The sequence below is a fragment of the Lates calcarifer genome, linkage group LG8, assembly GCF_001640805.2.
Source record: "Lates calcarifer isolate ASB-BC8 linkage group LG8, TLL_Latcal_v3, whole genome shotgun sequence".
In the NCBI taxonomy this organism is placed as follows: domain Eukaryota; kingdom Metazoa; phylum Chordata; class Actinopteri; family Centropomidae; genus Lates; species Lates calcarifer.
The window spans coordinates 23,219,306-23,340,593 of record NC_066840.1 but is presented as its reverse complement, the minus strand read 5'-3'; the positions used below and the strand labels follow the sequence as shown (position 1 = coordinate 23,340,593).

General features: G+C 41.0%; 1 protein-coding gene and 1 long non-coding RNA gene across 5 annotated transcripts; one reads left to right on the top strand and one right to left on the bottom strand.

The window, feature by feature from the left end:
* Nucleotides 1–13,642: 13,642 nt before the first annotated feature.
* On the bottom strand, nucleotides 13,643–70,352 carry LOC108885313 (uncharacterized). The gene is made up of 3 exons (XR_001961238.2): nucleotides 70,265–70,352; nucleotides 60,037–60,159; nucleotides 13,643–14,751 (listed from the first exon to the last, which is right to left on the bottom strand). It is a non-coding gene; the product is annotated as an uncharacterized LOC108885313 (long non-coding RNA).
* Nucleotides 58,169–106,638, top strand: LOC108885311 (complexin-2). Of its 4 annotated transcripts, none has more exons than XM_018679610.2 (4): nucleotides 58,169–58,513; nucleotides 59,521–59,639; nucleotides 98,667–98,842; nucleotides 102,862–106,638. In XM_018679610.2, the coding sequence occupies exons 2-4, from the start codon at nucleotides 59,609–59,611 to the stop codon at nucleotides 103,054–103,056; spliced, it is 402 nt and encodes a 133-aa protein (XP_018535126.1). In that variant the 5' UTR covers nucleotides 58,169–58,513; nucleotides 59,521–59,608; the 3' UTR covers nucleotides 103,057–106,638. The 4 variants fall into 4 exon arrangements, with proteins under 4 accessions (XP_018535126.1, XP_018535127.1, XP_018535128.1 ...); XM_018679611.2 differs by lacking the exon at nucleotides 58,169–58,513 and adding an exon at nucleotides 58,909–59,105; XM_018679612.2 differs by lacking the exon at nucleotides 58,169–58,513 and adding an exon at nucleotides 59,223–59,344.
* Nucleotides 106,639–121,288: the final 14,650 nt, after the last annotated feature.

Sequence of the window (121,288 nt, the reverse complement as noted above, 5' to 3'; positions counted from 1 at the left end):
GCAGGTTTGTATTACATACAATAGGCTGTTACTGTATAGACAAACGTATTATGCACACAGGTTAGATCTAATAAAAACAACACCTCTACAATGTGGCAACGACTATATGTGGCAACCTACTTTTGTAAAGCCTGTTTATCTGGTTTAATACACACCATCAGTTATTGTTAAAATGATTCAAGGACTATCAGAAAGTGATACAAATGGATATCAGCAGACTTACTCTTCAGATGGAAATTAGTTTACCTGGAGAATATTTCTACTATTTTGTCAATAAAGGTTTCATTGGACTGTCTTTTTCCTGCCTCCTATATGAAGTCAAATCACACTATCACAGATAGGGTTGTGTCCTCTGGGACAAGAATCTATAATGAAACTATAATGAGTCTTTTGTCTTCATAAGCATCTGTACTCAATGTGCACAGCCCTCCACATTTGCTTAGTGCCCTTCCCTGTTTATTAAGTCGATCAACAGGGGGTGCTCTCTGCACAGCTGTGGCTCCGAGGCCCTCTTGACTCCCTTCTCTCTGCCAGTGAAGGTCTTTCAAGGTTATGATGATGATGATGCTCAGTGCAGCACCACTTCAGTCTGCAGTCCCACGGACTGGGTTTGATTGTTTTGGGCAATCATGACATAATCCCACCGTGAGCCCCGTCCACACTGGAAATGAATTTGGCACCAAGAACACAGCAGACATCGCTCGGTTGCATTTGTCTTTGCAAATGGAGAAATGTATTGGGACACGATGAGGAGAAGCGGAGCGGATGGGGAGGGGAAGGGTGGTGTTCTCGCACAATACCATAACACAGCAGTCATTCTGAATATATTAACACAAGAGCAGATGAAAGACGTCAATATAATTTCGCCGTCTTCTGGCATGACAAAGCAGAGGCTGCTTGGAGAATGCTAAGCACTGAGGGAGACACCACCGCGCTGGAAGAATGACAGCGACACAAAAGGCTGTAATGTAATCACTTCATCCTTTCTGAGAAAAACAAAGAAAGTTCTAAATTTATGTGAGGTGCCAGTCATGGTGTGCAATAAAATTACCCCTTCCATTATAATTAGAACACATTACCACCCCAAAGAAATTTAGCCTCTTTGGTCTGTCAGGAAGGAAACAGACACATAAATGATGTTTCCACCTGCTCAGTGATGGAACACTACTCCAGGACTCACATGGGATCTGCATCTCTTCTCGTTTATGATTCCCACAGTGTTGTTATGCTAAAAAATGTGAGAGGAGGTGCTTTTCACAAAATGAAGTCCTGATATTCATGAGGCATACCTTGTCAACTATTCAGCAAAAAACAGCAGAAGGCATTTATCTGCTGTTCACTGCCTCCAAATCCCCCCCTGTTTTTGCAAAGAACTACAGACAATTTGGCATTCCTGGCACAATCTTCACAACAACGCCAATCTCTTGTGTTCTCATGGAAACCATTTACAATGCTGAACTGAAATGACCACTTGGCCACACTGGATACTCACAGCTCTGACTACAATAACCAATCAAAGGCACAGAGCTAAAGGAGACGTATTTAATGACAATAGGGTGAGGAAGAAGTGGAAGAAGAGGAGGGAGGGCAGGGAGCTGGAGATCCGTCCAAGGCTGGATCTGTTACGACACACCAGACAACAGTCCAGCTCTATAAACTTGGTCCATCCTGGATTTGTATGTTTCATTTTTAATTCAGCATGGAAAAGACATGTAATGTTTCCTTCTACCTGCGAAAGAGATTCAGTGCCATTACTTCTTAATGAGGACAAATCCAGATAAGAATAAGTTACAGATGATAGTAAATCTTTGGAACGTCTTGTCAGCTAAAGAGGGGATTACAGGTGTGCTGTTGCACAGGCTTTTCTGAGATTTGAACAGCAAAGATATTTTGCATGCACACTGATTTTCAGCTAAGCTCTGCACATTCACAAACACTGAAATGCAGATATGGAAAGAAAAAAAATGTCAGGGATTTAACTCAGGATAAGATGTTGTACCACACATTCACAAAATAGGAAACTACTACTTGATGTAGCACTTATTTGTTCACACTGATTAGACAGAACCAGATCGACCATACATGACATGTAAGTGTAAAAAAAACCCTGAACGAGTTGCTATGAACAGTGAGTGGAGGGTTTTTCATACAATGCTCATTTTAAGTAACCAGAATAAAAACAGCTAAATGAAACAACAAAGCCTCATTGGTTTTGTTTGATTTTGTTTATGTCTCTTTAAGAGCTTTGCCCTCGAGTGTACCTGGTGGCCAAACACAATGAACAAGGGTCCATTAATTTGCTGCTGAGAAGCTCCTCACAGCTCCTTGCTAATGGCTGATTTCTCCGCCAGTCAGTCAGCCCCCGAGTAAGGAGTGGTAGTGGGTGGAAGGTGTGTGTGTGTGTGAGAGGTTTTGGTGATGGGGGTGTGGAGGGTTATCGTCCAGGCGGTAAATCTTGATGGATCTGCCCCTGTAGGCTGTTTGCTGCTTGTATCTGAGTGCCAGTCCAATTGGCATGTCCATTATTCTCAGTGGACGCATTAGAAAGCCAAAAGGGACTCATTGAGAAACCCTTATTGATATCTTCAATCTTGTTGACAGGAAAAAAGGATAAGGACCAACACTGTAGCTGAAGAACTGCGTTCAGTTTGCTGAAGAGGATGTGCAGAAAAAAAACCCACACAAAGACACAGAATTGAGTTCTGTCATGCCATAGCAGCTTGCATTGGAGCGCGATGAATTGCAGGTCATCAAGGTGATAAAGCACTGAGCTGGAAATGGGATTGTGCCTGTAAAGCGGCGTACCTGGGAGCACACATGTGAACAGATACACTGTATGTTTGTCTCTGCGCAGTCTGGATAAGATGAGATACACAGCAGGGCACATTTCTGCCTGTGACAATGCAAATAAAAGCCTTCCACCTCCTGGGTGAATGCCACTGCCTCTCCTCGGTTGAAAAGCTCCTGGAGCAGCATTGTATTTACAGGGAAAAAAAGAAAAAACACCCACCAAGTGCTGACACAAGTGAATGGTTCTGAGAGGGGTAAGCTCTCTCTTTTCACTTACTGGTCTATCTCTGCTTGTTCCAGCGCCTGCACTCATGCAAGTCTGACATCTACAACTTGAGGCGTCTTTTTTTGTCATGTTGTTTAAGAATTCACTGGAGGGCTTTATGGACATTCAGGCAACATACCAGAATCTTTTCAGCTGGAGCAGGGATGAAAGACGTGCTTCTGGAAGCTTCTGGAGGGTCACAATGGCTACGATGAGCTTTGAGGTGTGAAATATCAGCCAATGCTTAGTTGCTGAAGACGCAATAAAAGCTTGCGTAATGGTCTGTAGTTGCAGGCATTATGAGTCAGAAGGAAAAAGTAGTTTTTGGGAGATGAAGATGGAGAAACAGCAGTAGTTTCAAAGGTTTCTGACTCCTTCTGAGGCTGCTGGAAAATGCAGAAATCCTGTCATTACTTTGATAAAACTCTGAAGGCCTGCTTCAAATGAACTTGGCCATATGATGCGTTATTTGAGTATGTTTGAAGACAAAAGTCCAAATAGCCACAGTCTAAGTTGGGATATGGCTGATAACAAGAGCTGTGTGTCCTTGTAGTCTCACTGAGCTAAATTTAAAAAATGGAAGGAAGACACAAACTTTAGGGACAGTTTCTCCTTGAAAACATTTATTGTGTTGCACTTAACTGTAGTAACAGAGTTAAGAATGAAAATGAGAGTTTAGGAGAGAGAGTCAAACTGGCTGTGATCGTCAGATTGTAGTAGAAGTATCTCCAGGTAGTTGACGTAATCGGATACAGTCCTCCCTGATTCAGACGTCAGAAAGTCACTTTCAGATCCTGTTACGTGATCCACAGTCACTTACTCACTTATGCACAGTATTTGCAAATTATGCTCTAATGTGCAGTTGCATGTTTGGTATGAAGACAGATAAGGATTCCTTACAACTCATGAAAACTTACCAAGCACTCACTGCACAGCTCCACTGTGGCAGATTGACTTGTTTGTCTTTTTTTTTTTTTTTTGCTCAAATCTTCCAGACTTGACCCGACAACCTTCTCTTATCTTTAGAGAAGCACATTCCACTCAGGATACTGTAAAACCCTCCACGGTGCAGACCCACAAAAAGGCTCTGATCATTCTATTGAGGCTCACAATTAAAACCTAATTGTGTTCAGAAACCTATTCAACGGAGCTCACAGCAGGCAGATCCGGCAGGTTAAAATGAGGTTATTATGCAAAACACAGAAGACAAAGGGAGGCTATTTGCAGTTAATTAACGTGGTAATTTTCTTAGTAACTGTCTAATAATTTATACAGCAGAAGGGATGCAGATACTCTCTCTCCGCTTACTTCTACTGCCTCGTTTGTAACCTGGCTTGACCGTGCATTTGTATGCCCCTCACACTCTTCTCAGGGAGTTATTGATTCTCCGGGTCTCGCTCATTGGCATGCACAGGCACGATAATAAGTAAATCCATCTTCTGTCAGTCCCCGCTGAAGGGAATGCAGTCTTAAGGGGAAGAGGGCAACACATTGAGGTCTTTTGTTAAAGATTACCATCACATTGTTTTCTCCTGTACTGTTCCAAGCTGAGCTGCACCAACGCATGAAGCGCGAGGGGACTCAGACACATTTGGGATATTCACCGGCGCAGAGAATCCAATAATAGAATAAATTCATCCGTGGTGGTTTAATTAACGTGTGCTGCTGGAGTGGAACAAAGCCAGTTGATGGGATATAAACACTCAAACAAAGACATGAGTACACTTCATGAGACAGATACACCTGTCTGTCCCACTTAAACATACACAAACCCTGAAACCCGACAAAATACAGACATGTTGAAATGTAGTTCATATCCCTTGCCTCCTACTTGTAGTGCTATACATACTGGGCGTTTATGTAGCATGTTAGCATACCACAGTCCACTTGGCCTCCAAGACCCCAGTGGTTTTGAAAGGAAGTCCTCAGCATTTTACTCTTTGCTGATTGAGGCTATTTTCACTGTTCCACAGTAGCGTATCCCAGCATGGAGCTGGTTTCAAGCAGAAATAATGGGCCATGGACTGTCAGTGTGCCCCATGGCAGTTGTCATCTATAGAGACAGGACTGGCGTGCATGGTTCCTTTGCAAATATTGGATTGGGCTGGAAATCATTGGTGGGCTCTTCAGGGGGGCGACTGCAGAAATGGAACAAGAAATCTGAAATGTCACTGCCTCTCCTCATCTGTCCTGTAGCACCACTCTGTGTTACATTACTTTTTCGGTGGCATTTGTCTCCATAAGAATGGGCCTGAGTGTCACAATTGAATGAACGTGAGGGAATAACCCATTTGCAAAGGTCAGAGCCTGATAATGAGAGCCAGATGGCCTTTTTTTTTTCATATCTGCAGTTTAAATCTATGATGCATGATATAAAATAAAATGTAATTACTGTCTGTCGAGGTGAAAAGACTTGCAGTTTTAGCCCTAAAGAAATGTAGTAAGACTTGTATTTACTTCTGCAAACAATAAAACTCTCAAAAACTCCTCTGGGTACATTTTATTGTATTTCTTTTAAACCATTTTCTCACCATACCATTTTCAAAAACATGGATATTACTCCTAACACATGACTACAAGTTCGTCTTTCTTGTACTCGGTGTTAGCTCGTTTATAATTTAGCAGAACTGAGAAAAAGGTCAGGAAAAACCTGCCTGGATTAATAATGTTCCTGCCATCTAACCACAGTATATACAGTAAGATTTATCAGGGATGTACTGTAATGATGGATGTATTCTGAATGCACATTCAGTTCCATAAATCCAGAGTACATAGGTTAGAAATAGAAAGTTAAGATGATTCTCTCATCTGTCCCACTTAAAGCAATAGTCTGATATTTTGTCGCTCACTTTCTTGTCAAGAATTAAATGAGGAGATTAATGACTCATCATCAAAAACCTACTGAAAGATTCACTAGGAAAAAAACAGTCACTAGGAAAGGCAGGAACACTTGACTACATGCAGTTACAGAGGGGAAACAATTAGACACAGGAACAACACATCAGTTCAGGACAGACACAGAAGTGTGAAGCTGAAACAGGAAGGAGAGGTTAGAGTCACCAAAATAAAACAGGAAATACTGAAACTATGTGATGCAGGACATGACACCCACCTCATTCATTACACTAAACTGCATCATGTTCAATATTAAATACCTGTTTCAATCCACATTTTCTCATAAAAGCAGCAGTTAATCAAATGCAATTCATACTCCATCAAATCATGACTGTCAGCCTGATGATTTTGTGCATTCAGTTGGTTATCGGTGAAGGTCCATGAAGGTTTGTGTTTCAAATTAAAAAAAAAAAAAAAATCTCTCTTTATCATCAGACAAAAACACAAATACAAAGATGAGCTCCAAAAACGAGGATGCAGTTTTCTTTCCTGTGTTTGAGCGTGAATGGTCACTGATGCAGAGAAAACACCTGGGAATAAAAACGTGTGCACAGATGTGAATGTTTCCCCAGCACACACACACACACACACACACACACACACACACACTCAGGTGGATTGGAGTGTGAAGTAGAAGAGGCAGAGTGTGTGAGCATCCGTCAGTCTCTCAGCCCATCGCAGAGCTTCAAAGAGCCTGATCAGCAGGACGTGAGGAGAAAGAGAAGCGGGCCGGCTGCTGTATCATATGGTATTATCTTCCACAGCTGTGTGATGCAGGCGGAAGGGGCCGCAGACATCGATTGGTTCGATGTGATCTCGCACTATACCATCACATTACTGTAAATCTAATAGCTGTCTTCCCAGCAGACTGGAAACAATGATTTTTGACCTCAGGCTGTAGAAGATTTAGTAGTAGAGAGCTTTCTTTATGTGTTTATTTAAATACACTAATTCATATTTAATCCATGAAACTCACAGGTTGATGGTGTGTTCACTTTGTACTGTGTGATCTATGAAGGGTGAAACAGCGGTCAACTCACGAGGGGCATGATCATCATTTCAGAAAGTTTCTGATGCATAAACATTTGGCTGCGAGCTAACTGAAAGGCTGGAACAGACCGCGCTCTGTTGTTTCAAGCTGCTGCCGCATGAATGTTAATTACTGATTGAAAGACTTGGCCTGAGGCTCCAGAAAAACATCTGAAAGTTTCATTTATTGTTTTATTTCACAAAGTTATTAAGTGGATGGTTTTTATCTGATGTGGTTCGATTCAGACCAGTTCACCTTTGTTTAAAGCTCGAGGCCATGTGGAGGATTGGAATCTAATTTGGAATAAGTCCTTATCATGGCTACTTGTTTACACGGTTACCTGGTTATTTGTTGATATGAAACCTGCAGATTACTGCTTTTAGACTCACAGGGAATCAAACCCTTAACCTTGGCAGTCTTTTACACATTGTCCTCCTCCCCCTCAGCAAGACATTGAAAATAAAGAATGCTGCACAAGCTGCTACAAGACTCCTGCATTCTTTAGTCAATATTATCTGAAAATCATTATCAATCCCATTTTCCTGATTCACTTGTGAGTGAGGCATAAGAAGAAAAAAAATATCCGCGGGCTTCCTCTGCTGAAGAGAGAGATTATGTAACACTAAATGTCTTTTGTGGCTGAGGAGAATGGAGGGAATGAATGATGTCAGGGAGCAGAGGTGTTTCTAAACTTCCATTCAGTGGAGTAAAAAAGCCTATACAATGCTAAAACCCACACGAGCCCAGCACTGGAGAGCTGATAAGACTCAAAGGCAAATCCAGTGCAGTGGGGCGCCAGCGCTGGTTTCTCCCAACAGAGAGGGAAAAGCCAGTGTGTCCAGAATTAATAAGACATGAGAGGCGAGTTTGTGACTTTAAGGTTGTTGGTTCTGGATCCAAAGCCCCTAAACTTGGCAGTAAGTGAATGAAAATTTTAGTCTCAAGGTTACACCACTGTGGTTTGTTTCCAAATATCACACTGAGGGAAAAAAAAAAGTTCTTGTAGGTTGTCAAGCGGCTGATTGCAGAGATTAAACAAGAAATCAGAAATGTCACTGCTTATTTTCTCTGTCCTGTGGCTCTGCTGCTCCGACTCCTCTACTTCTAAATGAAAATGGCATTTTGTCTGCGGAGGAATGAGCCCGGCCGTCAAAATTTAATGAAATCAAGGAACTATCCTGTTTAGCAAAGGGCACAGCCTGTTAATGAGAGCTGGATGGTATTTTTCATATCCTCATTTCAAATTCAATTTTTATGATGCATGATGTAATTATGATAGTTTATTATATGTTCTTATAATTGGAGAACCAAATCAAGTCTTTTAATTTCAAGGCCCACTTGCTCACCTTTTGTGGGGCTTTCAACCACATTATACATTTTTATAAAATAAAATTATAATAGATATATCTGTTGTCAGACTCTTATAATAATCATGTTTTTGACACTGACAGGTTCAAACACTTAAGAGGAAGTTTTTTTTTGCTCTATACTGCACTAATTCCAAAGATTTTTATATTTATATTTAAAATAAGCCCCAGGTTAAAAATACCAGAGTTGTCCTTTAAATACTAGACTGTCCAGCTTGAAAAAAAAAAAAAAAAAAAAAAAGCACTTGGGAAACTGCAGATTTCTTATGTTCAGTCCTGACAGTGGGAAAATCAGCAGAAGTCAGAGCCTCTGGGCTAAATGATGTGTCCTGTTGACTAGTGTCAGAAAAACCTGACTCAGTATCCTGGAGGGAAAAGGAAAATCCTCCCAGAGTTCCAGACTCTCTCTGTATTCTCCTCATATGAACCCACTGTCTGTATTCATAGTCACTGCAACATGACACCATACCATTGTATTTAGTTATTAAACATCAGGTCTTTAATATACTTTCTATCTTATTGCAGCATTTATTCATATCCTTTATTGCCTTTTCATTCTTATTTCTTAATATCTTCAGATCTTTTTTTCGTGAACTGATGTCTCTATTCTTCTCTGCTGCTGCAAACCTCCCTCAGGGATCAATAAAGTTTATTTTATCTTATCACGTTTCTCCAGGGAAAGTCGACTGAGCAAGCACACACTTTATCACTAATGTGATCACACTCAGTCACAGTTAAATGAATTCACAGCAGGACGCTGCCTAACAAAACCACAGCTCCACTTTGGTGTCTGCCTTGCTCAAGGGCATTCTGACGGTATAGTTCTGAGGGAGGTGAGTGTGTCTCACCAAAGCTCTAATATTATAATATCATTTCTCATTTCTGATGCAAGTTAACTTTAGTAAGCCACAGGATCAGTGAGGGGAGGTTTCTCTGAATGGGATTCAGACCTATTTTTAGCCACTGCTTTTCAAGAGCCCTGTTTACTTTGGTAAAACTATGATAAACAATTAATTACTGGACAAAACCAAAGTTTTAATAAACCATGGTTTTCCCTCAAGCTGGGTATTTTTGCACCGTGCTGTTACTGCAATAAATGTCTGAGCTGTCGCTAAATCTGTGTCACACATTATCAGGCACATCGTGTTATCAGTCTTCACTGGACACCTCAGCTGACGGGTCACAGTTCATGTGGCCTCCACTTCTATTTTCATCAGTGTGGTCTAACTTACTCTGGCTACATGCAGGTGTTGTTGAGGCAGGGATCTCCTGCTTGTTTGAATCTGAGACGAGGCAACTTCTACATCCCTGCAGCAGAGTTAGAAGTTAAACCACTGGCTGTTGAGTTGTTCTTTAACGTGTTACAGGGTGGATTTTTCACCCATTGCCATTTCTTTCTCCCAACAGTTACATCGCAGTTTAGAGTACAACTCTTGAAATCCTCCCAGTGTTAATAATTTGTGAACAGCTGTGGATTTTAGACTTGGCTGGGGTCCTCCCAGCACAGTTCAGTCTTGCTGTGTTAATCACTGTCTGATCCCTGAAACTCTGGGAGATTTTATTCTGTAAGAGAAACATCCAGAAAATCAAGCAAGTCTGCCTGGTGGTTAAGTGTTTCTGCTCTTACAGTATATATGAGATTCCACTAATATACTTTATTATAAGTCATTATACGAGAGCCGTTTTTTTGCCACCCCTCTTGACAACCCAATTTTGTAATATCCATTTCTCAGACTGACAAAATGCACATTTTGTCTTCCCATTGAATTATTTAAAAATGAATTTATTCATTTCATTTTCATCCCATTTGTTTTCCTAGCTGCGAAGCCAGCCTCACATCTCTATATATCATAAAAGGTTTAATCAACTTTCAGGGTGGACGTTAAATCAGGAGGCACGGTGTGGGAGATATACTTCATCTATGGACACCATCCTCCATAGTTTGACCTCCACAGCAAAACTATATGAAAATAAACCCACTGAAATGGCACAAATAGCACACACACACACACACACACACACACACACACACACTTCCCAAACCTAAACTTTTCATTTTCATCAGTGCAAATGAGATCAAGCCCCGATGCTCTCCACTTAGCTTCGATCTGACCCCCTCTGTATGACATTTCTCCAGACACTCCAAAAGTGTATTTCTCATTAACACCAATGACATTTAGACTTTTTGGGGTTAGCGGCTCTCTCATAGCACAGACTGTATCAATAATTTATAAGAGGAGATAAAATTCGTGTCTATAGGGCCACATTCAGATAAATGAACCTGGGCCTCAGCTGAGGATGTAGCAGCAACTCAACCTTAAGTCTGAGCCTGTTTTTCATTAATAATGCAGAGCTGACTTAAGGAGTGAGTCAGTCTCATTTGCAGACTAGTCTACACAACATTTTACTTAATACTTTGAAGTAAAAGTTCAGATTTGAGATAGTTATTTGCTCTCGATGTTGTTACTCTTGTGTCTTTTCATTAAAGTTTTGCTCTTGCTACATTTGCTGATGTTTTGCTTCCATCTCTTTTCTTCTACTTTTCTATTTAATGTATTTGTATTGTTTTGTGCTAAAGTAAGGAGAAAAATATGGTACCTTTGAACCCTCAAAGGAGATCCAATCTTAAGTACCAACTAAAACTTAAGAGAGACTGAAATAGAATCAATAAAGGATTACAAACCATACAGATTTGCTCATGTTCCTGGTGGACCCAGCTTTACTAGACTACATCATGTCACTCAGTCTGCACTGGGGGTGAAATATGGCATTCATTAGAAAAATAAAAAAGTCCATTAGATGACAAAGAAAAGCTGCAGACATGGGTGACAAATTCCCTCCTTTAGCTTTAGCAGATCTTATCTGAAAAAGGACGATATCTCATCTTCTTGCTTCTTTTATCAACTATCAAACTCATTCTCCCAAAGTCGGCCTCTCTGCTGCCGGGCTGCAAAAACATGACAAACACAATCAGAGCAACTCAGGGGAATTTCAGGGCAGATTTGGCTTGATATTAAAGGTCATCTCATTTTGTTCTGATTAATTCACTCCCATGTCTTTTACACTCTTGCGCAGCAATAAATCTTTTCGTCCTTCTTTCCTGTGAGCTCCTTCTCATACACTTACACAGTTTTAATCAATCCTCCATCATGTGAATATAATAGTTATATATATCCAAATTGCTTCCGCCCCTTGGAAAATGTTAAGGTGATAGCACATCACCCTTCTCATTCCCTACAGTGAAACAGAATTAGTTTAAGTCCAAACACAGTGTGGAGGAAATCCCTCTCGTAACACCAGCGCAATCACTCTTGGCTATAAGTTCACTACCTCCACTCCATTACGCTTGATGATAGACTCCTAATATCCATCTTGTTGAAAGGCTCCTTATGATGAAAGCATGCATTTCACTGTGCAATTTACACCGCGCAGTCAATGAGACTCAAAGTAGTCCCTCGGACAAAAATCAATAGCATTTTGAAGGCTGTGCTTCAGTTTTTGGTAAATTATGGTGCATTCGATAGTGTTCATCTTTAACGCTGGGTGAGAAAATATCTTGATGCAACTCAGTTTATGCACTATTACATTTTTGTAGCACAGGACATCTGCATTTTCTCTTGTAAGAATACACTGAAAAAGTATCTGCTGCTGAGGGATATGAGCTGTGATAGCAGTCGTTATTGAGACACAGTCCATCTTGCACCTCTTTATATATGACAGCTGCATATTTATACATCTATGGAGCAACATTAGCATTCAAAAGGAGATATGTATTTGCACATAGCAAATACAAATCCAATATTAATTCTGCTAAATGCTCCACTATGTTCACCTGAACCACAACACACCTCACACTCAAAAGTCAAGGTCTGGACCACAGCGTGGATTTGGAGAATCCTTACACTCCATGTTCCTACATGTTACTGGTGTTAATGTGTTGTACGGTGATAAAGGGAACAGACAGGTTTGACTGCTAAAGATTTTTGCATTAGTTAGTATTGATGGTAAGCCTCTTACTGGCACTGTAATTTTGTATAGCTGACCCCTGCACTACAGTCATGTTTTCATCATGTACCAACATGTCTTTTCCCCCAGGACAAACATGGATTGTTAAAACCTCTCCATAAATATTTCCTCAGACCAAAGTTTAGCAGTCTCCTGTATTTGCCTTAAATTTGTCCTTCTCTTGCTGGCAGACAAACGATGGTTCAAAAGCATCTTCAATTTTAACTCTTATTCATTATTTTAGGTCTTGGGCAGACTTCCATGACATAGTGGCAGGGAGAGAGATTTCAGAGAGCATCAATCCATTATCAAACGCTCTTAATGGGAGTGTTTTTCCCGGTGCTCTGGTGTATCCATTAGGCAGTTAGAAGCTCCTGTCCTAGTGTGTGTGTGTGTGTGTGTGTGTGTGACTGTGCATAAAGTCATCGGTCTCCTCCTGGTGCAGGTAAACAGCCCTTGTTAGAGACAGAAATGTTACGATGCTTCCTCCCTGCGGCGAGTCATTCCCCGAGGATCGCCAGTCAGCCTCGGCTTCCCCCGTTATCCCATGTCCTCTCATCCTGTAGGACAATAAAATAGTGGCTGTTGAATAGCTAGTTGATAGCGTAATCAGATGTTGCACACACGTTTGGTCTCTGGTGGCCATGTTAGAACAGCAGTGAACATAAGTGAATGCATTGCTCTCAAAATAGTGGCCTGGATGCAGATTGTTCTCGCTGCTGAAGTGCCACTTTATCTCGTAGCAGGGTGAAGAGTCGTGCCGTGAAATTCACTTGGCTTTTACTGAGATTTGATGAATTTTGTTTTCATGGCAATTTAGGACACTGATCCTGTGCTGCGATTGTGCAGTTTCAAAGCGTAGAATGAGTTTGAAAGAGGTCGTGAGTTCAGGGCTGTCACGAGGGGAAACTTTTATTTACCTGATTCGCCCACGGAGGATTAAAAGTGTCATGTCAATATCTGCTCTCAGAGATACAAGGCAAAGAATTTCACAGTAAAATATGGTTTCATTCAGACTCCATTAGACTCAAGGCCAAACGAATGCTGCAATTGGTTTGATTCCATCTTAGCCTTTTCAGGTCAGGGCTTTATTTTCAGGTTCTCTCCTCAAAAAGGATTTTTTATTAACATTTATTTTCCTTTTTACTTCATAATAACATGGTTTTTGAGATGTTCCCTCCTTCATATCAATATCTGAGTTTCCCTAATCAAAAGAAAATCACAGCTAAAGATTTTTAGCTTTGAGTTCCTTTAAAGAACCAGTATGATAGATTTTACTGCCTTTACTACAATTAAAATGGTTGTAATTCAACTTGACTAAACCTACCAATACAATTAATTAAACATTAATCAGTTTCATATGATTTGTCTGATATGTATAAGCCTGTTGTCTGCAGCTTTTCATCATTATTTCTTTCCTCCCTTATTAAAAGTTTTAGTGATCAGTGGAGGTTAGCATTTGTGCTAACTTACCTTAGCATTGGTACAACTGCAGGAGAGCAAACAGTGAAGTGCAGATCATAAATGATATCACACCTGTTTGTGGTTGAGGAAGCAACTCTGCCATCACTGCTGGGTGTGGTTGGTGCAACAGACTCGAAACCTTCCACTAGAGGTCAGCTCGGTCACTGTAGTCATGCCTTAGACCTACATCTGTACTGAAACACTTTACTTACTGTCCCCTAACACCAGCTATTAAATGTTATCCAGACCTTTCTGAAATGATGTAGAAATGTACAAAGAGAACAAATCTGTGCAGCTGCAAGTGAGCGAGAAAATAAAGAGAATGACTGTGCTTTCTTTGAATAGTTGTGTGAAACACAGGACCAGCTTCACCACCAGGCAGCAGCTCTCCTCCTGAATGCTGGTGACTTATTGTGTGTCCAGCGAGAGATGAGGAGTCGGGATGCCTCTGTCCACTCTCCTGAAGCTCATGAGTGCACTTTCATGTTCAAACCGCAGAGCTGCTGGGAAGCTCCGTGTCTCCAAGCAACTGTCACGTTGCCCTCTGAGGGGAGCGGACCATGTGGCAGTAATAAGAAATCATGTCACTTGTCCCAAATTAACTAGGTTACAGATAAATTAAGGCTGAATATCTCTCTTTAGTCAGGAGTCCACAGAGAGGCACACGAGCTTATGTCAATGAGATATGTATCACAGACTCGTATTAGTGCTATTGTGAAGGGGCTGCTGTGATTGTGTAGCTTCGATAACGTCAGGGGAATCATTTCAGCCTGGAGTGAGGGAGGGAAATCAATCTCACTATCTACAAGATTGCTTTTTTGTGTTTCTATTTTTCAGCGTATATAACTGAAAGCCACCAGGAGCTGTATCCAGATATTACTCCCCTGTCAGTCATGTGGGTGGGCAGTTGGCTGATGTGAGTGTGTTTTGTCCACCTGGAAAAAAAAAAAAAAAAAAAAAAGAAGTGAAATAATTATTAACTTCCTCTGTTCAGCGCAGATAAACTGCATCACTTCCTGTGTTACCAGAACAAAACATCAGAATACTGTCGATGAACCAGACGTCTCCAGCCTGGAGCTCATCAGCCGCTGTGGTCGGTGGATGAAAAGGTCATTTTCTCAACTCTGTGACAAAGACCTCAGTCCATTGTCCAGAATGACAGTCTCAGCTGCAGCGAGACAGATAGATGTGTAACCTTTATCTCAAGGTGGTGGAGAATGACGAATGAGAGTGCGGGGAAGATGGAGCGATCAGCGTTATCAGTGTTGTCAGTCCAATCTCCCTCCATCAATGATCTGGGGAGGCGGTCGGCTACCATTAGTGTGTAATTTCCAGTCCTGACCATGGGACTACAGGGCAATTATTTAGCCCCAAGGCCACCTGAGAGGACTGGGATTTGTTCTTTGCCATATGAACCAGAACTCTTCAATCATTTTTATAGAACTCTGTGAGAATTGATGTTTGGTCTCTGTCCAATTTACCCATCTCTGTTTGTGTTTGGTTTAGTCTGGTGCAGAGTATAATTTTCCATAAAACAAAGAAAACATATCTGAACAGGTCGAGACAATTTTACATTTTTGCGAAGCACTTTTCACCTGTTTTGAGATTTTCCTCTCAGGTAAATGACGGCTTGAAATGAGGTGGATCACTCTACTTGTTAAAGCCGGAAATTTAAAACCCAGCTCCACATAAAATAACTTCCTTCGTCTTTTGTTTGACATGTTTTCGTAACCCCACTGGAGTTTCTTTGTCTCACCGACGGTTTGTGTTTTTTATTCTCCGCCTTTTCTTTTTATTTTCCTCTCAAGTTTTACTCCTTTTATGTGCAAATAAACCTGAAAAATTCAGAAACCTTCACTCTGTATTTTGCTTCTCTGAATTTCAAGATAAAATGTGTCATCCTGCACCTTTACTGAATGCAGCCAAAAGAATAAATGTACATATATTTTCACACATTTTAAATTAAAATACAGGGGGGGAAAAAGAAGGGGTAGATCCCAGCCAGGATATAAATCAATGTCACTGCATCTGTGTGGTTACATTATACTGTCAGATAAGTCTTGTGCCTCTGTTGACCCCCTCCACCACACACACCCTGTCAGTCTGTCACCACAGCTCTGTCTCGTCTCCCTGTCGTGACAGACAGGCAGAACACAAGCCCAGTTTCTCGCTGCCAGCCTGAATCCGTTCAGTGTTCAGAGACTCCATGTCACAAAGACACTGACATCATCTCTCTTGTTGTTTGAGAATTTATGTCCCTTCATCAAAAACAAGTTTTTTGTTTTTTGCTTTTATGCTTGCTTGGAGATTTGCGAGCAGCAAACGTATGGGCCGTCGTGTTCCAGCACCGTCACGACTTTACAGCCTTTACAAAAAAATAAAAACAAGTGTGGCACACAAAAGCAGCGTGAGCTCGCATCTTGTGTCAAAGAGCTCACACACTGTCGCCGCTCGCCGTGGTATTTCTCAGTGTTGCCACATGCCAGCTACCGCGGCGTCAAGTGGGTGGAACAAATGTCAGGTTTTTATAACCTTTATTTAGTCGGGAAAAGGTGATTCATCTCCAATAACATGTTGCTGTGCATTCACGCTGGGGAGCTGTTGAGTTTAAATTCAACCTATGGAGCAAATGAATGTTTGTGGATTGATAGAGAGCACTACAAGAGTATCGTGTGATTCATTTTCCACATTCAGATATTTTTTACTCCCTCAGGATTTGAACCCAGAAGTTACAGGCTAACATTTCTAAAAGCTCCCGTATATATTTATATTCAGGCCAACCCTACACTTTTATTATGTTCCTCAAGTGGTCATTTACCTGCTCTACCTTCCACAGAGAAAACACTGGCACACTGATGCTGTGAGGGCTGAATTTATGAGTAGTATGCAATAGTTTGATGAGGGGATTAGAAGGGAAGACAGGCAGAGATGTGGAGGTAAACCAGCTGATGGTGAAGGAGCTGACACTGAAGTCCTGGGCCTAGGACTCCAAGACTCCTGAGAGACAACAGGTAAACACAAAAGAGGATTATTACTAGAGCACAAGATACAGAGAGACTGAGCAGCACAGCCACAACTGAGTCGAGCTGAGCTGGGGTTTTTGAACTGTGGCATGATGAGATGATTGTGAGCAGGTGTGGAGCTGAGCCAAGAGCCAGGTGAGTGAAGCCATGCCCACGAAACACAAACACACACACACACACACACACGGACAGACAAGTGAGGAGGAGACACGGAGAAACACAAGGGAAAAAAAGTAGAGTGATGGCCGAGCTGCCTGGTTCAGTCTCATTCAGAGTGGAACCTCACACTGCAGGATAAAAACAAATATGTGAAAATGAGGTAGATGAAGAGGACTTGATATGATTATTGGTCCTATCATGGTGACAGCTAATTCATAACCTTTTTTGTACCTTTGTTCCATCTGTTAGTAGCTCTGTTCTCGCCTTTCACCCACACCTGCAGCCTGTTGCACTGAACACAAGTCTGACTGGAAGTTCAAGTGTAAAGTCAAATACTAACTGAGTGCTTGTTAACTAGTCAATAAGCTCTCCATTTGCAGTACTCACCCATAGACTCTACTCACACTAACATTTTAATAAAGTGATGTTTCACTAAGTACATCATTCAGATAATATGAGAGAAAGAAACTACATGTTAACTAGTGATGGAGGCCTATAATAAAAAGAGTGTAATGTATAGTAGTTTCTGTTACAAGTAACTAGGTGATGACACGGTCTTCACAAGTGAATGCAAAATAAAATCGGACCTGTGGCCTTTTCTGTTCCATATTCCATTAATTTTTTCCCCAAGAAAGCCTCGCTTTTACCTGAACAAATTTCAAATCCATGCCGTTCGTTACTGAGTTACTGCACCTACAGCAGTAGTCTCAAAACATATCTGATCTGAAGACATAAACATAATTAAACTAGAATCATGTGACAGTGCTACACATATCGGTGTCCAGCTTTGGTTAAAGAAAACAAACTTTCAAGAAAACTTTACTGACACAAAACTGTTGCCATGACTCAGGAGTTTTACTTGAGGTTGTCAGAGTCGACAGTTGAAATTGGCCTCACCAGCTCCAAACACCCCCATCACCTCTCTGCACACAGAGAAAACCTCAGTGTCAAGCTGCTTCACATTTGAAACCTGAGGTCTGACTCACATTTTGTGCCTTTTTTTTTTTTTTTTTTTTAAGAAATCAAGCTCATTTCATGAAGTTTTCTGAGAGTAGACACAGAAACATGGAGGAAAATTGGGTTCTTTAATACTGTAAAGTCAAGACTCTTTCGACGCTTTCGAGGATGATTTCCTGTTCATATAATGACTCAGCGATCGTCTGCTGTACGAAAAACCTCAATAATGATGAGGAATGACATGAAAAAAAAATGACACAGCATGTCACAAATGGCTCATTCCTGTTATTGGTACAACAGCCTGTGATTTATCTAACAGCCTATAATTTCTCCCTCATAGCAAGCTGGGGTCGAGAGAACAGGCAGGACCTGCGATTGGCCTATTTATAGTGTGTGTGTGAGTGTGTGTGTTTGTATGTGTTTGTAATGAGAGTCAGTCAGTCAGTCAGCAGCCTGATATTTGCTTCAGTTGGGCGGGATCACTCTCTGCCACCATTAGTGGAAATGTCAACACTGAGGTAAAGGCCCTGAATAATTTACTGTGACTGTTATAGACAGAGTGTGTTTCCAGTCACGCCATCGCCCTCCCTTTACATTTTCACAGACAGAAAACGCTGCACACACAGTATGGACGACAACAACCTCCTTCATGTTCTCTCCTCATGTTAGAGGCAGCTCAGTTGGCTAAATTGGCTTTCAGGGTTAAGTAGAAACATGTCATTCATCTTGGTGAGTGGTCGCACATCTCATCTCTAATTAGATGTCTAGGAGAGATGAGAGTGATGCAGTCAGTGGTTACTGCTGTGACCACAGTCCATCAAAGCTCACAGCCAATCCAAGATGGCGCCCTGTCCGTGACACAGCCCCTGGTGTTTGTTTGGTTGGAATTTATGTTTTCTTCCAGGTGTTTGTGTTTGAGTCAGCTCCACTGATCAGAAATAATTTATCGCTGGCAACATTCCTGGTTCACCAAGGTTCAGACAAGATGGCCGTATGGCAGTGAGTTGTAGTTTAGTGCAAAGAGAAAATGGCTGCAAGATTCTGACTTTAAAACAATTGAGACAGAACTGAAGTTTCTGGGAGACCTGCCAAATCACCTCGGAGAGTAAGCAGTAAATCAGCACCAGGTGGTAACATGTCTTAATGATGATTGAATCACCAAATAAAGGGACGGGTCACTGAATTAAATATTCAACAAATAGCACCAATGAGGAAAATACTAATGCTGATCCTGCCAAAAGAAGAGTAGATCTAATTGCTTCTTTCGGACATCATGTTTCATCAGAGACTGAAAAAACAGCTACATCTGCCCTCTCAGCACAATATCTCAGCCAGTGCACTGAAATCACACTGGTCGATAATGAAGAAATAAAACCTCAGAGGTGGCAGCCAATATCCTCTTTGGGTCGGTCACTAATTAATTTAGTTTTGCCTTTAGACCCAGTGTGAGAACCTATTAACATAAAGCGGTTTAGAGCAGATTTTCTGTGGTGTCTTGCTGTAGAGCTTCTGAATTTTTAGCTTCTTAGCAAATTTCAGTAAACCATCCGGTAAACAGCAACAGATCAGAAATATTTGGTGTGAAAGTGCTAAAATGTCACCGTGGTGGCTGCAAGAATCATTGAAAGTTCTTGTCTTTTGTTAAATTAGATGTTTTGTAATGTCAATTACTCAAAAAAACAAAGATCCTGTCTTCTAACAGTGAACTGTAGCAGTGGATAAGCTGAATATATCAGGAGCTAGCCAATAGTTATTGAGTCCTCGGTATTGATCAGCTCCTCATAGGTATATTGCACTCATTCTGAGCAACAGCATGGCCCAATAAAAGCTGAATTATGGGGCTCTTACAGTTAGAGGACAAATTGAAACAAAGCAGGGTTGCACACACACATTATTGTTGTCACTGATGAGGACATTGTATTAACTTGCATTAATTCCCTGGAGGTGTTCTCCAACCTTAGTGTGATCCTCATTTTAAGATAAACCAAGATGCCTTAACCTTAACATAAATTGTTAGCCTTATGGGGGAATATTCCTTTGTCCCTACATGGAAGGTGAGTCCCCACAATGTGAGAAGAAATTGCGGTCCTAACCCTGATGAATGCCAAGTGTACAGTGTATACACACACCAACACTAACCCACTGCAGATACACATGCATGCAATACATGAATATGTAACTCTGTCTCTTTTAAATTACATTCATATAAAACTCATTTGCATAAGTTAATACATTTTGGGAGGAAATGTAATTCTGTCCAGATTGTGTTCACTGGCAACAATTTGTTCCACTGCAAAAAAGTGTGATGCACACACACATTAATCTATATGCTGTACATGCATGTTTAAAGGCACAGAGGCACACATATACATGTACAAACAAGGAGCAAGTATATGTGCTTGTGCTCTAATATCTCTAATGTTTTACCCCTAACCTCAAACATTAAAACTATATGTTTAACCCTAAGTGTTACCCCACACTGTAACCTTCAGCCAATACTAAAACCAAGTGTTAAAAGATAGAAATACAAGAAATACACACAGTTTCTCTCCTGTTCTTTGTCTCTCTCTGCCACCCAAACACAACAACATACACATGGGAAGTGAAACTGCAGTTCACGGCAGAGCCACAGCTTGTGTTTGTATGTGACTGAAGAGGGGGTGGGCGATCGCATCCACTGTGACAACAGCAAATAAAGCTTTTAAAAACACTTTGTCCATGCTGCATCATCTGCTCACCGTCCAACGCATCACCCAATGACCAAAGAGAAAGGCCAAGGACGCAGTGTGGAGGCTACAGTCTCATTAGCGGGTGAATGGTATACATGGTGGGGATGATAAGCTCTGACATGAAAGCCCTCTGACCTTGAGCCAACTTTCTGTGGAAAGGCTTTGAATTAAACAAGACTGGGTGTTTGCCTTGAGAGTGGATCCCTGTCATCACTATCTGCTACTGACAACAGCAGAGTGTCCGTCACACACGGGGAGCAACAGAGTACAGCAAAGTGTGGCGTCCACTGAGGCACAGAGGCCTGCAGGCTGTTGTGCCTTTGTGAAAACAAGGCTTCCTTCAAAGACAGTTTGTCCGACAGGACCTCGTACAGTGTGTTGTGAAGAAGAAGACGACGCTGCGTTGCTGCAGTTTGTTTGAAACCACAGCGTCCACTGGGGCAGGATGCCTCAAGGCTGCTGGGAAACAGTGACAGTGGAGCTGCTTTCAAAAATAGTTTTTCCAGCCAAGCCTCACATTGCACCATATACACAGAGGACTGTTTTTTATTTACAAGATCCAGGACTACATACAAGCTGTCTGATGGTGCCTGTTCCTGCTCACTTTGGAAGAAGATGGGATTTTAAATTAACAGAGTAATGAAAGATGAGTTTGAGGTCCAGGATATGGCAGGACTTCAGGGCAGAGTGAAGCACAGATGTTTGATTGTCAGGAGGATCAGAGGTCCCTACGTCAGGAGAGAAAACAGACTCTGACCAGTGGGATGCTTAATGGGAAATGGGCGGAAAGGAAGAAAAACCACGCAGACCTCAGAGACAACAGAGCATTCACACACAGATTTAGATTTAGACTAATCTGACTCAGAGCGTATTTTACTCAGAGAAAAAGGAGGTTATACACTTTAACTCACTGTGTATTTCATGAACCTGTTGCATAGTGAGTAATTATTTAATAAATGTTTTTCTGCATGCAGGAATTATATGACCTCAAAGTAGAAAGTAGTCTCTGTTAAAATGAGTGTAATGCAGGTGAAGCTGTGGATTTAGTGGTGAGAGTAAACTGAATTTACGGCTGCATGTTCAGTAACAGAACTGCAGACTTTTAATGTTTTCATACAGGAACCATAGTAGCAGTGTTTACTGTTACCTGTATGTGAATAAAGGTGACACATAACATACTGGCAGCCTGTCATTTTAACTAAATGTCATGTATTTTTCTTGGAAGATTCACCAATTACTTTCAATTTCTCTTCTTCTTCCATCACAAATTGTATTACGTGTGAATTAAATGTCACAGTCTATGGATCACATTATATATGAAACTGTGGGCCTGTTATGTAGCTGCAGTGTGTGTGTGTGTGTGTGTGTGTGTGTGTGTGTGTGTGTGTCATACCGTCACAGGACACCTATTGTGATTTTCTTCTATCAAAAACATGTCAGCCCTCACTTGCTGGTTTCTAGTTAGTGTCAAATGCTGAGCTGCTGGACCAGAGTTTGTGTGTCTGTGTGTACTTGAAGCGGTGTGTGTGTGTGTGTGTGTGTGTGTGAAGGTGAATGTGTGTCTTTGCTATAGTGTTATGGTGTTTTGGAGACTGGTGCGTGTGTGTGCATTTAATGGTTGCACATTTACTGACCTTTTGGTGTCCACAGGAGTCCTCTGAGTCTGCAGCAAGGAGGAGAGGAGACGAGAGGAGAGGAAACAAGAGTGAAGGAGGGGAGGGGAAGGAGAGAATGAGAGGAGGCCAAATCAAGGAGAGAAAAGAAAGAAAGAGAAGAGCAAGAAGCTTAGACAGAAATTAATTTGGCGAAATATTTTGGAATAATAAGATGACTAATTCTGACTCATTTGAGGGGCAGACATCTGTCCTCTATCTGAGCTCTTACATCCTCAGATATTATCAGAGTAAATCATGCAGTGTAGCTTCAGAGAGCAGTCACTGAAAATTAATAAATGGAAATTCAATACAAGGAAATGACTTATAGCTAATGTAAACACAGCCTGACCCACAGCCAACCAGTTATGCTGGTGGCTAATATATTCTAGTCATGCTTTGGCCTTAAGGTGATCTTTGACACTTTACAGTCTGGTGAGCATTCTATAGCATTGCATTATGTTATGTACAGGGGTTTTCTCATTTTGAAAAGCCTTGGCCTTAAACACCGGCAGTGTACTACAGCGCTGTGAGAGGACTGCAAAGAGTGTGGTTTGTCTGATGAAAATGACTGCAGAGAACTGAGATCATGATTCATGGTGACATAAAAACGCAATCTGCTGCAATGCAGGTTCACTCGGGAGTCAGGAATCATGAGGGGTTGTCGTAGCACTCCTGCAGCTGTTACTAAAACCATACGAGTATATACTGCATGTTAAAGTGATGGAGAGCTGAATAGTGTCTGAGAATTAACAGGAATAAGGAGAATAAGGAGAAAAGGTTCATCAATGCGTTGGGTTTTCTGGACGCCCCTGCTCAGACCAAATATGTTTCTGTAGGTAGCCAATTATGAAAATGTTCTACTGAGGTAAAGCCACATCAAACAGGAGGAGAACAACATCTCTTACAAATGGAAATTTAATCAAGATGAGCGTTCTAATAGTGGATCCATATCACGCCAGATCTGTGGCTCCTCCTCGTCTCTTTCAGTGCACAGAGGACAGCAACAGACCCAGGTCATGTTAGAGATCTTAATCAGGGAAAAACATTAACATAACAAGGCATTAAAATGTGCACAAAGCCCTGTGAGGTTCATGGGGATTACTGGCTAAGAGCAATGCTTCCTGGAAACAATCCCAATATAAAAGGTCAGAGATATTTAGGATCCTTGAAGACAGATCAAATATAATTACTTTCACTTGTCATGTGAAGGATGTCAAAATCCTGTGAGCCTGGAGCTCTGACTTTTCACAGAATCATTAGTGTGTTTTAGAGCTTATTGGTGTGTAATGAATTTGTGAATCTGTCTATAAAATCAACACATGTACACATGTATATTCTGTACAAGGTCTTGTGTTGTTCCAGCGGTCCACAGCTGAACTGGTAAAACAAGGAGATCACTTTAGCTAATTAACATGAGCTAATGTTTTGACAGGAAGCCGCAGGTGTTCCCTGCTCACCACAATATCCCACAGTGAGGGATAAAGGCTAACATATGATCTTCACTCCTACTCATTAGATGACCTTTCAAACGATTGCCTTGATTAAGCTGCACATTAGTCACGTACTTCCAGTGGAGCTGCACAGTAAGCCCAGTAAGCCAGGAAATCAACCTCAGGGACAGAGTGGTGAAAAGTCTGCTGTTCAGTAGCTGGATCACAGGAAAGTGTTTCAAACATTGTTAAATATATTTGTCTGTGAAACCTAAAGAGACCAAAATGTTCTGTTTATTCTCTGTAAATATGTGAAATCTAATTGATAAATTCATGCTGCTGTGCAGTGTGGTTTTATTTCACTGTGAACACACCCAAACAGACAGACTTGTTTTTCTTTCTGTAAATCAGACTCAGAGCAGTATACAGAAGATGTGTGGAGAAGAACATTTACATTTGCTCTGCCTATATTGGAAAAACAAACTGTAATGCTTCTGTAGGTTTAGGGACGCACAGGCTCACGGTCGACAGGGAGAATTCAACCCAAACACTGTTTTTATTAATCTTCTCTTTCAGCCACAACATCATAGTAAATAAACACTAAACCTTTTTGCTTTTCTGCTTCCTCTTTAGGCTGCAACACCTGCTGAAAAGATACACAGAAATAGGAAGGTAGTTGGTATAGAGATATCAGTGATGTCCTAACAAAGTGTCAACTTTATTGTCATAGGGATGTTTTCATGGGCCAGTGGTTTATCATCCACCTGCCATCCACAAACATGCTCAACAATTAATGCTCTAAACCAAAGTCTAAAAGACTTGAACTTCACATCACATGTGAGATATTGTTCAGAGACAACAGAACTTCCTAGTGGTCCTTCTGGAGCTGTTGTGGTTCTAAACTAAAAGCTGAAAACTCCAGGAATGTACCTGTTCTCACTCATCTTCTCCCTCATGCCAAGTTAAGTCCCCCAAAACAGCACAAGCAATGGTTACACCTGCTGCTGCGTTTCGATCGATGTCTAGCATTTCCCACCCTCAAACTGAGCTAATCCTGTGGAACAGTTTGTCACCATTAGCTGAGACGCTAAACAACGAGGAGAAATATTCTCTGTCGGCAGAAAATGATCCAATTTCAGCCACGTAGGCAGAAAATAAAGTTTTTCATTTCTAATTTCAGATACAGTTCACTTACTGAGGAACTGGGGGATTACAAACACAATGCAATTAAGCTAAGGAATTCCCAACTCGCTCTTCCTGTCAGACTCAAGCTCTCTGTCTCCTGGTATCTGTGACTTTTTTTTAGTTATTTCTTCCTCTCACTCTGCAGGTCTCCCAACGTGCAGCTGTCAGGAGTCGTACTCTGCTTCCCACGGTGCAATGCATTATTCAGAGGCCCTAGATTTTTTCATTTGATGTAGTTAAATTAAAATGACAGGTTCTGAGCAGGGCTATACAACTGTGGCATCCACAAAGTTGCACCCAGAAGCCATTTGTCACTGGATGCACAGTGGTGGAGTTGCAAACTTATCGCAAGCTCCAAGAGAGTTATGTCTGAAAGTGAACAAACAAAACCTGCTCACCTAAAAAACAAAAAAAAAATAAACCTGGAACATCCATAGACAGATATGGATGTTAGTAAAAGGGTCACATAAGGGGGCAAACCTACACTTTATTTCCAGCCCAAATTAGTAGCCAGCTTTCCTGCCTGTAATTACAGCATCCATCACACATAAAGAGGCCTGCCGTCACTGCTGACACCTTTAAGGCGGACATAGGAAGCACCGCAGCAAAACGGGCACTTTAATTACCCACTGCCAGCCTGCACAGATACACTGTCTGAACTTCAGGCCTCAAACGCACACATAAACACCGCCAACACAAGCATCCACACATGCATACAAGACACCCTCTCATTAGACTGATTAGCTTATCTTCACCTACGTTAGAACTTTTTTTTAGATTAATAAAAGAGTGACATTGTGGCTCCACTTTCAGTGTTCACTTTGACCAAACTTTAGAGCAGCAGAGTCACCATCTGATTTGTATTTTAAGATTATTTTATGTAAAATTTGTCAGTTGAGGATCACGTTGTGTTTTAAGTATTGTGTCCAGAAAGTTCTTATCTGTGGTTAGTTAGATTGTACTGTCAATGTAGCTGACTTACAATGATGTGCTTTGGTCTTACAACCTCAAGTTGTTTGTCCTCAGCCATTTACCTTGTGGTATTGCATACTGTGTTTTGAGCCTTGTCTACGTAATACTTATCTGCACATATCTAAACATCTAAGAGAAGGTTCATGATGTCCTTTCAGATTATAATCACCCACTTTCCACTGAGTTTGCTGTTGTTCTTTTAGGTAGTATACACTATTTAACCTGTGAAACATCTGCTTGCAAACCCTGACAACCCTTGACAATGGTGTTTTGGGCTCTTTTCTGCTTTCTCTGTGCTGTAGCTTATGCACACATGCAGTGGCAGTCGTCTAAGCTCACAGATCTATACATAGGAAAACACGCCAGCCTGCACTCACATATAAATAGACAAATAGAGAAACACATTGCATACTCTCTCTGTCTCTGTCTTTCACGCCAGATTAGTCTCAACCACAGAAATACAGAGACTTCTCTGCTGTGTGTTGTACTCTGTAATCTCCTGTGATGTTCTGGATAAAGCTGAAATGTCCTAGCTGTTTTGTTGTCCTCGTATCAGCTCTGTAGTTGAACACTAAGCCTTATAAAAAACATGTCAAACGGATATATACAGGGAATTTTGCATGCATCTGTGGAAAGTCATCTTTTTGTGTTGGTTCTTTTGAACAGAGAAGCAGTGGAAAAACACTTGTGCGACACTCTGCCTGTACATACTTCAAAGGGGATATGGTGGCAGTTGTGTTATTTGTGGTATTTCCTATCTGTCTTTGCCATATCCTAAGGCATCACATAGAGTAACTTTTCTTGAACATCTTATCATGTGTCCTCATCTCAGAGAAGAGAAGGAAAACTTATCTTCTAAATCTCTTATCAGCCCTTAACCAGAAAACTGTGGAGAGGCTGAGGTGGAGGTGGAACACACCAAAAAAAGTACAAAGATATTAAAACCATATATTTTGGATTTAACACAATCATTTAACATCCGCTGACATTCTGCTAAAACATCTTGTAGCATAATATTCACTTGTAGTGACTATTCTAACAGCACTTTGGTTGAGTTGAGGGAAAGAGCCTGGTTTGGTTTAACACAGAAAAAGTTCACAGTGACTTTATTTACATTTAACAAAACCACAATCTTTCCTTCACCTTAACCAAAATGCATTTGTAGCCTAAGCGTGACCAAGCTCTGCTCTCTGGCGTTACAGTCCTGTGCTTTGTGCTCCCGCCATCCACCTCCTCTGGGCATCTCTGCTGTCATTAATAAATGCAGCGCTTCATTCATTTTTAAAAGAGAACGTTGCCTCTGAACATAACGATCCAGCCAGTGATTATGATGCCATTACAACTGGGGAAGCAGTTCAGATGTATGTGAGTGTGATGTCTTGGAGACATGCTCCTGGGTTAAATAGGATACTGCTGAGTCTTTGTTTTTGAGATTAGGTTTGAGCCAAACACATGATTATCCTTTCTGTATCTATAGCCAGAGGCCCTGCCTTAGTCTGCGGTCATTAAAAAAACACTAGCTGGAAATGAAAATAGAAACAGACCAATGTATTCAAAGCACAAGAAGAAGAAATGCAGAGATGTGCAACTCAAAACTTTGTTTTCTCTCATGCAGCACTCTAAAATGCAATGGTAATGATTTGGAAAAAAGTACAACAGTAAAATATTAGCCTGGTTCCAGACCTCTGAATCACAGCCTGCATCTCTGATTTATTCAGAAATTCAAATAGTTCAGACGCTGTGCTCATTTATGGCTGTTTCCCTGGTTGAAAAAACAACGAACCAATCAGAGCTTTGTAAGTTAAAGAATTGGAGATGTCATCATCCTTTTCCAGACAGAAAACTGCCACAGAAACACTGCCAAGCACATCAGACAAAAATTAAATTAGGATGTTTTTTTATGTGTTAGCCAAAGAAAACTGACCCCAAACATAAACAGCATTATAAAGTGAAATCAAATGATATTTCAGTCTGATAATCAAGGCAGTAAACATCGTACTGTGTGAGATGAGGAGCCAAATGTGAGAGAGAACCACTGACATCAGCCTCCTAGTTGTAGAAGAAATGGTGAATTTCAGACAGCTACAATATCTCCCTCTTGCCAAAATAATTTGCAGAAGTGTCAACAAACTGGTGCCAGAATAGCTGCAAAGCCAACATCACCTGCACTTCAGTATGAATAAAGCTCAACATTACCACTAATGCACTAAAACTCATCTAATACAATAAGATCTACTAATTAAAAATGAGCCTGGCAGTACAGCTCATATATAGAATAACTGAATAACAGCCAATTTAGGTCACTTTTCAGCTAAGCTACTATGTTGGAACAATACTCACAACATGGTGTGAATTCAGCAATAGCAGGGCAATCAAAAAGAAAAATGACCACGTAAATCAACTCAACGACACCACAGTGAGAAGCATACTAATGCTGGTACTTTTTTTCTCACTGGTCGTTCACTACAAGTCATAATAATGCCTCCAGGAAATAGTCACAGACAGTACTCCAAAGTCTGGCATGACAAATGCTCTTGACTTCTCCTGGATACTCAGCTTTTATATGTTACCAAACATATATTAGGACCTTAAACACTATTAAAAACTCAACAATGTTGTCGTTTATTTATACTGTAAAAACACACATGTAGCATCAGAAGAGTAAGTTAAGGAAAACAAATCCTTATTTCATAAGTTATCAGATTTATGAATCCTGATAATGAAGGATAATGAGTAAGTATAATCTATAGTTTACCTTCCTTTCATTACCAGCCATCATGTGACTGTCCTGCACTCTTGGGCCTGAAACGCTCGTATATACCGGGAAAATAATACTTGAACGTCCTGCCACAGAAGCATACATGTGTAACATATTGAAGTAATTTTTTTATTTATTTTTTTTCAAAATACATTATCTGCACAGTGCTGTATGGTCCAAATTGATTTGTTTCTGCTCACTGCTTCCTAATCTCACTGTGGGCAATTTGCCTTGTTTACATTTACATTTATATTTACCAGGGACCATTAAATTTTTGAAGGAGACAAGCTCAGAGGCAGCAGCAGTGGCAGTCATGCAGTTTCCAAAAGGATCGTTTACATATTCTGTCAGTGTTTAAAGTTATCTTCATTAGCCAGACCAGGCCAAAAATCAATACTTCATCAGAGCTGTTTGGACCATGTCTGTGAGGAGCAGTGAGTGTGCAGAATTTCATCCACATCCATTTTTATAAACCTGCATGCCTCTCTCTCAGGAGAGAGCAAAACACAGGAGTTACACACTTCTACAGTGGATACTGATCACTGCATCAGGACTGCATTTGGTCTTCAGTAGTTTTTGTGCATATTGCAAATATATTTGTCAATTAGTTAATTTATCACCTGAAAATTCAGCGATATAGATAACATCAGCAAAGGCCTGTATGTTGCTTGTTAAGACATGTTTGCAGTAGAGAGGACGCCCCACTATATTAGTGTGGTTTATCAAAGGTATTAGTTTGGGGTTGAAGCCTGGCTGCGATTGGCCCATTCCTAGAACACACACACACCTCATACACACCCTGAATGACAGGCACACAGAGAGGGCCGGCACAGAGATTGACAGGGCCAGTAAAAACGTTATGGATTTTTTGACAGCCCACCGACCCACTGATGCAGCAGCCCGCTGGGACTTGTCCCGGTATGCCCGATGGCCAGTCCCACTATAGATGGGAATGGGTGTGGGGGCTGGGCCGTGGTGTTTCTGATTTGTTGAGAGAGAATCTCTGGAAGGAACGCCAGGCTGCAGCCCACTAAAAATCAACTTGACGTCGTAACAACAGCTCACATTTAGAAACAAATCTCCTTCATCCTGCTTATCACTTTTGCTGAAGCTGCTGCAGAATGGATTCTGTGTCGGGACAGGTGAGTGGATACATGGTCTGTAATATCACAGATGAAGGAAAAGATGGAGCTTGCAAATTTAAGGACATCTCTAATCTACAGATTACCATATTTAATATATAATATGTAGATTTATTATGTAAAATATTGTTTTGAATATAAATGATTTCCTCTTATTCCAGCAGATCCCTATTACCTCAAATACCATCACATTACATTAAAAATCTCCAGATCCCTCTGGATTTATTTTGAATAACTCGCCAACACACCCCCTCCCTCCTATTACCACCACCCCACCTCTTACCCCCAGGCACCTTAAGACTATATCCCTCCCTACTTTTTTATCAGAGACCTGCTTCATTGCCCCAGTTTCCAAAAATATGAAGATCTAACGCCGGGGAACATGGGAGACATGAACATCATGCGCCGCCTTTGTTCCCTGCACAACCCAAACACCGTGGGGAGCTTCAAACTCCCACGCAGAAATCTTTTAAATCTCCATCTCTGCTTGCAGTGAACATAGCGAACATTACAATGCAGATCACACATGTACACATACAGTACACTCACACACAGCAGGCTCAGTTTTTACAAGTACACTCTTATGTCACAGGCTCCAGATTGAGAAAAGATTTTCATTCCTTTGACGGATTCCAGTTGTAATGGGTGTTTTGGTAAAACTGATTATGTTGTATTCATGTTGGTAAATCACAATGAGCTAAAGTGAGAGATGTAAACAGAGAAGGAAAGAGGGAGAACACACACAAACAGTCAGACGCATTGCAGATGTACTGGGCGAGCAGCAGACGCCATCGCTGCCATCAAGTTTCTGCTCAATTCTGCAGCACTGGGGCTTCAAAACCCTCAGAATGCTTCTGTTTCCGAGCAGAGCTTTTAACTATTCCCTCTGACTGGTGTAGCACTACTCCCCTGCTGTGTCTTGGGATAGTGTTTCTCTTTTTTTGTGTGTGTGTGTGTGTGTGTGTGAAGGAGAAGTGAAATCTAATGACGCAGTGCGGCCGATCTTTTTCCACAGCGCTAAGGTTGGTGCAGTGGTTTTGTTGGGAGCACTGGGACACCCAGAGGTCCTCAAACGCAGCTTCAGGGGGTGCCAAGGCAAAAGAGGAATAGCTCAATTATTATGTTGAATTATGTTACTCAGTGTAGTGTGAAAATATTTTGTGGCAAACGCACAGATAATTATCTATGGAGCTTTTTAGCCTCTTTTAACATCTGTTTTGGTCTTACAGTCACAGCAGTGGAGTTCTTTAGCCCTGAGACAGAAATTTGAAATAGCTTAAACAATGTTTTTCAAGCTGAAATTTCTGTTGAAATGTTTGCAAACGTTGGTATCTTAGGGATTCTGGGCTGTTTTTCAGAGTATACATAGTGATGATTGCTAACCTATCTTGTTTTTCAGAGCTAGGATCAGAGTTACACAATGATTTCATACTGCAAAACTGCAACTATGCTAAGCATTTTGCAGCGTTTTGTCAAATGAGAGCTCAGCCATCACTTTTCCACAGTACACAGCCCCAAGCTTCCACAAATGGTTGAGTAAAATTGTGGCATAATTTGGTAATATAATGAAAATTGCATCACTTCTGATATTTGTCTGCTACAGCACCACAGATTTCTTGAATTATTTGACTTATTTGGGTACAAGTATACAAAGCTGTAACTACAGAGAGGAGAGGAGACAGAATCCCTGAGATCCAAACAAATGAACGACTCATAAAGGCAGAGAGTGTCCAGGTAGGATAAACTGTGTTCAGTGTGAAAGTTTAAAGTTCTCTTACTAGCTTGAAACATCTCAGTCATGATTGGCGTGATTACAGGTGGCACATATTGGACAAAATTTGAATTATATTTCATGTGATATAATCGATCTCTCCAGATCAAGTGAATGAGAAAGTTTGCTGAAAATAAGTAATGTGGCTTCACTCAAAGATTCAGAAATAGCGGCGATAAATGTATGCAAATCATGCCTTTAAAAGGGTGTATATGGTGAACCTTGCTGACACAAAGGTCTGAGCTTCAATCTTTAAAACACATTAGGGATTATGATGAATGATTAGTCAATGCATCGAATCGTTTCCGTCAACCTAATGGGAAGGAAATGGCAGCTCTGAACAGCAGGGGATTTGCAGGTCTATAAGTGTGAAGAAATGTGACAATGATGGTGCATAGAAACAAGCAGGCCCATTCAATACAGATTATGTAGAGTTGTCGCTAATCGCATATTGTAGCTTGTGTCAAATGCTGCGCTGACCTTATTGTTATTCTGCCAATAGTTTTTCCATTAATTCTCCAAACCTGAATGAAAAGATTTATCCGCCATTGTCAAGAAAGACCAATAGAACTTACAGGAAGCAGGTCATTAGTCCTCCTTAAAGTTAACTTTTCTCTGCAACTTTGCTCACTGAGAAGAACTAGGTGATTTTTTTTCCCCCATTGAACAACAGCATACTATTTTCTCCAAATTTCAGGACACCAGGATGTATTATATATAATATAGGCAGCTCTGTGTCCTGAACAGACACCAAGCCATGCTATGAATGATTGGATGATTTATGCTGCACTGAAATGTGAAACCTGAAGTGCAGCTGTAGTCTGAGTGGTGTCTCTGTTTGTGAGGAGGGGGACCACATAGAGAGGACTGGTATGCATCGCATGTGACTGACTCTAAAGCATCTCTGAGTTTCCAGGCAGCTTCATCAGCCACTCAGATTTATACGCTGTTGACTGAAGGAGAAGCATAACAACTCAGAGATGCATGGGAGTCAAATAAAGATGGAAGCTCTCAGCCCTCCGAGCTTTTTCTTACCCAGAAACTGATACTGGATTAAAATGCCAAAAGCATATTTAAATGTAAGAACTGTGAGTACTCATAATTCTGGGTGAAGGTATATCAGTAGAAGAGCAACACTGGGATGGTTCGCTTCCCACTGTGAAGCGGTAAGGATGAAAGTTAACACCTCCAAATATGAGACCAACTGTTCTCTGCAGCAAAACACTCGACCACTCCCTTCAGAGCTGAGGTGAATCACTTTCCTGAGTGAAAGAAATCAAGTATTTCAAGATCTTTTTCACAAGAGAGGGAAAGATGGAACACAAAATTGACTCTGAAGCTCTCAGTTCACTGGTTGACCGCTTCAACTCTCACCTATAGTCATTTGGGTAATGACCAAAAGAGAATCTCACACACTGTTCCCGTATTGAGAAGAGCCAGAATCTGATTTGGATCATGTGCATGCTCTTCTGTGGAGGTATTCCAGGCCAGAACAATTGAGACCCAGAACCTGCTAGAGGGATTATATATCCCATCAGGCCCAGGAACACACTGGTATCCCCCTAAGGACAAGACTGCTAGGGAGGAGGACATCTGCCCCATGATCTGCACCAAAGGATACTCGGGCTTTTGCCTTTACTTTACTTTTGTTTCTATTCAACTAAACAGTCCAAAACATTTTATAGGAAACAAGTATATGGATATGTTATTAATCGACATATCAGCAAGTCACAAATACACTGATACCAAGTCAGTGTTTTGTACAGTACAGACCTGAAATGTAAAAACTGACTGTTCCTTTCTTGCTGGGTGTAGTTAGGCTCAGTCTATACAATTATACAGTTACAGTATGTTTTAGGAGCTTGCATTCAGTACACCTGTCTAAAAGTCACACTGCCTATTTCCTGCAGTTTCTAGAAACTTCCTCTTGGGCACTGCAAGAATTTAAAACTTCAATCTATCCACGATCTAATTAGATGCCTGTTCACTCTGAGTTATAACCATTAAAAAGAGAATTCAATATTGTTATTTGCTTGTTGTGAAACTGGTTTATACGTGCTGAAATGCCCACTTAGTGTGAAAAGATGCACTCATCATGGAAGAAAAACCCAAAACTGCCAGAATCTGAAAGTTTGCTTTTCCAAAATGTGTTTTCCCATTAAGAGCGAGCTAAAAGTGCAGGCAGAACTGGCAACAACAGTTTTGAGACTATTGCCGTTTTGTTAGAGTACTAATTAGAATGCAAATCAGCGAATGTTCTGCCAGCAAAATGTTCTGTCACCACATCCTGCAGACAAAGAATACACTTTTTCAGTCATTACAGCTCCAATCAGTCGTAGAGCTGAGGAATAAAACATGATTAGAATGCAAATGGGAGTAAGTGTTTCTTTAACACACAATGTGGGCGAAATGATGAAATGTAGTCTGATAGTTAGAGTTAGACTTTAGCTCCAAGGTGTGTATGAATGAACTTTACTTATGCTGGCTTGTTTAAAATCAAAACATGTGTCATTTAATAACTTGACTCATTTACTCTTACTACTCTTCTACTTTACGTTGCTTCAAGTCATTTGGCATTACATGAGCTTTATTACTTGTATAATGAGTGCTTTGAGATGTGTGTCTATAAATCAATAAATGAGAGAAACATCCCTGTAGTTTTTGAATATTTATGCAGCAATATCTTCTATGATGAGGCAGCTCTTCCATTAGCAGCACGCTCGATGGAATAAGGTATTGATTAGACTGAACATGCCAAGAAAAAATCATTAGACTTAGACTTTATCTGCCAAATATTGATTGTTAAACCACTGAAGAATTTAAACTTTAATTTGCATTTTTGCCCGAGTCAAAGGAAAGAATATTTTGGTCATTTGGCAGCAAATGAATGAAAAGATTTTAGCTGACATTCAAATAAAACATGGTTAAAAGTTGATTTATATAAAAAGTATAAAAAGTCAAGTTTATATAAAAAGAAAACCTATTTTTTCCAATTTTTTTTCCAAAGCTGCAGCTATACAGTAGCAGCTGTCTGAGATAACATGGTTCAGGTCTGTCTCTCTCACCTCAGTAATGCTCCACAGAGTGCGACCCTTGCACAGACCTCTGTTGTAAATAAAAATGTGTTCTTAAATCGATTTTCCTTAAAAACTAAACAAGCAAAGAGGCCAAAGGCAAATAATGCTTTCAATCATCATGTCCCAAGAGTTTTTGGGGCTATTTACTGAGACCTGAAGGTCAAAGGGATATTGATTTTGGACAAACAGGACCCACAAATATTTGAGAAAAGGTGGAGGTAGAAAATAAAGGAGTCTGGGGATTGAAATTGCACTCTGGGTCGTGAGATGAGGACTGATTAATGATTTATAAGGAAGCTAGATGATATGCACCGTTTCAGCTCCTCTCTCTTCAAAATAATGTTTTTTCTTGCAGCGACCACATCATACTCCTGTGCTCTTCTGTAAAAACGTACAGGTTTTATTCTATTATGTTGCACTTTTCATCAGTTAAAAATAACTTGAACTGATTACAACAGATCTGCTGTACAGTAATGTAATCTAATGTATGGTAATGTAATGAAATGTAATCTAATTGTGCATTTGGAACAGATGGGGTTTCCTGTTATTGTCAGAATGACAGGTAATGACCGTGAAGCATTTAATCTCATCTCCATTTGCTTTCTACCATATGATAACAGAGTTGGATGCTGCTACTTGTGTGAATGTGAGGTTTGAAATTAGCGTCCTTTAACTCTAAGGTCACAGATTTACAGCCCACATCAGCCAGTGTTTGTGTTTACATGCATGAATAGTGGCTGAGCTCCGTTTACGGTTGTATTCAGGTTTAACTTGAGCCTCTGATGCTCTGCAGTTGACTCTTCTTGTTGCCGTGAATAAACCATTTAACAGAATGTTCCTGTTCGCAGCAAAAACGTCTGCCAGCAAAAGGTTCAGCTGCCAGCCACCCACCCTTTGACGGAGATTACTCCCAATACAGAGGAAAGAAAATGATGATCCTAATAGTTACAGCAGCAACTTTTCACAGGTTAGGAGTTTGTTGACTTCAAAATAATGCTGTGTGAAAAAAAAAGTGGAAGAATTGATGTTTCCATGCATTTGATTGTGATTAACAGTGTCTCAGAGACTTTTATTCAACTTACTATAAACTTCAGACGTCAAAATTACCCATGAGTAGTCAAATATAATGTAATAAAATAGACAACAAACAGACAAATAAACCCTTTAGAAGCTTCACAGATATCAGATATATTGCAGAGCTTTTGCAATAGATTACATTAGACTCTACAGGTGTATCTAATAGTCTAGTAATTTAGTGTGTAATGTGACCTACAGTATTATTATGTTCAATTTATGGATGCATTAGCCTCCAGTATCTATTCATTATAAAGTATATTATTCATTGTCATTTATCTTTAAATATGTGATTAAAAAAGAAATGTCAATACTTTAGGTAGCGCTTCATAGAATAACTTATATCCTGCAATATATGGCAAATATACAGTAATATATATGATTAGTATATTTGAAAACAAACGATTATACTAAATTGTTAAAAATATATAATGTGAGCCCTTTGTGTGTGTGTGTGTTTTGTGAGTGTGCATGTGCATGTAAACACTGTCAGTGTCTCTTTTATCTGTAAAGGAGAACAGTCCATTAGCAGAGCACATAATGGCTACCTGCTGACTCATTACATGCTCCCCACAGAGTACTGCAGGTGATTTTATTATTGTATTTATGTTTTAACTCCCACAGAGCCCCGGGGGTGTTTGGCCTATTTACAACCCAGTTTTAATGAATACGTTGACGTAATCAATGTTCAATTGCCTGGTGGCTCTGCCATTAACTGTACTCTGAATGGAATAAAATGTAGATGAATTAGGATTGAGGGTGATCATTACAGACATTCAACCTGTTTAACTGAGATACAGAAATTTTGCAGTTGAATTTTGTACAAAAAAATTAATTTTACTAAATTCAAAGTGATTTTTTTTTTTTTGTAAAACAGGCCCGTGTGTCTTCACACAGTTCTTTTTGACATCTCTTTCACTTCAGTGATGAAATGCCATCATCAACTACCACAGGCAGAGCGAGAGATCAGGGTGTTGGAGGAGTGTTGGACTTGCCTGTGGCACTTCAGTTCAGGGTGCCTCCGACACTCGACTCAAGAAGCTCTGAATCCTCGAACTGACAGCACACAGCAAGTGACTTGGGTTTGCTGCCTGCTGCCATTACAGAGATGCCAGATTACTCACTTTTTAGAGCAAAGACGGTTACAAAAAAAAAAGAAAAAGACCACAAAGATGTATTTAAAACAACTACATCGACTGAAAATGACATTTATAACTTTATTTTATTTTTTATTTCTAATTTTTATTTTATTTATAATTTAAAATAGCGTGTGCATGTACTCCAGAGTTGTTCAAACATGTAGACCAGGAAGGACACTTGGGATTGTATATGGCAAGTAGCATGCATTTATTTAATATGCTTCCAGTACTCTAGTAGGAGGCAGCCTAGATACGGGTTGGTGTTGGCTCTGCTGCCTTGATTTGCTGGCAAGAGAGTTGATGCTACAGCCCCTGGAGCAGAAGTGGAGCTAGTCATTGGTGGTGATGGGGAGGAGGAGGGGTGAACAGGAACGAATTGCAGCTACGGCAGGTAGTACGTTAAATATGCAGGGCAGAGATGTGATGTTAAGAGGAACCTACTGTAACAGAACAGTGGGAGATGGAGGTTAGGTGTGCTGGCAAAGGCAGGTGAGGGAGTCTTCTCAAGTAAATTGCCCAGAAGGAAGCTGCACAGAATATGATAAATTGCCTCAAGTGATGTCAGATGATTTATTTATATTACTACTTATTAGCTGCCCACAGTGACTATAAGTCCCAGATGATTATATTCACTAAAATGCTTCTATTTTCTAAGAAACACCAATGCTGAGTTCAAAGACTGCAGCCATTTTTCACATGGAAGTCAGTGGAATTCATTTTTCAAACATTTTGGAGTGAATCATGTGAAATGTATTACACCAACAAATACCAATTTTTCAGAAATTCATAACAGATTGCAGCACAGCACAAGGCTCGACTTTCAAACTGCTGTAAGATAGGAGGGTAATGACACTTTTTATTGTCGGGATTTATTGCGCTGGTGTAATATTCCTCAAAACGATTTGTTCTGAAATGAAGTAGCCCTGCTCGGCACAAAGTGAGGCGGCACTGGACAAAGAAATGCCCATCAATATACACGTAGCTGCTGGCTTTTCATCTCATATGCTATGCAAACCACGCAGCCTGCAAGGAAAACAACTGCACGAGAGAGAGAGGAAGAGTGACAGGGATGACTGGTTTTCTCTCTCTCTGCAGCCTCTGTCATTTCCCATGACATGACCTTTTTTAATGGATTTTCTCAGGCTCGTGTGTGAGGTAATATGATATGTATTCATCTGAGTGTGACTGGTGCCACATGGGACAGACGACTGATGGAGAAGTTGCTCATGTGAAAACATAACTTGATTTTGTCTGCAACAATCACAATACTCCAAATCCTCCCTGCTGCTTGTTTCCTTCATGGCACAGAGTCAGAGCTCAGGCACCAGCTTCAATCCATCCTGACGCTGCGGTTTTATATATTAACCTCCTGAAAAAAAGCTGTGGCTTTCTTCCAGAATACAATGAATCTTGTCATCTTGCTGCCAAACACATTAGAGAAACAGGGGTTTGTCAAAAATGATTCCTCATTTATCCAAAGTTCCTGTGTGTTCCTACTGAAGACAGATACACAATCTGACAAGTATCTTACTTGGAGCACACTAATGACTCAAAGTAATGTTGCATGTTGCAGTCACTCTGTTGATGTGATGTGCCATTTACTAATTAACAATGACCACCTGACCCTCTGACTGGGGCATGATATAATAGAACAAGTTCAAAAGCTTTCATGAAAGTTCAGGGGACTTTAAAAAAATGTTTCTGTTTCTTCAAATTAAAGTCAAGTTCTTGTTTTAAAGGAAATGATGAGAGCACCAGTGCACAAACCCTTTCTACCATCAGAGACCCGGTCAGCAGGTGGAAAGAGAGTGAGAATCGTATGTATCCTCCTTCATTACACGGTCTCAGCTTTTTTCAAAACTGATATTTTAACTGCCAACACTGTATATTTATGTGTTATCTGCTGGCCACTGTGGAGTACGCATGCACATGTAATCTTTTCTGTGCACTGAGAGAAAATCTTCATCAAATTAGCGGTCGCTGACACTGACTGGCTGATATACAACATTTAATATGAAACTGAACATATCATCAAATCATTACTTCGGTATAACGATAGAGCCAACCACTATTAAGTTTTCTTGTTCCATTATTTGGCTGGTGGCTAGTATTAATTTCCCATCTCTGGCCATGTTACTGCAGCTGGCCTGTATGAATCTAATCTCTCTGGGAGCTGCACTGGAGATTTTAATGTCTGTTTCTCGGGGTTAGAGGGAAGCTTGGGGCAAAGGGAGATAAGGGAAATACATTCTGATTCACTCTTTCAGATGAAGGCATAATTGAGTCCATTCGAGGCTTTTAGGGGGCTCAGATAGAAGCACGATGCCTGCAGACGACTGTGTAATATTACATTAGCCTGAGAGTGCTGGGAGAGCAGTCTCTGCAGCCACGGAGCTCGTGCCTCAGACAGGCAGGTATTTGCATAATAATAACACGGAGCTTCAAATGATAACATAACAATCAATCCATACATACAGGCACATACACATAAAACACATTTTCCCGTTGTTCTCATAATTATGCAAATTGTAATTTGTGGCAGAGATGAGATGAAATGAAATGGTTAAAAGAGGAACAAGTTGTCATGACCCCTAAGCTCGCAAAGTTCAGGTTTGAGGTAAAGATCCAAATCACCAAGGAATTCCAAGAGGTCCTTAAAGGGGCACTGGTCTAAGAACCACCCGAGGTCAAATAATAAACAGGCAAACATGCAGGGAAAGATACTGGACTGCTTTGCATCAGGCAACAAAGACAGCCTGACAAATGACTGGTTTACATACTGTGGGGCTAATGAGGTACTGATGGACAGGTCTACAGGGAGGAGCAGGGTTAAGGGACTAGTAAAGGCAGTACATTTTATGAGGGCAAACAGTGAAGAGGTGTTAAATGACGGGGTGCACTTCGATAGTGGTTTAACAAGCCTGCGGGGAATCCCCATCGCTAAATCTGAAAATGCAAGTGGACTTCAGAAAGATCAACTCTGGTGGTTGAAGGAGCAAAACAACAACAATGTAGACTCATGAAAGGTGAAAACCTGCTGTATTTTTATCATATGTGAATGAATCTACTTGATGAACACATATTTAATTGCGACAATGTAAGTGAAATACATCATTGCCCCAGACTTTGGTGATCAGGTGACTATTGTCATGATGTCTGGTGATACATGATATGAAGAGCTGGGTGAAAGTGAAGGTCATGACAAACAATGACTGAAATCCAGTATAAAGCTAAATACATGACCTCAGAGTGACTTGATCTTGTCAAACTGTCTTTCATTTATTACATACTTTTATTCTTAATAATAATAAATAATTTTATTCTATTACTTCACATGTCACTTATAAATCATTTGCACATAACCAACTCTAAAATGAAGCTGTAACAGTGCATGGTAGCAGAGAGAAGCCTCCAAAGGAAGCAACATACAGCCTATAAATATTCATCATGTTCAGAAGATACTACTACACTGAATGGTATCCATCACCATGGGAACCTACTGAACTAGTACCACTTTCTAGTGGAGGCAATGGAGAAAACATAAAAAAAATCCTTTTCACAAATATGTCACTCTGTAATGATATTGGATGTTTGCCTCGGCTTGTTTGAATTTACTCAACTTTTCTATGAATGCATAAAAAGTTTTTCGATAAATGCACAAACCATAACGAGACAGATGGCTATCTATATCAGCACTGATGATTTTGGATATGTGTGCACAAAATCCCACTGATTCCACATTTCATTATTTTGTTAGCTGAAGGAAGATCTGCTATTTCTGTGGAAAGGAAGGGAGCTGTGAAACCACTGATTGGAACACAGGTGAATTTCTATCTCATTTGTAGCTGTGGTATTCTCTTGTAGATCACTGATGGTGTCTGCAGGAGCATGATTTAAAATGTTCAGACTGTAAGATGTATTACATCTGTTTTATCTTTGAAAAATATCCAATTCATAAGTCACAAGTTTACAAGCTGATTCTCAAACACCTCCTAACACCTAATAACCTCACTCTGCAGTCTCCATGATCAAACAGGCCAAACCTGTCAGGAACAACAGATTGTTACAGCTCATTATCTCACCTGTTTTCTCAAACAGAAACCACATCAGGGTGAAAAGTTTACAAAGCAAGAGTGCAGGTTACAGACTTTTGAGTTTTGCTGACAGAAAGTAATACTGGTACCAACCAACATGGTTCAAGAGCCCCACAATCATTCAGTGATGCAGCTTCAGTAACGTTTATATGATGCAGTCAAGATGTTTCTGCTGCATGATTCAAATTCTGAGATGTTAGTTCACTTGTCTGGATTTAGCTTTGTCCAAAATGGACAATGCATCAGTCCATCTCTTTATACTTCATGATTTCAGTGCCCAGCCCCAAGCTAATTTGTTCCCACTGAAGATGTAAAAAGTTTAATTTTTGAGAAGGTTCAGTCGTTTCCTTAACAGTAGTAGTTCAGTAGTCTTTAGCCAACATCACTCAGTCAGGAGTAAATGGTGCATTTGTTGGGAACTATTTTCTGTGTGTCAATGGAAATGAAGTGCCACATCACCCAGTGCAATGGTGTGGGTCACAGATGTGTTTTTAATAGTTTGTGGACGACAGTGGAGCTCTATGCACAGAAGAACTTCGTCCTTGGGTCGTGTTGACAATATCAAAATATGGAATAAAGAATACAATCGCCAATATCTATGCTACTTGAATTTCATCACTTTTGCAAATAATGAGTTATCACAGATGTAACCTGGATGGTCAAGGACACACTGATGGCATTCGTTATCTGCACAACCACAGAGGCAGAAGAATATTCAGTATTCAGAACAACTTTTTAAATAAGTTCACAGTATTACAAGGAGAAGGAGAAGATGTAATAAGGAGCAATGCATAAACTAATACAATTCACTGATTCAGTGAGTGATTGTTTTATTATATTGCAATAGATGTTTATGGACAGAATCACAATGTAATTTCTGCTATTCAATACATTTTATTACCTTTCAATATATAATTTGCTGTTTATTTTAGCCAACCTATTTTGCAAAACAACCAAATTTGAAGGACAGTATCTATGGTGATGTTTTAATTTCATGCTGAGTTAACTAATTAATTACTTAAATTACATGACTCATCCATTGCACTTTTAGTCTTAAAAGCTGCAGTATTTGCAGCCCTCTCTCCTTTTTTGTGGGTTCATCTGTTTTCAGATTTAATGTTTTATCTCATCTGGTCTCTCATTTTCATTTTGGCACTAATGGAATACATTAGCTACTCTAACAAAGCACGCCTTTCAGTTCTTTCATACAGTAAAAAACTCCTCAGAAAGCTCACCACTCAGTGTAGGTGGTATTACCTTTTATCTGTTAAAAATAAGAAGATATGAAAAACACTTCAAGGGTGGAAGCAAACTGCTACAGTATAAAAGATTAAAAAACAGGGGTGAGTCTGGGCGAGCTCCCAAAGCTGGTGTGATACATGGTACTCTACTACTCCACAGATACTGTATCAGTCCCAGTGTACTAATGAGTAAAAGTTGAAAATAGATTATTAAATTCTCGCTTCTGTCTTTTGAAAAATGGATGGCATTTCTTCCAGCGCGATGACGAATCATTTTCATTTGCATTAACATCACATTCCTCTCACATACTTCTAATGTATGCTCTGGTAACGACAGCGACCTTCGCAATGAGCTGAGAGTCATGGTGTGCGAGCGCTGCCCTCATTAGCAGCCTGTACTTTTTGTCTGCCGGTCGTCTCCCCTGGGGAAAAACAAGCCCAGGAAGACACATCCTCCGAGGCTGCTCAGGTGAGAGTGTCCCTGCATGCTTTCACTGTCCCCAACCTCGTCCTTGTCCCTTCCTCTGAAGCCTGAGCAGGGACACAAATGTCAGCAATACAAGGTGCCAGACAGGCCTTCCCCATCTCCCTGGGTTCTGAGTACTATTTCCTGCTCATTAGGAGGTATAACAAGATTTCACCCTTCTGCCCAAATCAAATAAAGACTGTGTGATGATAGTCCTCAGTGACCTTAAGGCTCTTAATGAGTCTGACAGGACAGCATTCCTGCCTCCCCCTTGCTGTGTGTCGGACAGTATTTGTCTGGTCTTGGTGGACATCCTGCTAGTGCTTCCTAGAATATATGTGAAGTGACTCAATGATGTAAATAAGTAGCAAAGTTGCAAGTAAAGTTTGCATGGAACATTGCAAACAGATTTTCACTGATTTTTGCTTAACTCATAGCTGAGCAATTTAGTGGCCCCCTAGTGGTAGAAACAAGTACTTCAATTTTTATGGCTACAGTAATTGACCACAAGAGAAGTGGCCATTAGATGAAATAACAATAACACCTGTGTGACAGTGATAGTCAGCAGCTTAAACTGCTGGAACAGGCCCAGCAAGTTCAACAGTAATGCTGAACTGTACATCAGTTAGAAAGACTTAGAAATCATTAAAAATCAATTCATCTTTGATATCCAGCCAGGAAACTTTGAAATCATCAAGAATTATAAACAGAATTTGCAGTGTTTGTTACAGCGACAGCACTCTCTGCTCCAGAAGCCAGGGATCATGGGTAATACACAATGTTCAGCTTTGATATCTGTACATGAAAACTTTTTAACAGCCTGGGAGCCCAATTAATTACCACCAGAATTAATTATCACTTGTGGCTGCAGAGGGCGCTGTTGCTCAGCAAAGTTACACTATGTTGCTTTAATGCAGATATTTTTTTTTACTAGAGATCTTTAGTCAAGGTGAACAGCAGAGTGTTGGTTGTGGCTTAACAGGATAGTCTTCTCTCATGTAGTGAGATGCATGTATATAGGCTGCTGTTGGTCCTTGCTGAAAGCTGTGGCGTGCTGTTCCTCAAACCCATTCACATAATCCACCTGTTTTGGTGATTATGGCATGTAATGAGGTCATTTTATCTGAGTCACAAGTACGTTGCTCATTTCCAGATTTTCTAATTTTGTAAATGGAAAAGTACTCTGAAAACTAGTTTTCCTTCTTGTTTGGTGTTTTTCATCTTACCCCTGTCTGCTTTTTCAGGCTTGACATAATTTGGTTAAAATGATGTGCCCATTTACTGTCTGCACTTTCTGGTAGAGTCTTCTGCTCTTTTGACGAGCAGATGGGTCTGCCTGTATGTTTTGCACAGTGAGATGCATCTGACAAAAGCAACGAGGAAGAAAGCAGAGCCACAGTGTATGAAATTATCAGCATCTGCAAGGTGACGCTGTGAGTAGGCGCGCTCTTCATCAGATGCGTGCACTCCGAAATGTCAAGCTTGCAGGTGTTAATGTATCACACACCTTTGAAACATAATGCACTGTCCACTTCTATTAGGGTGTGACTCTATTCTTCATATTTGAGCATTCTGACCAGGCACCAGAATGTGTATTTCAGTCTTTGGCATTTTAATGCTAATCTAATTAAGGTCTGCATCTAATTGTATTGACATTTTTTCCATTAATTAAATGTTGGATTAGGCTGTTTTGTGTATGTGACCTCAAACAGTGCCTGAGGTCCATGGTTTAGAAACAACAGCAACAACAATAACTAAAGTTGGTGATGACATTCAAGAATTTTTCTCCAACTCTGTGTATTGAGTTTAGAAATTCAACACTTATGACTTTCTCTTGCACACCTGGGGCCCACACCGGCTCCCTGAAAGGCCACACACGCTGTCATTAAGTATTAATCATTTCTATTAATGCATTATGAGGGCATGGCATGCAAACAAAGGCAAACCTCCGCTGTGTTCCAGATTGATCATTTTAATTAAACTGGCTGGGGGACAAAGGCTCTTCAATGCATCATGGGAAACTGGTTATTTGTTATGGTATGCTGAAAGCTTTCTCAAGGCCTGTGCTGCGTATTGAAATCCTTGCTGTAGCAGCCAGGAAAGACTAAGCAAACTTTTTCACAAGGATTCCATTTTCCAGCCTTACACCACACCAAGTTAAATCTGGAGGGTTTGTGTTTTATCTTTATATTTACATTTTACAGCACATTTCTTAAAAAGTAAAATGTAAGGTTGTGATTTTTTTCATGCGTGCCAGGACTATTTCTGTCTTCCTCTGGGAATCAGCCAAAATGAGTCAGCCCTGATCAAACATGTTATTTTTACCATCAGTGGCCCCATATCCTACTGAGATTGACTGCGGTGCAGAGACAGCCTCTTTGGTTTCACACTGGCATGTGTGAAGAGCGGAGGAAGGTTTCCTACAATCAAGAAGTCAAAAAACAGAACCTGAAACCTCATCAGAGCTCTGATCCCAGGTCTGATTGCCTTTTCTCGTTTTGATTCAGCTGCTAAAATCTGCAGGCTGCATTCAGGAGAGTCACCAGGTGAGAACCTATTTTCTTCAGCTTCTCAGACATGTACAAGCAAGTCAAGGACAAATGGCACAGATTAATATACTACATGTCTGATTGCACAGGATTGCATGTGAAACAGCAACACAACCCTTTGCTATATCCAGCTTATACTGTAGATTTAATTAGTTTGAGATTCTCTGGGAATTGAGTTAGAGAAACTCTAGTTTCTTCTTTTTAATGCAATAAAAATGCATGTTTCCATTCTATTTCTCTAGTCTCTAGTTTTCATATAATGACTAGCAAATAGATACTGTAGTCAACCGGGAATCTCTTAGAAATTACAGACTGAAAATATAAAACCTTGGTGGTTCTTCAGTCACTGTAATAATGTGTATTTTACAAAAACCTGCTTATAGTACTTTAGTAAGTGGATTTGAACAGCATCATCTGTCCATCAAAAAGTAATGTGACCTGCTGGTGGGAACTCAAAGAACTCATTCTTAGAATAAGAGGAGCATCTGCAGAACTTGGCAAGACTTTCATCTTATTTTTCCCAGTGCCTGTTAGATAAAAGTGAGAAAGTGTAGCTGCACTCCTTTGTCCTGTGCAGCTGTTTATTTTTGTTCATTTAGTTCTTGTGTCTGTCTGAGTTTGCCTCAGTCCCTGAAGGGCTTCCCTTCAGAAGTTGAAATGTCTGATCCACCACGACACAGCGACAGCATCTTAGCGAACTTAGAATGAACCTAATGTAGGAGGAAATCTTCAACAGAATATCAGACATGAGAGGGAATTCTCTGAGCTCTGCAATATTAATATAGTGGCACTTGAACAGCATGGGGGTATTTTAGTCATGGAAGAGAAAGATTTTTACAATGAGTGCAACAGCAAGCCTATCACACAGTTAACAAATGAAAGGCAAGTGGTCTTTGGACATCAGAGAAGACCTTCAGTACTTCTTGGTGTGAGTTTGAGAATCTTAATAAACTGAACTGCACAGAAAGTTGTATTAGGAAAGGTTCTTGAGGGACATCAAAACCAGGAACTAAACTAAATGACTAAACCATGTGATAAATGGTCACAAACAAACTTTGAAAAATCAGAGATCAGAGATCATTTTCTTTGAAAGAGAGCCTTCCAAATGTGTGTGACCATTATAAAAATTATTCATATGACTATTTCATAATTTACCAGCCCTATGGTTTAAGTTTGGCAGCTTCCCAAGTACTTATATAATGTGAGGGAAAGATTGTGGTCATGGTTTAAAAGGTGCTGTATTGAAGAATTTGAAGTAATTTACACGTTAGCTTGACAGCTAACATGGACAAATTGGTAGCAAATTACTGTGTTGAATGGATAATGTCTGCTAATTCATCCCAGCTCCCAGGGCTGATTGGGCTTGTAACTCGTCAAGCTTGTGTCGTAACAATTCATTAGCTAACAAACCAACACCAGATCCCTGCAGTGTAGCTAGGTTACAGCTACCTAGCTAACCTTTGCTTGGTTGCTCAGTAACATTATCCCTCAGTAAACACACGGTGAGGGCTGGTAAAGAGACCGACAGGGGTGGTAAGAACTTGTGGAGTGAGAGTATCGACAAGAGCATGAGCAACAGAACCTAGACTGCAGTTCATTTAATGGCCATAGGTGTCAGTAATAACAAGGGTTTTCAGATTTCTCTGTACAAAAACAAAAGAGTCACAGGTCAAACCCACCACCCACCCTAAACATCTCTAAGAAGTTCTGTGGTGGAGAAGATTAGTCATTATTGACATGGCCACAAGAAAACTAATCATTTGTCATTTATTCACTGTTGTCAGTTTTTCTGCTGAGCTGGAGTCAAAGAGAGAGGTAAAAGAAAACATTACATTGACCAGTTTATTGCTCCTATGATGCTGTGATTCAGTGAAAAGTACAGTAAATCCACAGCACAGTACATGTTAGAGTCAGTCATTACAACACCCACCTTGAAAACTAAATGTACTCTCTGTTCCTGGATCTGCACTCTGCATCAGCACTACTCTACTCTGCTTTACATTGTTAGTCACTCCCTCCATGCTTACCATGCTTTGTGAACCTGGATAAATCCAATTAAATATTTATTATGTAAACAGCCACTTAGCTTTGCCTTTGTCGTGCATGTTTTAGTTTTCATCATTCCAAATGAAATATTCATGTATGTAACATATGATGCATTTAAAACCTTTTCCACAAGCAACTTCATATTTTTGCAAATTTCTTTCTAATGCTACAGACGTGAGAATCACCACAAAGCAACAAAAAGAGAAGTTTGGCAGCGTCTCCAATCTTGCTATAGTTGAAAATTAGCTTGCAGCAAACACTGGCATGTGTACACAAATGTTGATTAATGTGCTTTGTCCTTGTAAATAAATGAATGAATGCATCATGGGAGACGACAACGGTCAGAGAGGACGGACAGTTATTCATCATTAACTGCAGGTCAAAGATATCAGGACATAAAAACAGTCCAAAGCATAATAAATAAATAATCCTGTCCTTATTTCTCTGCTGAATCAGTATCATCAGAGAGAAAGTGGTCCACAACGGCAAAAGATTTTTATTTTCCATCCATTTACATTATTGTTCTAGACTACAGTATATCTCACTCACAACTCGTCACATATGGAAACTTGGTCAGAACCACCGTCACCCCTTTCATCATTTTTCCACAGGCATGATAGTCTGAAAGTGTTCAGTGCTGCATTGAAAGTAGACACATTAGCAGACCAAAGCCTGTTGCCTGCTGCTGTACACTGACATTCTGGCCTGAAGTCACAGTGAACTTTTTCTGCATTAAATCACAGACCACAATCTTTCCTTAACCTTTACCAAGTGTTCTAAGTGCAAGAAAATGCTGAATCATTGCAGTCTGTCTCTGTCTCTGCTGCAATGTTTTCACACCCTCCAACAACAATATACTGGCCATGAGTATGTGATGTAACCAGTCCAATATCATCATCATAATAACATTTGTATGAGGCTGCTACCTGCGTGTTGTTGAAATACCTGATTTCCAACCTAACCCTAACCCCCCTGATTGGCACTTATGATTGGTATTGCACCAGATGCCCTAGCCTTGGGGATGCTGGGCCTAAATGGCTTTAGTCTGACTAGGTGGAAAAAGCACAGCCCCCCCACAACCAGGTAAATGCTGGTGAGCTTTACTCCAATCTTAGGAGCTGACCCTGGTCCTCAGTATTGGCAATAGCCCTTTTTTGGAAGACTCCCTTCCATAAGAGCTCATCAGCACCTGGCATAATGGACCTCTGCACAATGATAAACATACTGCTCTTCTTGTGGAACTGTCTCAGAGGAATTACATATCTGGCCTGAAATTGCCTTTGGATCAGGGGAGAGTGGGAGGGGAGAAGAACATTTGGGCTATCTTGCTTAGCCTGCTGCCACTGCAACGCTGATCTGGATGGTTGGATGGAAAACTGACTGAGAACTTAGAACTGATATTAACAAGTTTATCTCCTCTCCTCAGCCTCTAATTATACATGCTGTGGAAACTCCCTGCAGAAATGATGATTCTTGTGCAGCCCACAATAACTGATGAGTCGTCATCGCTCCAACAAAGGGACCTATTCACAGACTCCCACAAGAGCATTAGATTTTACCAAACGCTCTCTTTCATATCAAGACAAGGAGCCAATTGCAAACCCTTCATACACTTCTAATAAACATCACCCCCGCGCCACACCCCACGCTCAACACTCAAGGGCGAAAAATTGGTTGTTTATCAAATGCCTCTCAAGTCTGTGGATGGTCGTGGTGGAAAAGAGAACAGGAGGAGGAGAGTGAGCGGATTTCCTCCAGTGGCCCAGAGAGATATCAATATAATCATGTACTTGCTCTGTTGTTGCAGCTTGGTCTCAAGAAAGTTTGTGAAATGAAGCACAAAGGCTTAAAATAACATGCTCTTTGCAGCAGAACTGAAAGAAATACTTTACCACTAATAAAGAAGGTGGGGACGGAGAACAAGGAAGTAGTTTAAAAAAAAAAAAACTTAACAGCACAGAGGATGGCATATCTCTCTTTAATGAAAGAGGACTCTGATCACAGTGCTGGGCACAGGGGTTGTGTGGGGGTGGAATACCCATGACATTTTCCACTGAAAGTCCAAGTGCACTTTCTTAACCTCTTAAACCCCACAGACCTGCCAGTGGAGTTCCATCATCACAAACTCATGCTGTGCAGCCAAAATTGTTCCAGTCTAGTGGAGATGTTTTCACGGACACCAAATATTATCAGGCTAAATTCAGGGCAAATTTGTATGTAATCGTGCAAGATGTTTATATTTGATACAATTGTGAAGCCAATATAACATGGGGTGTTGTATTCAAATATTTTACCCAATGTAAGCATTACAACAGCTTCTGTGGAACATGGTAATAAAGGAAATTATATTACTATTATAGAATGAGATGGTTTTTCTAAGTATCTTTCTTAAAGATACTTAAGGGGAGACCACACAGGTAAACTTGATGTTAAGGGATTGAAAACTTTAAGCAACACAAGAGTCATCCAGTTAGTCTCCAGTTTTATCTGAGTCTTAAGATTCCTTAGTAAAACAAAAATAAAAGCAGTTTTTAACTTGTGGTAACTTGGGTTTTAACTTCTCAGTCCCTGGACATGGACACAAACACAGCCGACTGTGATTAGACATCAGCACTCTGTGGCAGGTTCTCTTTGTTAACGTGTCAAAGTTGCCAGCTTTTCATAGCATTTCTGCTGTCTTTTCTCTCACAGTGTATTTCAGCTCCCAGCAATCACATTATGTTGTCTTCTCTAGTTAGTATATAGACTTTTGTAGCCTCACATTATTCCGAACATATCCTTATGTAGCTTCAAAAATAGACAGAGGTCTAATCAGTCAGAGTAACTGAAAACACCTGTGTGGGTGTGCTGGGTCCCGAAAAAAGCTACGAATGATGAATGAGGATGAATTGCAAAAATATCTTTAACGTCAAGTCCAGAGGATTTTTTTTATTTTGTGCTGGTGTTGAATTAAGTGCATTTTACATTAACCAGCATTAACCAGATGTTTTATATCTTAAAATGTATATATTATATATATTTATACTATAGGCTTAGGTATTTAACACACTGCAAAGTTCCAAAGGTTATTCTTTAAAGTCACTGTCTTAAGGTTTGGGGGGTGCTCCCAGTCAGCAGTGGTGAGTACCTACTGACTGTGGTGTTGGGGTATGAACTGGGATAAGTCTGATCTGTGGCAGCTCCACCTCGCAGCTTACAGGACTGATTGGATCTGCTGCTGATATCTTGGTGCCAGATAACACAGAGCACCTTCAGAGGTCTTGTTGAGTCCATGCCGTGGCAGGTCGGGACTGTTTTGTGGCATGTGAGACCAGAGATCAGCCTGCTGGAGAGGTGTTCTCAGTTCTGTCTCTATCTGCCTTGATATGAGGCGTCTCTGTAGGGATAAGTGCTGAGGATTTAAGATAGACTCCTAGGTACACCTATACAGGTGTTTTCACTTTGCCTGATTAGACCCTCTCTCATAGTGCAGCATATTTGCAGCAAATAGTGTGCTGTGGTGTGGTTTCTGTAGTGCTTTTTTAGATTATTTTAATAATAAAATACATTTATTACTCCCACAGTTTTCACTATTTATCCACAACTGCAACATCAAGGTTCATAAACTTTGCCTCTCTCACAGTATGTAATTAAAAAAAGTCACCCAAATGTCTCATACTCTTCAGTTTTATCTGAGCCTTAAGATTCCTTAGTAAAACAAACATAAAAGCAGTTTTTAACTCGTGGTAACTTGGGTTTTAACTTCTCAGCCCCTGGACACAGACAGACACAGCTGACTGTGATTGGCTGATTAGACATCAGCCCTCTGTGGCAGATTCTCTTCGTTGGCTGTTAATGTCAAAATCTCCAGCTTTTAATATCATTTCTGCTGCCTCCTTCATCAACAGCTTTTCAAGTGTATTTCAGCTCCCAGCAGTTACGTTATAATGCCTTCTCTAATCAGCCAGAGTAACTGAAAACACCTGTGCATGAATTAAGCGTATCTTACACTGATCAGTATTCAGCTGGAAAAGAAAAAGAGCAGTAACTGATTCGGTTAAACTGTGAAAATGTTAAAGGTATTCTGACTTCTCTGAGTTTTATTTGTTGTAAAATGCAACTGAAACTTTCCAAAATATATCTAAAATAGGGATTCAATGTAATGGTCCATGACTCAGAGTTTGATTTAGATTACAGCTGCTCCAATCAGAAAGATGATTGTGTTGCTAAGCACAATTACCCAAAATATATGTTTTTGTTGCATGGCAACATTAGTTGAGTGTTCTGTACTGTATATTATTAAGAAGCACTGGGAAATTCAGGAGTGTTGCTGCCTTGTCTTGTAAATCTCTGTAGAATGATGGATTTCATATATTTTATGGTAAAAGATCTCAAAATGTAGTTTCAGCCCAACTGCCATAATCATTCTGAAAATGATTCTGCAGTGGACAAATCATCTGATCCTGGGGAAATGAAAGGGCATGTGCTGAGTTACTGCAAAAGAGCTGTGAGCACATTTGTCTGTTTCTTTCTGTAGCTTTCCCTTTGGCTATAGTGAGCTGTCAGACTTAACGGGTGATGGAGTACACCTGCTACATTTCTAGAGTCGATTCCAACTGCTGGAGTTGCTGTGATTGACTTATTGACTCCTGTGTACACAGCGTCAAAAGGTTAAGCTGCTGCCGCTGTATCTTGTAGCAGAGTAACCCAACACTAACTAGTACAAACTAAAGAAACCTAATTAGAGAGCAACAACTAGTTTTGATCCTTTCAGGCTCCTTCTCATACAGTACCATTAAATCCACTCTCTGCTCAGAAGGCTGCATGCCCTTGTGGTTGGCCAGACCTCACTGCAAAGCCTCTACCTGTGACTTAATTTCTTTTTTGATTTTCTGGGCTTCAAACTCCATCTACTTTATCCTGCACAATAAAAGTAAGAGCTCAAAGAGATGAAGAATACCACTGATATCCTCAGCCTGGATTATTCCACCCAGCATTGGATTGTTTTCTGAAAACAGTGATGTCTCGATCTCAACGAGGCCTGCGGGTGGCATTTGATGGCCCAGCTGAACAATTTGGTTTTATTATGAAAAAAGGTCCAAAACTCCAGAGCAGCACTTCATGGTGTGCAATTTAATAATGCAAGCTCAGTCACTGTGAATGCACATTAATAAAGCTTCAATTCCTCCTGGTGTACACACAATAAAAAGCAACAACACCAAAGAGACTGACACAGCAGGGATTATTTGTCAGTAATTATATGTCAAGTTCTTTGTGTTGAATATTGGTCCTTTTGGCAGGTTCTGTGACTTGCAGCTCTACTGAATTGATTAAGTGTATTTTGCTTTGCTTTTTTTCTGCAGAGGACTGCATGTGTGTGTATACATGTAACTCATCACGTTGTTGGGACAAAAACATAATCCTCAAAAAGGTGAACTGTTTAATTCAGGGTTAATACTTGGTTTCAGGATACGTCGTCATCCCACATATCTTGTATACACCGATCAGCCACAGCATTAAAGTCTATGTGAAGTGACTTTAATGCATAACCACACCCCCGAATACTGTAACCATTATAAATCGCAGCGCTGCATTATCATTGGTACTTCTCTCACTTGATTGCGAGTTATTTTTTGCTAGCTAGCTACACCGTCGTCACGCAAATGCATCTTCCCTTGATGCCAGAGTTTGCACAACAGTTCGGTTGTTGCCTTATTTAAATTTACCACTGAGCTGAGCTGAGGAACACTACCAACACCCACAGGTGAACATCTATGCAACTCCAAGGCTGTTAATATCTATCTTTTAAATCATCCTAACAGTCACTGTAATGCAGCATTAGAGTGGGCGTGGTTTCAGCGGCTTCAGTGGACACGCCCCCAGCAGCAGAGCAGAGAGAGCTCCTCATTTTGTCATGATTTTGAAACCTATTTTTATAGATTTGCAGATTTTTTTAACCATTCAAATTTAGCTGGGTTGCTGCAGACCAAGCACACCCCTCCATGGCAACAGCACTTCCCAATGGCAGGGGCCACCCCCAGCAGGACAGTGCTCCCACCCCACCACAAAAACTGCTCAGAAATATCTCAGGGAACACAACAAAGAGCCCAAGGTGTTGACCTGGTCTCCAAACTCTCTGGATTGCAATCTGATCCAGCATCTGTGGGAGGTGATGGAACAAGCCAGATCCATGTAGGCTCCACCCTCACAGCTCCAAGGGTCTGCTGCCAGTGCCCCAGTGCCGGACACCACAGGCAAATATAAAGAGTAAAATAATAAACATCGGCAAATATATAAATGATGTAAGTATATAAAATTAGGTTTCAAAATTATGACAAAATAAGGAGCTCTCTCTGCTCTGAGACGCTGGGGGTGTGTCCGCTGCAGGCACGGAAACCACGTCCCACTGGAACGGTGCCGCCATGCAGCACAAAGACCGTTAACACTGTTAGCATCCTGTTAGCACCACGGCCTGAAAAATGTATACTAGCAGCCCAGGAGTTGTACAGCTGTACATGTTTGAGCCACCAAAGCCAGAGCCAAGTTCAGAGCCTGAAGACAATTCCTTAGTGATTTGAAATGAATAGAGATTAGAAGTTTTGTTGATCAAATGGCCTGTTTATATAGTGATGTTTATTCATACAAACAAGTGTGTTACTGCCTGACTCTAACCTCTTTGACGGTTTCTCTCCGATGACAGTTTGTAAAACTAAGTGTTAATGCTCTTCTTAATGCCTTTGTAAATTTAAATAGGGCAATGACAGAGCGGTTCTGCAAACTATACCATCTAGGGAAGATATATTTGCAGGACGATGGCATAGCTAGCTGGCAAAATGTCTAATGACTTGTGGTCGAGTGGGAGAAGCACTGATGCTAATGCAGTTCTGGTTACAGTGTTAGAGGTGTGGTTTTGCTGAGCGGTGGCTTCCAGTGCCACTGTTTTAGACCCGCCCATAAAAATCCTGAGAATGAAACTGATGGAAAACTGTGAAATGGTTTAACTCCACAATGCAGTAACACATAGTTTACAGTCTTTTCACACGTTTTCAGGAACTATTTTCTAACATAAATAATGTGTTTAATGTTGTGGCTCACAAATGGGACACCATATGTATGCATATATCTTGTGTTGACATCTGCCAATCATTAAAAACTGCCTGACTTAGTTTTGTTGATCCATCCAACCACCTATATTTCTCTGAATACTACATCATCTGACTTCTTTGCTCCCATCATAATTACTAGAGCTACTGCAGGTCATTTGACAAGGTGTACAATGGTAACCAAAACACAAACAGTAACTAGCATTTGCCTTCATCCTCCAACATCCAGGGCACACAACTCATCCTCTGGGGAAATTTGTGGGCTGAGCAGAGATCAGCAGCCACACTGGGGAATAAATGCAATACGTCAATGCCATCTCACTGGCTTCCCATGTTGATTAACAGGACACCTTGCCACTTAAATGCACAGATCAGCTTTGGCAAGTCAGTGGGGATCCTCTGATGTCTGTGAGTCGAGAGCAAGCACTAGAAAGCAAAGACGTATCAGTACACTTTCTATATGTGTGTGTGTGTGTTAAGAGAAAGGAGCATGTAGTACATTAGAGTGGGCCTGAGTTGCATTAACAAGACGTCAGGGGAGAATGTGTGAGAGAGAGAGGGGACTGATTGTGTGTGTGTGTGTTTTTGTGCTCTTGTGCTTGTTCCTCACAACAAAAGTATGTCCAGGAAAAAGTGAGGCTTTTTATGTTGTTGCTCCTTTCCTGACGTGAGCTCCCAGGCTTATTGCGTCAGGTTAGGTTTAAGGCAAAGGCTGAATTTAAGGTCAGAAATATAAGTTGCATTTGACGTATCAGCTGGGTGTCACTTTACCTAATGAAACAAGTTCATTTCATTCACGTTCATCTAAGGGGAACTACTGGGAACTGTTGAATCCACTACAATTACAATAATATGATATTATTCATGTGTATGATATACAACAGCCACTATATGAAACCTTTGACTTTTAATGTGATATTGGGACCTGAACAGTAGGCACACGTGATGCCCCCTCCCACTGTCTTGGAGGCAGTCCTCGCCAACCTCGGCAGGATATTGGCTGACATGGGAGAGATGTCAGCTAAGGTCGCTCAGCCTTGCCTTCCAGATCATAAAAACTGGCCCATGAGCTCCCTCAGTCTTTCCTTTCCTACAGCTAGCAACCACCTCTTTACACCACTGTAACCAATAAGTAAATTGATCAGAAGACATAATGCAAATCAGAAAAGTCCCACTGGGTGTGGAAGACTGCCACTACAGAAGTGGCTTAAAAAATCACTTAATGTGAATTACTATTGATCTTTGTCACTGATCAATAGTCATCTCAGAGGCTGATGGAGAAAGCACGTGAAAGCAAACGACCTCTGCTTTGGCCTATAGGCATTCTGGGAGGCAACCTGTGGTAACACCCTCACTGTAGGTTGACAGCTGAAGCTAACAGAAATGAATGGAGAGCAGCTACCAGGTAGTATGTAACATTTCTCCCTAATGTAAAATTCAAAACAGGTAAAACAAAAAAAACATTATGTCCAAAGAATACAATACAGAATACAGTTGTGTCAGCCTTTCATTCGTTAAAACAATTATACAAGGTTGCTTGATAAAGAAAGAAGAACCAGACAAAAAGTCGCTGCATGGCCTGTGTGCGAAAACTCCACTCAGCATTTTTCCAAAATGCAAAGGAGATGTGACTTTGAAGTTTAAGGACCTCCAGAAATCTTTCAAGGTGACATCAGCAAGAAATACAGAATGTGCTCAAGCTAATTCGCCCAGATGGTCTTTGATGCTTTATGTCAAAAGAAACCAAAAAAGATGAGAGAGACAGAAAAGGAAGCACTACTTTGGGTGTGTTTTCGCCTGTTCTAGACTCAGTCTTCACACAACCTTGACAAATGATATGTTCTTTGAAAGCTCTAAGTTTCCTGATTCTATGTATAAAAGCATTCTAGGATCCCAATATCACTACAACAGCCGTTGACACTGTTTGACAACATTTTCCCACACTAAAGGTCCTTCCCTACAGGCCTTACAATCCCTGTTTCATGCCAAAAAAATAGGCAGGACAAGAAAAATTCTGTCCCACTTTTACTCACTTTTGAATAATGGTAACCTTTTTCTTTTGGGTATATTACCTTCCTGCTTGTGCATAAAGCTCATGCGGTCTTGAACCACACACCAGGGTTAACCAACCTCATCCCATCTCTGCAGCAGTCCTACTTAATATAAGAATAAGACAGATGTATTTCAATATAAAAATCTTGCCCGGTGCTGCTTTAACTCGAAGAAAAGTGCTGTACACAATACAGGTAATACCCTTTGCTTTTACAACATCGTTTTATACCAGCAGGGATTTATGTGAACTCAGCTTGGTTTGGTGGGGAAATTGAGGAAGTCTAATTACCTGAGTTTGGCAGATTGTTCAACCTTTTGTTACAGAGATTCCTCAAATGAAGCGGTGAGATAAAAAAGAAAGCAGGGATTAAAATTCTCTACATGCAGCCTAATTCCAGGAAACATGTCAAGTCCCTGCTATACAACTGAATAGTGGAGGGACTCAAGTTGGCACGATTTTACATACAAATGATAAACCAAAGAACATCCGTGAATGCTGAATGGGATGCTAAATGAGATACAGCTGAAAGGGTGTAAGATGTGAAATTTTAGTGTCACAGCTTTGCATAATTTTACTGACTTATCATCTATCAGGATAAAGTTTAATGCCGTATTATATTTGGTGTCACTAAAAAGATCAGCCTTGCAGGTTAAACCTCCCTGCAAGCAAGATCCAGATAGAGAAAAAAATGTTATGAACTGAGAACAAAAAGGGCTCTCTACAAACCAAATCTGTCATATCACACACAGGACAGCCATTTTGTTCACTGGTTGTAATGCAGCAGCCATGCTGGGTCAGTCACAACATTACCACCACCTGGCAAATATTGTGTAGGACCTCTGAGGGTGTCCTGTGGTGTCTGGCACCAGGACATTGGCAGAGGATCCTCCTGGGTCCTGTGGGTTGTCCCGGCAGAAGATGAATTTCTCTGCATTGGAGTACGACCGATTTCATAGACTTTGTTCAATTGAACTGTACATAGATTCAATGAAAGTCCCACCAAGTTGTTCATAAATGAAGCGATGCAACAACAGTGTTGCTTTGCGCGACGACGTCACACGTTCAAAGAGACCACAACAATGACAACACCGTTGTCCCTTTCAACATCTCTGCTAAAAGATGAAGAATGACTTGAAGAATTGAATTTCACTGGCGCCACTTTTGGGTAAAAATATCCTTTATCTGAAACCACCTTTAAACCAGGATGTGTCAGGGTCCTATCAGCACACTTACATGCTTCATTTTTGCACTAGTGCCTCTCTGATGAGGGTAAAAATAACCTAACCCAGAAAAGATGCCTGTTTTGTATTTTGCCCCTGTCCCTTACAGAGTATGTGTGCACCACTGACATGTTCAGATGTCTGAATATTATACTGTAACAGTGATGTAAATATGACAAAGAACAATATGGTCACAGACACATTAGATTTCCCTGTAGCTACATGAAAGGAACCCCACTGGAACATTTTGTGATTTGTCACATGGATCCACTTGGATGCAAACCTGAACGCAACACAGACAAACCAAGAGGCATCAAGCGACAACATATTCCATCATATTCACGTTATATTCTGCACCACCGTTTTAAGTGCACGCCGAGTCCCTCTTCCCGTTGCAGAAAAGGGGGGCGGGCTGTAGGACGGAGCAGCCAGCCAGCGTCAGGGCTGAATAATTGATCTCTCCCTATCGGTCAGGGGGACGTTAGTGGGACGTTTCTGTCTCCATCCCTCCATGTGATTCAGTCGCTCCTTCCCATCACGGTGTGAACGACAGCTGCTTCACCCTCCGCAAACCACAACCACCACCACTACCCACCCCCCCACCCCATTCTACTCCTCCTCTTTCTCTCTACGTGTGTGTTTGTGTGTGTGTGAGTGAGTGTGTGTGCAGGCAGGAGGAAGCACCAAGGACGTCCTTTTTTTTCCAGCCCCGGGAGCCGGAGATGCGAGGGACGAGCAGTTAGATTAGCCTGTGCTGCTGTTGCCTGCTGCAGGATAACTTGGTTCCGGAGGGTGCTGCAGCTGAAGCTCTGCTCTCTGATCCTTGTTTGGTGTGTGAGTGTGTGAGGAGGATTTCAGCCAGTCGCCGGACGGAGGTAAATCGACGCTTGATGCGGCTCCTTCAGTGTAATTCAGCGGTTTGGGGAGCTGTCCACTCGCGGTGGTGCTGAAACCAGCCTCTGATTAAACGAGGAAGTGCATGTGTACAGTATCTCTGCTTTTACACCGTCTCCGTGTCTTTGCACGCAAATGCACAATCGTGTCGATTTTTGTGAACACATTCACCGCACATTCACTGCATATGTAGCTGTAAACATGCATGTATGAGTCGCTGCATCGCTGCTTAATTAACGCACTGTACGATGCCGGAGTGGGATGGCTGTGTTCAATGTCCCTCCAATGGAGAATGGAAAGTTTTACCACATGATCAGGAATAATACACAGCAGTGGTTCAGTCCGGCGTCCACATGCATGACAACAGACTGTCCTGCCAAGCTGAGGACTTGCACCGTGCACTTTCTCCAAACTCGCTCGCCTGCGGGCAAAGCTCGGCCACACAGAGGTTATTACTGATTGTCGTGACACATAACTCCCGTCACTGCCTGACACCAAACACCCAACTGTCCGGATTCTTTCAATAAAAGCGCCACATTTGCGGGGAGATAGAGAGCCGTAGCTGCTGATTTGGTCAGTGGATTGTAGGTGTTTTTGTGTGTGTTTTCCGTTGTGTGTAGGTTGTGTTTGAACCATTGACCTTGGTGTCCTTCAGTTGGCGCATTGAAGAAACGTGCCTAACACACAAATGCAGATCCTATAAGCTTATATGTGACTGTTCCGTGCAGGCTGTAACTGAGGCTAAACGTGGAGTCATTTCAGAAATGATCGTTTAATATTTATAGAATCTTTATCGTCTGTAGTAATCTGAAGTGAGTTTGTAGTCATCCTACATATTGTTATTTTAAGTCATCATTATTCCAGCATTGTATTTACTGTACAGTCACTACTTTTGCTGTCTTATTTGCATTTTCCCGATCAAATTTTGAATTGTTGAAATTGGTCTGTTTCATCGGGGAAACGTCTTTTTTTGTCATTTTCTTTCCAGATCTGGCAACAAAGGACTTCTACTTTTCCGCGTCTATTGAATGTAACATCGCTCGGATAAGGAAGGCAGGGAATTAAAAGCCATCATCATGAATTTCGTTATGAAACAAGCGTTGGGAGGTAAGTTTGACCTTTTTTGCCGTTGGGTGTTATTTGTGTGTGAAAGTGCTTTTCCCTCGAGCTGTTATTTTTCTGTCCTAAACTTCTGTCCGACCTTTTGATATTCAGTGACTTCCCAATTTCGCGTCCTGCTGCACAAATTCGCACATCATTACTCTTCGATCTTAGACAGATGCAGCGGAGGAAGTCCCTCTATGTTTTATTTCTTTTTTCCCCCTTCTCATCCCTCGGTGCTTTTTGCGTTTTTTCCTCCACATCTGCTGCTGGGTCGCTGCGCACATGGCGCAGCTGACCCTCGGGGCACACTGAGTACAGCGTTACAGTAACAGGCTGGTGATTTACTGAACCGCTGTGGCCAAAAGGGCATTTCATGTTCCGGTAAGAGTAACCTGCTTACCAGTAGGTGTTGAAACATGTCTGTGCCGTGGCTCCGTCTTAACCATTGATCAGTGCTGTGGTGCCTCTTGACTGGACGCTGCAGTCACTCTTTATCTCGACATGCTGAGTACACATATTCCACCTGAAGGGGGAAAAAGATAATCAAAGCAGAATCTAATCTTCAATAATTTCATTCCAGTATGCAGCATGTGAATGGTTTTCTAATTGCTTGTGCTGCAACTGCTCCCTGGACATGAGATTATCATAACAGAGTAATGAATTCTGAAGGAATATGAACTTGTTATCATGTATGAATATGCAGATGGTGCAGTGGAAGGTGAAAGGACCTAAGTGGTTTTCACAGAGTGCGCAATGATTTGTCCGCAGTGGGCCCTCTGAGTGATGTTTGCACAGAGCAGAGTGGAGATAAAACCCTGCCCTGCTGCTGTAGGTTTCTCCATGAGGTGATCAGACTCTGAGGGATCTGCACTGAAAGTTCTTTGTGGTTCTCAAACATAAACAAGAAACAATCGAAGTTAAAGTTTAAAAAAATATCCTCAGGTATCATTTATTAAAAAATCTGAAGTTCAAATCTAAGCTACCCTGCTTTATCAGATCATATCTGTTTGGGAATATCCAAGACAACGTTAGCAAACACCCTCAGAACCGTCATCACTTTGACTAAAATGTTGCTGAATCCTGGTTGGCGCGTGGGAGCATGTGACAGCTCAGTTTTCCAGCTGAGCCCTGCCCACTTGTGAATGTGAACAGCACAGCCAAAACCTCCACAGAAAATTGTGTTTATGTAAGAGCCCATGCTCCATAGTTAGAGACTGACTGTGAAAATATGTTGCTGTTTCACACATTGCCTTTTCTGAAATGGTGCCATTAAAATCTACAAAACTGTAACAACTGTTGCATTATTGGAGCCATGGGATTCTGTAACTTTGACGCTAGAGAGTAGAGTTTCCTATCAACAGTCAAACTTGGGTTCTTTTAACCATGAAGGAGATTTCCCCCTGAACTTGACAGAATACACCACTGACATTTGAGCATCAAATCTCCACTGCCTGAAGGCTTGAAAGATGGATCTGAAATTTACTCGCTTTTTGCTTTGGAGAGGACAACAGCTGTGACAAAATGTTCATGGAAGCTTCTCAAACTAGTCCTGCAGCATAATCCACTTCTCCTCTGTTGATCCAAACACTCATCAATGGGCCATAAAATGAAAAATGCTCTACTTCCAGTGGAGCTTTTGAGCTATGAGGAGGCGTGGGTACAACACAGCAGTATATTCAGCTGTGTTGTGGAGAAACCATTAATAGAGTGCATGGTGTGCCACCTGATACCCAGGTCTGCAGTAAAAAAGCACTGTCAGAATTTATGACATCTCCACGTAATTATAGTCCAGTTTGAACAGTGCATTAAGATTTCAGTATTAAAGTTGATTTATTGTCGTTGCAAAGTACAAGTACTAATGCAACTATAACTGCAGTCTTAGAGGAAACAGTTATAAACTCTGATCACCACTTTCAGTGTCACACAAAAACGTTAATTTTCCTAAGAAACATCTGATACTTGAAGTAAAGAATGGTGCAAAGATGAGGTTGACTTCCAGCTACGCACATACAGTACACTGCTTGAACACCTGTTCTCCATTACATGACTCAGTGTAGCATGTACATGTAGTCGTCACTGTCTCCTCTGGCCGGTCAGTCTCTGGAGGTGACGGTGGATCTGAGGTCATGTCACACTCAATCTGCACAGTGATGTTAAAGCACGAGGCAGAACAGGAACCACTTCATTACACAGCTACTGAATGTGATGTTTCATCTTGCTTGTTGTAGTTGTGTCGACACAAAGCCACTTTGTTCTGATTCATTTACATTCTGACATGTTACTGGTGTTATGTTGCTGAAGTTATCTAATGTGGGACTTCTGGTATTGACCTATTCAGATAATATGGTAAGACGTTTAACTGAAGCTAACTGAGCTTGTCATGATATCAGCTGGGCAGGAGGTTTTCTTTGTTTCAGTGAAACCACCACACGACTGCAGTGTGTTGCCTTTTTCCTATTGTTTACATTTTGACAGGATAAAACAGGCCTGCCTGCTCCTCTTCAGTTTGTCCAGTGAGGGCTCTGTGAGGAGCGCATGATTCAAACACATTAAAAATGTATCTGGCTTGAAACTTCTTAGTTAACTTTTACGTTTAATTTTAGATGTAAAGCCCAGAAAATGCATACTTTAAAAATGGTTAAACATGTACATGATTTGGAGTCAAGGAGCTAAAACTTGTAACCACAGGTATGTTGCTTTAAGGCTGCTGGTCTCTGTGGCTGTGTTGTGTTTGTTTGTCTCAGGTACAGTAGCTGTGTGTGTGTGTGTGTACGTCGCGTGTGATTCGCTGCCGGTGAGTGTGTTAGTTGGAGTCCTGGGGAGCTGCGGGTGCCCACCGCCAGGCTGGTACAAAGCTCCACGTCAATAAAGACAATGAGTCAAATCCGCTGAACTGTGCATAAAAGAAATTTCACACATGAGGAAAACCAGGCCGTTTGTGCCAAGGTCTTCACCTTAGGCAGAGTATTTCTTTCCATCTTGGGGAGCACGTTTTTTGTTTCCTTCTTAAGGAGTAATGAGTTTTCAGAGCGCAGTGGATTAGCTATGGGCTATTATCTCACTTCTCTCTCTCTCTCTCTGCGCTCTGAGGAGAAACTCACACCCCATCTGCTCCCATCCAGGCTGTGATTGCTATTCTGTTTGTTTTATACAGTGAAGAGCAGGGTCGTCTCTCTAGGCACCAAGGAAGCACTCGTCACTGCCACCCATGACCTGTACAGCCTTTGAAATGCAAGTCATACCTGAGAAGTTCCCAAAGTTTTTCATGTTCGTGACCCCCAGAAGAGAGACTTTACAGCAGATATACAAGAGGGCTCATTAAAGGAGCGCGTTAACAGTCCAACTAGTGGTGACAAGATGCTTTTTCTACAACCTGTGCAACACAGGATGCAAATGCAACAGACCACAGCTGTGATCATGGGCGTGGTCACACCAGGAATACATGCATTTCAGTGTTTGCAGCAGTGGTTTGGGGTATGGGGTGTTACTACAAACTTGTATTTACTTCTTTTCACCTGAAAAATTAACAAAATATGTCATTTGACTTTTTGCACACAACTGTAATGTCCTCACAGAGGGTAGGAAATCAGCCCCAACGTTTATGATATAGACAATGGTCAGTAAAGCATCCCTATAATCTAAAGCATGCACAAACACATCAGGTCCTATAACTTGTGCGTGAATTCAAAGAGAATTGGAGCTTTTCATCTTTTTGACTGGGACCCTCGTGGAACCACTTAAAGGACTCCTCGAGTCCCCAGACCTCAGTTTTGGAAGCCCGGGCCATAGCTTATCAGTGACATGTAGTCAGGACAAATGAGGAATTGATTGAATCTGCTGGGCAGTTAGATCATTGTATGTGTTTGTGTGTGTGCAGAGCTCTTATTGCAAGGACGGGAAGCAGCACAGGGGGAGAGGGGAGGATTTATTGCAGATGACATCATCAAAAGTGCTCGTAAATAGAAGTCAGCTTTCTCGCCTCTTACTCTCGATGAAGCCACAACCCCAGCTACTCCCTTCCCCTTCCTCCTCCTCCTCCTCCCCCTCTGGCATCTCTGCCTCTGGCCTCGGAGGAAGAGGAGGAGGAGAATGAGGTGTAGGAGGAGATGAAAAGTGACAAATTGATCTTTAAAACAGCGTGTTATATCATCAGCGGCTGACGGCAGAGGTTGTAAAGTCGCGCGGCACTCTGGACCGGCAGAGGCTGTAATCTCTGTTTAATGGGAGATGTTTTCTGTCCTCTGCAGCCTTGGAGCTTCTCTCTTTCTCCTCTTTCCTGCCCCTACTTCTAATCATTCCATCACTCATCATTCTTTTCTCCACTTCCTTTTCCCTCGAACACTCCCTCCTCCCTCTAACCTTTCTCATCTTCTCAGTCACATTTCTGCCTCCCTTTATTCTGCCCTCCTTCACCACCTCTCACTTCCTCATCACTCCCCTCCCGCTCTGCACAGCTCCCCATATCCTCTTTCCTTTTACTCCATCACTCTCTCTAGCTCCTCTTTGCCCTTCCATCCTTCAATTTAACTTTCCTTCCTTTTCTTTCCTCCTCCATCCCTCCTTTGGCGATTACAGTAAATCTAAAGGGTGAGGCAAGGAAACCTCAATCACGGAGCCACAGGGGAAACTGGCATGTGTGTGTGTGCATGTGTGTGTGTTCCTGTGTGTGATTCTGTGTTTGCTTGTGTGTGGCAAGAGAGAGGGGAGAGCAGCAAAGTGTGTGACAAACAGACAAGGGAGACTGGGTGGGCCTTAGTAGTCGGGTTTAGCTGCTATTAGATGATAAAATGTGTATGTGTGTGTGTGTGTGTGTGTGTGTGTGTGTGTGTGTGTACCCAAGTAAGACAGAGAGAGATGACTCTGACAGAAACACACAAAACTACACACAAAATTGGCAAGCAACACACAAATGCATGAACACAGACACATGGTCCAGGGACAAAAACATCAAATTCAAACCTACTGACATACTGATAAACCCAACCAAGAATGCACACACACACGCGCATGCACACACAAACACACACACACACAGAGGGAGTCATAATCAGTGGGATGCAACAAACCTCCCTCCCGGTTGAAAACCACAGCAGGGAACTATACCACAACAGTAGAGACAGAGCAGCTGCAGTCAAGCCTTTTACACACATCTACTGGACAAACATGTAAACACTCCAAGAAGACAAACTTCTGTGTGTAAACAGAGAATAACACTGGATAATAACAGTGCATAGACAGCAGTGGATATGCTTTAGGCAGAATGTATATACAGATATACACACTGAGTCAGGGATTTAAGGAGCTGAGGGAAAAGTCACACTGCTATTGATCAATTTTAGATTTGAATTCCTCTCCATGACTCACTGCTTGCATCTCTATTTCCTATATAAAGTCTTCCATTAAAGCACCACTCTGTAATTTCAGGGAAGAAAAACATTCATAGAAAAATCATTGGAAAAGTGAGTGATAAAATAACTTTTCGATCCAATGGTATTTTTAATGAAAATAAACCCTTTGAGATAATGTGAAGCCACATTAGACATTTCTGCCTTTGTAGCTTCATATTTTGAGCAAAATTGCTGTGAAACACAGCTGCTACCTCTGACAGTGACGTGGTTTTAACCTTTATTTATTCAGGGTAGGTTTACTGAGCAAAAATGCCTCTCTCAGTCTGATCTGTTGCCCAGTGGAGCAGATGGGGGTTGAGTTTTGTTGCTCAAGCATACTTCAACTGTGGTAATGGAGGTCAGAGAACTGAACCAGGGACCTACAGTATCTGTTACAAACTGTTTTTCTAACCCTGAGGCCACTGCTGCCATTTGAAAGGATTTCCATTAAAAAAGACTGAGAAAAACAGACCTTTGGTCAGTCTTGTATGGATTTTAGCATTTATCCGGATTTCAGGTTAATTTTAGCCATAACTACCGAATAAACAGAGTTAGAGCTTTAATTCCAAAGACTAAATCAGAATGTCTGGAACTGAAATCAACATCTTGTAGGTTTGTGTCCTGGTAAAGCTTGGTCTCTTAGACCTATATGATTAATTATCTTGCAATAATATCATGTTATAAGCATTTATTTTGTTGTATACACAATCATCATGGCAGTTAACATGTGTAAACATTGCTACAAAATCTTGATCACTCCAACAAGTTAACTGAGAAAATATAACCTGTTATCTTAAGAAACCTTTTCACAATACGACAACAGATTCCAACATATATACATATAATTAGCTAAAGAGGTCCTAATGATAAACACAGTCATGATGGAAACATGCATTAACTGTTATCCCCAATATTGACAATGTGATTGTGAAAATGTAATATGCAGTAAGCTGTACGAGGTGATTCCCTGTGTTCTAGTTGTGTGGTCACATAGGAGATAAAACATAATTATCCTAAAGGATTAATTAGGATTAGCTGAAGAACTCTGGAGAATATAGCTATATGAAGATGTATAACTCCTGTGTGACCTTACAAACCCCGCAGGTATATGGACTGTTATTTGTTTACTTGCTCAAAGAGAGAAAAAGAGACCCATTTGTATTTGTTGTGTAGTGTGGGGATTTCTTGAATCAGACATTTCATAATGGACATCCCCTCCCTCAAAGTTCTTAAACAAACCTACATTTGTAAACCAGCGGCTTTTATGTGCCCTCTTTGCTTGTCCTTCCTCTCTTTTTCCTTTCATCTTCCTTTTTTCTCTGCTCCTTCCATCTTACTCTGTCCACTTTCTGCTAATGAGGGTTATATGGACTTTGTCTATATAAACTACAGGCATGGCCTCCATGGGTCTTTAAAAGAGCCGTGGGACAGATTCATATATATCGTCTTTGTGCATTTAGAGAGTTGATTGTACAGGCGTAATCACTTTTCTTCTCATATTAAGCTTTGATGGAAACATGGCCATATGAAGCTAAAATTGGATTTTTATGCAGCAGCAGTCCCATCAGTGCGACGGTGATGATTCTAAAGGCCCTTAGCCTTCTACACAGAGAAAGACCGTTTGTGTTCTAATAATAGTCAATTTTCCACAATTTTTGCAAAGTGCCAATTGTGTGCACTGTTCATTTCAATGGAGCCACTAACAGGTGACTTACCTAACAGGAGTTGACCACTGAATCACCAATTTAGATAAAGTGACGTGTAATTTCTATACAATACACGCTTCCTGCTGGATTTCCTATAAAAGCTTTGCGCATGGGTGGGCAGTCTCTGTGAGAAATTCAAATGAGTTTCTTCACACATAAGTGGCTTTCAGCTGACTTGGCATGTAAGAATAATGTTTTATGGTGGATATCAAGGCATTTTAATACGATTCAGAGAAATGAGTCAAGAAGGGAGGCTTTGTAATCCTGATAAATTGATGTGCAGTGATGATATCTGCCCTCTGTAGACACCTCCACTGCACAGCACAGTGGCTTTTATCATTTAAGGTGCAGAGCCACACTTGACGCAAAAAATTAAACCCTAATCTGGCCTGAAATGTTAGCTATGAGTGCATGACTTTTTGCTTAATGTTAACAAGAAAGTGAATTGCCTAAGTGCTACTCTTCATTATACCTGGCAACATTTCAAACTGATTAATTCTTACCATTTTTAATCAGCTAACAGCAGCATCCAAATATCTTAAAGTTCACATATTTCACTTGATAATAAGCCAGTCAACAGTAAGATGGTTTAAAGTCCCTGATATTGCAAAGAGATTTAGTTGGGAATTTATGAGTAGGAGACATGGTTCATTGTTGTCTAACAAAAAAGGGTATGACACCTGTGAATTACCTGTCAGGAGCTTTGGACGTTGAGCATACGAACACAAAATATGCAGCTGGAGAGTCTTTAAATGCTTCAACAAGCCTTAGTTTAAATGTAGATCTTGTTTTTAATTAAACTTTAAGTTTGTTAATGTCTTTAATTAAAGTTAAACACAACTCTGTGTGCCAGGTGGTAAATCTTTCAGCCATTAGTTATTATTGGAAGGTTTATTCCATCAGTTTTTCTCTCTCCTTGAGGAGTGCTGCTGATCACAGGCAAAGTGTTTTAATTGGTTCAGGAAGAAGACTATAGAGAGTACTGCTGGATCTTTAGGGGAACCAATCACTATTTCTTTTCCAAAACAGTCACTTTCAAATCATTCAGCTAATTCAGATGGAGGCCCAAATAAATGTTCGGTTTGCTCTCAGGGTTCTTGTTTATTATTCAAACTTTAATCATCTCTGTGTTGTGTAAATATGAAGCTCCTGAGGTGAGTGACTGGACCCAGCTGAGCTGACATCTCTGGCTGTGGGACTGATTCAACATGTCACCTGTGATCACAGCTATCCTCAGTGGAAAGCAGCAGACATAGTTCACGGTTTTGGACGGCCAGTGCTTTGCCTGAGCATGACCAAACATGAATTAATACACCAAAGAGAGAGAGAGGGAAGATTAGAAACACCTACACTCGCTGCACCTATTTGATTACAAGTGATCAAAGTCAGATGAATAGCAGAGCTCAGCTATATCAATCCTTCCTCACATTTGGTTATTATTTTATAATTATATATCTAACTTGGCTGGTAAAACTCCAGTTCATCCTCTCTGTCATTTTACCTGGCAACACGTCTCCTTGTACCTCCTCAGTTTGGTGGAATGAATACACAGCAGATTTTTCCACATTTCAGTTTTCCATGCTGTATCAGATGTTAGACTAAAAATAACTAAAAAGTTATGCATTTATGCTTGATGTTTGTTTTGCTTATTCATTTCAGCCCACTCAGAGTTAACTGCACGTCTGTGTATGTCAGTCCTACAGTTATGTTTTTGTAACATTTTCCACCAAACACCATCAAAAAGAAAAAGTTACCTAGACTCCCTTTCTTGACTAACACAAATCCTCAACCTGTCTCTAGTGAAGGGGCCAATTTAAAAAAATGTCAGACTGGAGATGATTGATGTATTGATATTTTACTTGTCATCATGGTCCAGCAACTCACCCTGAAGGTCTTCATGTCACACTATGCTTGGCGTTTGTGTTATAATCATTGTGAAGTGACAGCAACCAACCAAGGGGCATTTTCTGAAACTGAAGTTACAGACTGCAGCAGCCATGTTCAAAAGATCTGGTTTTGTAACCTCTGAAGCCTCCTGTGGCTTCAACAGTCAGGACTACTGTCAGCAATTAAAAGCCTGATTTAGTTCTGGTTCTGTTTGTGCCACACATGCCCTTTTTCAGCAGCTAGGGTATTCACTCAGTCACTCACAGGATAATAATACCGCTGTAACAGTGCAACTTCTACTGCTGACAGTTACAGTACCCCATTGTTTCTACTGACACCACTAGAGGAACAATGGTAGTAGGTTTTCCAACAGGTAAAACTAATTATCAAAGGACTAGAGGATCCACCTCTATCTAGAGGTGCCACCTCTGCATGTTAAACTTCAACAGCCAGTCAATGAAAGATTGGGAACGACACTGACCAATGCATAAACATTCAAGGGCAATTCTGTAGTATACTCAGCACAGGTGTTACTCTATGATTGTTTCTATTGCTTTGGAGAAAAAAATGAACAAAGATGGATGAATGTATCTTGAAAAATGTAAAAACAGGGACGCAAAAGTCGAGTCAACATCCAAATCAGGACTGTAACAAACTTGAGATCTGACAAACTCATGTCAGATTTGGCAGACATAAGTCAAAAAACAACAAGAGCATCTTTTTTGATGTGGAGTGATGTGTATGTAATGAAGCAAGAGAGAAAAACATGATTATCAGTATGCATTAAACTTACATTATCACTGTAATTTAAATGTGCATTTCTCAAATTGATCCAAAGCCTGCCCACATTTCTTAAGTTTGTTGGGTTCTCTTGGCAGCAGATCTCTACAACCACACAGACGCCCTTTGTGCAGTGCTGAACTATATTTCTCCCTTATGTAATAATGACAATAGATTGACATTCTGCAATCTGTGGGGGTTTTCTGCCCTACAACAGCCTGCCGGGGGCAGGCAGTCCAACGGCTGTAGAGGGAATCCCCATGTGGCCATCTTGGCTGTCAATCACAGCTTTTTATTTTCAACATGAAAAGTCCCTCAAGTATTTTCTATGCAGAAACATTAGCAAGGGCGTAAGAGGAATGGGCAGAATAAACACTTCCATGCATGCCTGAATGCACATTTGTACAAGACACATGAAAAGCCAAAAAACAATTGTTTGAATGAAAGCTTGCTTAAAGTGTTTAGTTCATGAGGCAGCTGGATACTGTCACCTAATGAACCTATTTTTTCCTATCTACTTGTTCATGGCCACCACTCTTTACTGTGAACTTGGTGCTGAAGGTAATGTTGTACAGGACATAACATTTATATTTTTAAGGATGGCCACTATATCAAACTATGAGCTTAGAGCTGAGGGGAGATCCAGAGTCATCCATTGTCTACTTAAATTTCTACTGAGGGTTAATGAAAAACAATGGCACAGCACAAGAAAGTGCACTCAAAATGTACACAACAGCCAAGTTCCGTTTTAGTTTCCGACATTCAAACAAAGTTCAGTTCAATTTCGTTAATTAATCAAAAGAACCAAACAAACAAACAAATAATAATAAAAAAAAAACAAATACAAATAATTGTTTGGTTCACTTACAGAGAGCCAGGTAGTCCAATCCAATCCAGTCCAGTCCAGTCACCCTGAAAATCCAAGCCGGGTCTTCTGGAATGTGCGCAAGTGACCCGTTTCCGTGAACTAGCAACCAGAGTGGATATGGAGCGGTACGTTAGGAGTCCGGCAGTAACGAACGGAGGACGCTATCCGTGGCGGAAGAGTTTTTTCGGGGATTTAACGATCTTTCTAACGGTTATCGCAAATAAGCGGTTTTGCTCCGTGTGCTCCGTGTAGCTCCGTACCCCTCCTCCTCCTCCGCCCCCCTGTGAGACCGACGGTTAAAGGAAGGATTCGAATTTAGGCGCGAACCGGAAACAAATCGGTGAGTCGATTGTTAAAAGGGCGTTTCTGGGGGTGACTAGCAATGTAGGTTGTCACAAGCTTACTATACTAATAATTCTAGATAGGTGCTATGCAGTGCAGGGTATCTACGTGTGGTAATGTTTTGTGCTGCAATGCATAAATTATGTTTAGATTTGATGTTGCATGAATTAGCGACTGGCAGCAGTTAGTCTTGGCTACCAGTTTGAAATTCAAAAGTTGCTATTACATGTATGTGACAGCAACTTTTGAATTACACGTATTATGATACAAATTCTACCGCAAAACTTTTGAAACTAATTGTACTTATTCATTGAGGTCAGTGCAAATTCCTTAATAATATAGAGCTTGTTTTTTTCTGGGTTTTAATGATAACACCCTTCACCTCATGTGAACCAGTGAATGATTTCATGTCAGTGTGTAATTAACTGGGGAAGTTAGCGAATCCATATTTAGTAAATAATACAAATGGCTTCACTAGACTGCCATCAGCATGACAAATAAACACACATGCACAGTTAATACACATTAAAACCACATGGCAATCCTGCTCAGTCATCCGTGCAGACAAATGAGCCTCTCTGAACCTAAACACACAAACACATCAGTTCTTTTGCTTCTCTGTGCTAATTACATCTCCAAATGGATTTTTTCTTCTGATCTTGGTGGGGAGTTCAGGGAATCAAAACACTCCACCTGCATCGCCGGGGAGCTGAGAGACACTGTGCTGCATGAGAGATGCTGATACTTATTACTGATTCACGCTTTGACCTAGAAGGCGTTTAATAGCATACGCTGAGGCTGCATGACACTTATCTATATGCCATGGTGAGAGGGATGACTGGATAGCACACATTAGTGTTATGGAGCACCCTCTCGATCATGTGTGTATTAGTGTGGCTGTAAATGCATATGGTGTTCAGTATAGGAACATTTCTGCTCTGTTGACTCAGTGCTCTCTCAGCTGTTATTATTTTAAGTTTAACCCTCTGGCTCTCAGATGATTTCTGATGCAGTGTAACGTGTTACAGGTGTTGAGAGACAGCGGGTTGACACCTGTGAGTGTCGTTGACTTGTGACCTTGAACGTTCTTGGTTTTGTGTATGGTGGTTTTTGTTGTTTTCATTGTTGATGTGAGGCAGGAGCCTTTTTCAAACTGAAATATTGTGGACAGTGAATGGTGTTGTATCCCACAGGTTTGTTGGCAGAACACTGACAGCCTATACAAGTACGTGATCAATGCCAAGAATCTATAACCACCAGCTGGCATCCGTCCAACCTCATCCAGCCAGCTGGGTGGGTGGGACTAAGTGGGGAAGTAATAGCGACTTGAATTATGTTCCTCTGAGACTGACAGAACCTATACCCAAACCTAAAAAAACACATTAAGGGAACATTTTTTGTTACAATGTGGGCATTAATTCTACAATTTTGTTATCATCCCCTGTTATAAATACCAGTTACGAAATTTGGGACATATTCTCTAAACCATATTTTGTGAGTTAAAAATGAAAACGAGCACACCCACAATGTCAGTTTTAGTCCCTTGTTAAGTTTTTTTGCATAGATAAACTGAGGGCGATGGTCTGTAACATCTAATGGATGCTTGTAATGGATAAATTTCCCAAAATATATTCAGTATCTGCCTTTTGTTTTATTTCTTTCAAACAAGTTTGGTAACAGTGGAGTTTTGTTGACCAGATTTAGAGTTTACTGACTCTTCATATGCCATATGGCTGAACCTATGCAAATAGGCCAAAAGTTGTTGTTTTTTTTTTTTAAATAATAATAATTTTCTTTTAATGTTTCCCACAAGTATCATGGGATATGGCTTTAGATATGATATTTAATGAGAGGAAAAATCTAGCATGAATAGTCTACCATTAGTGGTGTGATTTGCAGGGCAGTGTTACAATAGTACCTAATGTATAGGACAAGCTAATGGACCTCCAGGCAGCGCTGCCAAGGTCTCTGCCATGCAGGTACGATATGAGTCACTGCCTCTGACAAATAATGAATGAGGCCACATGTAATGCTGCATCCTCCTTTGGCGCGCTGTTACTGTAGATCACTGGCAGTAAACAGACTAATGACAGTCACTAGTCTGTCCTGTCAGCCACTATGTACATGTGCACATGATTTATTTTCACATGGACTCACAAGCAGCTTGTTATTAGACACACACCCTGCTATTTGTCCTGTGTTCACCACAACTTCCCCGTAAAAAACTTAAGAATCTTAGTATACATGCTGGCAATTTTTAAGGAAGTTTTTTGTGATAGTTTGAATTAATATGTTGTTGACACTTCAGGCAAAGTGTTGACTTTGCACAAGTGCACAGACGGAAGCAGACAGAAGAATTGGCCAGGACAGCAGGTCAGTCAACCCAACGGCATCCAGAACTTTCTGCAAGGGTCAGCAGCTGCACACTTGGCACACACAAACACACACAAACACACACACATTGGCAGTGGCAGGGCTGTCTGATCTGAGGGCAGGAGGAATCAGTGATGTGTTGTGACCTGCTGAGCCGCCTGGAGGATGCTGATGCAAAGAGATGCCGCCTGCTGCTGTGACGCACGAAGGGGCGTGAAGTTATCAATGACCGCTGCAGGAGCAGTAGAAACTGCAGAGTTTGTTTTCTCCAACACGAGTTGGGTCGTGAAGTGAGTTTTCAAGCACATGGCCAAGAAATTACTGAGTCACTGTTGTTACTCAACCACCTTAACAACCCCTGCAGATGTACTGGGGGAAGTTTGTGCAGAAAAAAATTAACTTATCGCTCTGTTCATGATGAAACATACACTCATAAACATATGCCTGTCCATTAAGAATGACATATAAACAAAAACATAATGACGTACGCTCCACAAGACTAGTTCCCACCAATAAACACATTCAGTACAAACAAACAGGCTGATATGGAAACACATATCAACATTTAAATATACACATGTTGACAAGTGGAAAAAACACATTTCTACATATGCATTAACATACATGAAGCTGAAAACAAACTTTGGTTCTAATACACACACACACAGAGCAGTACATTAGTTGCACACATGCACACCACAGATGGGCTCCCTCTCTACCTCTGCAGTGACTGAGCTGTGAGGAAATGAGTCATCTGTTTGGCCTCAATATTTGCACCTACATTATGCAACATCGCTGTGCCGACCTCCGCCGTACGTTTATGGCCATTTAACATCAAACGACACTGTTTAGTTTGGGTCAGGAGAGTTGAACAGATAAAATGCAGAAGCAGTTTTATAAGAACTTTAGGGACAAGTTGGACTTTCTAGTTACATTTTTAACACTTTTAAGAGGCAGAGCTTCTCTGGAGACAGAAATAATCTTACGTATAAACTTAAGTGCCAGTGGGACGAACCTGGAAACAACAGTTTTTAGTTAGAGTACAAGCTAGCTTATTTGCAAACTGTAACCCAGTTGCCAAATGAGAGGTAGAATATCTTTGCCAAATATAAATTATTATTTGAAAGTTTTATTTCAGTTTTCTTTCAATACACCTAAAACTGTTTCTGTTTTAGCTTTTTAATATTATGATACTATAGAGTTATGTTATTGACATTGCTTTATTGCAACTCTGTTTCTAAGAAATAATGTTTTTCTGTTTCTGTTAGTAAGTCAAATGGCTTTAATTACTACCACACAGTCAGAGACCTGTGGCAGAGTCACGATGCTTTGTTGTTGCAATTTGGAACAAAAGCCTGGTTAAATGGTTGGCCAAGGAAAAATCATTTCCTGAAATGTTGCTCACTGGTCTTTAATAGTGGACCTGTAAATTTACAAATGGTATTTTCTAAATAATTTTGTTTTCCTTTCACCACAGTGTATATTAGATCAAAGTTTTGCAGTTTTAGCTGATTATGTAAAGGAACCACTGTTGCCTAAAATAACTCTTGTGACGTCCTCCCTCCTTAAATAACCACTAATTTTCCACTTGGCTCTCTGATGGAACACACTGAGCTGCTCTGCCCAGTGAGAACAATGGTAATTCTTTGGCGAGGGCAAAAAGCAACAGCTGACCTTCACTGCACCTTCTTGACGAGCGTCCAAAATGGCCGCCCTCTTCAATATGTCATGTTGGCATAAAATGACTGGCCATTCCTTGGCTTGAATTATGCCATCATCAACAAACACTTGAAGGATTAGAAGTGATTCCCTTAAAGTTGCACTGTGTTCCTACCACACATATACAGACATACAGTAGTCACATGCACAGACACATAATTTACATGAAAAACAAAGAAAGCAGGCTGAGCTGCTGCAGGTCCATTAAACTGTGTTGCTCTATTTGGCCTGCTAGATCATTAATCAGAGTGCCTCCACTGTCTGCTGCAAACTCTCTCTCCAGGTGTGTGTCTTGACCTTGCACACATGTATCATCCATAGGTGTTCTTGGTTGCTGACGTGAATTAGAAAGGCAGGGAGGATCTGGACGCATCAGAGCAGTGACTTTGTCTGAAATGCAGCACAAGGTCGAGCTGAAAGCTCTGTGGATCAAAGACGCAGCAGAACACCCACTTAGGTCTCACTCAAGGTTATACCAAGGCTGGTGCTTTTATCCCCACTGCCATTAAAACCTGGGAGAATTTAACCTGAAACTAGGACAGGAAGAGGGATGGTCATATAAGTCTTCAGTCAAACAAACGTTGCATGCTTTTACTGTATGAGAGCGACCGTTTGCACTCTGGTACCTTAATTTTGTTTAAAGCAAAACCCATTGACAACATCTTGACTTCCCATTTTCAATGCACCACTGTTATAGTCCAAACATGCATATTCGTGGATCAGTTCCTATGATTGGAGCCAGCTTGAAATTGCACAGAAACAGCACAGCACATCTTTGAATACATCACTCATGTTAATTAAGGTGAGCAGGTTACTGAGAAAATATTTGTAAACTGCTGCTTCTGTGACTGCACCTTTAGGGTGTGGAGACTTTTAGATAACACAATGAAACATAATCTTTTAACTTTGGATACATATTAAGCCATATGTGTTAAAGACAAAATACATGAATATTTAGCTCAATGTTTTTTTGATGTCTTTACTCCTGTTTTTCACAGTCTTTTCCTCTACATTCCACAGATAAAGCTGCTGCTGTTTTCCCATCTTAATTGGTGTTAACAGCATTCACCTGGTTTTCCAGGTGTAAATCAATCCCTGATTAGTTGGCAGGAATAAAAGCCAGCAGGACTGAGCTCAGGAGCTTCCACAGTGTATGTCCATGTCGACGACCAGTGGTCGATTACACTAAATTAACACAGTGAATCATACATAAAATAATACACTGATTCACTGCTTTATTCCTGAATTTGTTGCTCTTCTGAGTTGTAATCCTACATCACCAATAGTTAGTTTCTATATCTTTTTCCGTGTGGTTCACTATAAGCACTCCCTTTCTCCAATCTGTACAGGCCAAGCATCATGTCCTGCTGGTTGTCATATGCCGAGTGTCCTGAACAATCTCTAGTTCCAAACGTTGCCAAGGTTTCCGTGGTTTGAATCCCACTGGGTCAAGCCATGCAGAAAATGTATGCACTCACGATATTGTATGGTTCTGAGGATTAATAGCTTGTGGTATTCTGCGTGGTAGCATTGAGGTGCTAGGGGAGAGGGACATGTGGACGAGGGTAGGGTGGTTAAGGTGGGGGGTGGAGAGCACAAAACACTGCCCTGACTCTGCTGATAAGATTGAGGCTACGTCACCTACCATCTGTCTCAGGGAAATTCCTTCTTTACTGCTCCGGACAGAGCAACAGGAGCAGGACATAAAATGACATTACAGGGTGCAGAAATTACAGCAGGAGGTGTGCTAGCTAGCTGGTAAACACTCACTATATACAGAGGAGGCCACATTTAAACTGTGGCTAAAAGTGGCAAATCTTCTTTCCAGTTTCCTCTGGTGCACTCCTGATGTGCTTTTAATCAGAGTATAACGTGGTGCAGGTGGTTGCACTTTGGAGCTTTGGATCTGGCTTGCAAGCTTGATCTTAAAACCCCAAGTTGGAACTTGTCAATATGCATGCATTTATTGGCTTAACACTAAGGCACTTGCAATAACTGAAATAGCAAAATGAATATTGCCTAATGCACTCATGGTAGACGTGCAGAGGAGGATGACAGTAAAGCCAGAGAAGGTACAAAACTCCCACACACTGTCAGCTCTGACTGAGAGAGCAGAGCTTTTGATTCAGTAGACCTTAGACTTGAGATGCCAGTGTGACCGCACCTTGGCCACAGAATGTGTGGTGAAGAACTGTGAGGAAATTTGTCAGGTCAGACTGATGTCCAATGGCCACCCAAATCTTGTGAGTCATAATTTGGGACAAAGCACAAAGGTTTATGTTGTCAGTGGTCATTTTTTAGTGGTAATACGTGATGAGGTGTCTAATAACAAAAATGACACTCAGAAGAATTGATAGGCTGACTTGAAATCATCATCCCCCTCCTTTTTTTTTTTTGTTTTAAAGCAGCATGAGTGAGAATTACAGTTGCTATGGCTACCTACATTTTAATGTACCTTGTGCATTTATTTAGAACAGTGGTTAAGCTGTTCACCTGATCTTGTTGAGGTGTGTTCTCATGATTTCAACAGGCCAGGCCAGGTTGCTGTTCTCAGAGCTGTTGGAACAGTTTTCACAGGTTTGAATACTTTGAAAGGCCGTTAAAGTGCAGTTTAGGGTGGAATCCTCTCAGGACATTATATTTTTTGTTTTGGAGATTACTGTAGCTGGAGGCTTTCGTGCATATCCCCTCAGCGCTGAGTCATAGCACAATTCATCTGTCTTTCAGCAAACTCCTGAGCTCAGGTGATGACTCCGGGGAATCAGCTCACCAATCCTGATACTGATTTCTAAGCTTTCAAAGGCTGAATGTGCTGTCCACAGCAGGCTCCAGTCTGGGCTTTTATACATCTCTAGTGTGTGGTGAAGCACACATGCACTTTGTGGACACCCACACACACCCAAACACAAACAAAGTTTGCTTGCAGCATATATCTTTGCAAAGTTAGTTGTTAGAGAGTGGGATTCTTAGCAAGACAATACATGAAAAACTGATAAAATGAATTTTATTTCAGTCTTGTATTAGCATCACAATCCCCCTTCCCTTCACTTACGCTACATCTATATGCTAAACCTAAGTCCTAGTTACAAATTATTGTAGAATATTTCATTAATTCAAAAGAATTAAGACCTATCCGAGTTGCTTCTGTCAAATGGAAAGATGGTACATTTTGTAAACTCTTTATCATATAGCTCTTTCAGGAAACCTTAAGGAGAGGAAAAGATGTCGGTGACACTGTGCGCTGTGAAAGCGTTCCAATTTATCGCTGAGGTGCAGCAAATCAATACTAAAAGGCTGAACTGTGTGACAGCAGAACAGGTTTTTGCACAACAAGCACTTTAGAAAGGAACTTTGTAACAGATCATAGTAATTTGCCTTTTCTCTGTAGATCTTTGAAACATGCACAGCTTTTCTTGTGACGTCAAACATGAATAGTGGCGCGCAGCACTAAAGCTGAAGGTCTCGAAGCTGCAGCAGTTGCTTTGCTTACTGTGAACCTTTGTGAAGGTACACAGGCTCAGGAGATGTGGGTGTTGAGAAAAGGCAGCCGGGCTGCCCTGAGGGGGAGGTGAACTTCTGCTGACTGCTAAAAAGCTTTATGAAGCTTCCTGGAGTGTTCCTTCTAAAGAGCTGCAGAGGGCATTTGAGAGACCAGGTTGAACCATTATCACTGACAAAAGGGGTCACAGGTTAGATACCCTCTTTGACTCTGCCTCCATATCTTTTCCCCAGGCTTCGAGGGGGTTTTCTCCTGTGGTATTCTTATCCACATGATAAGACTTCAACACTGCATTATAGCAAATTGCAAAGGAAAGGGGTCGTACTTATATTTGGATATGTGAGCTAGCTTGTATGCTTCCACAGTCTGTGTGTTGGGGTCTTTGCTAATCGTTAAACCGTGTGTGCATGCTGTGTGAACAGTTAGAAACAAAAGGGGAAGCTCAATCACTGAAGGCCAGTTTATAGAACTGAGCAAATACATTCCTCAGTAAGATGCCAAGCTACTGAAAAGAGAGCAACTCTGTAAAAAACAAAACAGACATGGAAACGAAGCCAACTGACACAATGGTGCTCTAATTAGTTTGCAGATGTGAATTGGATGGCAAGTGCCTCAATTTTTGGGGACAGTTAAATGTGTCACTGGCAGCGAAGGAGAGAGGCATGAAATTAGTCTGCTTAACTCATATCCCACATGGCTGGTTTAATGAATCACAGAGGACCATCTGAAAAAACATTAAGGTGCAGATTTAACATAACCCCCACATTTCCAAACACCTCAACAAGAAAATCAAACAGACTTTGGAATTAGGAATTGTGTTGGCATGTGTGGAGGATATTCTCAGATGTAAGGAGTTGTTGTTGATTGTGATAAAGAGAAGGGCGGTTGAAAGGAAACTGTTATGTGATGAATCTCAGGCTTAGCACAACATTCAGTGTTTTCTAAGACTTTTTTTTTAATTTGAAATTCTAACTATTGTTTGAACATGAACAAAACCTTGTGTACAAATGCAGCAGGTCATGCCTTGTACTGCAGGGGCTTTTGCAAAATGGGAAACTAGCAAGTCATGCAGAATGTGTTATTGTGATAGGAAGCTTAAAAGTAATGCATGAAAGCATTTTTCAGAGCTCACTAATTAGCACATCAAATTGTTTAATCTGTATAAAGCTGAATGGTAAAAAGAAACAGTTGGCTTCACAGAATAAGTAACGTTGAATTTCTGCTGGTTGAGTTCTTTGGGTATCCTATTGATCTACATATTTATCCCACAATTCAGTGCACATAGGAAATGGAGCGCCTGCTTACAGTTGCAAAAAATAAAAATAAAGCAGATGGTGGTGTAACACCAGTCAATGGTATTGCAACGTTTGATGTTTCGGCACACATAACACCTGTTCCTGTCAGTCAGAAAACAGGAAATTTCTTGTAACTTAATTGCAAAAAAGTATGAAAACTAGTATTGTAAATACTGTACACTATTAGTATGATCATGGCATGTAATTTGTAGTGCATGTTAGCCCTTGGGATCAGCTTGTCATGCTGAACAGTAGGACGTATCTTGATGCAGATGGTGCAGGGCAGGACCGCCTTTCAATGATTCAAGTTGGCAGTCTGGTAATATATTCTCTTATGGTGAGAGGGTCAGGACTGAGGGAGAGGAAGATGACCTTCTGTCAGACATTTAATACAACTTCCAGTGCCCTGACGTCTGCCAGGCTGATGGAGAACACACCAACAGGAATAGATTTCATATGATTTTAAAAGAAGTGGAGACAAATGTTTGCTGTAAAGGTCAGTCCTTCCATAGGCTTTCAGGCTATCACTGACTCACCTCGCATACAATGACACTTACAGTTCATGTGACAAAAAAATAATGATAGAATCAATAGCAGTCTGGCAATAGAGTAATTCTCTTTGGCATGACCCTCGTGATTATGAGAGTGAATTGGCAGCTTTGTTATCAGGATAGTGCAGAGTTCAGACATCAATGCCAGTTTTTGTCTTCCAAGACAACAGAGAGGAGATATCCTCTCAATCCATATCTACAGTGCTTACAACAAAGGGACATGTCCCACAGGCTGAAAAGAGCAGCACAGAAGCCCAGTTGACTGAGCAGATGGAAAACTACAGATGAAGGAGATATAAGTTAAGATAAAGCAACAGCCTGACACTGGAGATTGTATGTGTTTGTATGCTCCAACACATTTGGGAAAAAATTAATATCCTGCACATTATACACCCCCAACAATGAACATTCTGATTTTACATTTTTGGTTTCAGCTAATTGTCCAAATGATGTGTCTCCGTGCAATCTTGCAAAAAGAAGCCGATCATCGCAGCTTATTGAGACACTGATGGCTAGGAAAATGCATCCTGTTCAATGATTGATTTCCAACACCTCGACCTCCACCATTCCTGCAGACTGGAAACATTATTTATATTTCATGTTTAAGAATAAGACTCCAAATTCAAGCTACACTGACTGAGCACACAGCATCATCAAGACCCACAAGGTTTCATTAGAGCTATTCATTAACCAGCTAATGAAGACATAACCACCACCCCAGATTGGGCTTAAAATAGTCTGCTATGGAAAGATAAATGGCATCAACTAAATGTCTCTAACGTTCCCATTCTTCTTCTTCTTCTTCTTCTTCTTTCTACCCCACTGATTTATTACTGCCTAGACACTAACTTTGATTCTTGCAAAAACCCACACTTTTCTGTTCCGAGACTTTCAGATAAGGTGTTAAATATTAGTAAGGACAGTGCTGCTCTGCAAAACTCAGGATTAAGAGAAGTTAAATTGCAGATATAAAGGATTGAATTATGAAAGACCTTTTAACCTTGAGGTTGACATTAGGTTACATTTTCCTTGGCCTTTGTGCTTGCTCAAGCCACGACCATAGTTATGGAAGAGAGGAAAAAGCAAGCGAGAGCAAAGGATATGTGATGAGGAGATTGCAAATGAGAGAGGCTAATTTATTATGCAGCAGTGATGGTATGCTAATGATAAAGCTGCTAATTACTGATGATTCTGCGGGGGTGAAAAGAGAGATGATATTGAGTCATGTGACGTGAGAAGTGTTGATTAATTAGTTTCTCCTTCTTCTTTTGCACCCAAGGGGAAATGCTTGAGCAGCAGCAGCAGCTGGAGTGTGGCATCACATCAAAGAGACTGAACTTTGAGTCAACACGTTTAGAGCATCTTCGCTTTGTTCAAAACAGTTGCGGTCACACCGAGTGTCAGTGTACAGTTGATTTAAGCTACTGTGCACCGTTATATTTTTAAACACAATCCCAATTTGCAGCGCAAACAGTGAGAGCTCCATTCCTCTGAAACACTTGGCATTTGGTTTCAGCTCAGTAAAAGTAATGTTTGTCTAAAACTGCATCCTAAAATCTCGTTTTGTTTTTTTTTTTGAAATATCAGTAGTTATATTTCAACCTGTTTGAAATATAGATATTTTTTTAATACAAGCAAAAATGCCCAACATTCAATCATTCTGTCTGTCTGTCCTTCAAATTAAAGCTGAAATTCAGCACTTTAACCTCAGTTGTCACATTTCAAATCCAATTTGCTGGAGTACAGAGCAGTTTCACAAACACACTGTATATCATCAGTACAGAACACCAAGAGACGTTTATTTAAAAGGCTTTAATACCAAATCCTGCTAGAAGAGCTTCTTTCCAATCAGCCCAAGCACAGAAACTGTAGTGGATATAAATAGTGATTTTTCAGCCTCTTGACTATGTGATATAAGCAGTCACAGTCTCATTTTGACAGTCCAGGCTAGAGTTCCTCGCCAAGCTTTTATCATCAGCCAGCTGAGCGATCTGAGCTGTTCTGACATCAGTTCCCTCCCCATCTGATACCTTCCAGGTCCAGTTAACCTCCTAAACCTGGCACACGCAAGCTTCTCCTCCCCGGGTTAACATAGTCTGCCACTGACCGGCATTCCCTGTTCAACCCCGAGGAATAAAGGTTAATTTTCCGAGTGAGCTGCTCCTGTCACATGCATTAATGTTGTGATTCATACAGTGCAGCAGCTGTGTGTTGGTATGTACACAGCACCAGGCGGTGAATGCATCTTGCTCACCATGAGTCACTCACGACCTCTGACTCTCAGACATTGAGCCTGTCAGGACTGATGCTGCCGACTGGCTCAGACCCAGGGAGAAGAGAGAAGTCGACTGCAGCTAACCAGGCAGCGACAAATGTGATTATGGGATATATTTGGTAAAGTTATCCAGATAACCTTTGAGCTCAATGGGTCATATTGAATGAGTTTTATAGGATTTACAGATGAACCCATTAACTTTTTTGCCTTTAAAGATCAGAAAAACCATCTTACTTCACTCTGTCTTGTGGTATTAAATACTGTATGTATTATGTTTTTAGCTCACTGGTTGAAATAAAGAATTTGTTTGGCCAGTCAGGGCCCGTGGAACAAGCTGTAAACAAAAGATTGGCATATTAACACTTTTAATATGCACTTTTCTTTAGTGTTTTAAGTCCAATATTCACTCTCCTTTTAGCTGTTTTTGCTTTCAAACAACTGTTCAGACACATATCTGGCTCTTGTTATGGCTACATTCTCTACTATGTTCACCAGCTAGCTGCTAACTGTGCTTGTCTTCATTTTGATGTCGGCGGGTTGGGCACAGTAAGTTCATCAGAGCTTTTTCACTGAAACCAGCTGCCTGCTGTTGCTGGAAACAAGGTTGATGAGGCCATTAAATTTAGCTGAAAGTGGCTAAAAAGCTCCACAGAGCTTTGCAGAGTTAGCTGATAACTGTCCTTGGGTTCATCATTATTATACACAAATTCCACTTTCATACATCTTTAATACACGTTTGCAATACACATACAGTATCAATTAGTAAAGCTTTAGGGGTTAAAAAGTATCATCAGAGTATTTGATCTTAATCTCCAAGAACTAGCACTAACAAGGTAACAGAGGTGCTTTAAGTTGTCTCAGATCTTGTATGAAAAGTTGCACTCAAACACACTAGACTGCAGCAGCTGGCCATTAAAGTGTTTACACAGCCTGTACACAGAGGCAGTGAACCAAAGGAGACAGAGGAAAAAGTTATTATTTTAGATTTATCACAGGCAAAGTTGTAGCTCAGGTTTGTGATGGGGAGAATGGAGTTAGGAACAAATATATTCAACTAAAGTACAATCAGGAAGTGAATCAGGGGCAAATGATGCTAACGAGGCTGTCCAGACAGACTGCATGGAGACAAAGACTTTGTCTCAGTGAATATTGTCTTCCTGCTTCCTTCTGCCAAATAATTTGCTCTTGCAATCTAGTTGCACAATCACAGGCTTTTTATTGTGAGCAAGACAAAGAAGTTTGAATAACAGACAGAGATATAAAAGTTGCTGTTTCAGAACGGGTCATATCCATTGTTTGTCTATAAACAAACAAATCCTTGAGCAGCATTCTGCTCCTGTGATAATCCTCTGTGCTAGTTAAAGGATCAACTGTCAGTGCAAATGAAAGCACTTACTGTGAGGGCATTATTGTTCTCAGTATTACTCTCTCTCTCGAGGGACTTTAGTTCTTTGTACTTCCACTAGTTTTCTCTTCTGTCATTTTTTTTTTTCTTTTAAAGCCCCTAAACTTAGTTTGTGCCTCCTTCTGTAGCCTTGCATTTTGCAACCAAAATCCAAAACAGGTGTAGACCTGCAGATACAATCATGCTGTATGGCCTCCATATGCAGTCTCCCACTGGGAAGATACAGGTTTACTGAAATACACCGACATAATCTGCAGCTTGATGTGGAAAATCTCCCCTCTTAAGTGATAATTTTATTAAGGTTCATAATGAAGTCATAATAAACTTGCATTAATGATTCTCCCTTAGAGGGATAGAGTTCCAGTATAGACCATCCATCTTTGTTCTCTGTCTAATAATATCTCCCGGCGTCCTCACTGACCTTACCTTGACAGCCTCCCCTGATACAGCAGCAATCCATTTATAGTGGAGGAGCTTTTAAATGTGTTTTGATAGTGTTGTTTTCAAGGGTCAGAGAAATGAAATCGACTCGCTGACTTCACTGAATTTGACTGGATTTGTCCGGCATAATGAAGCAAAGGCAGCATTAAAATACCTGTGTTTTGGTTTTCTGCCCTCCGTCCATTCTGAGGTCACACGTCAGAAAAACAGCAGCAGGTCTGCAGCTGGAGGCGATTTGGTGTCTCACTGATGGACGCTTTCAGCAGGACAGACGCTCGCAGACACGACTGCCTTCACACATATAATGTAACTGAAGTGTGGTCTCTTAAAAAGCTTCATCCGCCCACTGCCTAAATAGCTGGACCAAATATATTTTTCAGACCAAATCATGACCAAGCTGGGGAGACAGGAGCATCAGCACCATCAGCCTGTTTTTAAGGAAACAGCTTATGTAATGAATAAGGGCCATATTGGAGGTACTCAACTCAACAACAACAGCTGTGAACAGGTGATTTTGTTTCTAAACTTGTGACTTGGCTGTCTACAACTTTGTGAAACAAACTAGATTAACATCTGTGCTGCTTTAAGAGAAAAGAAATCGTTAGTTTCCCTGGTGAGGCTATTTTTAATGTAGATCAAATCCATAAAAAGTCCATATAAATAAATACAGTAAAAGATTAACAATGATAACCACTATTACATCAATTAAACTGTCCAGTGTTTACTCAAACCAGCCTGTATCTAACCTAGACAACAGATGAACTTAAGCTGTAACTTGCAGATAAAGGAATGTTCAGATATCATTGGTAGGTGCTGCTGCTGTAGGGGAGCTAATATAAGAAACACTCCCATGTCAGATTGTGGGGACAAATGACCTATGTTGTTTAGGTAGGAGGACTTGTTGGGGTCTCATTATTTTATGATGTAATGGAAGCTAAGTACTAAAAATGTCTGAAACTGATTTTAGACACAAACAAGGTCTGCCCATCACAGACATTTATGCTATCACTGTGACCTGCATTTGGGACAAATCCACCTTACCATTTACCACAATATTAATAATATTGGCACACTAATTTTGCTAACTCACCAACAGGCCTCCATGATAGATCCAGCAGTGGATGTGTAACCACAAAGCTCTGTAATACAAACCCTGAGATTCTCTATAAAACGTCTTGTAACCAGATTTGTCAGATGTTGTCAAACACAGTTAAGAACGTGTAAAGTGTTTCCCGTCTCTCTCAGCTCCACTCTAGAGGAGAGAACATTGATATTCTGTACCGCTCCCCGTCCTCTGCCAGCCAAGGTCACTGGCATGGATGAGTCAGCATCACAAACCCCGTCGTCACACTCTACTTCCTTTTTCTCCCCTGCATCCATTAGCTCTCTCTCTCTACTATTTTCCAATTTCTTGTCCCCCTCTCTTTCTCTCATTCTCCCCATTTCAGTCTCACCTTCTTTTACTCTCCCTCTCTCTTCCATCACATGGGGATTATATTCCTTGAAATGTAGAAATAAAAGACGGCAGGGGCAGATCAGGGAGTGCCTCGCCACCATGGAAAACTCGCAGAGAATCCAAAGCTGACCTCAATTCTCAGCTTGCTTCTTACACTTTCTTTTGCTCTCTTTGCCTGAGAAGAACTTCAAAGAGCTGTGGGAGAGGCAGGGGTCTGGTCGCATGGTGAACATCAGAGGACATCTAGAAATACTCAAACATCAACCCAGCCTGCTGAAAGTGTGCCAGAGCGTGTGGTATGACTAAAAATCAGTCAGGAGAAAGGCATGATGGGATTTTTCTGCTGCAATCACCCTTTTCACACCTAACTGGCTGGATGTGGCACAGCAGCAGTTGTAAAACCGGGGGTCAAGAGGACTTAGAAACAAGGATACTTGAATCAAATAAATACCTTCAGTATACCATATACCGTCAGTTTCTGAAATGATATTTGCAGCCTTGCCTTCCTCCAAGGCTTAATCACACAGCACAGCCCGAAAAGTGAAATCAAAAACTGTGTGGTGTGGAAAGTTCACCTTTCTGCTTGTTTGCAGTTGGATTCCTCTCAACTACGCCTACTTGCCACTCACACGGGGTGACAAGTAGGAGTTGTCTTTTTTGGAGGAAGGTGTGAGCCAAAAAGGTTGAGTATTTGTTTTGGTCTGAAATTCAGAAACATAGAAGTGAACAATTCATGTAAAATTCATGATATAACTGTCTCACCACTTTTTGTTTTCGATAAATTAGTCTGTTTGTCTGCCAAACTATTTCTTTGCCTTCAGACACAGCCAGGGTTGCTGTTTACAGTCCTTATGCTAAGATAAGCTAACAGGCTGTGGGCAGTGTTGAACTACACCTTTAATTTTGAGTGGCTTCTCTATTTGCATTGGGACTACAGTGTTCATGAGCTGCACGATTCAGAAACCAAGCCGACTTTGTCTGTGTTTAGACAGACATTAATGCTGCTCTCTGATGCATTTCAATGACTGTTGGCACAGCTGGGGTGCAGACAGAGTGCTCTGGGAAACAAGGGCAGGTCATCTGACAAAAAGTTGAACCTGGCTCAACTTTTATTCCAGTGCGACGTCATCTGGTAAAGCACTGTGCTGGCCACTGGTCACACCTACAAAACCCCCTGTGCTTTTTCCTTCTGATTGCCTGGCATACTGACATCATTACGTCTATTTAATTTCATCACTTTTCCAGTGTCAACATGTGAATATGTGGTGAGTATAGACCTGTAGCACAGAGCTGGAGTTGGTGGAACCTCCAGCTGTTTCTGGGAATGATGGGTAAAATCTCACCTTGTAAAATAATCTGATTTATATCTGAGTGTTTTTGCACAGCAGTAAAACAAAATCACAAATGCTGAACACAGAGATTCTTTATGGTCCAGGGAAAAAGACCCACAGGTCACAGAGCACAATGAGAAGCTGAGGATGGTAATTAATTAAACTAACAAGTAGTAACACAAAGCCACTGTATCAGTAGAGCATGGTGCAAATTCATTAGACTGAGAATGAATGTGGTCATCCTTTATGAAAGAATAGGAAATGTTTTATTGCATAGTATCACATCATTTCAATGGAGGGTTTTATAGAGCTGAAGAAAGAGAGAGCGGCTGCAATTATTCAGCAGGCTCTGATTCACAGTATGAATCAGCTCAGCTGTATTTTAGCACCAACTGTCATTGTGCTTCCAGACGGGATGATGGCGAATAAGTCAGAAGTGGAACTCCACAAAGACTTTGTTGTGTATTAAGGGCAGTTTGGCTTTGAAGTGTGTTCTTAACTTTCTTTTGTGTTCACAAAGTCCCACTGGATGTATAAAATACGAGGAACACCTGGTCTTTTTATGAAACGCAGGAGATGTAACAAGTGAACTGAGGGGAAATGATATGATCCCACTACTTCTGCTAACTAGAGAATATGATTCCAGTTACTGTGGTTCATGAGGACACAGATGGTTCAGGATTGTTGACTCTAGCTTTCATGTGAATATTCCTTTGTTATTGGTACTTTATTTATGTGCTTGTGGCAAGAAACAGTGCTGTATTTTAATCAGTTTGAGATGCTTGTGCTTGAGTATTTCACATGAGAGGAGAATCTTGTACTTTTTACTCCCACATTTAGTTTACCTACCAGCTGTATTTACTAGTTATCGATCAGTTTGTCTTCACTGATGGTGCAAACACTGATGGCATGGTAAAACAAGGACGTGTGAAACCTTTCAGAATCTAACATGCTCTCAACCAGACATGGACTGATTGAATTAGAATGGCAGCATGCTTGTATATGTACATTTAGAAACTGTAACCTAATCCCAGCCATGCAGAGCTCCACAGTCCTGCTCTGTATGTAGACACTGTCTTTGCTCCTGCATGACCACTCATGCTGTGAGGGGGGGGATTGGCATAAATAGCATTTTCATATTTCACACGCTCAAAAAGCTCCAAAGCCACACAAATCCAAGCCACGGGTGACGGACGTGGAGGTCGGCGCGATCTCATGTTTGAGTAATGGTGTTAGTTATCGTTGAAATCAGATTTCCTCCACGTGATCGATGAGTATACTCTGAGAGTGGCAGGGGAGGATGAGGCGAGGGTGATTATGCGTAGCAGGAAGCCATTGCTCCGTTAAGCTAATTCACAGACTGTGGCTCTCCAAAGCCATCAGGAGGCACAGAGGATTGAATCATAGTTCCTGATATTAGCATAGAGGCAGAAGGCGAAATTGGAGCTAAATGCATAACTTGGGGAGGCGGGTGAGAGAGAAGCAGAGCCTTGGGTCTTAGGGATCAATGTGCGTGCATAATGCTGAGAATACATACCCGAGGAGGATCTCAACCAGCTTAGCCCCATGGGGTTTTCATGGTAATGCTTATTTCAGAAGGTGACAGCAGCATCACGGTGCTCTCAAAGGAGCTGAAAAGACAACTTTCCTCAAAGGTCGTACTGCAATTTGGGATTTGATTTAGATTTCCCATTTTCCCAATAAATTTTCAGATTGAATTTTTACGTTTTACACATTTTTTTCAGTTATTGTTGAATAAATCCATATGGCAGAATTGACTTTTTTGCTGTGTCCCAATTCCTTGTTTATAAAGTAAACAACTTGGCTGATTAAAAAAAAAGAAGTTGTTGACCCACTTGAAGAACTCCCAAGTAGGAAACACTGAGATACTTTAGCCTGTAAAGCTCTGTAGCTTATGATTGTCTTTCCTCTTTGGACAGTGTGGCAAGACCGAAATGCTGGAGGCTCAGATCCTTAACCTCTCACTGCTTGGTTTATGACCTCCAGTGGTGTTTTTACGTGTATTTTAAATGAACAATTTATACATTGCTTCAGTTTTAGCCTTTTAGATGTAGCACTCATTCAAGCAGATAGGGATGTCATCATCATCATCAAAACTCGGCTCATTGGTTTTTAGATGACAGATCCGGAAATGGTATAAAACGAAAGCCATGTCAGAAGCCACTATTGTCCTTAATGTGGAAGAGTCTTTTAGCCGCATCAGTGATGGGGAATTTTACTGCGGAGCTGGAGAAAGAGCTGCATTACCATCTGTATTCATGTGGGAAATATTATTTCTGAAAATGCAAATGTAGGATTGATGGATTCTCCTAAACATAGCTCCTGGTTGCCAGATGAAACAAAACCCTTTTCTATTCATGCCATGCATGCGGAATAACTCAGTCTTTTAACTGTTTGACTTTTCCACAAAAGCTGCAGAATTTTACTGCACTATCTCTGTGGCTGAAGAAGTGAAGTAGAGGAGAATGAGTTCAGTTTGATATTTATTTTAATGATCATTTGCAAACAGAACGGTAACAGGGGGAAGTGAATCTGTTAATTAGTTAGCCTGTTAATTGGCTCTGGTATGTCAGAGTTCAGACGTGTTAGAAGTCACATCTCAGGTATGTAGAAAGCGTATAAATAGAACTTGAAAATGAAGTGAAGATTTTCAGGTAATGTGTGTTACAGTAAATCACCAAGCAACAGTAACAGGTTCAGGCATATTTTAGCACCTGTTTTTGATTATAACTTTAACTTATCATCTCATTTTAGAGAGAAAACATTTTATCCACTGAAAAGACAAATGCAACATTTGAATATACAAACAATGAATAGCATTCATTATATCTGCTGTCTAATTGGTTGATTAGTCCAGTGATTTATTTTCTATTTGTCACTTTGAGCCTCTAAAGCAATTATCAGGAGCAATTATTCAGCTCCACAAAGACTTTAACGAATCTTTGTCACATCTAACTTGGACATAATTGCTTTCAGGTCTCCTACCTGGCAGAACAAAGCAAACAGCAGCGGAACATAACAAGCTCGTTATAATTAATCCTTGAATAATTTGTGGGAGAATGAACTAACATGACCTCAGCGACTGGATTGATTGACACACGTGGTCATAAGAAAACGTCATTAAAATAACCTTAGTTTATAAAGTTTCTATACTCTACCATGATATAGCTTCTGACTTAAAACTGCAATGAGAGAAAGAGGACAAAATCTAAACAGTGTATTGAAATGTGATTCTAGATCTTTGTCTCTTGGCTACCTTCTTTCTGTTCTTCCATCAGCAGCATCTCCACAAAACTAATTGCCTTGTTAGCATTAGCATCTCACTTATAATAAAGATGACTTTAGAGAGTGGATATCAAGGTTAGGAGAAACCAACAGTTACGTTGACAAATTAAACATACTGTTGTACCAGAGAAAATGTATGGGAGCTGTAGTGTTAACAATGTTAAAATTACAAAGGGTTTTAATCCTAATAGCAAATACTGTAGCAGATACTCATTTATTTTAAATTAGGAATAAAAAAAAACACAAGACCATATTTCACTTTTACAGAGAGGTCAATGAGAGAAACCTCTAATGAGTATTAAGTATTATGTATCATAGTGTCATTTGGATTTAGGTCTGATGAATAAATAGCAGCTCTCTAGGTGTGTCTAGGGTTTTAAATCTGCTGTGGATGTCGACAGCTGCTGTTTTGCTTTTATGGAGCAGATATAATAGATGCTATTTTTGGATATGCTTCATTACCAGTTATTGATTGGAAATGTGCAGTGAATGCTCAAACAGACAGAGTATTAAAGGAACAGCATGGAGTAAAATCAATGTTAAGAAATGGATAATTAACAAACACAATAATATGCAGAAATATAAAGGTGTTTTTTTAATGTAAGTTGGTGCAAATAAATGATTAAACAGAGGACCAAGATTGGACACCTAGATGTCATTGAAGCTGTTTCTTCAGGCGTGATGTCAGGTGAATTTCTTCCAAGGTTATTCACCATCAAGGATCACTAGCTTGATGCAGCCCATTGAACTGTATAGACACATGACGTGAGCTCTAAGAGAAAATGACAGGAGAAGGGAAGTCATTTTTCTCTACTTTTTCAAACTAAAATGTGCTGTTCAAATTATGAAACAGCTGTTACTGTATGCATAATTGATTCCATCAGAATGTGATAGCTGAGGTTTTTTATTAAAATAATAACCAATAAAACAACAAACTACCTTTTATTACTGAAGATTAAACCCATGGATTGTCCTTGAATGTACAAAGATGTTGCACAACTCTTTATTATGTTAAGAAATTCTGCATAAATACCTGTGTCTCATGCATTTAATGAACCATCTGTCTGGCTATTTTTAGATGTTCCTTTAATGCACGTGCACACTGGGATCAGAAAACCAGACATAGTTGTTAAAAAAAAAGGCACACCTTCAAATACTGTCTGATACCTTATTGATCCCTATAGGAAAGAAAAACTATCTTCTATCCCTTGTTGACATAGTAGTCAGGATCAACCATAACAGATCTGTGTTTTATAGAGCAGGGCACTTGAAACAAACAAGGTCCTGTAATTTGCTCAAGAACACTTAAACCGCAGGATCAGAGGCAGAACCTGTGAATCGATGGTGTGACCTTGGCACAGTCATGCATGTGTTTGATTCATTTTATGTGCTAAATGCAACATCTGCATACACCAGCACAGGTCCTCTGCTTGTATGTTGGAAGCACCAGTGTTATTGAACCATGCCTATAGGCATACACATATCCTATTAACCAAATCAAAATTAAATTGGGCTGCTCCATCTGGAGTTTAAATATATCATACAATAGACTTTTCTCTGTGTTTCTAGTGTTTCACCTCCCCTTTGACTCTGGCAGGGTCCTCGGTGTTGCTGGTGAAAGGCTAGCCTGCCGCAGCATCACCTCCGTGACTCATTACTGCAGTGACTCCAGATTAATTGCTTATGAAGTTCTGCAATTGTTCTCCCTGATCTCTGGCACGCGACCAAACGTGCCACCCCGAGCTGTCGTGGGCTGTTAGAGCAGGCTCCACCACAGAAAGAGCTTATCTGACGAGCCAGAAGAAGCCATCAGGCCTGAAGTCCATACAAAGCCAGTTATCATATAATGAGCCAATAAACCTCAGTGATGAAAGTGACAACTGAAGTGATATTATCCTGGTGAGATTTTATTTTAACGGAGGGGAAATGATTGCATTTTGGGCTATTTTTGTCTCATTTTTTTTAATGAAATCTTTGATGGATATGATTTATGACTAAATATTATTATGGAAAAGCTTACTGGGATCTCTATCTTTATATACATTGGTGGTGTTATGTAAAGTTGTCAGATCATGAATCTGATATCTCCTCATTTTCATGATTCATAGTGCTAAGTGGAGGTGCTTTCGTCTGCACGTTTTACTAAGATAAACTAAGAAATCCTCCAGTAGATGCATGTGTTGGTGACCTGTATTCTGTGTGTGTGTGTGTGTGTGTGTGGATGGATGGTTTGCATCGTCCTCGGTGCCAACCTCAGAGGTGATAAATGTGGCCTGTCGCTGCTCGCTCATCACCAAGGCCAGACTCTGTGAGGCTGTCTTCCAATGATAATGGTTGCGAACGGGTGATAAAGCACAGGAATGATGTACCTCAAGCCTCTGTTTCCCATGTACCCCAGAGATTTACTGAGGCATGCTGTGGATGGCGGGGGGGCATACCTCACACCTCCTAAGTGTTGTCCCTCCATTTCGCCTCTAGCACATGAAAAATCATTCTGTGTTTCTGTCCAGTTTTCCAAATCCTTCAACCACTGACATGTTTTATACTTCCACTTCCTCTGCTGCTGAAGTTCCAACTTGCTGCTGCCACATCGACCACTGGTGCAGTTTTAATCAGTTAATTTCAGTTTATTTTTTTAAAATCAATTTTAATTGGTCTGTTGACTGAATTCAAATTTAATTTCCCCATAAAACAACTGACAAAATTTCCCCAGAATGACGATCAAATTTCAATCTTATCTGAAAGCACATCTAATGGGGACAGTAAAACAATCACTACAAACAAGCAGATGATTTCTTTCCATTCGTGTGTCATGTGTTTGGCCCAGGCGTCTTTTTAAGACACTGACTTAGCCACAAGTACATCTGCAACAAATCTGACTGGAGCCATTTTGGTTTGGGCTTCATGAAAAGCAGGATCAGCCCCAGTCCAGAGTCAGTACAAGGAATGAAAAGGACAGGGCTCTGTGTCTTCCTTTAAAGAAACTTGAGAGGAGACTGTATTCCACCGTTCGGCTGTGAAATAATCAGTCAACCTAACCTGGTCAGCCTTTCACTCTTAGCAATACAGAGCCAACTTTCTATTCTGAATAAGGCTTTCTCCTCTCCCTCTCCCCAAAGTGTTGTTAGAGCTTTCCAAGGACAGCTGTGTTCCAAAAACCAGCCCAGTCAATAGTTGTCAAGGACCATCGCAGACAGCTCAGTGTGAAAAGTGACTCAGTGCTGCTTTAACAAAAGGGTTTTTTTCATCCTTTCAAGGTCTGACATTGATAAAACTTTGTGTAGGAGTTGGAACACAGCCACAGATCCTGTAAAGCATCACGATGCAACCATAACCTCCACATGACCTCTAAGAAGTTGGCGAGATGTGGATGTGAAGAAGTTTTGTCACTTCATGGACACCCACACTGATACCTGATTGGTACATAAGCAACACTGCTCTCACCCAGTGAAATTCAAAAGCCAAAAACTGCGTTATGCTATGCAGCAGCTTAATAGCTTCCTACTCGTGTTTGGCCAAGTCACCAACTGGTCAATCCTCAGTCAGTAAAGTAAACTTCATGCATCTTTATTTAGCCTTCATCCTTACATTTTAGTTAGTAGTTCTCCTGGTGTTCATTGTGGACATTAATTGAGCCAAAATGAGACAAATGTACCACCAGCTTGGTTGGAGAGACTCTTTGTTGGCCATAAGCCACATGAAAGCAGAACTACCAAACGAGAATTGATGTTCACCAGAGTTGCGTTCCTGCCTAAATGTAAATCCAGTATTCACTCTCCTTTTACCTCTGTTTTGGTCTCCACCAACTCCTGAGAAAAATATCTGTCTCTTTAGCTGCATCATGTTATGTTTGCATCACCAGCTAGTCCCTAACTCTGTTGTTAGATTCTGGGTTGATGAGAATGAAGCAGTTGATATTTTCAGTCTGCTCTCTCTGTGCCCAGCCATGTTATTTTTCTGCTTTATGGTAAGGTTCCCTCGGTGGTCTCTCCACTGGCTTCTGGGACCACCTTCCTGCCCAGCCCGGGGCAGAAGGCAGACAATGATGGTCTGCATGGTGGGTGTGGGCCGTGGGGGTTGATAGAGAGACTTGTTGGTCGGCAGCCGTGGGACTGCTGAGGACGGGTGACAGATGGGAGAGCAGGAACACAGAGTCCTTGAACCGGTCCCGCTGTTTCCTCTCTCTTACTCTATCATTTTTTTTCCAGCACTATCTTCCATTTTCTCTCTCATCCTCAGATTACCCTTATTTCATCTTTCTCCCTCTCTTTTGTCTCTCAATTTCCTCTTAACCTTTCTCTAATAAGGATGTCTTAATTAACATTCAATCATCATTCTCTCTCTGTTCACTTAGGTCCCCTTCACTGTCCTTTCTTTCTGCCATTACATCCTCTTTTATCTTTTCCTTTTCCTCTCTAGTGCTCTTCATCATTGCTGCTAATTTTGTGTATCACTTTCAGCTCTTTAATCTGTCCTAATTTTCACTTTTGTTCTGTCACTCTTTTTTTCTCCATCAATCTCTCTAATTTGCCTGTGTTGTCATGGAAATAATCGTACTCTCTCTCATTCTAACCTTATTCCTCTGTCCTTGCTCTTGTGTCTGTCTTTATTTTCAGCCCTTTGTTCCTCTTTTTCTTGCTCCGTCCTTCTTCGCGTGCCTTTGGACTCCACAGGAGACACTTCACAGCACGAAACAAGCACACCATAACTCATGCACACACACAAATAACACACAGGTGGAAGCGGCTCTTGGAGCACAAATGCACCTGGAGGACATGGATCTTACTCTAACAGCGCACTGAAACAAATGCATAGATCACGCACACACCATATGTGCACAGTCAGTGGTGGAAAATTAAGAGCTGTACATTTTGTTCTCATTCTACAGACACCACACACACACACACACACACAGCACTACCAAACACTGTCTCCTCATGTCTTCAAACATCCAGATCTAATGCCAGCCTTTACGTAACTCTGCACGGTCTGAACCACTGCGTGTCGTGACCATCTACAACTTCCAGACTTTCCCTGATCCCTTTTCAATTTCTACTCTTCTTCCCGCTAAGCAGAGGAAGCCTTCTCCTGCTTTAAAATTAGCCCTCAGGCCTCAGCTGACCTAAAAAGTCCCTTTAAAGCTGTAATGAGTTAGCACGGATAGCCAGCTCTCCATGCTCATGGCAGTGATGTCGCTGTACAAGTTAGGGATTGTACTGATACTACAGTGTAACAGCTGACTTTTAGCCACCCTAGCAGCATGGCTGTATGTCAGTCTGTCGGTCAGTTGGTCCACCACTTTGGTCCCAATGAAATATCTCAACAACTAATGAATAGACCACAAACTTGAGTGCACATATCCATGGTTCTTGGATTCCCCTGATTCCCCACCAGCAGGCTCACATTTGTAGTTCAGAGTCAAATGTTTCAGCTCCAGTTAAAGCCTTTATTTGCAGTTGCCTTTTACTGTCATTTAAAGCAGACAAGTTACTTTGTACAACAATAAATACTAGACTTGTGGTGAGGAATGAGTCATTCATTATGTCTAATTAAGTACATTAAACTGTATTTCAGTGTTTTTCTAACTGTAGCCGAAGCTCTCAGCTTCTCCTCTGGAGCTTTGTCGTTTTGCTTACCGCTCCCAGGCTCCACAGCTGGCAGCGTTTGATGACACCAAGGCTTTTGGGAATGGCAACTGTCTCGCGCTGCTACACAGCAACTTTGTCACAATCACACAAGCTAATTAGCCTTGAGCATCGAGATTAGTCATGTGGAGGTTTGGGAGAGTTTAGCAACACGTGGGACGTGAGAGATGAAGTGGCTTCAGTTGCAAAGAAATAAAAATCATAATTAGTAGACTGTGTCTGGATAATACCAAAAGTTGCCTAATTTATGGGATAGACAGGACCTGTAGACGTAGACGTTTATAAGCCATTGTGGTCAACAGACAAAAACTACACAGGTTTGATCTCTGCATAAGTCAAATATCCATATTGTAACCCAATTTCATAGACTTTGCTAACTTAAATTAGCACTGCAGTATCAGTGGCAGCGCTAATGAGAAGTTAAGAATAGGTCATAATGACAGGAACGTAGGAAGATATATCTAATAAAGTCCTGAGGTATCAAGCCTGTCGTCCCGTATTTAATTTGCAGTTTTTGATTTCAAAAGTTTCTCTGTTCAGCTTGGCCATAGAAGAATTTCTTATCCCTGAGGTTACTCAGCCTCTGTGAAGACTGCTACTAATACAAGATTTGGGAAATCTCCTCAAGCTACTGGCAACAAAGTAGAGAGAAAGTTTGCAGTCCCATTCAGCAGTTCTACTTTAGCCTGCGGCAAAGCACAGGAAGAATCTTTAAGATGCATTCGTACAAGTGTTACTGCACGAAAGTAACTTTACACGGTTTTTCTTTATGAGTGCAGATAATCGTGTTATTAATAATGAAAAACAATTGTTCCTTGGTGGTTGCAAGAAAACTCTTTACTTGCCTCAGATCGGTGAGGTCACCATTTTGAATGTCAGGAATGAACTGTGTGTGGCTGGTGATAAAACTTGTTTTAAAGAATAAACATATGGATTTTTGGTTGTTTATAAAGGCGCTGACTTCAATTTCATTTGGACAGGAGGGACCCATATCTCCATTCTCATGACTACTTAATGCATATCTTGCCACTGTATACACTACACATGTTACAGTGACATGCAAAAGTGTGTTGAGAATACTAAAGAGTTAATGAGAAAACACGAAACATCCACATGTTTGTTTATTAATTAGCAGTCACCCTGCCCCATATGACTAAGGACTGGGGCTTGTCCCGGTCCGTCAACACGGCAAGTTCGGACTGCAGCCAAGAACCTCAAGGTCAACGCTGTCTCATCAATTTCACGGCTGAAGCAGATGGCTGTGTCTTTGAGTTTTTACTCCAGAGAGCCTGCGAGGCGAAGCATAGCAGCTGAGCACAGACTGGGGTGCAGACAGAGGCGCTAATAGTGAAAAGAAGAACGCTGAACTGAGGGCAGGGAGACGGCCAGGCGTGTTTCAAATTTGCCCAGGTGTGGTCCAGGAGGTCCATTCCTCATTAAAATCAATTTCCTTCCTGCAAGTTGTGAGAAGTGAGCAGAGAGTTGTGGGTTCAGGGTGTGTCGGGCCACTGTTAGAGCACTGGCTTGTTTCCAGCCACTGAGCTGGAAAGAAGAGCTAATGCCTCTGGAGTGAGAAAGCACAGCCGGAGCCCTGTGTAAAAGCAATGTGCAAAAGCACTGCAGGAGCGGCTCAACATGCAGGCTGACACTCAAGATTAGTCTGTGCAGCTCTGTGATTTGAACTGTGGCCTTTAAAGTTGTTTTAGTTTAAAGAGGGACGATACCAGCATTTGTTTTTGTAAAGGTTTTATTTAACTAGTGAAACCCACAATGTTCTTGCTGCTGAGAAAATACTGGGATGTCCTGTTAAGAGTAAGGTCATGTAACTCTCCACAGGAGAACGCCTGCGTCTGACTTCCATTTCCCACTATTATTCACATAAAGATGCCTCATGCCATTTCATTTTTTAACAATTAAAGCAATAATATCACAATAAAAGTAAGAGAGACTGTATTTGAAGTGCTTCTGATCTTTTCCTGTGTGTGTGTGACTGACATGGAAACAACACACCTGTGAAAACACTTCACTCAAGCACAACAAAATGGCAGCTGAACAGGAACTGACAAAACAAAATGTTTACTGTGAAGGACTATCTCTCTGTCTCTATGTGTGGAAGCTGTTGGAAGCCACAGTGGTCAAAGCTACAACATCCAGAACAAAGCTTCAACAAACGGAGATATCTTTTTGCCACGTGCTCGATCTCTTGTTTAGCAGATCTAACAAGTACAGACCAGGAGATGAGATCAGTGGCAGAATGAGCCCCAGTGTCTGTTTGTTATGGTCCTTTCAACAGCACTCCAAGCCTTTTGTTCTCAGGTCTTGACCCCTGGTCCAAGTGCATGCTTAGCATGAGGATGTAAATTCCCGTTGGAGATAGCTCAGGCCAAAGTGAGGAGCACAAAGGCAATCAAGAGAATTGCTAATAATTTATAGCAGTGTCTTTTATCTCAGACCCTTGTTCATGGCGCTCACCTCTTGTTCTCTCTATTGTCAGACACTTTTGTCTTTGGTTCAGTCGAGGACAGATTGTGCTGCTCTTTCATTGGCCTGAAAGAGGACTGAAATACAAAGCAATGTCTATTGAATTATCCAAATCTTAGATGTACCACTGTGCACATCAAATGCTGATCAACAGCCTAACAGCTAAGATCCATTATGTGCAATTACTGTGAATTGCCAGTGTCACTCGTTACCAGATTTCTGCTTGACATTTGTTTCATTTATCACTTCTCTCTCCCTCTCTCTCTGTCGCCACCAACAACAGGGGCCACCAAAGACATGGGCAAGATGCTCGGTGGGGAGGAGGAGAAGGATCCTGATGCTCAGAAAAAAGAGGAAGAAAGGCAAGAGGCGCTGAGGCAACAGGAGGAGGAGAGGAAGGCCAAATATGCAAGAATGGAGGCAGAGAGAGAAAACATCCGACAGGGCATCAGGGATAAGGTAAAAATACCTCAAAACAGCTTCTTAATGAGGTTAACAAACTTCATTAAAACACGTTTACACATTTAGGAGCTGCCCAGTACAACCACAGCCAGCCTTGCGTGCTGCATATCATAGTTCAGAGGAAATGTAATGCTGTCTATATATATTTTGATGAAGCTAATAACAATACGTTCAAAGAATTAATCCACACAAATCTTTTTCTGCTGACCTCTGGTTTCATGTGGCTGGGTTTTGTGCACCTGCGTCTGAGATTTCTGACAACACCTGAGTACAACAGGGACGAGCAAAATTTACTTTGTGCTGCTCAGTGCACCGACAAATTACATTTCAAATTGGCAACACGTCCGCAGTTAACCTGGATAATCTAATGAACCTCACTGTCTGTGCCTTGATTTGAACTACTTCCTATCAAAAAAACAAGCACCCAGTGAACAAAGCGCGAGACAAACTGTGGTCTCTGTAACATGGGCAGCATTACTAATGTTCTATCTAAAAGTAATTAGCCAATGCAAAGTAGTTGTCTGTGAACTTGGTAGGAGACTTGGTTTCTTCTACCGTGTACTTAGTTCAGAAGAAGTTGAACTGGATTAGAGGATTAACACATGCAGGATTCCTTGGTGTTTAAATTTCAAAGGTTCAAAGAGATTTTTTTGTCTCTCCATGTCTGTCTTGTCTTTGATACATTCATGCTTAATGTTTAATTAATCTGTAATAAAATGTTAAGTGATGGTATCAAAGTATGTGTGGCTTGCAGTGAGATATTTCTCTTGACACTGCTAATATTTCATTGAATATTGGACTTCAACACTCTTTCAAGCTGGGTTTGAGTTGTGTAGCCCTTGTTAAAGTATCCTCTTAGTTTGGGGAGTGGCTCTGCACTTCAATGAGCCCCAGCGATTCTTTACTTAAGTTTTGGAACATTTCTGAAAGAATAGAGAGGAGGGAGTGAGAGCGATATGACAGCATATCTTTGGAAAGCGTTTGATTATAGCGAGTGGAGAGGGGCTGACTAAGCATGACTGTCTTCACTTCAACTGACGCAAGCCTTTGTTACTGTGGAACAAGTCTGAGAGTGACAGAGAGACTGAATAAGACAGATTGCAGGAGAGCGAGACAGAGCAGCATGCAGGGAAAGCAGAGAACAAACAAGGGAGCAGAAGGAGATACAGAGGAGATATCCATCAGCCAATCATACCAGTGTTTGTTCTGTTATAAAGTCAGGAAGAAGCATTTCTCAGGTGTTGAGCTAAGACTTGTGATTCCCAAATCTCGTGCAAAAGTGCTTCCAGTTATTCAGCCTGTCAGGCAAGTTTGTTTAATCTACCTTGCCCTGATTCTGCAGACATTTGTGTTTGACTTAAAGGATAAATAACTGTGATCCTTTATCAGCTGTTGCTCCTATACTCAGAAGTAATCTGTTTTGAGGAAATATAATGCCACCCAGACTTCATGCTTCTTCAATGTAATGTCTGCAAAATGCAAAGTTTACGTGTGTGTGTGGTGTGTACATTTAAAATGAGGCCATTCCCACCAATGTGATGAAAAAAGATTCTGACAGTCATGATGAGAAACTTCCTCAGAAATCTGACTTGATATCTCAAAGTAATGTGACACTTTCTTTAAGATGTTCATTCATTATTATTTTTAATTATGTCTATGGAGAAACGTTTTCGTTACAAGACTAAGCATCAGCATCTTTTTAGCTGACAGAAAGTTAACATTTTCAAATCCAGTGTTGAGCAGATCTTTGTCAGTGCACACTGGCCTTGATAATGTTCCACTGTAAACATTCAGCTCTTTATTGTGTATTCAGTTTCAAGAGGATCTTTTCATTTTTTAATAATTTTCAAATCTTCAGGCTGTAACTCAGAACTCAAAAGGCACATCTTACTTTCCTTGGAGGCATTTCTTCTTAGAAATATCAAAGCTTGACAAAAAGATGGTTTAGTCATGACAGCAGATATTATTTAGCTAGATACAGACTTTAATCAATGGCAAACAAATTTATAGAATGGCAAAAAAAAAAATTAAAAAAAGAGAGGCTATTGTGTGTCTATACTCCTTGACGTTGTTGTTGTGTTACTTCAACAACCCAATCCTTCCCCTCTGGAAAACACACAAACAGATGCTCGCACTACCCCCACGCTCATCCTCACAGCAGAAATGGACACTAGTAGTCCTCCTTTAAGATATTTATTGGTCCAGAATCACATTAACGTGAGCCTGGGAGAGCAGCAAAGAGGTCACGGAGGAGTCCAGCTCATTTTCCACATCTCTGCCTCAAGATCAACCATCGCTCAGCCTGTTGACCTTCCTGTGCTCTGCAACCTCTTCCTTGCAGTCCAGCTGTATTGATTTTTGCTCCAACTAGGACCACACATGCACAAAATATACCACACTGAGCACAAACCCACAGGCGTAATGCCAAAACAAAGGCAGCAAGATCCCAGTTTCGTATTGGAGTTAGAACTAATATCATCCACTCTCCATCTGTTTAGATTCATAAAAGCTTCAGGTTGAATTAAGGAAGCAGAGTTTGAACTGACATGCTGCATTAGTGGTAGATTGTCTCAGTCTGTCCAGACTTGTTTGTTTCACGTTGTTGTCGTCGTGCAAAAGTCTTGTATCTCCAGAGTGCGAGCTTTTCACCAGCTTCATTTCTAAAATGACACGGAGACTTCGAGTTTATCCACTGGGTTTTTGAAATGGTGATTAGCCCCGAGCGTCCAGAGCCTACACAGGAGAATAAATGATGTTTTCACATTTTCAACCACATCTTTTGCTTTTACATAATCACGTCTGTACTGAATGTCTTTATCTAATTTCTTTCATATTCATTCACTGAACACTAAGGAGAAGAAAAATTGCACAAGATTGTTACAATCAAGGTGCTGGGGAAACAGATTTCCCAGCAGTCGCTTTAATGTTTTGAAACGCAATTTTGGGCTCTTTCTCCTCTAAACACGCTCTTGATTTAATAGAAGTCTGTTGGAGCCCAGGCTAATCTTTGGCATTGTCCAGCACAAATACAGAGTGCCTGTGCCTGTAATTGGTGCACAAAATATCCAGGAGGGTCAAATTACAGCCAGCAGCAGCTAAAGCTCCCACATTCACTCACAAACGAGCAAAACACACGAACGAAACTCATGTTTCTGTTCAGTCCCACCTCTACATCTAATTGCAGAAATCGATGATTGCTGTTCATGCAGGACCAAAAAAGCTACAGCATACACTGAGCCTAACTTCATGTGGGAGCAGCCTGAAGCTAATTTGTGCAAATGAGGAAATCTGAATTACTTTGCAAGAGTACTAATCATTTTCAACCAATTTACCTCAAATGCATGAAATGATCATGTCACGCCTCACACATTTCTATATTTAGAGTTAAAGCTGTCACAGTATTCACAGGAAGTTTCTCGAGCAGAGCAGCGAGCGAGGCTTCCTGTTTCCTTTTGAAGTTAGGGGCAAAGTTGTTGAATTTCCCAATTCAGGGAGAAGCTTAAAAAATGTTATTTAAAGTGGTAAATAATCAGACATGAGAGGCAGGCATGAGAAAAGGGGGCTTAGTGTTAGCTTTAGGGTTCATTAAACAGACAGGCAATCAAGCTGGTCAGAGGAGCACCTCATGGGCTTTAAACTGTGGCTACAAAGCAGTAAACATTTTCACAGTCAGAGGAAAACCAGAGCATGATACTGGCAACAACAGATCGTGACTGTGCTCTTTTGGGTTTGGCTGAGAGTCAGATGATAAGATTGAAATCGCTCTCATGTCAGTGCATCAGGAGGTAATTAGCTTAGCTTACTTTAAAGAGTAAAAGTTGACTGTTCCTTTTAAGATTTTGTTTAAAAACATACCCCTAATCCTGACTCACATCTGACATGAATTATGGTCCAAAGGTTGTCAAAAATCAGGAGTTTCACTTAAAGCCAACCTCATAAACATCCAGAGGGGTTTTTGCAGCTAGTTGAGGTTTAATAATAGAGTTGCCTGTTTGTCATTTGCCCTTCATGTGTAGTACGGCATCAAGAAGAAGGAGGAGAAGGAAGCTGAGGCAGCGGCTGCTATGGAGCAGGCCTCCGAGGGCAGCCTCACCCGTCCCAAGAAGGCGGTTCCCACCGGCTGCGGCGACGAGGAGGAGGAGGAGAGCATCGTGGATACGGTCATGAAGTTCATCCCGGCTCCGCTCATGGATATGTTCAATAAAAAGTAACAGTGTTTCGGGTGAAATATGATTAACTTATTATGACGTTCATCTAACCAATGCCGTACCACCCTGCCCCGCCCAAACCTGCAGTCACACCTTTCTTCACCCCCCTCCCGCCCCTTCAGCCCAACTTCTAAGTGTCCTGGAAATGTGCATTGTGTCATCACTTTGCCCTTGAGTTGTAAAATCTGATCTCTGACGGTGGTACTTACTTTTTAATCTCTCAGAGCAGAGCATCTCTCTTGAGAACCTGTGATTAACTATTTTAAAAAGTACCTAACACCTGCACAGATCCAGTGTCTTCAAGGCAAAGTGATGCCATGTTTTCAAAATGTTCAGCACTTAGAAAAAGACCAGAGATCATTCATTATCCACCCTTTTTGTTTGTAAATAGCCTCCAGTTATAAAAAAGAGAACTATATATGAGTGAAATATGACATATAACAAGATAACTAAGAGTATAAGCCATATTTTTAACTTTTAAGAAATTATCCAAATCATATCAAAATTTGATTGAATTTTCCTGTTATGTTCTTGCTAATATTTGATACATACAATGTATATAAATACTACATTTTTATTGGTTCTCCGTTGTGAGGATTCACCCCATAGACTGTCCCTCATGTTCTCATTGGTTTACTGTGAGTGTGTAAAATGAGCACTGGTGAGGTCAAAACAACATCTGTGAAACCAGAAAGTGAAAGTGAAGGAATTAATCATTTGAAATGAGACTTTTTGTTTTTTGTTTTGTTTCCTTTTTTTTAAGCATGCAGTAAACTTTGGTGAAGTGACGTACACATATGGACACCATCTTATTTGTTATGATGAAGCGAAATACATTGATATTTGAGGCAATAACTGGTTTTCCATTTTTATTTAATTGACATCTTGTTCACCATGTACAGTAGGTGATAACTGATTCTGTGTCTGAAATGTTCTTCCATGGGGAAAACTATAAATGTTCTCCATACCTAGAGTTTGTCTCAAATCAGTTAAATGAAATTCTTACTATAAATTCACTTGCTATACATGTTTGTGGTTTAGAAACTCAGTTTTATGTGGCAGGTGTCGCTCGCTCTGCTTTTGCAATAGGACGTGTAAAAGTTTGACCAGGCTAGTTTGAGTTTCATTTTGATTTGTGTTATCATTTTTTTTCTTTGTTAAAAACTTCACAAACACAACTATGTTGTGAACACACTATATGTGAACAGACAGTGACAATAGTGCAATATATCGTTCGAAATGAAGTTGTCCTGTGTCCGTTGGTTTAACTGATGGGAGTGAAGTCCCAAATCAGCAATAACAGACAATCTTCATTGTTGTGTGTTTAAACTTACTCCTTAATGTGTTAGTCGTTGTTAAAGACACAGATGTGTCTGCATAGTGACAGTGAAGCGTTTGTAGGTCAAACATATTTGATTAAAAAAGAGAAAAGGGGGAAGGTGGGATGATTTGTTTCATGTCGTAAAAACTGTTCAGTCATGTCACAGAATTACGAGCTACAAACAAGATTTGTGCTCAGAATCAAAAACCAAAAGGTAAATCAAACTGCAGGTTTTCAGAGGCAGGCATTAGCATGAACACTCCATGACCTTACAACAGAAAATGTTTACCTATCCTACAGACTCCAGCCTGTCCTGCAGGTAAATGAGTGTTAATGGCACAAATTTAAAGGGGATCATATGAGGATAAAATCAGAATTTTCTCCATATGCCTTGTTTTTTGTTTTCTTATTTCTCTTTCATTCCACAGTGTCTTGTTAAAACATTCCAGATATTTCAGACATTCCACCAGACTTGTGCTGGTAACACACAAACATGGATATTTACAGTAGGCTTTAGTCAATGCCTTGTTAGCCTACAAGTACATCACAATGACTAATTTAAATCTGATGTTATTATAATCCAAAACAGATGCTAGAGGGAATCTATGGATATACAAAAAGATTCAAAACACGACCAAGTAATTGCAGAGTTGTTTTAGCTGCCATGTACAGAAAAAAAATCCCACACAAAGCCTAAGGGAAAACATAAATGTGCTATTAGCAGTGATCAGTTAAATCTTGTGATAAGTTTTGTTAGAAAATGTTTCTGTGATCCACATGCACACAGTAGCTGTAGGTGTAATTAAGGTTTTCTAAACCAACTTTTTTGCTACATTGCCACTGTTTTTATTAAGCTAGCTAAACATGAAGTAACATTAATTCTGAACTTGTGCATTCCTGTGGCATAGATGAGGAAATTAAGCTTTTATCAGCGCTTTGTGAGCGATGTAATCATGTTGAATATATTTAAAAAAAAAAACATCCAAGGACACATTGTGGTAAGGTCACCTGTAGAGCACATTTAATGAACTTCCTGTGATTTTAATGTACTTGTAAACTGCCTTTGCCGGCCTCTGTTCAAACAGTGTGTTAGCAAATAGTTAGCATCTGATTGTTATGGAACCATGCATCAGCAACTCAGATCCATCATCAGAGCATTATCCAATCAAACCAAAGAATAGTGCTGGTAGTAGTAGACTTAGACAAGAGGTTTCATTCTTATTTAGTTACTACATATCTTATTTATTTTGAAATTCTCAGGTATTCTAGCTTTAAGTTGTAATAGACGTTTCAACCATAACTAGCCTTCTCTTTGATTGAAATTGAACCGTTTCATTGCCAGAGGCCTAGCAAGCCTGAACCAACTTTTATTTCTGGATAACATATCTCTTGTTTGGCCCAAGAATATTCTAGAAAGCTACGATTACTGCCCCTGTATAGGACTTTCCCAGCAACATACACTTAGCAAACATCATCAGTGTGTGCTGTCCTTCAGGCTACCAGTACTGGTGTGGCCTGAAACCAGATCACCCTTCACATCTCATCCACTGACACCATCATAAACCCATTTATCATGATCATTTATCATTAGCCAATTGATTGCGCTCCAAATGGCTTATAGACCACTGCCCAAACAAACTGCCCAAGTCATGTAATCAATATGCTGTCGTCCAGTAGATGCCGCGTCAGAAACCCACTTCAGTTTGAAGTCTCTCATACAACCATTAATATGGTAAAAATAAAAAACTGCCTGAAAAATATGCCATTTAAAAAAATGACTCCTTTGATGTGACTTGAATGTAAGTGTCTGATGTTTCTCTCTCCTTGCATCTGTCTTTCTCTGTTCTGTACGTGTTGAGAAGATGCTTACTCTGGTGCAGTATTTTTCTCTTTTCTCTCGTCTGTAGCCGGTCCTGTTTCTGTCTTCTGGTGTTTGGTATTTTGAGAAAAAACAAAACAAACAAACAAAAAAAAAACATGTTGATTTGGTGCATTCTTTTGTACTGCGAAATCTTCTCACCCTTCTCCCTCCTTCTCTCTCTCTCTCTCTCTTTCTATCTCCCTATTTGTTGACAAAATGTATGCATGCTTATGGTGTGCGATGTAGGCAAGGTTGTTGATATACTCGTTTCGTGTCCTCTCTGTGTTTCAAAGCTCCACCTGTTAGCCTCACTGCATGCCATTTTAGACAGATATTTCAGTCTGTAACTTTCCTGCAAAAATGGAATCACCACACACTCTGAGAATAAAGTGATTTCATATAATTTTTCATCGTCTTGTGTTTCTGCATTCAAACAGTTCTGCAGCTGGCTTTTGGCTGCTGCTCCTTTTGTGTGTAAAAAAAAAAAAAAAAAATCAAAGTTCACATAAATATATATGGAAGCAGACGTGCAGTATATTTCTGGTTTGGGAGGCACGATCATTCCTGACTTGTGAGACTGAGACGTGACCTGCAGTCATATCCCATTGCATGGCATTCGTTAAGGAAGTATGTGCAAAGACCTTCAATGTATATCACATGTTACTGTTTCTGTCTTTCATCTCAACATGGCTGTTGTCCATTTTTTACATTTTCTTTTTTTTTCTCAGAAGGAATTTCAACATCTATTCAATAAAAGCAAAAAGGGCTGTAAACAGAATGCACTGTGTCGTTCAAATCATGATTGGAGAGTTTATCAAAAAACAGAGACCTGACTTGTGATGGTGTCACAGTGAGTACACAGCAGGGACATCAAAGTGATGCAAATAGCATCTCTCTCATAACACTGTTATTTGTCATAAGTGGGTCTGTGATACGGGTATCAGCAGACCTTTTTACATCAAACAAATCCACTGAAAGGATAATGGAGGAACGCCAAGCAAGGATTAGGGGTGGCAGTGACTTCTGAGTTGGGTTTAATTCCAGCACGAAAAGGAGGCCGACATTAAAATGAAATTAATTGATTATGATGCTCTGACATTCTCTGGTTTATTGCTTGTCAGAGTTGTGGGTTGGATTTCATATGAGGGTCTTGGAGAAGGTTGCTGGCATCACTTTTCAACATGCACAGTGCAAAACCTGCCATTTACTGTATTTACCTTCCACTCATACATCAGTAAATTTCACCTTTCAGGGCTGGCTGCCATGTCATTCTTACCTGCAGTGCAACTCTGTCTTTTATTAAAAAAACACAACTTCTTTTAAAGAAATTGAATAATTGAACATGTTAATATATTTAGTGGTTACATAAATAAGTATTTTCACTCGCCTGACACATCCGATGTCTTGGTTGTATGCTGTCATGCTTCAAAAACCACATGTGGTTTGCAGAGCGCAGGAGAAAACAGAATCTTTCTCATTGTCTGTTGCAGCAGATGTTGAGTGATTTATGCTCTGCCAGTTCCACAACACAAACACCCCCGTCCCAGAGACAGGCTCTTGTTATTAGTGTGGTACCTGCTGCAGAGGTAACAGTATGAAGTTTTACTATTAAATTCAACCTCCAGCCTTTGTTCAAATGAAAAGCCATAAATCTATCGCTCTAACTTCAAGGCTGAATCTGGGCATTGACCCTATGGGCAGTAAATGAAGCCATAAACAAGATCTCAAGATGGGTTTTATTCCTTCAAGCATAGTAGTATAGGGTTGCATCAATTGTTAGTCCTGCAGACCGTAATAAGTGGATGACCCACTACGTCCTGAGCGACAGCCACTGCCCTGGTCAAATTCAGGGTAAGAGGATGCCTGAACTTCCCGGCTTTTGATTCCTACACATTAAAAATAAAGCTTCAGAAACCTGGATCCTACACTTCCCATAATGCAAACCCTAATGACATCACTATGGTCATAATCAAGGTGTGTTTTCTCAGACTTCCCTCAGATCCACAGACACTAAAGATGACTGAAGAAAAACGCATCTGGATCAAATTTACCTCACACAATCACCTCTGCTGCACCTTTACCAAACAGAGATACCATCAGATATCTTTTCATCCAGCTCCTGTGTCATTATATTCACACAGCCATTTCTCCGGTGGACGTCCATAATGGCTCAGTTTGTGGCAGAGCCTCTGTGCAGCTGCTTTTCCACCACTTCAGGCTGTTGAGCGCACACAAGGGTCTTGGCTCCTCCTCTGCAATAAAAGTCCACAAGTTTCCCTGCAGGAAATGGGGGTATAAATCAATTCCATTAGTATTCATGCTCCGAGGTAGCCTTTTCAGATCGAGCTGCCTTTGTGTTCTCTGAGTGGCACTCGGGCTGCAGGGGAGCCACGGCTCTATTGGTGTCCTGTAGACATGCTACAGTCAATGTCAATTAACTGCTCTCCACTGGGCACCGACCCCACACACTAACCAGCGTGCACAGGGTGGGAACTGGAATCTGGACATTTATTTTATTAGATTTATCATTTTGAGGATGCATGGAGATATTATCAGCAACAGATCAGGGCCCATACACAGTGTGTTTACATGTTACATAGCTTACAGCGGCTGTGTGTGGGAGCAGTGTGAAACACAGTAGGTTCTCAGCCGTAGATGGAAATGTACAGTGTGACCAACAGTGCATGACCAGCAGTGCTGAATTTCCATATTGTGAGACTAATGCTCAGAGACAGCCAACCACCCTGAAAAAGCTTTGTTTATTTTCTCATCACTGCTACATCCAGTGGACCCGTTCGCTCCACACAGATCCTCTGCTTTGCATATTTTGATTAAATGTAAATAAATGCTTGAGAGGTAAATCCATCAGCCATCACACTGAAAAACGACTCACCCTCCACTGCTCAGCTCTGAATCCAGGGGATCCTGATAGGTATCACCGCAACCTGGAGAGACTCTGATTGACAAGTCCATTGACATGAGATCGCAGCAGCCACAGCGGCTCAGATTAAGCTATAATAGGTCTATTTAATGAATAAAGTAGCCCAGAGACCTTCCCTGCCCGTATCAGCGACGGACGTGGGAGCTGCTTTTCCATCCACCTCAGTGACAAAAGGTCTGACGTATTATAAGGCGTTTAATTTCAGCACAGGACTCCGAGGGGACGTTCCTCCATTTCACTGTGTTAAAAGAAGCAGACAAATGGGCTAAAAAGGATTTTTTTAAAGTTCAGTTAAAGAGCACTCCTGACCCCAATTAGTGAGCGTTTCTCCTCTGAGTCTGAAGTGCTAGCTGGCATATGATGATGCTAAGTCTTTGCCACACAACCTCTAAACCATCTAATCCGGTGTAGAGGCCTGCATTATATATAAAACTTCCTCCCTTCATAGAAGTCCATAAATAGAAGATGTAGACAGGGAGTATGAATACTGCATGTTCCTCCATAAGGATTTGAGGGGAGTCAACAGGATGTTTTGCTCTGTCTATAAATCACTGCTGTGCTTCAATAACGCTTCCTTGCCACTCCCATACTCTTCTGATGTGCTGCTTCTCCTGTCTGCAAAAAAGGACATCATCTTACATTTCATCAACCAGAGCTCTGACTGTGAAAGCAGCTGTGGTGCAGATTCAGCTAATACGGCTCAGAAATGGAGCTGTTTGTTCGTGGAGTCAGTTCAGAACATCTGTTAATGTGATATCATTTATTATCTTCATTGCTGTTAAGATTGTTAAGAAGTATGTTCTTTTGTAACCTGCCATGCTTCACAGAAGACTGAAGAACACGTAATAAAATTCTTGCTTTTCAGGGAACTTTGTGAGTCAGTGCTGGGGAATAAGAGACTGGTGTGTCTCAGTGGGTCGAAGCACAATTCAACAGCAATAAGACGACTGGCTAACAAACACTGCCACAATTGATTGGTTGAAGTGAGAGGTGTGAGTGGGCTGAGCATTAGGACAATGTTTGATTGGAACTTTGCTAAGAGAGGAGAGAGTCAACAGAATATTTATTGAGGCATCTTTATCTGCCTTTTACTGCCTCTTTTTTCTACTGTTCTCTGAACAGTGCCGTCAGTGTTTCTTATATTATATTTAATGTCTGACAGATATTACAGTTTGTAAACAAAAACCAGCTGAGATGCAGACCTCCGCTGGGTGTACATCTTCCCAGCTTTTTCACCTCTCATCTCCCTCAGCTCTGGGTTCCTGCCCCTCCTAAAGCTGCACTCCGCATGATGTTCAAAAACAGGCCTGCCTGTAGTATGGCATCACATCACAGGCTTAGTCTGGGTCTTTTCCTCAGCATGGTCTTATTACTCTCACTAAATATTACAGCACATTTCACTGGACTAATTCTGGAGCCTCACTTCCCAGAAAGTGCTCCTTTGGCTTAAGCTCTGCTGAGCTGCAAAATTGAACTGTCAGTCGTCTATGGAAATTTGATAACAGAGGGTAATGCTCTGAGCCTGACATCTGAATTTTGACTTTAAAGCAGCCGTAGCAGGGAGCGGTGTAAAGTAAATCACGCTCTCTGTGTCAAGGAAAGAGAAGTCAAATTTTATTTATAAAGCCCAATTTCACAAATTGCCTCAAGAAGCTTAACAATCTGAACAGCATGACGACGCCCTCTGTCCTTAGATCCTCGAATTGGACAAGGTTCTCAGCTTTTCACAGCAGACAGGCAGACCTCTACGATACAGGTTATCAAGACCTCCACTGTGTTGTGAAGACGGTTTCCCTATGGAAGCCCTGTGATATCTTATTACCAAACTCTTTGATGAAACATCTGGGACTCCTCAGCCCAATTTCCCTTGTTGCATCTCTTAGTCCGCCCACATTTCCTCTCATGCAGGCCTGAGTTGTGACCGTTTGATCCATCCAGAAAACCAATTACATATAGCAGGCAGCCTAATTGTCTCAAATTTAATTTAAGACGCTCATTTGTTCCACAGTCAAGAGATGGGCCAAGATTTATGCAGAGGGGCCCCGTGCTGCTTCGAGCAAATGGGCAGCTTTGAAATTGAAATGCTGGCTTTTGTGTAAGAGGAAGCACCGGGCAACTCATGATGTTCAATCTGAAGTGAGTGGCTTAAAGAGAAGGTCATTTAATTTGAGGTCCTTATCAATGCGTTATATTCTGAGAGATCTGTGTGCTTAAAATACAGATTCCCAATTACTTAAACTGATGTAATGTGGCACAGCTCCACCTTAAATGGTTAACCCCGCTGAATTTCAACATTCATATACAGTATTTCATTTGTATGCTCTGGGGCAGCTCAGTATTAATGAATATTTTCAAAGTCCACAGATGGGAGAAAAAAAAACCCTTCTTTTCAATGCAAAGCACGTCTCCAGAAAGCTCCACGTCCTTTGAAAAAAGTCATTATCTGGATCATTAAAAAAGTTCAATCTCACAAGTTTTGTCATAACCTGAATCTAAAGTTACCTGATTTTACTAATGTGCTACTTTTTGAAGTGTGAAAAGACGTCTCATTATAAACTGGGACAGTCCACTTACAATTAGTGAACCCTCTTTAATTTCTCTGGTTGGAGATGAAAATGGGACAGAAGGATGTTTTTCTTTTCTTTTCTTTCTTTTTTTTTGGCACTGTACTTATCTGTGGAACCATATGGATGTTTAGCTCTGACAAGAATCAACTGATAAAGGTGGAAAAGATGTGTGTGCTGATATTCAGAAGGATTTCCTGGGGATAGAGGTGGATTTTCTGACCCTGAAATGATAGAGCAGATGAAACAGAGATAATATGGGCATTAACTCTGACAGTCGCTGTTCACAGAGCATCAACATGCAGACGTGAACCTTGCGTCACACCTTAGGGCTTCCCGTCATTATGTCTGTGTGTGTCTGCCTCTGGGTGTGGTGATAAGCCTTCCTGCGCCTCACCTGCTGAGCTCAGCTCCTCCCCCTGACTTGATGCAGCCAGCACACCTGCTCCTCGTCAGCTCATCAGCTCTGCAGCTCTTAAACTCTGGTTCTCCGGTCACTCACCCCTAGATCTTTCACTCTACCTTTGTGGAGCTGCATCGAGGCTTTCTAGTGTGATGTGCTCTAGTTTTTTTTTACTTCCTTGTGAGTTGGATCACACCGTCTGTCCTCTCATTCATCCTCCAGCCTAAACCTTAACCTGCTCATTACATTAAATACAGCTCAACTTGTCCTCCTGAGCGTCCTGCCTGCAGGTCCACTAAATAGTCTCTGGTTATAACAACGGCCCAGTGAAGGCGACAGAGAGTGGACCTTAGCTTTTCATTAGACACATTCAAATATGTATCATTACGTGGTAAAGAAGCCCATTAAGCCAGAACCTGCATGAGATCACTGGAATGCTTTAAATTGTGGTTATTGCACCTGAAACACGTGTAATTTTCTCAGCAGAAATGTGCAATGATACAGATTTGTACAGTGCAAAATGGGCCTAAAATAGAAACCGAGAGATTGGGGTAGACCGGATGAGCACTGTACCAAATTATTAGGCAAGCTGCCATGCAACATGTGAGCTGAGCATACATGGGGCAGCAGGAAGTAAGAAAAGCTATGCTCCACTTGCTGAACTGTCAACAACATGGTGGAAAGGGATGGTGTGAGTGGTTATAATTGGGATATAGAAAAAGGGAAGACATGGCACTTTAGCACTTGCAGTCCCCATAAAACCACTGGGAGTATCAAAGAGCCCAAAGAAGCCACATACGTACAGAGTACAGGAATTAAAAACAAAAGTTCTACCAGTCCAGGCAGCATTTCCATTAAATCAGGACAAATAATGGGAACACATTTCTGTGCTATTCTTGTCGAACGTGGACGTGTCGTTTTGGAACACTTCGTACATACTAGGGTTAGGGTTAATATCTCAGGTCATAAAAGAAAACATTTAGAAGCTTTACACTCTCAGGGTTTAGATTTATTCTCAGTGAGAAGCTGTTCCTACTGTGCTACAGTTTAACTGTAGAGACCACTGTGGTCTTATCTTCATCTTTGTCGCCTCAAGAGAAAGATGGCAAAGTGACCCCACGAAAACAAACTGAGCAAATAAACAAAGAGTCTTTGTGTCAGTGCAGACTCCACATCTCCACCGCACAAAAGGAAACGCTGACTTTTATTACAGCCGCAGCAACTGGGCCCTATTTCCCCGAGTGTCATGGTGAGAAAATACCTTATTTTTCCTTGTACAGAAGCAGTGTTACACAAAAGATGCCCCCCAAGTGTTTGTCTCTTTAGTGCAGCCGTTTTTAATTGGATTTCTTTGAAAGTTCAGATTAACCTCGAGGGGGCCCCTGTCTCCGGTTGTGGCCTGACACCTAGTTTCAACCTGCTTCTCTGTGAGCCTGATTAAATCGCTCCGTGTTTCTTGGGGCTGCTATTCATCACGTCTAGACTTACTTTTGATTGATTCTCGTTTCGTGAAACAAGAAGTGTTGCAGGGTCACAGGGGATCCATCTGAGGATCTGCATGTATTTTCCTGTGCAGCTAGAAATATATGAAAAACTGCAGATCTGTGGTCCAAACACTGCTGTACAGCATGGTTGCACTTGTGGTTTCAATGTGTTTTCTCCTGCAGACTGAACCATGGTTCACTTGACTCCAAAATCTTATTTCTAAGAACTCACAGTCAACATTTGCAAAGAATTATCCAAACCTGTTTTGTTTTGTTTAATGTCGGTGCAGCAGACCTTGCAGCACAAAATACATACATATATACTTTAATTAGAAATAAAATAAGACAAGTTTAGCAGTTTTTAAAGCGCTCTGTGCCCTCGTGGAGACAGCCTTAGATATTTAATTATCCAACTCATTTAAATCTCATTTGGTACTTGCTCAACACCAGTATCTTTCCATCATGGCCTATTCTTAGGCCTTATAAATATTCAGTTCATCCATAATTATCTTGATTATAATCAAGTGTTTAACAATCATGTGTAATTAAATGCTGCAGGGGTCATAAATCCCATCCTCCCTTATAGTGTACGTACAGTATCCAACCTTCTAAAGTTAAAGAATCAAGGAATGAATTTGAAATGCAGGTCAATAATGTCTTTTTTAAAATCATGCTCCTGTGAAATTCTTCTTCATTTAATTAAAGAAGTCACTGCATTTTTTTTCTGTGTGCTGTAGAGAACAGTCTCTCCTTCACACCAGCTTTGGATCTATATACAGCATGTCTGCTGTGGTGGCCTGAAGCAAAAAGGCAGCTGAGAGCAGTGCCCCGGTCTCTGTGGGGACCAGTGGAGTGAAAAGATCCTGAAACATTGATGTGGAAGGCACACATGTATTTGTCCCCAGTCCTGCACAGTTCCTCGGTCACCCCCAGCAAACACCAGTGTGGTAGAATCTGCCCGAGTGAGACACGGTCATGCTGAATAAGCCAGAGCTGTGTATTTACTATTTATCCTGTTATAATGAGAAGTGGGGGGTGGATGTTCTGGACTGAAATGAAAGCAGCAGAACACTGTTTCGCTGTGACTTCCCCTCAGCTAACCGAAGCATGTGGTTAACTGTGGTCACATGGTGCACCATAGTTAGCCATAAATGCACAAATAACAAGATTTATAGTGAAAGATCCCCAGCGAGGGCACTGAACCACTCAGAGTCCAGCTGTGACAAAACTGTGACGGCGCACAGAGAAGATCTCATTAAATTTCTATCACGGACTCTTAAGATGTCTGGTTCCCCCTCCCTGATGATGTGTGACAGCTGCCAAGTATTTTTTTATCTTGTCTCACGCTGATTGAAGAATTATCGCCGCGCAAAAGAGAGAGGAAATCTGACACGTTGATCCAACTGAGGAAGTGACTGTTTCAAATAGGAAACTGGGCAAACTGGACAACGCTTTGCTTTTACTGGACCTGCCTTAGCGACTGATATATTTCATACACATATAAATGCCTAAATCTGCTTCACCCTGAAACTATGAAGTCAAACACACTGCAAACAGTCTCCCTCATCAAGTCCACTTTGTCTATAATTGCATCCTTGAAATGTTCATTTCCAGTGCTAATCAGATTGTTTCATCCCATTTCTAAAGTCCAGTTTAATTTTCCTTGATTTTAGTGCAGCACTTGTATTATTTCTTTTCGAGATATAAAACTAACTGCTAAAGAACAAATGAGAGAAATATACTTACTGCACTGGATTAGCATGGAAATGACTTAATAATATTGAGATTCTTTTTTTTTATAATGATCCCAGTAACACGACAGTTGACAAGTCTACAATAACCAAAATAGTTTGATTTCACTTCCACTGTGGAGCCATAAATCATCATCTTAGTAGCCTGGTAGATATCCACAGTCCAGCAGATAAAGCCTGTATCTCTTTAACGCCAAGTTGGAAAGATCATTATGTTCATCATCCACACACCATAATGGATAAGCAATCATAATGGCATTAGTGGGTGCTGAATGCTTTTAAAGCCATTAGTATAATACCCATATTAATCTTATTGAGGGAAACCCACATATGATGAAAAAAGTAGACTATATGTTATGTTTAAGGAGAGAAGGAAAAGCTGGTTTCCATTTTTATATCTGCGTAAGTTTGGAAATTGAATAAGAGGTTAGGAGGTTTCATCTTCCAGTGGCCCTTAAATGATAATTAAAAGTAAAAATCAGTGAGATTAAAAAAGAACTTTTAACCTGGACAGTTATAATGACATGATATATCTTACACAACAACGAGCAGACAGACTGAGGGGAGTTTCCCTGACTGGGAGCGACAGACTAGCTTCCAGCTTGTGATCAGTGTTGGTTTTTCTGGGTCTTCACATCGGGGATGATTTTTTTTCTTTTCTTTTTCTTGATCCACCATCTGAACTGAACACCACTGCCAAACCAGCTTTTTGCAGGCTTCTGTGTTCTGAGATCAAAACGCTGAGCAGACCTGGCATCAAAGCCGCCGCTGTAGAGCCAAAAGAGAGCTAGTTAATATCTAATGCTATGAGGCTTAATGCACAGAATTACCAGCAGCAGCAGGCAGGAGGAGGTCTTTCACCGCACCGTCAGACATGTTGGCCTACTTATACTTGAGCTCCTGCAGGAACGATGATAAATAAATTATTTACCAGACCACTAGAATGGTTGAAAGAGCACGTGTGCTGTCTATGAAGCAAAAAATCCATACGCTTTGCTCTGAAATCAAACATCCTGAGTAGCCTGTGACCATGTATCAGCCAGTGTGTCAATCTGTAGTGGCTGTGGGAACATTTGGAAACCCAAAATGATGGATTGCTGCAGTGCAGCTCTCGCTCTCTCTCGTGAGTCTCTCGTTGACCAACGCCCACTGCTCCTCTCTGATCGATCAGTCCTCTTCAGCAGCCTTTGTGTAGCCTGAGATCCCTTTTAGTGTCTCTGGACAGTACTGTGGGTTTGATCAGGATGGTGGTGACAGAAGAAATCCAGAAAAGCTGATGTCAAACCTTATTCAAATAAATACATGATGTCATGGGTTAGGGGGAAGTAGCTGCAAAAGATTTGCTCACATGTGAGGATAAGACAGAATATGAAATAATGTGGAGTCAGCAGTAATGTAAGCATCGCACAGAACTGTCATGTTGAAAAAGAAGCTGAACCTGAAGGCAAAGCTTGAGATTTACTGGCCAATCTTCTCTGCAGCCCCCACCTACGGTCAGGGGATTTGCTGCGTGCAACCCCTCTTTGTCTGTTCCACATGGCGTCACTCGGTCGTCAGCATAGGGTTAGAAATGCTCGCATTCATCTCACCCAATGAATTTTTTATAAAATTCAAAAGGTCTGGAGAACAAAGTGTGTATCTAAAGCCTGATCCTGTCAAATGAATAAATATACGTCTCATAATAATTAGAGACAGACTAACATAAAATACAGAACATAAGCTTTATCCTTTAAGCAAAAATACTGTAGTATTTTGTAAGAAACCGCTTAAACAACTTAATTATTCCAACACCATTAATCTTGTAATGCAATGGGACTGAAATGTCGGATATGTATCTATATGCTTTTTTGTCAGATAAACGCTAGAGTCTAGCAAAGCAAACCTACACATCTGCCTGGTTTTCACATGTATTTTCAACAATCCCTGTGTTTACATCATCTCAACAAGTGGATAAAAATAAAATGCATGCACACTCTGTTGACTCCACTTTTTTTGAAGTAGTTTTTGAAGTAAGGCGGCACCTAATAACAGGGTTTAAAAGCTGAGAATGTATGCACATTTTTATGAGGCTGGAACTTCAGCAGCAAACAAATGCAAAAAAAAAAGCCTTGGAAACATCAGGGGAAATTCTTTTAATCAAGATTCTATCATTTGATCCATGACTCCACTACACTGGCGGCGGCGGTGGCAATGAAAAAATAAGATTTGAAAGAATTAATAATGAGATAGATAAAAGCACAACTGTGGCTCCACCCTCTAAACCCTCTTTCTTTTTTAGCCTACCTCACCCATGACATCCCATAATGCCTAAAAATGAAGGGCTGGCACTGGGCTCAGAGACATTTTGGGTGATGGTGACGTTATTGAATTTTCAATTATTCATTGTGAATCATAACAGGATAATGAAGAGGAGGGAAATTAATGATAAGGACCACCTTTAGCTCAGAGTATCAATTTGTTCCCATGCATAATTTAATCGATTCCCCATGGAGCACACTCAGTCCAAACCCAGGCAGGGAGATATGATTGAGAGGAAAATGGAAAATTAATGTTCAGGCTCTTAAAATACATGTTGTTTTATTGTGGAAGGGTCCCTGAGGCGGCCGTATTGTATTTTGTCCTCCTCTTCTCCTTTTATAAAAAGTGACCCTGTGTGAACTGAGCATCAGAGACAGGATGAAGTCATTGTTTTATACTGTAAGCCTCAAGACGCAATGATGAAACCCTAAATCAAGACAGGCAGGTCCCGACTGTTAAACCTGGAGTTCATTGTTTATTTAGGTCCCTGTTAGCTGTTCATCAAAACCAATTATGCTTTCTAGGGTCGAATTAAAAGAAGAGAGGTAACGATAGATTTTTCATGAGTCAAAATATTCTCTCTTCTTATCGTGAAAGGGCTTTGGATGCTGTCACTTTTACAGATAAAGAAAAATCTGCAAAGCCATTCATTTCAGTTGGCAACAGCAGCCAGCAGCTGATAATGAAATGCTTTGCTAAGGGGCACTCTGACAGTACCTCTCATTCGCTTTCACCAAGTCAGTGGGATTCAGTCACGAGCTTGTTTGTAATCTCAGACCATGGAATAGTGCACTTCTACCCTAAAATCAGTCATGCCCAGTTATCAGTACAACAGTAGACGCTCACTTTGCTGAACCACGTCTGAATTGTTTCATCAGACTGACAGAGAAGTTGCTCATGCATCAAAGACTCAGCAAGAGTCAGAGTGCTCATTTAAAAATCGGCTGCAGCTGCTCCGTTGTCCAGCTCTGCTTTTGACGTGGCAGGATTTTCATTCAGCCATGGGAGACGCTGATACATGAAGGGGAGAGGTGCATCAATCTTCCCCCGTCTTTTTATGCACGCAGAGGCTCATCAGTTTCTGCTGGGTACCGAAGAGCTGCGACAGTTTGCAAAAGGATATCTGACATGCCATTATCCACACCTGACACCCGGGCGGCTGGAAACTTTCAAACTTCCTGACATTCAACTCGTGACCTCTACTGCCCCCGACTTCCTTCTGCATAGTTAACAGATAACACTGAAAGGTCATCGGAGAAGTTCATGTTCTTCATCTGTTGATGTGATAAAGGTTAATAAATATACCAGCGAGGCTCTCAGGTGGAGATGGCTCTCCTGGGGCTTCTGTTTTGCATTCTAATTATGCACTTTCACTTTCTGAGAGACAACATTCAACTTCCATTGTCTTCTCATTGCCTTTCAAGTGCCCAATTAGTTGTGTGATGTTTGATGTGGTGAGCGCAGAGGTTCCGTGAGGGCTAATTTATTTGTGGCAGACGTGCACTGTTGACTGACACCATCGGCCGTGGATGACAACCTCAGTTAATTGCATATTTGGACGAGGTAGTCAGAAAAGAGGGTGCACTGAAAGGGGCACCAAGAGGTTCCTGAGGTCTGGACCTCGGCACCCTTTACTGAAGGTAAGATGCATACCTGCCTGGGCTGTAACACGAGGTTAAAATAACAGCAATTGTTTAGGCAATCCCCGGTAATGCCACCAAACCTTGGTCAGAAACCAGGCCTGCCCATGCAGCCCTGCTCCACTCTGCCTCCACAGTTTCCTGAATGCCTAATTGGTATAGCCTCCGGGATAAGCTGGAGGTTTTTTTTTTGCCTCTCCTTTGTCTTTCCATCAGAATTCTTCAGAAAGGAAAGAAAAAATGAGCGTCTCTCCCTCAGAGCGCAGAAGTATAAAAAAAGTAATGAGGTGGGAAAATGGATAAATCAGAATTAGCTCTCCTGGGTTCCAGCCGGGTTCTGATTGAGCAGCCACCACAAACTTTCACAAAGTCACCGCCTGGACTCGTGGGCTTTCAGACGGCAGCAATAACATCCTAAGTTGTTCTGGAAGGCTAGTCAAACCCCACTCTCCTCCACATGACACTTAAAACGAGCGAGGCAGCAGCTCTCCCACATCAGTGGCCACGGTGCCTGTCGACTGTCATCACAAGGCCTGAAGGCAGAAAAGCCCGGTGAGGGCAACGGTTGAGTAACAAGGATGAGAGGAGCTGAGGAGAGGGAATGGAACTGGAGTCTTGGATTTTGAAGTTTGACTTATTTTTAACCCTAATTTCTAGCTGCACCTGTCACTTAACGGCACACTGGCTTATTAGCCTCAGTCACAAAGTGTGGCAGCATTAGACAGCATCCCATCTTTTGTAACCCCTACAGCCCCGTCACACACACCTGTAGGTCACTGATGGGAACTCATGATTTGAAGGCAGGCTTCGGTTAAACCTGCAGAACTTTGAAATTGTAGTCATGATACCAAAGTTTTCACATAAACCAGATGCACAGTACATCAGGCTCAGTTTCAGGAATCAGGCTGTGAATCTCTGCAGACGGCATCTAAGAAGAAAGTCACTGCTCACAGACCAGAATAAAACTTCTTCCAAACAACATGAAACACATGCAGATTCCTGCTGGGAGCACAGTCTTTGGTCAGATGAAGCCAAAGTTAAATTTGGATCAGATGGGGTCCAGCGTGTTCAGTCATCAACCAGGTTGGTGAACATGAGCCTGTCGTGTTTACTTTAATGACAACATAAGAGAGGGTTTGTTCGTAATGAAGGTTTATCAGGCGCCTGCCAAAGGAACCGTCTGGGAGCTCGCCACCGCAGAGCTGTCCGCCGAACAGCTGCACTGAAGCATCTGAGGCTCCGCGGTCCTCCAGCTAGACATTGTCCTGCTGCTCCAATACTTCAGGACAGCAGCTGCTGTAACCTTCAGGCTGCCATCGCCCTATTGGCTTGGCCCTGAGGCAAAGGCTCTTCAACCTTTCCAGCTCGGGAGTCAGATGGGAATTGTAGTCTTTTGCCCCCGGGCTCAGATGCAGGAACAAGAAAGGTATTCCTGTAACTTGAACAGGAAGTGCCTGGGAATACATTTTTAGGTCCAGTGCACATCGTACAGCTCTTTTTACATCTCACATCTTTTCTGTTTTTATACAGCACTTCTTTTATTTCTAATTTTATCTTTTTTCATTTCTAGAGCCAGAAAATCCAAATGATGAAGTTAGTTGGATCCTTGGTGGAGCAGAGTTTGAACAAAGAAATGTAAGAAAAGTGAAAATTGCGGCAGTTTCTCATAATCATGGCTTCCTTTTCTCACTTGAGAGAACAGATTCATAACTGAGAGGTTTTTATGTTGTAATTATGAGATCCATAGTTTATAACGATGAAAACTTAACTGACATTCATCTCATTTGTAATTCTGAATAAACTAATCTCATCATCAAGAGAGAGAAAATGTTGCTGCTGTAGTTACACTTTTAAAATGCCGTCATCTGGATTTGGATGTCTGATGTCTTGTACCGTGTGTGTGAGTACACACTGACTCGAAGGCGAAACTCTCGGACATTGACTTATATTCACTCGGAGGGATGAGCTCGTG

Coding starts and splice junctions, on each gene's coding strand:
- LOC108885311 (XM_018679610.2), top strand. CDS start 59,609: ATGAATTTCGTTATGAAACAAGCGTTGGGAG. Junction 59,640..98,666: donor TATGAAACAAGCGTTGGGAG/GTAAGTTTGACC, acceptor CACCAACAACAG/GGGCCACCAAAGACATGGGC. Junction 98,843..102,861: donor GACAGGGCATCAGGGATAAG/GTAAAAATACCT, acceptor CTTCATGTGTAG/TACGGCATCAAGAAGAAGGA.